Below are 139,347 nucleotides of genomic sequence, written 5' to 3' on the forward strand. Positions count from 1 at the left end.
AGAAACTAATCTCTATGAGACCTAAAAGCCATATCTCTAATAATATGACTTTTCCAGTTACATATTTAGTTGCCCTTAATCAGCAACTTGAGGCCTATTTTCAGATCTGGTGCCTCTGTGCAACTGCGCATTATGAAATAACCTTGCACTGCCTCTCATATCAGCATCTGGAATTTAACACTTTTGTTGGTCTCTTTACAACAGTGTACACAGTCTAGTGTGTTTCGGAAACAAATACATCAATGTTCATTGTTCTCCTCATCCTGTTTCTTCAAAGGCTGATGGCATGCATTCTGAAATGTTTGAGAATCTTTCAAAGGGTGTGGTCTTCTTTCTCATAACGTAACTCATAACATGCAGGGTCTTCGTAAGGGAGGGTGGGGGTTTCCTTTGGGACATGTTGCCGTTGTGCAGCTGTGTAACTATTTTAGTAGACCCCTCCCAAGCGTCAGGGTCCCCTCTTTTGTTTTGCAGTTAGTTTTTGCATATAAATAAGGCAAGTAGCTGCTTAAATCAACCATATTTTAGAAATATTCTTGGTTCAAGCTGTTGCAACAATCCTGATGTTGAAATTAGTTGGTGCAGGTCATTATGGTGCTACTGAAATAAACAAACAAAACAACTCCTGATTATTGAATTCATAGCAGCCCTGTGTCTATAATGACGCAGATATTATTCAGAGACCAGTTACTGTTGCCTTAGGTTGATGCCTTGTAATGCTGATAGAAAACAGTCCAAAGGCTGTGTGTTGTGCCATTGTCTGTTCTGGTTTCACATTGCATCCTGGTGTAACACAAACCTGCCTGAAGTGGTCTACTTTATTTACCAGGCTCTAAGGGACACCCTTATTTTGCATTCAGGTCTATTCTGTCACTTTGACATGTATCATTCAGATGGTCTCTTTCCTGTGGTCTGTGTTGTGCTATTGCTTGAGCCGATGTAATACTGCATGCTCTACCCTGGCTCAAAAAGGCCTGAATTTAACCAGACCTTGATTGTATTAAATGGTTTATGTCAGGGCTGCACGATAATGGTTAACCATATAATCATAATTATTTTCCTCAAAAATGATTGTGATTTTTAATCATGACTGTTCTTATTTGAGATTTTAGTTGTTTTTACATTTGATAAGAATTATTGCACATAATTCCAGAAAATGTTAACATATACACAGTACCTTTACCATTTTTTCCTGAATTATTATATTTATCATATGTACATTAACACACTGAATAAATTATGAACTGGTAAAACCTTTTTTAAAAAGGTTAAAAGGGTGAAATTCCTAATATTAACTTTAATAAAACCAAATGATATTATGGCATTTATATTACAACATCAAAGTATTTGTATTTTAGCAAAGGGATTGCATAGCTGCATTTATTCTGCAACCACATTCACAAACAATGTAGTCAAGAGATTCATATTTGGATTTAATACAGTTCAAAATTTGTAGGTTTGCATCAAATGGCACTTCGGCCTCTTTAAGGAACACAGACTGGCTGTATGCCACTTCTGTTTGAGAAGAATTTCTAGAAGGTACATTTTTTTTAGGAAAAATAAATCCAGCTGTCCAATATTGCAGATGTTCATGATTGATTAATTGAGAGGAGCAGAAATCATGATTAAAATACTATTAATCATGCAGCCCTAGTTTTAACCAATAATGTTGTTTTACATTACGCCTTGGAGCCACCCCTGCGACACCTGTTACCATGTCCAAGTTTCTTAAACCCAAACTGAAGGTAAAATATGTGAGTTTGTGTGTGTATCTGCCCTGGTTTGCTGTGTAGTAGCAATGAGAAGATAAACTGAAATTTGTCAATGTAGGAAGGGGGAAAAACAGTTTGAAGTGTTTTTCTCCTTATTCTCTGGAAAAGAGAGACGCATGGGCTGGGCTCTACCTTGGCTATCGCCCCACACAGGCCTGTCACTGCAGCGCTGATGCTTTTGTCTGCACTGCAGCGAGAGGCAGAGGAGATTGTTAGACAAATGCAGTCAAAGAGAGGTTTTGTTTTCTGCATACTCATGCACTCATCATCATCTTAAGAAGCATCATCGCACTTACCTGAACTGAATGTAAGTGGTTGGATATGTGACAGGAGGATATTTTTGAGGTCTGTGGATGCTCTTTTATATATAATGCATGGAAATGCTGGTTTATATTTCAGATTTTGTGTGTTTGTTGCATGGTTTGTGTGGGTGTGTTCTGCATGATGAAGCATAGTTGATATGCTGCCATGGATTAAGTCATATAAAATCTGACTGAGTGTGATGTTTTGATCCATGGCAGCTGTGATGGGAGAACCTTTTTTCCCTGCAGCAGACTATAATCATAAATATTGCATTTTTTAAGATGGACCCAATTTCAGTGCATTGTCATTCTCAAGGTTAATTTAGCTTTCAACTCTTATTCAATAAAGTCGTTTTTAACAGGATATGCTTTAAAGGTTTAGTCAACTCAAAAATGAAAAGTAACTTACCTTTCAGTCGTTCAAGATATAGATGAGTTTGTTTCTTCATCAGAACAGATTTGAAGAAATTCAGCATCACATCACCTGCTCACCATGTGAATGGGTACCATCATAATGACAGTCATAATGAACTGAAAAAAAATATTGTAGTAGTTATAATAGTTCGTAATAAATTTCCCAAGATGTTCTTTTTATTTGTTTTGTTTTTTACTTCAAACCACTACATCTGGGTAAAATACGAGTCCTCCATCCATAATATTGGTTTCTCCAGTGTGAAGGTAATCTTGTCTGAATCAGGAGATAAATATGTACAGATCAAGCACCGTTTATATGTGAAAACAGTCCAAAACAGTTCTAAACAAATATGTTGGTGGATTTTGATCCCTGGAGGAAGTGTTGTTATGGATTATGGATTGGTAAATTCCTGAGAAGCAATGGTTAACAGTAAAAATATAAGAAATGTACTTCTTACAAACAAACACATTTTAATTTCACAAGATGTTAATTGATGGACTGCAGTCATGTGGATTACTTGTAGATTGTTGTGATGTTATTATCGGATTTTTGTGAGTTTAAATTCTCATTCTGACGGCATCCATTTACTGCAGATAATGCATTGTTGAGCAAGTGATGTAATGCTAAATTCTTTAAGTGTAAGGGTTCAAATAATATATAGGCGCTTTTATCTGTATCTGTATCGCTGTTATTTCAGCTTTTTGGTCTCTTCAAACAGCTACTATTAGCCAAGCTAAATCCTTGTAGACAACCCACCCATTTCCTCTAAATTCCTTAGGCCTCCATCCGCCCATTCAGACGTCAGCTTCTCTCGGATACAGCTGTGTTACCATGGAAACTTCCAGGCTTTCAGTTCTCAGTATTCCCAGCTTGATAGTGGGAGTGCATTTAATAAGTGCTTCACTTGAGCTGAACACTGATGTTTGGAGTATGGTATCCATGTTATGAAAAATGAACACTTGAGGAAATAGGTGTCTTATTGCATCACTTCATTTTTCATGTCACCTGTGATCTGATAAGAATCTGATCTCTTTAGCAATGCAGCTTCATGATTGACTCACTTTCATGTTCTAGTTTTCCTGGTTGGTTCTTTTTCACACAGATGTCTTCTGAATACTGCTTTGAAAATCTGTGTCACCTTCAGGCTTGTGGTTAATTTCCTAGATCTTCTCCAAGAGAATCTTACGAATGTCTGTCAGGACAACCATATTTTCAGGGTAAAGCGCGAATAGGAGCCTTGATGCTATTAGAGAGTCCTGACTGACCTGATTGACCATTGACCACAAAGCAGTATTGTATCCAGTGTCAACAAATACTGATATATTATTTTAAATCACTATTATATATAACAAATGCAATTCCAATATATTGTAAATTTCCAAAAGTTGGTTCATTTATGTTTTTATTTGTTTATTCCGTTGACTTCTCTTCCTTTTTTGGTTTGTGGTCTGTGGTTTTGACCATAATGGTTTTTAGTGTGACTATAACATGATGGTTGGTTTTACTGAGTGTTTTTTTTATTACACAAACCTCAAGAGCATAAAATGGTTTTCAGCATGTCATATCTTAAAGCTCTTGTAATGGTTACCTGTTCATAAATCATAAATGGCCACTGTATTGCAGCAGGGCGAGAGGTTGGACTTTGCCTGTGTCATCATGTGTTGGGAATGTGAGAGACAGTTACTGAAGCACTCTGCTCAATGAACAAGCGTGTGGGGAAAAGAAGGGAACATTCCAGAGTGCCACTGGACTGCTGTATTCATTTGGATTTAGAAGCAGCAGACAAATGATAGAGAGGAACAGGGAGGGAGAAGAACGTGTGAGTTTGTGTTATCACTAGTACGCAGTCGCATTTAGAGGTGCTATCTGTTGCTACAGCTGGACTGCAGTGAAACCCTTGTGAACACGTAGCTTTATATTCTGGTGAGTTTTATTACTTTTTTGGGGATTTTCATTTGCGACTCTTTTATTTCATTCTTTAGCATTTTGAAAAACATCACAACCAAGATATTGATAGTTCATGTTTATTAAAGACTCATTATGGGTTGACATCTGCTGACTTTTGATCTGTGTATGGGTGTGGCTTATTGGAATTTTCCCGACGCACATTTGCCAGCTTAATTTAACAGTACAGATGCGTGGTCATGACATCTATCCATGCAGAGCTGTCTGAGTAAAACCAAGCTGAGCTGGTCGAAATCCCCTGTCTGATCTAAGCGGACATTGAGAAGGGATCATTTTGGGAGAGGCAGGGTAGGGGGAAGGGAGGAATGCGTCCAGCTGATCTGGACAAAAACAGGACATATTCACAGTAGAGCACAAGCTGTGCATTAGATCATCAGTCATTCATCACATTTCTCATCTGGATGTTTTATGCTTTTTTAAGAGGTTATGATTGAGTCAAGGACCTCACTAATGGATCAGCCATTAGCTAATCACTTCCTCATCTGCTTTCTCTTTTCCATCCTTCTGTCATTATATCAAGTGGATGTTTTGTACAGGGCTCCTCTCCTGCAGTTAATATCAAACTTCATGAGACTTGTCTCTTTTATATTAAGCATGATATTCTCTTTGCTCTTGTTCCACCATCTTTATTTTATTAATTCTACGTACGTGCATAGAGGGTTATAGTGAAAAGTTGGTAGTTTTGGCCTGCAGAACAAAAGACTGTATTGATCCAGGCTGACAGTGCATTACATGGCTGACTCCATAGTCTGGTCCCTCTTCAAATTGTTAAAGTGCTGTTTTGTTAGTTTTCCTGAGCTTGGATTAGCCTGAACCCTTTTCTAAATGCATCCTATGATGGATTTGCTTCAGCAAATGGAGCACACCATGTGATTGTCAGACCACATTCATATGAAGTCACACAATAATGCTATTGTTGAATAAAATCATAGATATATGTGGTAATTGAATTGGCTTAAAGATTTTATTTAAAAATAAAAGCTTTTTAATGAATGTTTTTAACAAGGGAAAGGTTTTACAGTTTCTGTTAAATATTAAACCATAATGTAGTTTTGGATATAGTTAAGGCTGGAATACACTACATGATTTTGGCACCAATTTAAAGTCTGGACTAAGCAACACTGTAGCTGCTGGAGGTCATTGCTAATCTGAAGGTTTTGGGTAGTTAGAGTTTAAAGATTTCACAGAAAATCACGTAGTGTATGATGGGCACAGACTCATTTTTTAGGTTTAGACTTCAATTCCACACAGTTGAAGGATATCAAACATGTCTGATATTTTGAGCTTTGTCTTGTGTCTCCTATAAACAAGGTGCATGTTTTTGGTAGTGTCTTTTGTTTGGAACAACAGGAAGAGAAGAGTATAATGCCTAGTGTTTTAAATTCTTACAGTTTTTTTTTTATATTATTATTGTAATTTAAATTACAATATTCTGGTCAAGAAAATAACCTTTATCATTAGACGAATAAATAAATAACAAAATAATCCTCACAAGGGTTAAAAAGTTGCCATGTTAGTTCTAAAACAGATGAAGAATGTTCAGATGTTCACACGTCCGTGTGGAATAGCTCCAGATGTTCACACGCATGTGTGAAGTGAATTATTCTACTCTTTGTTAGCTTTTTATCACCACTTTTGAAGATCATTTTGATTTGAGCCAGATGTGTCTGACTGCATTAACAGGATATTTATTATCCTATCCTTAGACTCTTCTGAAATGGACCAAAAACTTGACCCTGCATTCCTAGAAATCCATTTATTCTGGCGCTCAAAATCAGCAAGCATTTTTGAGAATGCGCTTACTATTCTCCTGACTCAACAGCTTTTGTCTTTATATTACCTGATTACAGTAAACACGACACATAATGGTCTTTATTTACAAGATTAAAGATTTTTTTGAATAATTTGAGTCATTTTTCAGTGTTTCTTCTTATAATGAGAGCAGTTTAGTTTTGTTTCACATCAGAACAATGTTGTTGAGATTAGTCCATCCCCCAACCTCTGACGTTAGCAGTTTTGTGGTGACAACTGTTCTAGAACGGATCAGTTCTGGATCATTAAATGGTACACTATTCGTAGAAAAAGAGCATAACCTCGTCCCCACCACCCTCGAATACAGCTGAAGTCACACAACCCCCTCCCCACTGACAGTATGGGACAGATGCCGTTGGATTGGGGTGAATGTAGCTTTGGATTGATGGGAGTTGTGTTTAGTGTCAGTGGGAGGCTGATGGCAGCACTCTCTTTGTGACGGTTTGCTCAGAAGCGTTAGGAATTTCCGCCGGGCCCCCCATGTGCTCAGCTGTTGGCCATTGCTTATGCTTACTAAGCCTTCATGTGGAAGGACTTGGAAATTTGGAGATTTATTCATTATCTTTTCACCTCTTTTAGAAAATGGATATCAGTGGAGTTAAAGTTCTGGAGTCAGCCGATGACATCCAGGAGCGACGTCAGCAGGTTCTTGACCGGTACCGTCGCTTCAAGGAGCTGTCTGTTGTGCGCAGACAGAAACTCGAGGACTCTTACCGGTTCCAGTTCTTCCGTCGAGATGCAGATGAGCTTGAGAAATGGATCCAAGAGAAGCTACAGATCGCCTCTGATGAGAACTACAAGGACCCCAGTAACTTACAGGTGAGAGTAAAAATTAGCTTCATAAGTGCCTTTTCTGAAATCACATTTAGTTAAAAATGAGCTGTCACCTATGTTCTTGAAGTGACTCCTCCCTTAAGCTGTAAATTCCTCGGCTAGGTCAGTCTGCTGTAATCAGCAGTGAATTACTTTATAGAGTCATCAGATTGTTATAATAGCTGAATTCAGTGAATGAACACATGCATGCAGTGACTTTGGTCACAAGGTTTGTGTTGTGACTTATGACATTTGTTTTGTGACTTGTGTTGTGGTCTTAGAGTTGGAAACTTCTCATGAGTAATGAATTTTCACAATATACAGTGTTTATTAATAAAAATCTGCTCTCATATAGCATTTTCACCCCATCTCTTAGGGAAAGCTCCAGAAACATCAAGCCTTTGAGGCAGAGGTGCAGGCTAACGCTGGGGCCATCATTAAACTGGACGAGACTGGCAATCTCATGATATCTGAGAGCCACTTTGCATCTGAAACCATTCGAGTAAGGTTTTTTATGTTTAATACCACATGCTAGAGTTCCATAATGGAGAAAAGTTACACTTATAGTGTTTTAACTTTATCCTATATGGATCAGTCTTTCACGCCTTACCGGACCGCTCAGCGACCAATAGTAAAAAGTGTCAATTATGGTGCTTTTATTCCAGTAGGTACTTGAGTGCTGTGAAATTTTCATTTGTTGTAGTTTGTTTTACAGTGCATGTACCTTAAAAGAACTGAGTGCTGTGTTCCTTTTCATTCTACCTCAAGTTCCTTATTCGGTGTTTCTATTACAGTCCAAGCTGACTTTGAATAATGTTTTTGTAATGTTTTGATCCTAATTGTCTGTCTTCGTCCCCTCTTAAAATTCAGACCCGTCTAGAGGAACTTCACCGTCTGTGGGACCTGCTGCTGCAGAAGACTAAAGAGAAGGGCGTGCGTCTCCTGCAGGCCCAGAAACTGGTGCAGTACCTTCGTGAGTGTGAGGATGCCCTGGACTGGATCAGTGACAAGGTGAGAAATCATATATTACGCTATATATACGTTGGGCCGATACTCCAGTATAATTCCATCAAGTAGATTTGAAGATACAATAACAACATTTTATTGCAGGAAGCTATTGCCACTTCAGAGGAGCTTGGCCAGGACCTGGAGCATGTGGAGGTTTTGCAGAAGAAGTTTGAAGAATTCCAGACAGACCTGGCGGCCCACGAGGAGCGTGTGAATGAGGTGAACCAGGCAGCCGGTAAGCTAACCCAAGAGAACCATCCCGAGGCTGAGCTCATCCTGAAGAAGCAGGAGGAGGTGAACGCTGCCTGGCAGAGGCTGAAGGGTTTGGCTCAGCAAAGGCAGGGCAAGCTATTTGGAGCTGCTGAGGTGCAGCGTTTCAACCGGTGAGTTATTCAAGACATTTGTAATCACTACTATACAAATTGGTTGGTTTGCATGTGTTTAGTCACTGAAATGTTCTGTTCTGACCTTCAGGGATGTGGATGAGACAATCAGCTGGATTAAGGAGAAGGAGCAACTGATGGCATCTGATGATTTTGGTCGTGACCTTGCCAGCGTTCAAGCCCTGCTCCGGAAACACGAGGGCCTGGAAAGAGATTTGGCAGCCTTGGAGGACAAGGTCAGACACAGCATATCCAACTCTCTTTTTCTGTCCCTCAATACAGACCTGCCCATCACACTTATACACGTATTCTTTTATTGTTTTATTTACGTACATTTAATTTGTTGCAGAGATGTACAACAGAATGTGCAAGCATTGTACAGTCATTCAGTTTGTTTGATATAGAGATTCTGTTCTGTCTTTAGGTAAACACTCTTGGCGGTGAGGCAGACCGTCTGCAGCAGACACACCCCCAGAATGCCTCTCAGATCCACCTGAAAAGAGACGAACTCATTACCAACTGGGAGCAGATCCGTACTCTGGCAGCTGAACGACATGCTCGGCTCAATGACTCCTACAGGTAGGCTAAGACACACCTTTTTGCTTTTGGTCACTACTTCAAATTGATTGGTTGAGATTTTAAATTCAGTTTACACAGTGCTAACTTGTGATCTCATGGTTGTCTTGCTTCCAGACTGCAGCGCTTCACTGCAGATTTCCGCGACCTGACCAGCTGGGTGACAGAGATGAAGGCTCTGATCAATGCAGATGAGCTGGCCAACGATGTGGCCGGTGCGGAGGCCCTGCTTGACCGCCACCAGGAGCATAAGGTATTGAACTTTGAAAATCTAAATAAGTAGAGCAACATGGGAAAATTATGTTTGGCTAGTAAATATAGGAGCTTAAACCTTTCTTTCTTTTTTAAAACTGATTTGCCGATTCAGTATTGAATTTATAGTATTGCCCTTCCAAGGATGCTTGACATTGAAAGACCATAATGTTTTACCAGGGTGAGATTGATGCTCATGAGGACAGTTTCAAATCTACCGATGAGGCTGGGCAGGCTCTGCTGAACACCGGACATTATGCTTCTGAGGAAGTCAAGGAAAAGGTGTGTCTGACCTGTGACCTGTGTTTTTGTAGGCTATTTTCAAATCATCATTCATGCAGTTTTAATTCTAAAGTGAGAATCTGAATGACCCTCATTTTGTGTTTGATGGTGTAGCTGGGCATCCTTTCTGAAGAGAAGGTGTCTCTTTTGGAGCTGTGGGAGCTACGCAGGCAGCAGTATGAGCAGTGCATGGACCTGCAGCTCTTTTACAGAGACACTGAGCAGGTTGACAACTGGATGAGCAAGCAAGAGGTAATAACTCATCTAGGCTTATCATATTATGAGGATCAGACAAAATACTTTCTCTGAATCGTGTAACACTTTAAATTTGTTTACAACTGAGAGCAAATATTTAAACATTTCAAACGGATTTTCTCAAAGGCCTTCCTGCTGAATGAAGATCTGGGTGACTCTCTGGACAGCGTTGAAGCTCTTCTGAAGAAACATGAAGACTTTGAGAAATCCCTCAGTGCCCAGGAAGAGAAGATCACCGTAAGAAATCACAGTTTGACATAAAATGCAAGGCCTGTTATAATCAGGTTTACAAATCTTACTTCGTTCTCTTTTTAATTCTATACTGAAATACACAGGCCCTGGATGAATTTGCCACCAAACTGATCCAGAACAATCACTACGCCAAGGAGGATGTGGCCACTCGCAGAGATGCAGTAAGTGGAGATTAGCACCCTGAAACGTCCTTCATTCCAACCCCGCAAGCACTTTCCTCTCTTCAGTTATTGCTGACAGAATTGCTGAATCACTGGTAATACTATGACTTAAACACCTTTTTTTCTACTTCAGCTGCTGAGCAGACGCAACGCTCTTCACGAGCGCGCTCAGTTTCGCCGTGCCACCCTGGAGGACTCTTTCCATCTGCAGCAGTTTTTCCGGGACTCTGATGAACTCAAGAGCTGGATCAATGAGAAAATGAAGACTGCCACTGACGAGGCCTACAAGGTATGTTGTCCTAGAGTTTTACACATTTGGAATCAACTGTTTTTATCTGCTTCTTACTCTCACCCTCTATTCCTTCTGTATCAGGACCCATCTAACCTGCAGGGAAAGGTACAGAAGCACCAGGCCTTCGAAGCTGAGCTATCTGCCAATCAGAGCCGCATTGATGCACTGCAGAAGTCAGGCCAGGAGCTGATTGATGGAAAACACTATGCCTCCAGCGAGATGTCCACCCGGATGGATGAGGTCAGCTCTCAGTGGAAGAAACTTCTAGAGGCAACTGAACTCAAAGGTAAGAAAATGGCACAGCACTGCCTATTTCACAGGAAGAGACAGTTGTCTGTAGTTAAAAACTATGTTTATCTGATTTATTATTGGTAATTATGAAACAAAAGGCAGATTTTTCAGCGATATCACGTTATTTACTCATTCAGGGATTAAGTTGCGTGAAGCGAACCAGCAGCAGCAGTTCAACCGTAATGTAGAGGACATCGAGCTGTGGCTGTATGAGGTGGAGGGACACCTAGCCTCTGATGACTTTGGCAAAGACCTGACCAGCGTCCAGAACCTTCAGAAGAAACATGCTCTGCTGGAGGCTGATGTTGCTGCTCACCAGGTAACAACGTCTGAATGATTTTCAAAGTAACTGATATTAGACATTTACACTGTTTCTTGTATGATTCTGTGCAGGTAGCAGTGTTTGTTTTTTAACATCTGAACTCATTCATCTGAACTCTCCTCTTTACAGGACCGCATTGATGGCATTACTATTCAGGCCAGGCAGTTCCAGGAGGCTGGCCATTTTGATGCTGATAACATCCGCAAAAAACAAGAGGCTCTGGTGGCACGCTACGAGGCTCTTAAGGAGCCCATGGCCGCCCGCAAACAGAAGCTGTCAGACTCTCTGCGCCTTCAACAGCTTTTCAGGGATGTGGAAGATGAGGAGACCTGGATCCGAGAGAAGGAACCCATTGCTTCCTCCACCAACAGGGGTTAGTGTGATTAAATTGCATGAATGAAATCTGAAATGACTATAAACTGTTGATATTCTTAAAAAAATTATTTTCTCGTACTCTCTCAGGAAAAGACCTTATTGGAGTCCAGAACCTTCTGAAGAAACACCAGGCTCTGCAGGCGGAAATCTCTGGGCATGAACCCCGAATCAAGGCTGTTTCTCAGAAGGGGGAGGCCATGATTGAAGAAGGTAATATTTAACTCTTGCACTCTTATAAGACTGACTTTCTATTAGGCATCAGTTCAGAATACCTTTAGTCATTATTAAGAAGAAACAATACATTTGAAATATTCATGGAAATAAAAGCTTTTTTTTCTAAATTTCAGGTCACTTTGCAGGGGAGGAGGTGAAAGCTAAGCTGGAAGAGCTGCACAATCGTTGGGATGGACTTAAGGGGAAAGCGGCCCAGCGTAGACAGGATCTGGAGGACTCCCTTCAAGCTCAGCAGTACTTTGCTGATGCCAATGAGGCTGAGTCTTGGATGAGAGAGAAGGAGCCCATTGTTGGAAGCACCGACTACGGCAAGGATGAAGACTCTGCAGAGGTAAACAAGAAAGAGGGCTGGATCTAGAATGAAATTAGTTAAAATGTTATATTGCATTTCTACTAATATTTGAGCAAAAAATGCAATGTAAGGCAAATATAATAATTTCATGTAGCATCCCTCATACATAATAAGATGTTTAACCTGCTTAATTGGCACAACTAAACTCATCGCAGTCATCGCAGTTTTGTATAAAAAAAGTGGATGGCTCTAAAATGTCAGTGTTATCATTTACAGGCTCTGCTGAAGAAGCATGAGGCACTGATGTCTGATCTGAGTGCGTATGGCAGCAGCATCCAGGCCTTAAAAGAACAAGCTGAGGCCTGCAGAGTAAGATCACATAACAACTCTTTTGCATTGACCAAAAGGAAATAACACGTAAAACCTTTACAATTTATGGAAATTAAAATTTCATTGATTTAATCAACAGCAACAAGTGGCCCCCACTGATGATGAGACCGGCAAGGAGCTGGTTCTTGCTCTATATGACTACCAGGAGAAGAGTCCACGTGAGGTCACCATGAAGAAGGGCGACATCCTCACTCTGCTCAACAGCACCAATAAGGTAATTGATAGGGCACACTATATGTGTTACTTAGCATGCCAGTTTGAATCTAGATGAGTGCTTGGACTTATGTAAGTAATATATATCTGTATCTTGTTCTCAGGATTGGTGGAAAGTGGAAGTGAATGACAGGCAGGGCTTTGTTCCCGCAGCGTACGTGAAGAAGTTGGACCCGACTCAATCTTCCTCTCGTGAGAATCTGCTAAATGAACAGGGCAGCATTGCTCTGCGACAGGAGCAGATTGACAATCAGTAAGAGTCATTCTACTTTTTAGTTTTCATTGAGATGATTGAAGGCAGACTTCTTACTTTGTCTTAAATGCATTCGGGCTGTCAATGTTTGAGGTCAGAAATAATCTTTTTTTGAAAGAAAAAAGTAATATTTTAATTCGGCAAGTATTCATTAAATTGATCAAAAGTGAAAGTAAATACATTTATAATGTTAAAAAAGATTTGTTTCACAAAGACAAAAAATTTGTTTCCCCAGAAATTTTAAGAAATATTAATTCATAATTTTAATTGATTGATGGCCCTTATGTGAACATTTTTGTAATTATTTTCAACCTTACTATTTACATTGCATCAAAATCATTTCTTTTTAACACAAAGCCTCTTAAGATCTTTGCATCTTTACTTGCAGTTTGCAGCTCAAATAAGGCATCTGTTAAAAACTAACTCTTAATAATGTTTCTGACCCCTCGTTACTCCTCTTTTTCCTTTCTTTCTTGTTTTCTTTCTTTCTTAACTGAAATGCTTGCATGTGTCTGCTTGCCCTGCCCCGTGGCAGGTCTGTGGTCACCAAGGAGGTGTGCAGCGTATCTGTACGCATGAAGCAGGTGGAGGAACTGTGAGTAGGCCCGACCAATGTCATTTATTTGATCAAAGAAGCCTCCATCATTGCAAAATGTTCATCCACATTCCCCCTCATCCATCTCGCTGTTTTTCTCATGCTTTAGGTCTTTTGTAATTCTATCATTCTCTGTCCATCATATCATTGTCTCATTCTTCCTCCTCTTCTATTCCATCAAGGGATAGACATTCACATCTCTTCTGAGGATGTTGTCATTCTGAGCTTTTCCTTTCATAGAGTTGGTGTCTAGATGTTTCACTCTGCATTTTCGATTACTGACTATGCAGATTTCTCGCTGTTAGATGAACCCCTGTCCGTGTTTCCAGCTTGTGTTTCCTCTCCTTGAAAGAGATGTTTCAGTCCCAGTGTTGAGGTGGGAGTTGCATTAAAGTCTCCGATCTCTCCTCTTAGGTATGGTACACTGCAAGAGTTGGGAGAAAAGAGGAAAGACATGCTGGAGAAGAGCTGCAAGAAGTTCATGCTTTTCCGTGAGGCGAACGAGCTGCAGCAGTGGATCAATGAGAAAGAATCAGCGCTTACTAATGAGGAGGTCGGCTCTGATCTGGAGCAAGTGGAAGTGCTGCAGAAGAAGTTTGATGACTTCCAGAAGGTATGTTTCTCATACATTTATGACTCCTTTATCACTGGATGCTAGCATTGGCTAATAAGTGTTCACTGATTCTAAACTCGCTGATTTTTTTAATGTTTGCTAGGATCTGAAAGCAAATGAATCTCGGCTGAGGGATATAAACAAGGTGGCATCTGAGCTGGAGTCTGAAGGACTGATGGCTGAAGAGGCTCCTGTCATGCAGGCCCAGGTATGAAGAAAAACACTGAACACACACAGTGAATATAATTAAACATACATTGCCATTGAAAGTATGGGGTCAATTTTTTTTCTTTGCCAACATGCATTGAATGTCTAAAAAGCTATTGTGAAGACATAATTAATCATAAATATTAGGCAGTACATAATATATGCAAAAAAATGTTTCTTCAGCATATTATATTGATTTCTAATAGTTTCTAATAGTATTTTTCAATATCAATATTTTACATTATTAATGTTTTTACTGTATTTTTTGTGTTCATATAAATGTATCTTTGGTAAGCATAAGATATTTCTTTCTAGAACTTAAAAATCTTATCTAACTTTTTGACAGTAGTATACATCATGATGTTTTCTAGATTTTTTTGTCAATCCACTAATCAATTTTATGCTTACATTTAACTTTGGAGAGTATACATCAGAGTAGTATTCTTATTTATATGCCTGAATGTATGAGATTTATAGATTTGGTGATTTTACCTATTTTTTCCGTTTCTCCTTCCGACCCTACACTCCCTCATCACACCTCCTCTTCATCCCTCCATCAGCAAGTAGATATGCTGGGCTCAGCTCCTGGCAAGGTCATTGTTGTTTAATACCATTTAACTTGTCTCAACAACAGTTGGGATATCTGCATGAAACATGCACATGAATATTTTTTTTTTACTAAATTAAACTGATTCTTTTTATTTACTGTATATATTTCACAGGATGAAGCAGATTCCAAAGGTGCATCTCCATGGAAGGTAATATAGCATGCTGAATTTGAAATGCTTTTAATCTAATCTATTACACTGTTTAAACTTGGGGCATTGATATTGATGCATGTGTAGTTTTTATGCAGGGTCTTGTTTGACCAGTATGTCATCCACAGAGGTGTTTGGTGACTGTGATTACAAAGCAACAAGAGCAGTCTGGTTCTTGTAACTCCTTTTGTGACATTCTCTTGACTGGTGTGTTTTTCTGTTCTTTTCCTGTCCTCTCTCTGTTTTTTACTCAATATAGTCTGTTCGCTTGGCTGTTCAAACAACGGCCAACTTTAATACTATTAAGGTAAGATTCTAGGTTCTTAGTTTCAATCTTTAAATCTTCCCTCAACCAATCCCACTAAATCGTGCATTGTGCCCCGTGTACCTGAAGGACTAACTCATGGTGGTGGTCTTTTGCTCTTACCATGGTCTCTTGTTCCCTGTCCTATTACTGACCATCAACCTTTGTTTCCATTCATGAGTCTGTGTCAACCATTTGAAATAACTCCTTTATGTTTTCACTCCATATGTTTTGGTGGAGGTAAAATAGCCATTCTAGAATGCATTAATCCTTTTTTTCAGTTTGTGGCTGATGCACCCACCCAAGTTTTCTATATTTGTTAACTGTCATCACTTATCCTATTTGCTTTAATGTTGTAGCCCTTCTGTTCATGCCACTCACCCATACTTTTACTTTTGCTACTGATATGAAGAGCAAAGTATGACGCAAAGGATATGGAACCATTTATGTGACTCTTTGGATTGTGGTTTGGGTGTTAAAGTTCATGTTTCTGAATGTAGATTGCCAAAAAAAGGTTTGTTTCTCATCAGTCATTTTATATCATTTAAGACATGACCTCAGGGAGTCAAAACTGCTGTCAGGGATCATATCATTGTCTAAACTGGATCTATAACCCGCCGTCTGATTAGCTGCTAATGGTTGTATGTTTGTGTATAGGAGCTGAACAACCGCTGGAGGTCCTTGCAGCAGCTGGCTGAAGACCGAAGCAACATGCTGGGCAGTGCTCATGAGGTGCAGAGGTTCCACAGGTACATATATGCCACTGATTAACCTCAGAATTATACTGTTATGTTCATGTTATACTTGTGTGATGTGAACCACATGAAGTGCAGAGGAATTCAGCTCAATGTGTGAATTACAGGGATGCAGATGAGACCAAGGAATGGATCGAAGAGAAGAACCAAGCTCTGAACACTGATAACTACGGCCATGACCTCGCCAGCGTGCAGGCTCTGCAGCGTAAGCATGAGGGCTTCGAGAGAGACCTGGCTGCACTAGGAGACAAGGTAAAATGTTAATTGTTGGTTTCGTTTTTGGTTAATTCCTAACAGAACATCTCCTAAATATCAAGTTACAAACGGGCTGATAGGTTTCTTTACATGCAATCTGCTAAAAATCCCATTATTTACTACACAGCACACGCTCATTGTCCTCTGCTGATTCTTTAGCCAGTGAGCATGCTTGCTCAACATTTAAATACCGTAAATTAGTTCTGCTGCATACTATCAGACTTCCTCTGAAATCCTCCACCTCCCCCAGCACCACCTGTCTAGATCTGTAAGGATTTATATATGCCTATTCATGCAGCAGCAGCATGTCTTACATGCTTGCTCTGGTGAAGCAGGTGTATCAGATCTAGCCCGCCAAGACCAAAAACATTCATATTGTCATATCCGTTAACATGCTAAAACTTTGTCATGATTGATATATCATTTTCTTCCTGGGGCAGGTGAACTCTCTTGGAGAGACCGCAGAGCGTCTGATTCAGTCTCATCCCGAGGCTGTGGATGACATCCAGGAGAAGTGCACTGAGCTTAACACTGCCTGGAGCAGCCTGGTGGGTCGTGCTGACCAACGCAAAGAAAAACTGGGCAACTCTCACGACCTGCAGCGCTTCCTCAGTGACTTCAGGTGAGGAGGAGGAAAAAAGAGGGATGGAAAGAGTATAAAACATGCAAAACGAACAACTCAGAGAAGCTATCTGAGCAATAATATAGAAGAGACTAAACAAATTAGTGCTTCTCTCTCCCAGAGATCTCATGTCCTGGATCAATGGAATCAGAGGGCTGGTGTCTTCAGATGAGCTGGCCAAGGACGTCACTGGAGCTGAAGCCCTGTTGGAGAGACATCAGGTACTTAAAAACCGCTATGATATGTACTTTTCGCTAGTGAAAAATCAGTAAAATAAAATGTAATTGAAACACATTTATTTCAAGCTAACTATACTATGGATACATTTACATATTTATTTATTTATTAATAAAAAAAACTTAAAGTCTGCTAAATTGGAACAACTCATTTTGCACTTAATGCACTTTAAAATATATACTTGATTAAACTAAAGATATACTTGATATTTGATTGTGCTTTGAAAGTATACTTTAGGCTAAATAATATGAAATATGCTTTGTGCTCAAGTACTACTCCAAATAAAGTGGAATTATAATTTTTCAGAAAATCTCTAGTGATGTGTCAAATAGATAGAAATAGATAAATATGTTAATAGATTTGAACCATACTTAGTATGAAATAAATGTATTTTAAATATATTACTAGGATTGTTACAGTTACTGTTTAGACGAGTTTCCTTTGATAATATTTGGCAAAATCCTGTTCAGCCCATGAACAAATGTTAAACACTCACATATTCATATTCTGTAGGAACACCGCACTGAAATCGACGCCCGTGCAGGCACCTTCCAGGCTTTTGAACAATTTGGACAGCAGCTGCTTGCCCGTGGTCACTATGCCAGCCCTGAGATCCAACAGAAGCTGGAGGCTCTTGAACAGGAACGTGCTGACCTAGAGAAGGCCTGGGTCCAGCGCCGGATGATGCTGGATCAGTGTCTGGAGCTGCAGGTCAGCAAGGACCATATTTACAATTTAATACACAAAACTTTAAGAGGGCAAATGATATCATATGTTTATTTTTGTCTCCTGTAGCTATTTAACCGTGACTGCGAGCAGGCTGAGAACTGGATGGCAGCTCGCGAAGCCTTCTTGGCCAGCGATGACAAGGGAGACTCCCTGGACAGCGTGGAGGCTCTCATCAAGAAACATGAAGACTTTGATAAGGCTATCAATGTGCAGGTCAGCAAGCGCCATTGTGATATAAAGCCATCAAGCTTGAGATTATTCGTTTTTGAATCTAGAGGGTTTTTTGTAATTAATCATTTAAATTTGTCTTTCCTCACAGGAAGAGAAAATTGCAGCACTGCAGTCTTTCGCTGACCAGCTCATTAGCGCTGACCACTACGCCAAACCTGAGATCTTTAATCGTCGTAATGAGGTCTTAGACAGGTCTGGGTTCTTCTTTTTGATGCTGCTCTCACTGAGTGTATCTGTTCCATTTGTGTCATTTAAGTTAAAGCAGTATGTCCTTTTGACCTCCAGGTGGCGCCGTCTCAAGGCTCAGATGATTGAGAAACGCTCCAAGCTGGGTGAGTCCCAGACTCTGCAGCAGTTCAGCAGAGATGTAGATGAGATCGAAGCATGGATCAGTGAGAAACTCCAAACTGCCACCGACGAGTCTTACAAGGACCCCACCAACATCCAGGTAATGTCACATTCAGGCATCACTCTCAGGAAAGATATGTCAATATTTTTGCAGATATGCTACGTTTTATGTTTTAAAGGTGAATATCCCACTTAAGTATAACCTTGTAAATATATTAATAATATAATACGTTCAAGTGCAAATTAAAATGTGTTTTTCTCACTATTCCCACCGCAACCAACCCCGAGTGTTTTATTATGTAGGAAATTAAACTGAAACTCTGTCTGTGTTCCCATTGTCTGTTTCTAGCTGTCCAAGCTGCTGGTAAGTGCAGTAGTGTGCCAGAGCTAACTAACACCAATAGGGTCTCTCTCCGTTGTCTCATTGTTTTTGTCTGTAAATGTGTATTTGAGTTCTGTATGTCTATTATGTGTCTTGCTTTGTACAGCATCATCAGTTGTTTGTTCCCTTCCCGCGCCCCATCGTTGCAACATTTAATTTTTAATTGCTGGGTGTGGTCTCCATTTTCTTGTTGTGTCACTGAAGTTGGGATGTCTTGGTTTAAATTTGTTCCACACAGAAAAGCTGAGCATCTCACAGAGTTGTGGATCTGAGAGCAAACTTTGACAAAAAGTAGTATGCGAAGACAAATTTTTGGCCGTGTTCAGAATAGCATAGTAGAATTATATGTTTTATGCTGTACTACTGTGTGAATCAGAATGCATTGCACATAAAATATAATGGCATGTACTGTATGTTATATACACATATAGTACTGTAGCATTTTGTTACAATTTCATTTATTTCGATGGCTTAATGTTTCAAAGCAAAGATATTAAGAGAGTCATAAAAATGTATTTTGTAACTGTGTAAAAACATTTTTCTAAAAAACAAATTAATTCTACAGTGAAATATAACATTTATTACTTTATTATATATTATAAATATATTTACCACTTTTTTTAACCAAATTGTGCAACTACAAAGAAACACTGCAAACCTGGAGGTTTTTAAATTGCATTTTTTCATAAGTATGTATATGTAAGTATTCTTTTCCAAAATCATGCAATTCTATTATCACGTGAACTCTTTGTTTCAGTTTTTAAATTATTATTTTTTTTTAATTTAGTGTAAATTTTCTTAACTCTCTGTATCCTAGTGTGCCCCTAAAATGTAGGAAGTCATCCAGATATTACATGCATACAGATATTTCCTAGTACATCTAATATGCATGCTGTAGTATTGTGCTATTCCGAACAAATCCCCAATTCTGTCAACCCAGAGAAGGTGGAGAGGTGCTTTCAAACAAGTAATTCTGCTTTGCTTTTTTGTGAAATACCGGGTTAAAACAAAAGAAACGGTTACATGTGTGCTATGGCTAGAAACCATATACAGGTGCTCAAAAATCTCAAAAAATTATAATATCGTGAAAAAGTTCTGGAATTTGTGCTAATAGAGCCCTGAGGAAGTATTGAGTGCGTAAATGAACATACTTTAAAGACCTGGAACTTTTCTGTTTTGCAAATCCTTTTTTTGATTGATCTTAGGAAATATTCTAATATTTTGAGATACTGGATTTTTTGACCATCATGAGCTGTAAGCTTTAATCATCAAAACTAAAACAAAAAACCTTTTGAAAGGTTTTACTTTACATGTAATGAATCTAGAATATATGGACATGTCACTTTCTGAATAAGTTTAAAATAAAACATTTCTCAAATTCAAATTTTTTGAGATGCACCTGTACAGTTAGAGTGCCAGCAGCCCGGCTTCCTTTGAGTGTATCAGCAAATGCTTTAGATAAGCCATTTGGAAGTGCTTTTTCCTTCTTCCATTCTCTCTGGGTGATCTAAAATATTAAATGATCTCAGACAAAACACCCCAACTCCTCTTAGGTTCCTCACAGAATTCATTGTGTGCTGGATCTTGTCCAGTTCATTTTATTGAATGCTCCATCAGGCTTTGAATGCGTCCTGTTCATAGTATGAGTTCCATGTTACATGTTCAGTCCTTGTTTGGTGGTTTCTAAATTCACAGTTGCCTCACTTATTTTTCTCACAATGTACACATTGATGTGTTGAAAAGGTTTGCTCTTTTGTGGCTACAAATAATGACAAACTTTTACAAACAGTCTAGACAAAGGCATATACATAAAATGCACACACATTACAATAGCATTGAATATGCACTGCTTTCTGCTGAAATTGAGTTTTTACACAGAGACATGTGTTAGATACAAAACCAGCTATTGCTTTATCACAGCTGCACCCATGCATGACTTCACTGTGTGGCTCAGTTTAGCTGTATTTCGCTTTCTTGCCACTTTCAGAGCAAGCACCAGAAGCACCAGGCTTTTGAGGCTGAGTTACACGCTAATGCTGATCGTATCCGCGGGGTGATTGACACGGGCAATGCTCTCATCCAGAGAGGTGCCTGTGCAGGAAGTGAGGATGCCGTCAAGGTAACAATTTCAGAAGGATTTCAGAATAGGCAGATGGTGAGTTACAGTCTGTGCTCATTTTGCTGTGGTTGTGCTCACATTTGCTCTCAGGCTCGTCTTAATGCTCTGGATGAGCAGTGGCAGTTCCTCGTCAACAAATCTGCTGAGAAGAGTCAAAAACTGAAAGAGGCAAACAAGCAGCAGAACTTCAACACTGGCATCAAGGACTTTGACTTCTGGTTGTCTGAGGTACTGAGATATGACTAAGTAGCTACTTAGGATAGTTATTGACTTAAATGTAAATGTTGAATTAATATTAATAATAATAATATCCATTACATATTCCTTTGCTCTTAGGTTGAGGCTCTTCTTGCTTCTGAGGATTATGGCAAAGATCTGGCCTCAGTCAACAATCTCCTTAAGAAGCACCAGCTTTTGGAGGCTGACATCTCTGCTCATGAGGTAGCTCTTCAGACATTCTGATCAGGGATCACTCATTTAGAGCATTTCCAAAATACAATATGTCCCGATCAATGCTTGTTTTTGTGTTCTTATAGGATCGTCTGAAGGATCTCAATGGCCAGGCTGACAGTCTGATGGCCAGCAATGCCTTCGACACCTCTCAGGTTAAGGACAAGCGTGATGCCGTCAATGGACGCTTTGGCAAAATCAAGAGCATGGCTGCTGGGCGCCGTGCCAAGCTGAACGAGTCGCATCGTCTGCACCAGTTCTTCAGGGATCTGGACGATGAGGAATCTTGGATCAAGTATGGTTTACATTCTTCTGAGTGATCTATAATTTTTCACACCAACTGCATTATTTGAGGCTGTACACTCGATTGAATTCATTCTCTTCCATTAGGGAAAAAAAGTTGTTGGTGAGCTCGGAGGACTATGGACGTGATTTGACAGGAGTACAGAATCTGAGGAAGAAACACAAGAGGCTGGAGGCTGAGCTTGGAGCACACGAGCCGGCCATTCAGGTGAGGAGAAATTAAAAAGTCTTAAGTAAATCGTCATTCTCAATGCTGACAGTATTTTTGTGGCCTTGCAGTCTGTATTGGAAACTGGGAAGAAGCTGTCTGATGACAACACCATTGGACAGGAGGAGATCCAGCAGAGGCTGGCCCAGTTTGTGGAGCACTGGAAGGAACTGAAAGATCTGGCTGCTGCTCGGTGAGTACTGTATTTTACTATTTAACTTTTTTCTAGTCTATTTTTCTGATTACCTTCAAAGGTATGAATCAATACGATGTTTTTTTTTTTAAAAACATTAACAATGTTTTCTGGTTTTTAGTGGACAGAGGCTTGAGGAGTCGCTGGAGTACCAGCAGTTTGTGGCAAATGTGGAGGAAGAGGAAGCTTGGATTAATGAGAAACTGAACCTGGTCGGAAGTGAGGATTACGGTGATACTCTGGCAGCTGTGCAGGTGTGAAAAAATAAACCACATGTAGCTGATTATGGCTTGATCTTGGACACACCTTCATTTTTTTTTTGTGTGCGTCTTAATTTTCTTCATTTGGCTCTTCTTTTTCAGGGCTTGCTGAAGAAACACGAAGCATTTGAAACTGATTTTACAGTGCACAGGGACAGAGTGAATGATGTTTGTTCCAATGGAGATGAACTTATCAAAAAGGTATAGAGTACAACTATAACAAAGTCCATATACTACAAATTTACCCCTTTGACCCTTGAATGCTTTATTATAGACGTTCCTTTGAAGTAGGATCTGACCTGATAGCAATATCATATCATATTGGGGCTTTTTGTGCAGGAAAACCACAACGTGGAGAACATCATGGCTAAAATGAAGGCCCTGCGTGAGAAAGTGTCAGAGCTGGAGAGAGCTGCAGCTCAGAGGAAATCTAAACTGGATGAGAACTCTGCCTTCCTTCAATTCAACTGGAAGGCTGACGTGGTGGAGTCCTGGATTGGTGAGTAAATGTTTCCTTCCATATGCATCAAACCTCATTTAAAAGATGTGCATTTAAAACCTCATTTTATTTTCTCTGCTTCTTTGTAATCTGTAACTCAAATGTGTCTTAGGCGAGAAGGAAAACAGCCTGAAGACCGATGACTATGGTCGAGATCTTTCCTCGGTGCAGACTCTGCTCACTAAACAGGTTTGACTTAGCATATGGAATAATATAGCCATAGCACAGCATATCCATTTACTGTTGTAACTGACTGTATTGATTCAACTCTGTCATAGGAAACCTTTGATGCTGGGCTTCAGGCCTTCCAGCAGGAGGGCATCACCAATATCACAGCCCTGAAAGACCAGCTGTTGGCTGCCAAACATGTACAATCCAAGGCCATTGAGGCTCGTCATGCCACCCTGATGAAACGCTGGAACCAGCTGCTGTCCAACTCAGCCGCCCGCAAGAAGAAGCTTCTGGAGGCCCAGGACCACTTCAGAAAGGTGTGAAGAATTACATTTCACCTCAAGTCAGGAAAATAAGTTTTGGTTTTGTGTCTTTAACTGTTGTTCACTGCTCCATCCAGGTCGAGGATCTCTTCCTCACCTTTGCCAAGAAAGCCTCAGCTTTCAACAGCTGGTTTGAGAACGCTGAAGAAGATCTGACAGACCCTGTGAGGTGCAACTCTCTGGAGGAGATCAGGGCCCTGCGGGATGCCCATGATGCTTTTCGCTCCTCACTCAGCTCTGCAGAAGCCGACTTCAACCAACTGGCAGAACTTGATCGCCAGATCAAGAGTTACCATGTGGCCTCCAATCCATACACTTGGTTCACCATGGAGGCTCTAGAGGAGACCTGGAGGAACCTTCAAAAGATCATCAAGGTAATTATAGAATCCTGCAACATGATTGAGTGTGTAAAAAGTAGAGTTAAAAAACTCTTAATAATTATATAAATATGATTTATAGGAGCGAGAGCTGGAGCTACAGAAGGAACAGAGGAGACAGGAAGAGAACGATAAACTCAGACAAGAATTTGCCCAACATGCCAATGCCTTCCACCAATGGCTGCAGGAGACCAGGTACAGAGGACCAGCATGCACGTCACACAGTGCTGTGTTCTCTAGAGTAGAGTTTGATTAGAGTATAGTTATGCTCGAGGGTTAAACACTACACGCAACACATTTGTTTCCATTGCATGAAATCACACACACATCCATTCGGATTTGATCAAGCTTTCCTGATCTCCATGTAACTTTCTTAGATGCCCATTTTCATTCGTGTCATCAGCTGTTTTTGTGACTGCAGTCTTTAAGTCATTGTCTGCTTTGCCATGTTGTCCATTTATGAAGATTTTCACATTGATCACACAACTTAAACCCACCTGGGCTTGATATGTTGCAGCAGGGCTTTGTGCTGGTCACATTTTCTTTTTATGTGATTGTTGAGTAGTGGCATTGATGTCACCACTCAATGTTTTAACTGTTTCTTTCTCTCTCCCTCCCCTATTTGTCTCTCTTTCCCCATTCCTTTGGCCTTCTCGCTGCTACCCTGATGCTTGGAATCATTTTTCTAATCAGGACATACCTTCTGGATGGGTTAATATCACATTTTTTACTCTTTTACTATAGTATGTTTGTGTGTGAGTGTGTATGTATTGTTTAATAGCATGTAATGGAAACTATGACAGAAACACATTTAGTATAAAAATAAAACAAGAATTTGGGAGTTTCAGGTTAGAATAGAACTATAATTTGGATAGAAATAATACAGGGTGTCTCAAGAGGGACTCACTTTGCATATATTTTGCGTATTTTATCGTATGTTTTGACTATATATTTCCAGATGTATTCCTTTGTTTTTCACACTCTTTTTCCATTCCCTCTTCATCTCCCACCTCCCTCGTCTCTGAATAGCATAGCCTATCGGAGGGTAATCCGTGTCTATCAGTATGAAGTCGATGATGATCTTTCTGGAAGGTCTTCTCCCTTTTTTCTTCCTCTGATTGGCCTCTTGCCCCCTCACCCCACACCTTTTGGGTTTTCTTCTCCTCATGCACTTGAGTCTGACCCCCACTGTAAAGGCTCTGTGTTTGTACAATTCCCTTTTACTAACATTCACTGCGATGTGAGGCTTTTTTTTTCTTTTTTTTTAAGATGAACCCTTCCAGCTTCTTAATCCAACAAGCCTGGCTACATTTGGCACTGATGTTGAGGAGTGTGAACACTTCATCTCATTCTTTCAACTTTTTTTTTTCCATGTAACAGTTATTTATTTTTTTCTTCATTTTGAGGAAAATGTTCATGCACCAGATCCAGGGTGGAAACTGCAATGTGATTTCCATGATTGAAAAAGTACTTGTAGACATTTTCCATATCCTGATCTGAATTCAAATAACTGTGCATTAACATTTTTTGGACATTTATAATACGGCTAGTCGAGTCCAACTCTGAAAATCTTTGATTTTGCACATTTTGCTTTTAAAAGTGTGCAAGTCAAAACTAAAACTAAGCAGTGGTACAAATATAGCAGTTTCTAACCCTGTTGACAGCAGCCCTAATCAAGCATGGTCTGGATTACCATGAATATAATTTGGCTACGTTAGCATGACTTTGGTTATTATAGTTGCCTTCTGGGTTGGCTTATAGTTTGAATTCCATATCTACTACAAAATTGGTAAGTCCTATTATTATGTACAAGACATTTAGGAAGATGCAGGTTACAGAACTAAAGGTAATGGTTATGCAAACCATTTAAACAATATATTATAAACTCATAGTCATATCAAAATAAAAAATACCCTTTTAAGGTCTACTCTGCCCAAGGTTTTGTTCTTTGACCCAATAAGTGAGCTAGTCTAGTGAGAGCCGCTCTTGTAAGGTGTAGACTGGCATGTGGAGTGAGTGAGATGAGTTTGGGTGGATGTGCCGTGTGCTCTCGGGCTCCTGCTGCTGGTTTCATCACTGTGTGTGTGGGCAGGTCCTGCATGGTGGAAGAATCCGGAACTCTAGAGTCACAGCTAGAGGCCACTAAGGTGAGTTTCAGAGTAGTGAATGGATTATTGAGAAGTGTTTGGTGAAGCTGATCGAATATGAACAACAAAATGAAGCATTAGTGTATTAAATTATATAATCAATAAAACATTGTGAAATATTATTACAACTCAAAATAACCTTTATTTTAGATGGCAAAAAAAACTTTATTTTCAGCTTTTTCTGATTATTATCTACGGTGGCCCAGTAGTGCACAATACAACAAAATCTCCACAACACAACGGAAACAAGCTGCTACACAACAAAATTAGCACAACACAATGGAAACAAGCTACATCACAAAGGAAACAAGCCACAACACAACAGAATTATCACAACACAACGAAATTAGCACAACAATGGAATCAAGTCACAACACAATGAAATTAGCACAACACACCAGAAACTAGTCGAGACACAATGAAATTAGTTGTGGCGATTTCATTGTTATGGAGATTTCAATGTGTTGTGCACTACTGGGTCACCATAATTATCAATGTTGAAATTAATATAATATTTAAACTGCTAAATATTTTTGTGATACAAGATACATTTCTTTCAGGATTCTTTTAAATAATAGAATGTAGTGTGTATTATTAAAAAAAAAAAAAATGCATTGTTTCTGCAAAAAAAAAACATTGCTTAAGAAAAATACCCAAAATTGCATTTTATGTGCAAAATGGTAAAATCCAGGTCTAGTGATAGAAATTGATAAAATCCTATATATATATATATATATATATTTTTTTTTTTTTTTTTTTACAAATCCTAGTAATGGTGAGCTCTAGATTATGTAATCTTCAAGACATTTCACTACAATATACAGGTGCTGGTCATATAATTAGAATATCATCAAAAAATTGATTTATTTCACTAATTCCATTCAAAAAGTTAAAACTTGTATATTATATTCATTCATTACACACAGACTGATATATTTCAAATGTTTACTTCTTTTAATTTTGATGATTATAACTGACAACTAAGGAAAATCCCAAATTCAGTATCTCAAAAATTAGAATATTACTTAAGACCAATACAAAGAAAGGATTTTTAGAAATCTTGGCCAACTGAAAAGTATGAACATGAAAAGTATGAGCATGTAAAGCACTCAATACTTAGTTGGGGCTCCTTTTGCCTGAATTACTGCAATGCGGCGTGGCATGGAGTCGATCAGTCTGTGGCACTGCTCAGGTGTTATGAGAGCCCAGGTTGCTCTGATAGTGGCCTTTAGATCTTCTGCATTGTTGGGTCTGGCATATCGCATCTTCCTCTTCACACTACCATACAATTTCAATGGGGTTGAGGTCAGGCGAGTTTGCTGTCCAATTTAGAACAGGGATACCATGGTCCTTAAACCAGGTACTGGTAGCTTTGGCACTGTGTCCAGGTGCCAAGTCCTGTTGGAAAATGAAATCTGCATCTCCATAACGTTGGTCAGCAGCAGGAAGCATGAAGTGCTCTAAAACTTCCTGGTATACGGCTGCGTTGACCTTGGACCTCAGAAAACACAGTGGACCAACACCAGCAGATGACATGGCACCCCAAACCATCACTGACTGTGGAAACTTTTCACTGGACCTCAAGCAACATAGACTGTGTGCCTCTGCTCTATTCTTCCAGACTCTGGGACCCTGATTTCCAAAGGAAATGCTAAATTTACTTTCATCAGATAACATGACTTTGGACCACTCAGCAACAGTCCAGTCTTTTTTGTTTTTTAGACACTTCTGACGCTGTCTGTTGTTCAAGAGTGCAACCGCTGAAACCAATGTCTTTCATACGTCTGTGCGTAGTGGTTCTTGAAGCACTGACTCCAGCTGCAGTCCACTCTTTGTGAATCTCCCCCACATTTTTGAATGGGTTTTGTTACACAATCCTCTCCAGAGTGCAGTTATCCCTATTGCTTGTACACTTTTTTTCTACCACGTTTTCCTTCCCTTCGCCTCTCTATTAATTTGCTTGGACACAGAGCTCTGTGAACAGCCAGCCTATTTTGCAATGACCTTTTGTGTCTTGCCTTCCTTGTGCAAGGTGTCAATGGTCGTCTTTGGGACAACTGTCAAGTCAGCAGCCTTCCCCATGATTGTGTAGCCTACAGAACTAGACTGAGAGACCATTTAAAGGCCTTTGCAGGTTAGATTAGCTGATTAGAGTGTGGCACCAGGTGTCTTCAATCCTTCAAACCTTTTCACAATATTCAAATTTTCTGAGATACTGAATTTGGGATTTTCCTTAGTTGTCAGTTATAATCATCAAAATTAAAAGATATAAACATTAGAAATATACGAGTCTGTGTGTAATGAATGAATATAACATAGAAGTTTCACTTTTTGAATGGAATTAGCAAAATAAATTGCTATGTTTGTGTCCTATTTATATAAAGTGGTTTCCAAATATCCATTCATTATAAACTACTAGAAATCATTTTAAAAATCATTGGAATTCATGGGCCAGAAAGTGTATTAACATTTCACTTGAGAAGTCTGTTGACAAGAACTCATTAAGCTTTAAACCCTAGAGAGTAATACACACTCTGAACTGTAAGACGCTCTGTTCTCATGTCTTATCCCTCTGGATTTCCCTGCAGCGGAAGCACCAGGAGATTCGTGCCATGCGCAGTCAGCTGAAGAAGATCGAGGATCTGGGAGCAGCTATGGAGGAGGCTCTGATCCTGGACAACAAATACACAGAGCACAGCACCGTGGGTCTGGCCCAACAGTGGGACCAACTCGACCAGCTGGGCATGAGAATGCAACACAACCTGGAACAACAGATCCAAGCCAGGTGACACTTCTCAAACCAGTCCTTAATATTTTTACATTATATGACATTTTTTTTATAAAAATATAAATGTTTATTATAATACAGTTTTGTTGTTTTTTTATATATTGATGTTTTTATTGGTATTATTTAATAGTTCATTTCGTAATTTAATTTTACTTATTCTATATCTTGTACTCCTCATTTAGAAACACTACAGGAGTAACAGAAGAGGCCCTGAAGGAGTTCAGCATGATGTTCAAGTGAGTAATCCACTGTAATGAAAATCAAATCATTGCAATGCGAAAATCAAGCATTCTTGAAAATGTAACAAATGTTTGTTTCAGGCATTTCGACAAAGAAAAATCTGGCCGTCTCAATCACCAAGAGTTCAAGTCCTGCCTGCGGTCTCTGGGCTATGACCTGCCCATGGTTGAAGAAGGAGAACCAGACCCAGAGTTTGAGTCCATCCTGGACATAGTGGATCCGAACAGGTGAGAAACATCATCTGTGGATGTGCTAAATATTCTGTGTTCTTTCTGTCACGGAGCTAACATCGGTTTGTTTTGTTCAGGGATGGAAACGTGTCCTTGCAGGAGTACATGGCCTTCATGATCAGCCGAGAAACAGAGAATGTGAAGTCAAGCGAGGAGATCGAGAGCGCTTTCCGTGCTCTCAGCGCCGAGAACAAACCTTACGTCACCAAGGAAGAACTCTACCAGGTACCATTTACAATTCATACTGGATAAATATCAAACATTTGGCCTCTCTTTCATATTTGGTGTAAGAAAGATGATCTTAATGAACTTATGTGTGTTTGCAGAACCTGACGAAGGAACAGGCAGACTACTGCATTTCCCATATGAAGCCCTACTTGGACAGCAAGGGCCGAGAAATGCCATCAGCTTTCGACTTTGTGGAATTCACCCGCTCGCTCTTCGTCAACTGATTCCCCACCCCCTGCCTGCCAGTGACCAATCGGGATGCGTTTTCCCCCCTTCACAAGAACACACAGCCGAACTGCATGGATCTGAATTGAAATTCTCTAGCACCCAGTATAGCAATATCTGTATCTTGCTATGACTCTTAACCCTGCGTATTTATCTGACACGTCCTCGTGCTTCACTGACAATAGTGTAGTGGATCTGTCTGCATTTATTGTGGTTGTTTTAGCTGTTAAGTGCTTTGCTTTATTTAACAAACCTATAGAGAGGATATGCTGTAACATCACCTATGAGACTGCAGTGTGCTTAAGTAAACGCTACTGGTTACAACTGGAAGGAGTTGTCTGTGTTTTTATTTTACGGTGTAAATGTACAATTGAAGATATATAATGCATATATAACGTATTTTTTGGACTATAAGTCGCACCTAAGTATAAGTTGTATCAGTCCAAAAATACGTCATGACAAGGAAAAAAAATATATAAATCGCACTAAGTCGCATTTATTTAGAACCAAGAACTAAGAGAAAACATTACCGTCAACAGCCGCGAGAGTGCGCTCTGTGTTTTCAGGTGTAGGCTACAGGAGGCAGGAGCATAGAGCAGCATAGAGCGCCCTCTCGCGGCTGTAGACGGTAATTGACCTTAAAGACCTTCAACCCAAATCACACAATTGAACCAGTCCTAAAAATGATGGAGGAAAAAAAAAGTAAAATTTAAAATTAAGAAAAAATAAAAATATAAAAATTACAGTTTGGAGAATTACAAACATCTCACCCTGGTACTGTGGCTGCAGCAAAGACTACAGGGCGTGTAGGTGACGACCGCACCCCAAAAGTATATGAAACAGACACCTGTAGAGACAGCAGGGGACGGGGCTAGAGTACACTGTGAAGATGAGCCAAACTATCTGTCCCAACACTTACAAACAGATTACTAAAAATCAGAAACACCAGATGGTACAATTACCAATTATCCTTAAAATAGATATTATGTTAAGTAAATAAAGCACAAAAAAATACAACAAAGCTCACCCATGGAATGGTGAGAAGTGGACTGAGTGTACTGAGAAAGAGAATTGCACTGGGTCCCGCAGGATCACGCTCTCACCATCAGGGGCACTGCTGCCACTGTCTCACTCTGAAAGAGCATTTGAGCACAAGGCCTCCCTCTGAGCCCAGAATGTGTCCAGGTCCCACGGGGAAAGTACAACAGAGGTTACTCCTATATTGGTGCTACCTTGAGTATTAGCTCATTCTTTTTCTTATTCTGATTTATGTGGGATCATTACAATAATGATTAGATATCATATCTAAACTGAATGACATTAATTTGTGTAAAAAGCATGTGGTTCATTGGGGTAATATGTTCATTACATCATCTTTACAAAGAAAAACTCACAGATTGCAATTTTTACAAAACAATTATTTGCCAAGACCATACTCTGACACCCTCGTTGCTTGCTTATCCACTCAGAGGCACTAGCTGTTGGACAAGAGCATATCCAGAACTCAAGATGAGTTTGGCTACGGCTTCATCAACAGTCTTCCTCCTGACCCGGCGCAAGGTAAGTAGAACTCATCTCTGAGAGCCCCTGGGACCCAGCTGACCTCTGCACACAGAAATACTCTGCATTTACAACTCACTGAATGCTTATTCATCATATTTCAGTCACAGATGTTTTATTTGACAGGTTAAATACCTGATAAACTGGCTTAAAGTGAGTATCTGCAAACATTCCTGTCTGCCCCCTTAATGACACCAGAAAGAGGAGCACTGGAAATGAGCCATCAAGATTGATTTGTCCCTAATAATTTAAGGTTTTGATTCCACTTAGGAATATAATTGGCAAATACTGCAATATGGAAATACATGGAGAATATTACTTGCACAAATTAATTTTTTTTTTTTATATATATATATATTTTTTTGGCCCATTCAAAGGTTCAAAAGAACAGCATTTATATGAAATATATATCTTTTGTACATTACAAATTAATTTACTAACGCTTTTGATCAGTTTAATTCATACTTGCTAAATACTTTTCTTTCAAAAAGGAAATCTATCTATCTATCTAGCTTTAATAGTGGTAGTTGATTTAATGCCTCCAATATTGCTAATTTAAAAAGTATTTAAAATTAGCTAATTTAAAAACACTGCATCCATCAAGATGATTTTTTTATTTCTATACTGTTTAACGGACACAACATGATGGAAAATAAATTCACAACGCCAAAATTTTCACATTTTATATATTTTTTTATTTTTCATTTTGAGGTAAAATATCACTCTGTTTGTGTTTCACTCTTTAAGATATATATATATATATATATATATATATATATATATATATATATATATATATATATATATATATATATATATATATATATATATATATATATATATATATATATATTTTTTTTTTTTTTTTTTTTTTTTATGTAAAGCATTTGATTTTGTAAAAGTGAGTCCATACCAGCCAGCACAGACGGTTTCAGAGGATGGAAGCACAGACTGGAGTGACTACATCTATGATCACGTCCGGCCAGTTTGGGTTCAGGTTCCACATGCACACATAAGCCTTCTCATCGCTCCAATCACCATCAACCACACTTACCCCAAAAAACAGCATTAACATTACGACAGCAGGTGGTTTAAAGTCTCTGTATTGGGAAAGGGCTGTTACCGGCCGAATCCACAACCTATGACCGAACCGGTGCAGTTCCAGGACACACCGGTGACTTGCAGAACCCTTTACAGAGCATCAACACGCTGAAGACGGTACATGCAGGACACCTGTGCAAAAAAAAATCACCAGTTGTAAGATCATTAAAAAAAATTATTAATACAATTATTAGTATATACGGTGCCCGTAAGGTGACTTTTTTTGCATTCAAGGCTCTCACCGACTGTGATCCTCACAGTTAACCTCAAACCCATCAAAAAGCATGACTCTTGGAGCTTTTCACCAGTTCTTTGGTAACTACGTCTTCAGCTCTATACAAGAAGTGCAGACACCAGGAAAGTGAGAGATGTTTTGATCTTGGGGGAGTGTTTGACTGATCTGGTCTTCTGTCTGGGTGCTGCTCAGTGTTGCCAGACGTACGATAATTATCGTATTTGTACGATAATCTTTACCTCTGTACGATCAATAATGAAAAAAATCCCGTAATGTACGATAATTTCAGAATTTTATGACAAGTTAAATGATGACAGTTGCTTCTTTACTCATACACTTAATCGGCTCATTACAGACACTCTAAATGCGTTCGTGTGCACCTCAGGGAGGGTGGGTGCCCTGCTTTAAGGCCAACGAGCACTATGTTGCGGTCCATGACAGCAATAAATCCTTCAACATCTGGCAACACGCAGTCTTCCAATAAAAGCGGCTCAGATGTGTAGTTATGAGTTAACTGCGCCACACTGCAACAGCTAAATTCCGCCTACGCTGGACGCGACAAAGCAAATGTTAAAATAATTTTAATATGTTTTAACATGCGCCGTGACGCAGAAAGTCACTGAAAATAATGGGATAGTATTTTGTTGTACTGCTTCCAACCATACGGCTTATCGCTTATTGGTAATTTGCAGGCCGTGTTAAAATGTAATTGGTTTAGAATAGATAACTCTTTTGACTCGTGTACGGTAATTTTGAACTGGTACGATACTTGGACATTTACAATCTGGCAACACTGGTGCTGCTGTCTAACACATCTTTGGCTTGTGTGAACTGGAAGAGTTTGACAGCTTCTCTGGGCGGGAATAAAACACATTATACATCATCACACAAAAGGACTGATATTTTTTTCAAGTGCATGAATATTCTGGTTAGAGAAGGTAAGCTAACTTTTTCTACTTAAGTTACCGATTCTTGCGTTTGCTGGTGTGACTTTCTCCATGTCGATTCAGCGCCAATTAAAGCAAGAGTTTCATCCGTGAACATGTTTAAAATGTCTCACGCTTTATCTCAGAAGTACAAGATTAAAAGATTTCAACACTAAGGTATATCTCTACAACATGTTTTGTCTCCAGGCGTTACAGTTAGCATTGAGCTAGCGATTATTTTTCATAAAGCACGATTTTCTGGTTATTCAACATATTTACAAACTGTTTTATGTTGGGCGAATCAATATCTGCTTCTGTGATGGAAAAACACTTCTTATCGCTAATTGTCCAAGTTATTGTTATTGTATTTGGCCACTGCACATCGTTGTTTCTTTTACTGTCTATGGTTGTTCGTTCCTCAATTTCCGTGACGGCGCTGCCATGGATACCGTGAGCCAATCAATGATTAGCTGTCCGCTGTACGTCACTGGTGTTAGCTTCTGATTGGTCAACCTACTTTTTGCAGTTTCAGTGTTGTATTATATAAATTTTTCCTGTGCCATTCTTATAATTCGGTAAATATTAATAATAAAAACAAATAAATAAATAAAAACCTAACACAGTTTAAGCAAGTGAACGTTTTTAGAAGTAATACATACAAAAACATCGTATACAACTAACTAGCACAGGGAAAAATATATGAATACATGACTGTCATGAAAAAAATATCCATAATAGCCTCAGGCGTCTAATATAAGCTTTAACGTTATATAAACTTTTTTTGTATTCATCATTAAATAATACAACGTTCTCTTTTTATATTATATACACTGATCCCTTAACATTTTGTTTTCTCACATATCCTCTTAAAACTCTTGATTTAAGTTTACTTAAATATAAAATATAGAAATAATAATAGGTATTGAGGTGACATGGTGACTCACAGATTAAATTTGCATGTGTACATGGTGTGTAAATAAGCCATTTTAACGTTAAAATTATACTTTTAGAAGTATATTTTATTATTAATAAATTTAAGTGATAAATGTAGTTTCCCTTGGATATCCTGTAACTTGGTGTGCATGATATGCTAGTATATGTAGTAATAACCCAGCTTTCTGCAATACCTCAAAGTGTGCTATTTTAGTTGTTAATGACATACAATTCAACAAGTTAAACAAACTATAAAATTATACTTATGTTTTTATATACAAAAACATTTAAATAAGTGTAAAAACCTTGTACATGTTCATTTGTATGTCTCCAATAAAGAAACGGGTGGAGAAAAGACCACTTGTAGAGTTCTTTAAGATTCTACAGGCTTTATTATCTCATTTAAATAATCCTTGAATTAGCCAAGCTCAAAATTACAAGAGGAAGTTTTTTTTTGTGTTTTGTTTTTATTAAAAATGTTTCAAACCTCATGGGTGTCTGTAAAACATTACAATGAAAATTCAAATCAACATAAACCCAAATGTTGATGTGTCAAATGCCCACTTGCCCCACCCGACCCCATTTTAACTGTCGACAATAATAACTGCCATACCTTGATATTGACCCCAAACATTTACAAGAGGTGACAGAAGCTAGCTGGTGCTTTCCTTTTGTCCAATATGTCACATAGGAAAAACAGTGTCAACTCTTTGGGGCCCACCTCTGCATTTAAGAAAATATACAAAGGAAAAAGAAAAGAGTGGCTAGGTATGTATGCTATGATTAGATCACTGCACCATGGCTTATTACTTCAACTCACAACCATTCACAGAAAAAAAATCCATTTCAAATACTTAATATATAAACTGCTATTTACTTCAGTTTAGTCTACAGAGGATGACGTGCAGATTGGTATTATTTTATATTTGTCTTTGGAGATGGTGGTAATTAAAGATGACGCAAGAGGCTTCAGCAACGAGATGCCACTAGTTTTCCAATGCAGGAACTGTGTGTCCAAGGAATTAACTGGGTTTAGACATGGTCAGGACAAGAAGGGTTCAGTAGAACAGAAGATGGAGCACAAAAAACAAACAAAAAAAATTAATAAAAACAAAGCTTTTTGCTCCCGTGGTCGGAGGATGATTTCAAAAAAGAAAGAACAGGTTCGAGTGTTGGAATATGTCCTTATCAGCCTTTAGTCATCTTCACCATCATCCTGAAAATGACGAAAAGAAAAATTTTATTTAGGGGGGCAAAAAGGTTTCTGAAGATCTTACTAATACATTTTAAATCAAGATAACTGACATTCATTTCAATACAAAGTAACTGTAATCAGCCTTCAAATTAAAGCCAAAGCTTTAAATAATTCTCACCTCACCATCTTCTCCATCATCCTCCTCTTCATCTTCCTCTCCCTCATCCTCGTCTCCTTCTTCATCTATGTCCTCCAAACCCTCCTCTTCCTCATCATCTTCCTCCTCACCTTCACCCTCTTCATCATCCATATCCGGAACCTGACGAGAGAGGAAAAGATAAGTACAAATTCTGACTTGTTAATACTAATATACACCTGCAGTAATGCAATATTTCTTACCAGGTAGTACTGCAGAGGGTTGGGCCAGATGTCATCTTTAATGACCTCCCCGAGTTCATCAGCCCCTGCGTCGGAGTGATCGGCGAACCAGGTGAAGAAGCTCTCAGGCTCTTCATGTTGCCTTTTCTTCCCTGCCTTGTTCGGTGTCTGTCCAGCACGCTTCGTCAGGTCCTGCATCATACAGAATCGGTTAAAGGACACTCAATAGGAAATGGCATCAAGTCAAAAAAAAAAAAAAAAACACACACCCCAAAAACATTAAATGTTAACCCACCTTTCCAGCCTTCCATTTGATTTCAGTGGATTTTGAAGACGGGTCACCGCTCTCATTCAAGTGGAACTCTTTTGAAAGGACTTTGTTTTCAAAGTATGGATTTTCATCAAAGTACTGCAAGACAAAAGATACAATTACAGGTCTCTGTCTCACAGCTGTGCATTACTTTCAGACTCGACCAGACAAAAAAAAAGTGTACTTACAAAATCTATTCTGTAACCTGATTTGATGTCCTCAAATTCTGTGACCTCCACTCTGGTCAGGTAATGAAGTGATTCTTCATCCTCCTCACCAAGCAAGGCTGAGACTATTAGTCAAAAAAAAAATTACAATACATTAATCTATTTCAAGAGTAAACCATATTTTACATCAACTAATCGCAGTATAACACATCTTCTCACCTTGTGGATGGTTGACGAATGTTGTGACCCAGAAGTTTGGGATTTTTGCTATGAGTTCTGATCTCTTCTGGAAGAACGGCTGACGTAGCTTATTGTACTTCTGCTCAACTTTTAAAATTTCCTCACTTGCCTGCTCATTCAGTCTGAGGAAAAAATAAAATGTATAAATAAAAAGCGCATTAAATGTAAACTTATCAATGAGGCTAAAGAAACTTGGCAAACTTACCTGTCGATTTCATTCTGTACTTCATCAATGTGTTCAATTGCCTCCTGTTGCTCTTTTTCTGAAATGCAACAAATCTTAAAATAAACAAATGCTAATTCGATATGCCATTAATACCCTGCGAAAAAATGCAGGACAAAATTACACATGCATGAGAACCTTATATACGGAAGAACAACCGCATGACTTCATATATTACACACGTGCAACGGTTAACGTTACATACTAAAACACAATCAATGCATTCGTACAATGTAAACACGATCTATTTCCTAAATCTACAGAACGAAACAAAGCAAAATTATTTTATCCAGCCTCATCCTATATAAAGCAACAAATTTAAGTTAAAAGTGAAAGCGTGGTGTTTACGCCAGTCGACCAGCTCAATCCGGTGCAGTTTCAGCAGCAGCTGCGCAAGGCCGCGAGGTTTAAACGGAGGAGGAGGCCACGCGCTGGGCCAGATTTACCTTCCTACTAACGAATTACACATTACTGCCGTGCATGAGAAGTTAGATTAGATCAGAATGCAATTTCGACCCGCTTGAGCGTCATTAAACACCTCTAGGGTGATTTGTGATGCAGCGGCGGTGTGGTTGGTGACACATGCGGGAACGGCTCGTGATGGCGGGGAAGACACAATAACCAGTTAGCCTATTAGCACACAACATGAGCGCAAAACAGCGCACAGATTGCACTCGAGCCACATTGGTTTTAAAAATACAAAGCTGAGCACATAAGCGGAAACGACCGGGAAACGTGAGGTTTTCGAAAACTAAACGGCATGCGAGAGCAATGTTCGTCGCGCGTGGTAACTTACAATGAAGCCGCCGCGCGAGGAAACATGGCCTCCGGTGCGCGCAACATCACTTTACTGAAATCACACCGACTTCTGCTGGATTAAACGGGCACAAACTCGGGCTTCACTTAAAGGTTCAAATAAACGCCAAGCGGCTAGTTAAAACTGATATTCGTGCTTTAAACGCAATAAGTGTAAGTTACTGAAAATGGCGGTGCTCAGGAGGCCGCCATTACTTTACCCGAGGTCTCGTCCGCTCCGTCGTGATTCGAGTTCTGCTCCTTTCGGCTCACTTTTGCCGCCGACGCCGACATTATTCCCCCACAGCCGGTGATTTGCCTTCTTACTCCTAAAACAAAGACTCCGGTACGACCTCCTCCGCTCGCGGAAAGCGAAAGAAGGGGAAATAAAGTTGGTTCAAGCTCAGTTTAGAAGTGCGAATATCACAACGTGTGTTGCGCTTCCCCTCCACACATACAACACACGCGCACTCACACAGCAGAGACGCGTATCACAGCACGCTCCTCCTCCTCTCTGACACCCGCCCAATAGAGATTTAAGAGCCACGCCTCCTCCTGGGCAAGCGTAATATAATATAATATAATATTTGGATAGGTTATATTTAAAATAAAAATAAGACAAATTGGAGCAGAAAAATATTTTGCACACTTAGTAAAAAATGTTATTATAAGAAATATCGAACATTGATTATTATACACACTGATACGATTTTTTTAATGTTTTGGATATAAATCTCTTTCCAAGCTTCATTCGTTAGATGAAAAAAATAGTAAAAAACTGTACTATTGTGAAATATTATTGCAATTTAAAATGACAGTTTTCTATCTGAATATATTTTAAAATGTAATTTATTCATGTGATTGCAAAGCTGAATTTTCAGAAGTCATTTCATCAGTCTTCATTGGTCACATTATCCTTCAGAAATCATTCTGATATGCTGATTTGGAGCTCAATAAAAAAAAAAACATTCTTATTATTAATGCTGAGAACAGTTGTGCTGGTCCTTTGTAATATGTGACCCTGGATCAAAACTAGTCATAAGGGTAATTTATTTTAACACATCATCTAAAAGCTGAGTAAATAAGTTTTCCACTGATGTATGGTTTGTTAGGATAGAATAATATTTGATAATATTCATGAAGATATTACAAAATATCTTCATGACACATGATACTTAATATCCTAATGATTTTAAGCATAAAAGAAAAATGTATAATTTGTCCTGTACAATGTATTTTTGGTTATTGCTATAAATATACCCGTGTTACTGGTTTTGTGCTCCAGGGTCACATATTGTCTTTACTGTCACTTTTGTCAATTTAATATTTCCTTGGTGAATAAGAATTTGCTAAATAAAATTATTAATTTGTTATTTTTGTTGTCTTTGTCATCATTAAATTGAACACCATATTTCATATTTTACCTAATATGAGTTCAACAAAGTCACACAGGCTTGGTGTAGGTAACACATAATATGGAGCTGAAAAAACTGCAATCGTAATTCATTCATCTCCATTAATTTATTTGAATGCTTATATATATATGAAAGTGAAGTGACATTCAGCCAAGTATGGTGACCCATACTCAGAATTTGTGCTCTGCATTTAACCCATCCGAAATGCACACACACAGAGCAGTGAACACACACACACACACACTGTGAGCACACACCCAGAGCAGTGGGCAGCCATTTATGCTGCGGCGCCCGGGGAGCAGTGTATATATATAGCTATAGTTTTGCTACAGTGTGTAGCAATATATATAGCTACACACTGTTTTTGCCTCTGATTGCAGAATACGTTTTGATGAACATTTTGAGGAAAATTGTGCATGTATCGGTGTTTATAAATATTAAGCTTAGCAAATCCTCGGACATAATATCTATGTATGTTTTACATGGCTAATTTCACAAACCGCGCGGCCATGCGCGCCTCCGAAAAGAAGACACACACGTCAAGCAAATAGCTAGTTTTTGTGAAGCCAGACATCATAAAGAAAAGACATGCGTGTTTTAAAAAAAATAAAGGCTTTGTGCAAATTCATATATCAGTTTAATCGATTATTCAGTATTCGTTCAGTTATATACAAAATACAGTGATTCCTGACTTTAGCAGTATTAACTGAGGAAAGATAGAGCTTAATTATGATTTATGCTTGTGGTTTGTGGTTTTAAATTACGTCCATACATCAGGGAAGTGTCTTTATGAAAGAGAGTGTCTTTATTTGTCTTTAATTAACTTTAAATAAGCTTTTCATCTAAAGTATCAGAGTAAACAAATTTCTTGAAGACTGCAACACTAGTCCTTTGATCTGGTTCATCCAAATTTGGGAATGTCCTGCTGCAACCTTTGTTTTAGTGTCCCCTGAGATGTTTTTTTTTTTTTTTTTTTTTTACTGTTAAGCCACTACTACATACTACTACTACTACAAAAAAAGCAATTATTTTTGTAGTTTAAAATGTTCTTCCTCTTCTTCCACCACACTTCAGTCTACTCTATACAACAAACACAACAAACAAATTCTTCGGGAAAAAGCAAATTTTGTCAAAGACTTTTATTTTGAAAATACTAAACATTACTCAAAAAAGACGTGAGCTAATATTGTTTCGTGCTTCACACCGCGTTGGACTCTGCTGGGAGGACTGGGAAACACAAGCAAGCATCAGTCTGCTGCCGGGGAATCGAAAAGACGTGCTGCTTTTACTCTACAAAGACGTTTATTTTCACTTCTGTAATGAAGACGCCAGCCTCCGTCCATTCGGATACATTCTAGGAAGGTCTCCGAGGAACACAAGGTAAAAATGTCATTTAAGTCATTGTCCTCTGCTCGATCGATGTGGTTTATTCCTCTGGATTGTGTCCCAGCTCGGTTGTCGTCTGTTCTATCGGTAAAGAGCCACTTAGGCCCATCGGGAGCGTTTAAAACTTTTTTCTAAATCATAGATCAATGAATCGTCATTTGATGTCAATGCAAACTGCAACTATATAACTGATGAGAAGTTTGTGTCTTGATGGAAATAATGTTGCGTTTGTCATAACATGAGTCATAATAACTTTTATGTATGTTATATTATGTAATTTATGATAGCAGCTGTGCCAGTTTCAAGTTAAGATGCATGTCACATTTCAAAAATACTGTTCACTTTAGTGTTCCATAACTATTTTTTAAGATTAAAAGACATAAATCCCTTTTGTAGTGAGATCTATTAAGATCTGTTTGACAAACCGGTATTTTAAGCATGAAAAGTAACTCATTTTAAGAAGATTGTCCTCCCTTTAAAGTGGTGGTTTTGAGCCTGTCCCACATCAGAGGACTTCTGGTAAATGTCGTCATGTTGTTGATGTGTTTTATGAATAGATAATTATTGTGTAGCATTTCACCCCACATGACGTTAACTTCTCAAAATAATTTTATGTAGACTATCTACATACAGTAAATAAGAAGGTCGTATCATAATGGTAATTATTTAACAAAAATACATCTAGAATGTGTCATTAATGGCAAGAGAATATCCTTTACAGTTGTTCAGAATAGGCTCTTCTGAATCTATGGCATCCATAGCTTTTTCTCATGAAGGCATTTGATGAGCTGTTTGAATTGATTCTAGCAGGCAGCAGCACATTCCTGACATCCAAAGCATTTTGAGGAGTGCTTCAGGCTAGAGTATATGGATAATGGCAAACCCTTATAGCTGGTAATGAAAGATTGATTGCATTTAATACTTTGCTGATTGGGCTGTGTGAAATACTTTTATGAATTTTTTATTTAGAGGACCATCACCTGAGGAATATTTTTCTTGGTCCGGAACAGGTCACTTTTATTGCTTTCAGATTCAGAACTCGACGCTTTCCACAGCTGAGCAGGGATTGGTTTAGTCATGCATTTTAGGTGCTGAGATTTAGCGTTTAACTTTCAAAATGTGTGGCCTTTTGCTAATCCTCCTCAAAACCGATCTATTTGCTTTCATCATAAATGTTCCTGGACTTATTGTGAATGATTCATTAGTGTGTGTTATACTAGAGAAAAAAAAATACATTTGTCTTTATGAGTGATGCATCAAAATTATTATTTTTATCTAAACCTAGAAATCAAAATCAAACCACTGACACACTTTATTGGAAACTGTTTCAGTCAATAATCTATTTCAGCTGAAACTAAATAAAAAAAAACGAAAAAAAAAATGTCCTACTGTTTTGGCCGAATGGTTTTGTTTGCTAATATTTTTGTTTGCTGAAAATAACTAGTCTTTATACTCTTTCAAAATGTAAACATCCCTCCAACCACCTGGCTCCATTCTAGTATATAAAGCCACTTTTCACAATCCAGTCAGTTCCCATTGGATAAAATCAGGTACCACTCTACTTTTTTTTTCCTTCTCATTGAATATCCTGTATTGGAAATGTGGGTTGTGAAACCTGTTTTATGTTGACTTGATTTCAACATGTCATTTATGACATCAAAGAAACCTTTATAATGGCTCATAAAAAAAAATTCTGTAATGTTTTGCTTCCTGCATGCTGATTTTTCTGATATGTTTTTGTCCTTTGAGCACTTCATTAGAAATTTGTATTGGTTTCAACAGACTTGTGTGCCCAGTGGGACGTCCTGTGGACGCTGACCCAGTTGTATCTCTCTTGATCAGACGGCACTCTGCTTGAGCACATTAGCAGCTCTCAGAGGAATGATTTCATTGAATGGAAGCTCTTATTAGTAGCGTCATGGTTCTTATGTCTCAGACCTTTGGCAGAGATTGGGACTGAATCTCACTCAATGGAAACCACTTTTAAAAGTAGTGTTTTTTTCTCACTATGAGTAGTTTTGAGATTTTTATATATATATATATATAAGCTTATTTACAAGTTTAGGCCTCCTGCTGTAATAATTGCAGACTGTTCAGTGTGTGTAATCAACTATCCAAACAAACACATTCCTCCTAACAAGCGGCTGCTGTGTCAGGTCTGTGAGGAATTTCCATTAGATGTGTGGCTGAAATATCCAGCTGAATAATCCAAACACCGGATTCATAGGTTTGTGTTGAGATGCGGTGAAGAAATCGAATCCCTTGAACTCCACAGGGCTGTTTCACCTGTTTTGCATATCAAACGGTTTGTTCAGGCTGAGCGTCAGAAGGTCAGGACTGCGGTCACCGTTTAGAGATTCCTGGATTGTTCAGTGGTTCTTGGATTCCCTCTCGAGAGAATTTCTTCTTGTTTTTGTTTTTCAAAAGGTCTGTATTATTCCCCATGAGGTCTATTTTCTTTTAACGTTGGGGCAAAAAGTCTGAACTTCACTGTGGCTTTCCTTTCGGACCGGGAGGTAACAGATCAACGTCTTTACCACATGGATCTCCCTCGACAAAACAGCATCTGTTTTTCTGGAGTGCACCAGTCAGGGTTTTTAAGGATTGTTAATTTCTATGCTTCTTTTTGCACATTTCTGTCATGTTTCACAAAGAGAAGTGTCCATTTATTTTTCTTACCAACAGCATTGGATACATTTTCTCGTCCTGCATACACAAGGGCCAAACTACTTTCCACCATCTTGCACACATTTAAAGCATCATCACACACTGTCGCTTCCACAGGCAAATCGACCACACAGGAAGAAATGTAAACATGGCCAATACGTCTAAAGGCCCATTCGTACCAAGAATGATAACTAAATCGATAACTACATTAAAGTCCACAGCAATGGGTGATAAAACAGGGGTGGCTTTCGGTATGTCTTTTAAACTGTCGTAAACATGAACACATCACTCCAATTCTTAGATCCCTTCACTGGTTGCCGATTTCTCAGAGAATAGATTTTAAAATTCTCCTCTTCATTTATAAATCCCTTCATAACATAGCTCCTGTCTATTTATCTGAACTTCTCCATCCCTATACTCCATCTAGAAGCCTACGATCCTGTGACCAGGCTCTGTTGGTGGTCCCTCGCGTTAGGCTAAAGCGTAGAGGGGAGCGTGCATTTGCGGTGGCTGGGCCACGACTCTGGAATACCCTGCATTTAGAAATCAGACTGGCCCCTTCCTTGTCTATTTTTAAGTCCTTGCTAAAAACTTTTTTATTTTCCTTAGTGTACTGACTACTGTGATACGCTAAATTTTGTAAATGGGTGGTTTTAAATTTTTGTCTGGTCTATTTTTCATGTATGTGTTATATTCTTGCTCTTCTGTAAAGCACTTTGGTCAGCCGGGAGGCTGTTGTAAATGCGCTATAGAAATAAAATTGAAATTGAATTGAAATTGGCTTTCGGTATGGCATTTGGTTGTGTGAAACATAGTTTCAGATATGTCCTAAAAAAAAATCTAGTCTAATGGATTCTGATTGGTTGCCAAGTTTCCAATGGTATTGTTCTAGTTGTGGTAGAAGATTAGAGTGATAATGAAAGCGTTTTAGTTATAGTTATCATTATAGTTAAAGGGTTACTCCACCCCAAAATGAAAATTTTGTCATTAATCACTTTACCCACATGTCGTTCCAACCCTGTAAAAGCTCTGTTTGTCTTCAGAACACAATTTAAGATATTTTGGATGAAAACCTGGAGGCTTGAGACTGTCCCATAGACTGCCAAGTAAATAACACTGTCTAGGTTCCTCTGCAACACAAGGATGTGCTGTTTCTACATGTATTTAGCTTTGATTTAAAATAAAACATCACATCCTTGTGGCGCAGAGGACACAAAAGAGCATATGCAGTATACGGTGATATGGAGAGACACAGAGGAGACTGTTGACAAAGGAATTATTAAATAAAGTCATTATTTCTGTTTTTTCGCTTACAAAAACTGTTCTTGTCACTTCATATAACCCAGTTTGCACGTCTGATGGCAGATGGAGTATTTTGACGACGACTTTTCATACCTTTTATGGACCTTGACAGTGTATTTTACTTGGCAGTCTATGGGACTCCTCCAGGATTTTGTCCAAAATATTTTAAATTGTGTTCCAAAGATGAATAGAGCTTTTACGGGCTTGGAACGACATGGAGGTAAGTGATTAATGACAAAATTTTCATTTTAGGGTGGAGTACCCCTTTAATGTTCTTGTTGTGAATGGGCCTTAAAAAAAGTGTTGTTTTGGAATGTTTCAGAATTTTGATATATTTAAAAAAATTGCTTTGATGTGTTCTATCTGACTGTGTCTGGTTTTGTTTGGACATCTGTGTTGAAGACCACCATCTGAACAGGTGCTCGACAGGCTCCTTTATGTACCTGGAATGACCCTAGACCTCAAGAGACATTGAAAGACATGCACGTTCTGGTCGTTCATAGTCCGAGTTGACTTGAAAGACATAACCACCCTGTTCTTAAAAGCTTTGAATGCCTCTTTTTTTCTATAACTTCTTTGGAGTCCTAGAGTACGGCATGTGTTACATGCTCTCAGTTCAGAATCCTGTTTCCTGATATGATTCTTGTGTGCTCCCTCATGGTTGAGGCTCTGTGTTTTTTAATCCTTTTTAGAAGTGTGTTGAAGTGTTGTGGTGCTGTACCGCACTTAAATGTCCGGTAGCTGTTTGCATATCGAGCACTAAAATCAAATTTGGATGGAATGTTTTGAGTTTGACAGAAAGTTGTCTGCAATGACCTCTAAGGTGGGAAGTAAAATCTACTCAGCAGAATAATTTTACTGCATAGCGTATTTTTCTTTCCTCCAGGTTTGTCCAATAACTTTTAAGATTTTATAGTTTCCGACGTGTGCTTGACAAAAATGACTGTAATGCTTAGCTTCATTGCTAATGCTTGTTGAAGTGATAGTGCACCCAAAAATTTTAATTCTGTCATCATTTACTCACCCTCATGTCATTCCAAATCCTTTCTTTTCTTTTCTAAATCTACTTTTGGTGGAACACAAAAGAAGATATTTTGAGGAATGCTGGTAACCAAACCATTTCGCTATCATTTGATTTCCACTGTATGGCCAAAAAACATCACAGTTTTCAAAATGTCAAATCGATTAATCATAATTAGTTGCATCCAAAATCCACAATAAATGTGTGTGTGTGCAGTCAGTGTATATTTATAAATATGTTGTATAAATACACACACACGTATATATTTAAGAAATATGCCATTTATAGGTGTTAGATACACGCTACCATTCAAAAGTTGTTGAGCCGTAGAATGTGCAATGTTTTTTTTTTAAAGAAGCCTCGTCTGCTCATCAAGCCTGCATTAATTTGATTCAAAGAACAGAAAAAACTGTAAAATTGTGAAATATTTTTGGATATATATGGATATACACAGTTCACACACACACACACACACATATATTATGTAAACAAACTTTTATTTTGGATGCAGTTAATCATGATTAATGGATTTGACAGCACAGAAAAAAAACATACAGATTTGGAACATTGTGAGGTTGAGTAAATGTTGACAGAATGTTTATTTTTAAGGGAACGATCCCTTTAAAGGAGCATTGCGTAGGTTCTGAAATTTCTAACCGTTAATGACACCTGTGGCCGTTAGAGGGACTGCAGCCAGTCCCATGCTCGTTCTCAGTGCGCACTATCTTTTTTTTTTTTTACTTACTTACGAGGAGTGTCCGTGGGTGTCTGAATTGTGCTGGAGGCTGGTCGCTTCTTTCCATCCGCAGAGTCCATTTGAAAACACTATTGCCGGTGCTTACTATAATGGCTGGCGTGCCGTACGGTTGTAAGCCCAAGTAGACGAGAATGCGCATGACGTCACATTTTGTGAATTTTCGCGCCAATTCGGGCCCGACTCCTCCACACACAATTGAGCCTACAGGCTGATAGAGGCAACCGTGGTGGACAGTCGAGGTGTCATTCTTTTTTTTTACATCATGGTTGGCTCATATATGTACAAATGAAAACTCTATCTTAAAGATTTTTTTAAGTAAAAACCTCCACATAGCTCCTTTAAGAAACGCTCATAATGGAATTTTTCTTTTTATTTTATTATTATTATTATTATCATACTTGCCAACCTTGAGACCTCAGAATTAGGGAGATATTAAAAAGGACCGGGGGGGGGTTGTGTGTCGTCATATATATCACATACACAAACGATGTGTCGTCATATATAATATCACATACACAAACGCAAAGAAAAATGTAATTCATTTATTTGACAAATTCAATTCCTTAAGGCCTCTCCTCAGGAGGTTAGACCCTAATTTGTTAGCTACTGTAAATGAAGAGATATGAAATAGCTAGATCTTATCAATAAACATTTATTAATTCATTGCCTAATGCAACAATTACATAAGTAAACTCTCAAAACATTAATTATGACATTTCATTTTTAAATTTTCATGTAACAGTCTAAAGCTAAATAAATAGCTGTTCTTGCCTTTCATTTCAGACGTCTGCTTCTAGGGGCCGTTCACATATCGCATCTTTTTCGCGCTCAAGGTCGTTATTTCAACCGTAGGTGCGCGGCCGCGGTGAGCACGCTCATAATGGAAGCAACGTGGTGCGCTACTTTTTACAGGCGGGTTTTTCCTTCTCATCTCCAGAAATATATCTAGTAGTAAAGCTAATGCGAGCCGAGGTGAGGCTAGAAATCAATTAATCCTTTGCTGATACTTCTTCGTCGTCATCATGGAGAGCGCAGTTTGGTTGCATAGCAACGACAGACGCCATGGGAGCGCAAGCGTTTGGTCTAAAACGGCGCCCAGTGACGGATGGTGTAGCAATATTGTTGTCCGGGTGGAAATCGGGAGAAAGGTCGGTCCGGGAGATTTTCGGGAGGGGCTTTGAAATTCGGGATTCTCCCGGAAAATTAGGGAGGGTTGGCATGTATGATTATTATTATTGTCTGTTCAGAACAACACTGTAGCACTTTGCCCAAGACACATTTCCCTTCGGGGACAAATAAAGTTTATCCTATCCTATCCTAATTTCTGAAATTTATTTTCATAGTTTTTCTTCCTTCACACACTATAATTGAATCCATAATAGAATAATTTAAGACTTATTTTAATTCTTATTCTAATTTATTTGTGTTTATTTTCAACACATAAGTCATTTAATATAAAGATGGCTACATTTTACAGTACTATCAGGTTTGGCTTCATATTCATTAAATATCAGGACTATGAGTTATGGTCTGCAGTTGGGTGTGGTGCTTTTTGTTTTGACTCCTGTTCAAGCATATCAACTTAAAAGGCTTGCGGGAGAAATAGGGGTGTTTAGGCTTGTGTCTATCTGGGCATGCCTCATCTGTTTGCCATCAAAGTATCCAAATCGCCATAGTTTTAATTTGCAAAGTAAGGCCACATAAGGGCAAGAAAAAGTTCATAGTTCACTAGCTGCATGAACATTGCGGTGAAGTCTCTTTTTTTAGATTTCTAGAAGTTACATCAATATGCTAGTACACTTATACTTGCACAGATCTCTCTTCTAGACTTCTTTTCTTCTTAAAATATGAATTTCATAGCTACATAACTCTTACAGATGGGCTATAGAGTTTTTACATATTAAGACTAATATATAGACATAAGATAAAAATGAATTATGTAATGTATAATATACATATTATACATATAATTTTTTTAACCCCCCCTGACCTTACAGTTGGAGCGAAGCATGTTCATACCCACAAAAACAATTTAATTTTTCAAACAGCTTTTTTTTTTTCCTCTGTACTACGGATAGCTGTTGTGTTTTTTCTAGCCTCAGGCCTAGCGCTGCTGCTCTGGACTTTCAAAGCCTTTTAAGGCTAGGCGCAGTTGGTCAGCTCTTCCAATGGCTTGGCCTCCACCCATGATGATGTGATAAGAAAGGCAGTTCCATCCTCTTCTGACCCTCCTCCAATCACACAGTCTTGTGTGCATTCAAACACTGGCCAATGACTGTTTTCCCCTAAAGTGTCTGAGTTTACAGTGTGTGTAAAGCTGCATAAATAGAGTCCTCGGGGACTGTAATGTTACATTCCAACTGCCTCCTTGCAAAAACATAGACTTGTACACAATGTGTTCCCCGAGGAAAATAACCATTGCTGGAGTAAGGTAATGAGATATTTCGATTAAAGCTCTGCATGATTGAATGCAACAGGACAAAACTATTGTTTTGAAGAAAAAAAAATGTTGTAGCGATGTCTTTGTGATGCAGTTTTTCTACGGCTGGGTTTACTTAGAACTGCATGCTATTCTGTTCAGAAACTGTTCTGTATTTTCTGTATAATACTGAATTATCATTCAGTATTAACTGCATTTTTTTGTTGGTCCATTTAAAAGTGTGTAATGTGCCAAAATGACTCCACTGCCATTTCATTCATTTAGATTACGCTGTAAATGTATCAAGAACCTGGAGCCAAGCATGAAAAAGGCGACCAAGCCCACGGCCGCCACCTCCAGAACCTCAGCGGGCACTAAAGCCCCAGGCAGACCTGAGGGAAACCGTAATATGGGCACTGGTGGCAAGATGACGAACAAAACCCAGAGTTCAGCTCCACTGTCTAAGGTAATTGTTTAATATGGAGGAAGCTGAAACATTTGTATTTAATCATTCTGAATATGTTGAACCAAGTGCAAGCTAAGAATTTAGCTTTGTGTTGCATTGTGATTGGTCTGTAGCAGATTATTAACTTAATTTTTTGCATGATAACCAGGCAAAGAGCAATGATGACCTCCCAGCGGTGAGTGCAGGAAGTGGACCAGTATCTGTTAGCAACAGTAACACTACTGCTAGAAACAAGAGAGGAAGCTCCTCTCAGAACACCAGCAGCACTGAGACCAGGTCCAAGACCATTTCAGGTAACACTAAGCATTGCCTTGGTTTTGAAGATGTTTAAGGGGAAGTGTTTTGTTTGCTGCAAAAATACTTTGAAGCCCACAGCTACTGAAATATCCATAACAGTTATTTGGTTATGGAAATATTTCTGCTTATACCCATTTCTTTCTTCTGTTGGTCTTTCAGGAAGGTGTGCCTTGTCATCCACAGCCAAGGATCCAGGTACGACCCGAGAGAACGTGCGAGAACGTTCCAGAACTAGTGTTGCCAAAAAGCTTGCCGGACCCAACGATGCCATGCCTCAGAAACGATCACGATGCCGTAACGTAGCTGAGACTGATTCTCGGATTAGCAAATCTCGCCTAGACAGCCAGATGAGCCAGAAAGCAGTGCTGGAGTGCCAAGTGAAGGACCTGCTGGACTTAGCCAAAAGCAAAGACCTGGAGATCCTCCATCTCCGCTCTGAACTTAGAGGTATGAGAGCCCAACTTGGTCTGGAAGAACTTGAGGCCCCTGATGCAGGACAAGCATCTCAAGAAACCAAGCAGCCTCGGGAGAAAGAGATTTCTTCTGTGATCAGTGCCACAGATGTGGAGTCCACTCTGCTCCTCCTTCAAGACCAGAACCAGGGCATCCTTGATGAGCTAAATATGCTGAAGAGTGAAAACCGGATGCTGAAGGATCGTCTCAATGCTCTTGGCTTCTCTCTGGAGCATCGTCTAGACAGCCCTGATAAAGTTCTGCGCTGCCCATCCTTTAGTCCTGAGCCTGTATCTGGTGGAGGCAGTGGAGGTCACAGCGAAAACTGTGGGGGTGGTATGCCTGCATCTTTTGCAGAAGGCTCTGCCCAAGGCTCTACCGAGGACCTGCTTTCAGAAACGAGACGTGTAGGCTCTTCAGATGCACTGGACAGTGAGTGCAGTGAGGCCTACCAGCCGATCACCTCCAGTGATGATGCTCTGGATGCGCCCTCAGGTTGTGGATCCTCTTCTGAATCAGAAGGAGGGCCACCGAGCCGGGAACATTCCCGCAGGGGCAGCAGCGGGAACACCAGTGAGATTTCCGTGGCCTGCCTGACTGAGCGCATCCATCAAATGGAGGAGAACCAGCACAGCACAGCAGAAGAACTCCAGGCCACTCTGCAGGAGCTTGCTGACCTGCAGCAGATCACGCAAGAGCTGACCACAGAGAATGAACGCCTTGGCGAGGAGCGTGGCATTCTGGTTGACTCCATCTGTCAGCAAGGGGAGCGATTAGAACTGTACGGAAGACAACTGGATTACTTCCGAGGCCTTCTTGACGAGCATCGGGTGGCCTACGCCAAGGATGATGAAGATGCCAAAAGCGGCCGATATGTGGAGCTGGAAAGGCGCTACGCCGAGCTGAACGAGGGCTCACATTTTGAGCGGGAGCAGTTGTTGGGCGTTCAACAACAGCTAAGCAGTGCACTTAAGATGGCAGAAGAGGAGAACGCAGAAGCCCATGGACTAATGGCGGCATTGAAGGAGCGTGTCCATATGGCTGAGAGAGCTGTGGAAATGGAGCGGAGGGAACGGGCTGTCGCTAAAGCAGAATTGGAAGCACTGAGGGTGGTGTCCGAAGGGGAGCAGGTGGAGTTGAATCACTGCAGAATCCAACTTGAGCAAGAGAGGCAGAGAGTGGCCCAGCTCCTCTCCATTCACAATGCAGGGGATAAGACAGACATACGCCAACTGCTGGACAGCGAGAGATTAGACAAAGAGCGAGCAGAGGCCAAAGCAGCTCAGTTACAAGAGGACCTGGGGCACACACGCAGTGAAGCTGCCCAGCTCCAGGAGGCAATTAGCAAGGTGAAACTTACAAACACACTCCGATAACTTATAACTTTGATTATCTTGAGTTGTTTTAAAAGGATAGTTCACCCAAAAATGGTAATTCTGTCTTTAATTACTCACTCTCATGTGGTTCCAAACCCGTAAGACCTTCGTTCATCATCAGAGCACAAATTAAGATTTTTTTTTTGGATGAAATTCGAGAGCTTTCTGACCCTCCCATAATGCATCGGATGCGTTCAAGGTCCAGAAAGGTAATAAGGACATCGTTAAAATAGTCCATGTGACATCAGTGGTTCAACCTTCATTTCGTGAAACTACGAGGATATTTATGTGCGCAAATAAAATAACTTTATTTAACAGTTTCTTCTCTTTCGTGTCAGTCTTCATCATGCCTTAGCATAGTATTAGCATATTAGATATGTACCGTATTTTTTGGACTATAAGTCGCACCTGAGTATAAGTCGCATCAGTCCAAAAATACGCCATGATGAGGGAAAAAACATATAAGTCGCACTGGACTATAAGTCGCATTTATTTAGAACCAAGAGAAAACATTACCGTCTACAGCTGTCTCGCGGCTGGAGATGGTAATGTTTTCTCTTGGTTCAGTTCTCTTAGTTCATTTCTCTTGGTTCATGTCAAATTAATTTTGATAAATAAGTCGCACCTGACTATAAGTCGCAGGACCAGCCAAACTATGAAAAAAAAAAAGTGCGACTTATAGTCCGGAAAATACGGTAGCTGGATGAAATTTCAACTTCTTGCAAGTTAAAGTGTTCCCCAACATTTGTTTTGAGTATTGATATTGAACATCTAGTTCCCTAGTAACATGATTGGACTACATAACAACCTTAGCAACCACCCAGATCATCATAGCATTGTGATATCCAGTTTTGAACAGCCATTAGCATAGGTAATATGTAGTTTTCAACTTCATGAAAGTCAAACAAGAGTTCCAAATGTATGCTTTCTAAACAGATTTTGAACAACCAGTTCCTAGTAGCAACATGCTAACAACCACTCAGAATTCCTAGCAGGAATATAATAATTGCCTGGCATTGCATTGTGGAGTTTTGAACAGCATAAGCATAAACTTAAAGCACAGATATTGAACCTCCAGGTTAAGTAGTAGCAGTGTGCTAATGTATTGTGTGTATCTTTATGTTCCCAAAGCTGGAGGGGGAGTTCCGAGCATTTCGTGACGATGTCCAGGCACAGTTAGCAGAGCAGAAGCATCTCCTGGAGCAGCAGTGCTCTGAGCTGGAGGAGAAGGACACAGAGATCGCCGACATGAAGGAGACCATCTTTGAGCTGGAGGATGAAGTCGAGCAGCATCGTGCTGTCAAGCTTCATGACAACCTCATCATTTCTGACCTGGAGAGTAAGTGATAGTTACTAAGCTCTATATTTAATGTATATATGTGTGTATGTATAGGCAGATTGTCATAAATATATATATGTATGTAAAAACGAATTTGGTGTTGATGACCAAATGTTCTGTTTTCATTATCTTGTGGTTATTCATGCTTCTGTCCACATAGAGGCGTCATTGAGCTACCAGAGTAGACAATAGACAGACATTATTTTGACATTATTTTAAAAGATATTTCAACTTTCTTTATAAACCTATATTAAACCTATATAAACCTTTTTTCACTTTAGATTCCATCAAAAAGCTTCATGATCAGAAGTATGACATGGAGAAGGAGATTAAGGTTCTTCACCGAAAATTGCGGGTACATTTTCCCTTTTTATTTGTTTCTGTTTTATGTATCATTATGCCATTTATTGGTTGATTCATTCTTCCACACCTGTCACTCACAGGAGGAATCAGCCGAGTGGCGTCAGTTCCAAGCTGATCTGCAGACAGCTGTCATCATCGCCAACGACATCAAGACAGAAGCTCAGGAGGAGATCGGAGACCTGCGGCGCCGCCTGCAAGAAGCTCAAGAGCAAAATGAGAAGATGAACAAAGAGCTGGATGAACTAAATAGCAAGACGTAAGAGATTTAATGCAAATTTACAATGCAATGCGTTGTGACAACAGGGATGTTGACACAGGTTGTGTGATTGTTTTTATATGTACAAATATTTGCATATGCTGGAGATTTATGTGACAGAGTTTGCTTGCATTACAGACAGGAAGAGGAGCGTGGCCGTGTGTATAATTATATGAACGCAGTAGAAAGAGACTTGGCTGCGCTGAGGCAGGGGATGGGCCTGAGCCGACGTTCCTCCACTTCCTCTGAACCTTCACCCACTGTCAAAACACTCATCAAGAGCTTCGACAACGCCTCACAAGGTTCATAAATTCGTGCAGATTTATGAATATACATGCTCACATTTAGGGTGTTGTGTCACGGTGTTTATAAATCTTTACTGGTTGCTAGAAGGTTGTAGGTTGTTTGAACATCACAAGGACTATTGAGCCATTTTGCTGTAAGTGTGTCCAAGGGGTTTACCCTGAAGTGTACTACAAGATAAAACCCTTATTTAAATGACAGATTAGCAATCTGATATGCTGGAATGCAAATATATAAATCATTTTTTTCTGTTTCTCCATCTGTTTCTCTATACAAAGGTCCTGTTTCAGCCAGTCCTGCCGCTGCTGTTGCTGTTGCTGCTGCTATTTCCAGAACTCCCCTCAGTCCCAGTCCCATCAAAACCCCTCCAGCCGCTGCTGTCTCTCCCATGCAGGTATAAATAATTAGAATTAATGGTTACACTTTAAAATAAGTTTTCATTTGTTAACTTTAGTTAATGTATGAAAATGAGTAAACAACGAACAATACATTTATTACAGTATTTCTACTTCTTTTTTAATGCTAGTTAATAAAAATACAGTTGTTAGTTCATGTTAGTTCATAGTGCATTATGTAATGTTAACAAACACAACTTTAGATTTGAATAATGCATTAGTAAATGTTCAAATTAATATGAACTAAGATTAATACATTCTGTTTTGTATTGTTAATTCTTAGTTCATATAAACTAAAGTAGTTAACTAATGTTAACTAATGAATCTTATTGTTACGTTAAGTGTTACTGATATAATGAATAGGTGAATGTATATAAACAACCTTATATATGCCAGGTCATAAGTAGGTCATGAGTAATAATGGTTGCACTTTATTTTACAGTATGTGTACTTACATGTACTTATACTGTACTTACAGTGTTTTTATCTAAGAAAGTTCTGGTAATACAAGGTAACTACATGGGGTAGGGTTAGGTTTAGGGGTAGGTTCAGAGTTAGTACCTAGTTATTACATAGTTATTGTTATTACTATAATAAGTACATAGTATGTACATGAGGAACAGGACTGTAAAATAAAGAGCACTATCGTAATATATTATTACGGTAGCAATGTAAATCGCAATATAGTTGTGGCCTATTCTAACCCCAAATGTTTCATATATGTTAATTATATAGTCATAATTAATAAGTTTGACATCATTGCAAAAACAAAGTACTTAAAATCATGACCATACCATTCAAATGTGTAGGTCAGTAAGGTTTTATCCTGTTTTTGAAAATTTCTCATACTCACCAAAGCTGCATGTAATAAAAACAGTAATATTGTGAAATTTTATGACCATTCAAAATAACCTGTTTCTATTTTAATATATCTTAAAATGTAGTTAATTTATTATTCATTATTTTCAAGCAGCCATAACTCCAGTCTTCAGTGTCACATGATCATTCAGAAATCATTCGGATTTGCTGCCAAATTAGCATTTCGTCTTATTAGCAATGTTGAAAACAGTTGTGCTCTTTAATATTTTTGTGAGAACCGCAATACTTTTTTCTAGATTTTTATTTTAATAGAAAGTAAGAATTTTTTTTATTTTTTATTATTATTATTTCAATTGTCTTTAAAGATGCATTGGATCAGTCTTATACATCCTTGCTGAATAAAAGTATTAATTTCTTTAGAAAAAAATCATACTAATTATACTGACAAAACTTTTGTAATAACTTTTGGTAGTTTATTTGTCATAAGTATAACTGAATATACATTTAAAGCCGTTGTAAAAACGCAGCATAAAAGTAAAAACTGAATTTGCTAAATGGGTCTCTGATCACTCTAGCAGATGTCTGCATTCTTTCTGACCTAACACCCCTGTCTGTCAGATGAGATCTCCAGACTTGCTGTGCGTGGCTTTCCTTCTTGTTCGCTCCCTCTGTCCTCCACGGATGTCCTTTGCCGTGTTGCTGTTTTTGAATAGGTCATGCAAGTGTTCTCAAAACGTGCCAAAACAGGATGTTTTTGTACGGAAAGAAAATAAAATTTGACGTACTTTGAGTATGATACTTATGCAAGGCACAGAGATCTTTTAGTATGTTTGTGGTGTATTTGAGTTTATTGTTGCTGGATGTTCAGAACATGATGTGCTGTGGTCATAAAATCATGCTGCATGTTCAGGAGGTGGTTCACATTTGAGCATCCAATTTTAACATTGACTGGCACTGAATGTATTGCTGTAACTTCTTGCAGACAGCTAATATGTTCTTGCTTAAGCATAATTTTATTTGTGTTATTGGGCATGAGAGAGCCTTGAATTTTTTTTAGAAATGGTAATTACCAACAGTTTTTCAAAGCCAGGACAGTAGTGCCTATCCGTTTAGGCTATGAAAAACAAAAGAGTGCTTTAAACACATCAACAGTGCACAGCACACTGTCATAAGACTAGTCTCGCAATCTTTACTTGCCTCGTGAAATCTGAGTCTGTTTTAAAATTGGAAAAAGTAACAAAAACTGTTTTTGCATCAAGTTTGATTCTTTTCTTTGAACCAGTTCAAACTGTCTATTTTAGAGAGTTGCTTTCAAATGGAAAATTTTTAAAATTGCTTGCATCGTCATTTACAAATGTTTTTCTGGAAAAAAAAGTCCCTGTCTAGTATTTTAACTTACAAAATACAACAAACACCAAAACTAAAATAAAAATAAAAACTGAAAATATAAAAGCTATTAATAATATAGTAGTATATAAATAAAGCTAAAACAATATTGGTGCATAATAATGAAAATTATTCAATATAATTCATTCTTCATTTATTGACAGTATTTCTTTTTTTTTTTTCTTTTTTTTTTTTTTTACATCCCAAGATTGTTTTATGATTATTTTTTATCTGCTTGCCAAAAATGGTTTGGTTGAAATGAAGGTCACCTCTTAATTAATTCAATAAAAAAAAAAAATTACAATGTAAAAAAAGGCTAAATATATAGAAAAAGTGTTATTAATTTTAGCTGTATTGCCCAGCCCTGTTTTGACCACCTGTATGTTTTTTTCTGTATATTACAGAGGCACACCATCAGCTCAGCAAAACCCTTGTCATCAATGCTGGACAAGAGACCGAGCTACACAGACCTGAGCATACCAGGTGGGCTGACATTAGTCACACTTGAAATCTAACTCCTTGGTCTTTTGGTCTTCCCTCACACCGGTTTGATCTAGTTATCCAGAGGTGAAGTCAGAGTTAAAGGTCATGTGTAATCATGCTGTACCGTTTCCCTCAGGCTTAACATTTGCAGTTAATGACCACTGAGATTTTGTGCTGGGCCTTGAGAAGGAAACAGGATATTTATTTTAGAAGAGCACAAGCTTAGTCATGCCACATAAAGCCTGTTATTTTTTGTCATGATTGTATGTGTGTTTTTATGTAATTCAATAGCGGACCACCACCTCCGGACCTCACCTGTAACGCGCCCCAGCTGCAGCCTCCAGAGGGGGACAAACATAGACTCGACTAAGTCTTTATCAGGTATGTTTAGACCTGTTTAGAGTACTTGTTCTGCACCAGCTATAGTCAAAATCTCATCTATAGAGTTATTCAAAATAACCTTTGTGTGTTGTGACATCAAAGGAATGGTTTAGACAAAAATGAACATTTTACCCTCAGGCCAGGTAAGATGCAGATGAGTTTGTTTCTTCATCAGAACAGATTTGGAGAAATTTAGCATTACATCACTCGATCTCCAGTGGATAGACTGCAGTGAATGGGTGCCGTGAGAATGAAAGTTCAAACAGCTGAGAAAAACATCACAATAATCCACAAGTAAACCACACCACTCCACCACTTTCATGTCTTGTGAAACGGAAAGCTGCAAGTTTGTAAGAAACAAATCCATCAAGGTGCTTAAACGCTAAACCGTCCACCTGTCCATAATTCATAATAATGCTTTCTGTAGTTAAAAAGTCCATCTCCTGTTGTCCTCCCACCTCACAATCCACCGACACTTTTGTTCAGAATTGTTTTGGACTTTTTGCAAACTGTGCTTGATCTGTGTATATTTCTCTCTTGATTCAGACCAGATTACTTTTAAACTGGAGGAAGCATTATCATGTATAGAAGACTCATATTTTGGCGAGAAGTGATGGTTTAAAGTTAAATTACCTGGATGAGTTTCTTACAAACATGCAGCTTTTTATTTCACAGGATGTTGAGTCAAAGCTTATGGGTTATTGTGTTTTTTTTATCAGCTTTTCTGACTCTCATTCTGACGGCACCCATTCACTGCAGAGAATCCAGTGGTGAGAAAGTGATGTAATGCTAAATTTATCCAAATCTCTTCTAATGAAAAAACAAACTGGATGGCCTAAGGGTAAATACATTTTCAGCAGATGTTCATTTTTGGGGGAACTATTCCTTTGACAGCACACAGATTTTGTAACGTCCATGCATCCTCTGCTTGTCAGTTTCTCGCAGAAGCAGTGAAGAGTTAAAGAGAGACTTGTCGGTAACAGACACATCAACGCCATCGTCAATCATTGCGCTAGGCTCGTCTTCTCCTCAGCTTTCTTTGTCATCCAACTCCTCCTCCCCGACCGCCTCGGTCACGCCCACCACACGAGGACGTTTACGGTAAGGGGCGGCCCTTCCTTGTTTATCTATTTGCCTCCGTCTCTTATATGTTCATCTCTGCTCTGGCTCTTCTTTTGTTGACTTTCCGGAAGAATCTTTCTCTCTGTCAGGTTTGCCTGATGTCTCTATGTTTCACACTCTATCTCTGTCTCCGTCTGTTTGCTGCGGTGTCGACAGTTCAGTGTTTTGATAATGAATGTCACTCATTTGCCTGTCCTGAAAACTGACCGTGGGTCCAGTGTGGCTTTTGAACAGGCCATTGGAGGAAGACGAATCATTCTGCACTTTCCTTGATTATCAGTACATTTCCTTCTGGTCGTAGCATTGACTTCCTTGCTGGAAAAATCCAGCTAGAACCAACTTCTGATAGTAGCTGGTATTACTCACATGCTGGGTTATTGAAACTGGATTTAATATATAAATAATTTTTTAAAATAATTTTTCTTATTATAATGTCTTTTTTTAACGAGCATTACTAATTATACTCTACAGTGGAGTGAGTTGACTTTTCAACCGAAGAGGATTAGGGCCAAGTAATAATAAAAAATAAAACCATCTCAAGATTAAAAGTCATTAAATTCTAAATAAAAAAATTTAAATTATGAGAAAAAGTAATTATATTTCAAGATAAAACTGGTTCTATTTCGAGAAAAAAAGTCAAATTAAAATGCAGTGAATACCTGTGTCAGGTTCATTTCATCTGGTTGGAGAGTGTCATACAGCATCTGCAGATCTCAACATGTATTTAGACATTTTTTTCTCAAAATTTAATGGGTTTATTCTCAACATTTTATTGAAACTTTTTTTCTTGAATTTTTTTCCTCAAAATGTAACAACTTTAATCTCAAGATGGTATAATTTTTTTCTTTATTGCTTGTCCCTAATCTTCTTCCATACTTTTCTGTGTAGGATGATCTATTTTTACAATACAGAATCAATGATCAATTTATAAACTGTTACAGTGGCAGTGTCAGAAAGATCTTAAAGCTGGTGCATCTATCATGTCAATGAATCTTGGTAGAATTTCCACTCAAAAAATGAAGAATGGTTTTTGCTATTAAAGTTGAATCCAATATAAAGGAATTGTGTTGTTCGGTGATTGATGTCTCTCCAGAGAGGAACGGAAGGACCCTCTGTCTGCATTAGCCAGGGAATATGGAGGATCCAAGAGGAATGCTCTGCTCAGGTGGTGCCAGAAGAAGACTGAGGGTTATCAGGTACAAATCCTTTATATATATATATATATATATATATATATCTTTATTTCAGTCACTTGTGATCAATAGTCATGTGCAATAAATATTGATTACCATGCTGGTATCAGCCAATTGTAGCTTTTTTAAGTGGTCATATTATAAAAAAATCTGCATTTATAATATTTTCCATAATATTCATTATTGTTAAAAATATTAAGTTATATATGCACCCCTATTAATAATCTATTGGCCTGTGAAGTAGTAAAACAGATTACTTCAAACTTCACATTTTTTAATCTTTAAATAAAAATCATAAAATGTAAATAAAAACTCACATGCATACACAAGTAACTACTTTTATGTTCTTCAACTAATCCTGAAAAGATGTATCACAATTTCAACAATAATATTAAGCAGCACATCTGTTTGCAACATTGATGATAATAAGTAATTTTTCATGATCTCCATATCTGATTAGTAGAATGATTTCTGAAAGATCATGTGACACTGAATACTGGAGTAAGAACTTCTAAAAATTCAGCTTTACCGTCACAGGCTAAATAATTTTTTAAAATATATTACAACAGAATAGTAGTAATTAAATTGTAACATTTCAAAATATTACTGTTTGTGGGGAAGTCGTGGCCTAATGGTTAGAGAGTCGGACTCCCAATCGAAAGGTTGTGAGTTCGAGTCCCGGGCCGGCAGGAATTGTGGGTGGGGGGAGTGCATGTACAGTTCTCTCTCCACCTTCAATACCACGACTTAGGTGCCCTTGAGCAAGGCATCGAACCCCCAACTGCTCCCCGGGCGCCGCAGCATAAATGGCTGCCCACTGCTCCGGGTGTGTGCTCACAGTGTGTGTGTGTTCACTGCTCTGTGTGTGTGCATTTCGGATGGGTTGAATGCAGAGCACAAATTCTGAGTATGGGTCACCATACTTGGCTGAATGTCACTACACTTCACTAATGCAGCCTTATTGAGATTAGATGTATTTAAAAAAAAATAATAATATAAAAAATAATAATAATATATACCATATATATATATATACCATATATATATATATATATATATATATATATATATATATATATATATATATATATATATATATATATATATATATATATATATATATATATATATATATATATATATATATATATAATTAATTCATTTTATTGTATTGTATACAGTGTAAGAAAATGTAAAAATCCTTTTTTATTATTATTCATTCTGACCTTCTGTCCTATTTTACAATTTTCAAAACCTGTTTATTTCCAGGTTTAAATTAGATTTTGAATTTTATGTGTTCTCCACCTAATTTGTCAAACAATAGAAACATTATTTCATTTATTTCTGTGTAGCTTAAAATTTGTACATTCAGAATTTCATGGTTCTCAGCGTTTAGGTATTCTTGTTTGAGTGCGTTTGCTTTTTAAATGGAACGTGACCGTGCATAATGTACAGAATCGTCTTCTATCGCAATTACTCTTATGCCGTCAAGCATATAAAATGTTTACCATTCAGAGAGGGTTTTGGACCATGATGTTACCATGGTTTCCCTCAAGCCAGGAAGTGTGCTACATTTCTCCTGCCCCATGTCACAAACATAAAACATCTGAGCCAATCAGAGCATAGAACCCTTGTGTGCACAGATTTGGGATGTTTGTGATTTTTATAGTTGTGTTTTCCTTTTTCATTTCATAGATTCTGAAATTCCTTTAACTCAAAAGTTAAGAATGTTATTGATGATAGTGTTCCCGTGAAAGTCAGCAAGAAGACTGGCAGACAAAAATCACCTTGAAGAAAATCAACAGCAGTACAGAGAATGAAAAGACAATGGAGAAAAGCTGAGCAGATGTGGTGGAAGATGACATTTTAAATTCAGTATAACATCTATGAAGACAGCCTTCATGCTTTCAATGTGGAACTAGCCACAGTTAGACCTCACTTAAACAACACTTGCAAGCTTTTTGCTACTGTTGAGAGACTAACAAACCCCCAATGTCAGATTCCCAGTGAAATGCTCTCCGACAGCAAATGCAATGAGTTTGCTTCCTTCTTTTCTGAGATCATCAGTAATATCAGAAAAGCTATTAGCACATCCTCAAGTTATACAAAGATCAGACAGATTTGACGGCAAACTCAAAAAGAAGTTACGTCTGTTTTTGAAGCAAGTGAGCTTTCAAAAGTGTGCTGAACTGTTTACAACCCGAATTCCGGAAAAGTTGGGACGTTTTTTAAATTTTAATAAAATGAAAACTAAAAGACTTTCAAATCACATGAGCCAATATTTTATTCACAATAGAACATAGATAACATAGCAAATGTTTAAACTGAGAAAGTTTACAATTTTATGCACAAAATGAGCTCATTTCAATTTTGATTTCTGCTACAGGTCTCAAAATAGTTGGGACGGGGCATGTTTACCATGGTGTAGCATCTCCTTTTCTTTTCAAAACAGTTTGAAGACGTCTGGGCATTGAGGCTATGAGTTGCTCGAGTTTTGCTGTTGGAATTTGGTCCCATTCTTGCCTTATATAGATTTCCAGCTGCTGAAGAGTTCGTGGTCGTCTTTGACGTATTTTTCGTTTAATGATGCGCCAAATGTTCTCTATAGGTGAAAGATCTGGACTGCAGGCAGGCCAGGTTAGCACCCGGACTCTTCTATGACGAAGCCATGCTGTTGTTATAGCTGCAGTATGTGGTTTTGCATTGTCCGGCTGAAATAAACAAGGCCTTCCCTGAAATAGACGTTGTTTGGAGGGAAGCATATGTTGCTCTAAAACCTTTATATACCTTTCAGCATTCACAGAGCCTTCCAAAACATGCAAGCCGCCCATACCGTATGCACTTATGCACCCCCATACCATCAGAGATGCTGGCTTTTGAACTGAACGCTGATAACATGCCGGAAGGTCTCCCTCCTCTTTAGCCCGGAGGACACGGCGTCCGTGATTTCCAACAAGAATGTCAAATTTGGACTCGTCTGACCATAAAACACTATTCCACTTTGAAATAGTCCATTTTAAATGAGCCTTGGCCCACAGGACACGACGGCGCTTCTGGACCATGTTCACATATGGCTTCCTTTTTGCATGATAGAGCTTTAGTTGACATCTGCTGATGGCACGGCGGATTGTGTTTACCGACAGTGGTTTCTGAAAGTATTCCTGGGCCCATTTAGTAATGTCATTGACACAATCATGCCGATGAGTGATGCAGTGTCGTCTGAGAGCCCGAAGACCACGGGCATCCAATAAAGGTCTCCGGCCTTGTCCCTTACGCACAGAGATTTCTCCAGTTTCTCTGAATCCTTTGATGATGTTATGCACTGTAGATGATGAGATTTGCAAAGCCTTTGCAATTTGACGTTGAGGAACATTGTTTTTAAAGTTTTCCACAATTTTTTTACGCAGTCTTTCACAGATTGGAGAGCCTCTGCCCATCTTTACTTCTGAGAGACTCTGCTTCTCTAAGACAAAGCTTTTATAGCTAATCATGTTACAGACCTGATATCAATTAACTTAATTAATCACTAGATGTTCTCTCAGCTGAATCTTTTCAAAACTGCTTACTTTTTTAGCCATTTGTTGCCCCCGTGCCAACTTTTTTGAGACCTGTAGCAGGCATTAAATTTTAAATGAGCTAATTAAGTGGATAAAAGTGTAAAATTTCTCAGTTTAAACATTTGCTATGTTATCTATGTTCTATTGTGAATAAAATATTGGCTCATGTGATTTGAAATTCCTTTAGTTTTCATTTTATTAAAATTTAAAAAACGTCCCAACTTTTCCGGAATTCGGGTTGTAGAAGCAGATCTCTTAGAAGTGGTGAATGCCTCACTTCTTTCTGGGACTTTTCCAAACTCCCTGAAAACTGCAGTTGTTAAGCTCCTTCTGAAAAAGAGTAATCTTGATAACACCATATTGGAGAACTATAGACCAACATCAAATCTTCCTTTTACAGACAATATTATTGAAAAGGTAGTTTTTAATCAGCTGAACAACTACTTTTACTTAGATGTATATCTGGACAATTTTCCATCTGGTTTCTGACCGCATCACAGCACAGAGACAGTGCTCATTAAGTTAATAAATGATATTCCCTCTGATTCTGGCAAAATATCAGTGCTGGTACTACTAGATCTTAGTGCTGTGTTTGACACTGTCGATCATAACATACTTCGAGAGAGACTAGAAATCTGGGTCAGGTTTTCTGGGATAGTACTCAAATGGTTCAGGTCTTACTAGGTTATTATGTGCGTATAGGAGAACATAAGTCTAAGTAGGCGTCCATGACATGGAGTCCCACAAGGCTCAATTCTTGCACCGCTCTTATTTAGCCTGTATATGCTCTCACTAAGTCAAATAATGAAAAAGAACCAAATTGCCAATCACAGTTATGCAGATAACACCCAGATTTAACTAACCCTATCTCCAAATGACTACAGCCCCATTGACTCCCTCTGCCAATTCATAACAGTTGGATGTGCCAGAACTTTCTTCAGTTAAACAAGGAGAAAATTTAAGTCATGGCAACAAAGATTTGGAAACAAAGATGAAGTTCTCAAGGTGAATGCATACCTTGACTCTTGGGGTCTAACAACTAAAAATCAAGTCAAGAATCTTTGTTTGATTCTGGAGACAGACCTTAGTTTCTTCAGTAGTCATATCAAAGTAGTAACTAAATCAGCATACTATCACCTCAAAAACATTGCAAGAATTAGATGTTTTGTTTCCAGTCAAGACTTGGAAGAAACTTGTTCATGCCTTTATCACCAGCAGGGTGGACTATTGTAATGGTCTCCTCACAGGCCTTCACAAGAAGACCATTAGACAGCTGCAGCTCATCCAGAACAGAACTGACAGAATTCTGAACAGAACCAGAAAATCTGAGCATATCACACCAGTCCTCAGGTCCTTACACTGGCTTCAAGTTACATTTAGGATTGATTTTAAAGTACTTTTACTCATTTATAAATCAGTCCTAGGACCTAAATACATTGCAGATATGCTCACTGAACACAAACCTAACAGAGCACTCAGATCATTAGGATCGAGTCAGTTAGAAATGCCAAGGGTTCACACAAAACAAGGGGAGTCCACTTTTGGCTATTATGCTGCCTACAGTTGGAACCAGCTTCCAGAAGAGATCAGATTTAAATCCAGACTCAAAACTCATCTCTTTTAGCTGTGCATTTATTAAATGAGCACTGAGCTACGTCCAAACTGATTGCACTGTATTTTATGTATAATCATTTTCTATTTTAAACTGTTTTAAATTCATTTAAAAAATTGTAAATAATTTTAAAAGTTTATAAATTCCTTGTTTTATTGTTGAGATTTTTTAAGTTATTATTTTAATTCATTTTTATAAAATCACGTTGAATTAAACTTGTCACCAGTGGATAAAACCCAATAAACACTAGTGGATAAAAGCTATTTTTCAATGTATCTCTAATGTGTTCATTACAAGTGGCCTGGCTTTACTTGGAGTGCACTTTTTGCAGCGAGCAGGCGTCTGTTTCTCAGTTTTCAATGTGATTAGCTTAATGCTCTCTCCCCTGGGCCTTCCTGTTTTTTTTGCACACAAGACCTCTTTTCATTACCCTCTCGCTTTGAACACAGGCGCACAAACGAGAGAGGACACTGGGAGCACGTCTCGATGTCTTCGTAACCCTGTCTTCACACGTTTCTGTTGTGCTGATGCTTGTTTGGCTGCAGTCAACATGGCTGTAGTTTTTGCTCTGAATTGTATGGGAGGGTTGTGGACTAAACTGGCTGGTGAAGAATGAAATGACAGTGAATGCTATTTAAAGAATTTACAGTTGAAGTAAAAACTAAATTGACCTTTTAAATTTTATAATTTATCTTAACATTTTATTTTCACTGTCATTTTGTCCTTAATTTGAATTAAATTGTTATATAATAATAAAATTGAATTTATGAATTTGTTTGGTATCAGTAAGTTTCTCATGCTCACCAAGGCTGCGTTTATTTCATAAAAATACAATAAAATAGCAATATTGTGAAATATTTATTATAATAAAAAATATTATTTTTCAAAAGCCACTACTCCAGTCTTCAGTGTCACATAATCCTTTAGAAATCATTCTTATATGCTTATTCAGTTCTCAATAAATATTTCTTCTTATATTATTATGTTGAAAAAGGTTTGCTGCTGCTTATTTTAGTGGACACTGTGATTTTATATACATATTTATATATTTTTTCAAAATACTTAATGAATAGAAAGCACAAAAGTCCAGTATTTATTTTTTTATTTTTACATGAGATTCAGCAAAGACACTTTAAAAGTAAAGATAGATAAACCAAAATATATTATCAACAGTCGCTTTTAAACAAATATTAATCTGATTAATAATTGTTTTTTTTTCTTTTTCAAAACATTTGCCACTTGGGTTGAGATTTTGTGACATAATTACAATAACATTCATACATGTTAAAGTGGGGCTAAATAACACGGATGCTTTTTGGGGACATTTACTACGAAAAGCACTACCACAGTGCATAGTCAGTGGTCAGTGTTCTAGCACAGATCTTTTGATGAAAATCAGGGCATCATTATCAGTGTGAGACCACTTTGGTGCTCCACAGACCTGGGTCTGTTGCTGTCTCTCCATCCCCTGCTTCTGTGGCCCACTCTGATGAGCTCATCACTTTCTTTCACTTCACTCTCTGTGGGTTGCCACAAAGCTCTGCCAATTTACACTGTCACTTTGCATGTTTACGTTATCGTTATCGTTAAAGTAGCCCATGTGAAATCAGTGGTTCATGTTAATTGCATGAAACTACAAGAATACTTATTTGTCAGCTGAATTGTTTTGTTTGTGGAATCCATGATATTTTTTTTTCCAGGATTCTTTTGAAGAACAGCATTTAATTGAAATATCTTTTTGTAACAATATAAAGTATTTACTATTGATTTTAATTCATCCTTGATAAATAAAAGTATTAATTCGTTTTTAAAAAAATCATACTGACTAAACACTTTTGAATGGTAGTGTATATGTGCAAATGAGACGTGAGAGCTGTAGATCTGAGGTGGAGGGCATTCGTCGGCATTAATGAACGCAAAACCTCTTTCCTGGTCACAACAAAACCATAAATGGCCCACATTGAGTCAGATGGCTACTTCTGTGTATGGGTTAAAGCAAATGTGTGAAGTATGCTGATACTACAGATAAGCAAGACTGCTGAACAAACACTTCAGCATGAGGTGAGGATGTCTGAATACATCTCATCCATCAAATTCTAGGCAATGGAGAGCTTATAGTAAACATATGTTATTTTTGCCCTTTTACTTACAAACTGTTTCATGGCCAAATTTTATTGTATGCAAGTCTACGCAGAATCTGACATTTTCCACACTTTCAGTACTGATTATGAGCAGAATTTTGCTAAATATTGTATCATGTCTGTAAAATGATCTGTGGCTGAAAGCACTAAATAGGCAAAATATTTACTAAGCAAACAACGTAATGCTTGCGTGTAATGTAAAATATGTAGCAAGATGAGGTTTTTGGTCAACATTCACTTTAAGTATCTCCAAATAAGATGCGTAAATGAAAAGCAATGTTTCCAACGTTTGTGTAAACACTGAAAAAAAGACATTAGTTCTGTCAAGATTTACAGCTGTGGCTCTTAACTACAACCATAATGTCACAGGGGCACGGAAAGATTCACTGTTTCATCAGCCCCGCTGAATCACCCACCCAATTCCCTCTGTTCATCTACTGAAATTGTAATTATTGATCTTTTTTTCTCCTCCTCCACACAAACACACACACAGAACATTGACATCACCAACTTCAGCAGCAGCTGGAACGATGGGCTGGCTTTCTGTGCCATACTTCACACCTATCTGCCGGCACATATCCCCTACCACGAACTCAACAACCAGGACAAGGTCTGTACCCTCAACACACAAAAGGCACAAACAGGGTGATTTCAGGTAAATTGGACAATTTAAATTTGGCCCAGTTTATCTGAATTCACTGATCAGTTAGTATATATCAGTTGGCACAATAAAACATTTTAGAGAAGACTTGCATATACTTCCCAATAATTCCATTTATTTATTGACATCATTTCTTCTTGCTTGTGTTTTGCAGAGGCGAAATTTCACTTTGGCCTTCCAGGCAGCAGAAAGTGTGGGAATTAAATCCACACTGGTGAGTTTAATATGAATATCGCAGCTTAGTAATATATACGTCGTATTTCAGAACTCAATTTAAAATGAACACTTTCATTCAGGCAAGGATGCATTAAATAAATCAAAGGTGACGGTGGAGACATTTATAATGTCACAAAAAATAATAAATACAGTTCGGTTGAGGTTTTTTTTCATCGAAGAATTCTGGAAAAAAATGCATAACGGTTTCAATTAAAATATGAAGCAACTATTGATAAAAATAAATGTTTCTTGAGTTGAAAATCAGCATATTAGAATAATTTCTGAAGGATCAAATCATGTGACACAAATTCTGCTTTGCCATAGCACCGATACATTTTATAAAGAAAAATATATTCAAATAGAAAACATATTGTTTAAATTATAATATTTCACAAAATTACTGTTTTTACTGTATTTTAATCAAATAAATGCAGACTTGCTGAACTTTTTTTTTTAAAATCTGTTTTAATAACTTTCCTGTCAGAGGATGCATGTTGTATCCATGCCTTTTTTTCTTTCCTAATGAAATTCTGTTAAACATATATGATATCTCAGTATGTTGTACAATCTCTTTATTGATATCGGTTGAATAAATCTTCTAAACATTAGTAGATAATTTCCTAATTTTGCAGCTGTAAAACATTAACGCAACTAGCTGTGACTTCACATTCCTGAAAAAACATCTCAAATTGAGAAACATTCAACTATGAATCATCAGTGCTCCTCCTAATTTGTGATCTTTCAAGGGTTATCTTGTCATATCCTGTTTTATACAGCTAATTAAACATTTTAGGTGTGTTGTTAAACTGCATGTTTTTATTCTTATGCTTTTTTTTTTTTAGAAACTTCTTCCATTCGGTCATGCTGCGTTCTATTACTATTCATCTAAGATAAGCCTTTGTTGTTTCATCATGTTGCAATGTTAAAAAATCATGTCATGTGGTAAAAAGGGCAACACATACTGTACAAAGAATGAACCAAATACTTAAATAGATAGCATAGTAATATCACATTATTTAGCAGTTTTGGTGGATAAAATATGTTCCCTATTTTGAAAAGAGGCAGCAGTATTTAATGTAATGCCTTCGTAAAGCTGATTGCAGTAAAACCATGACTTCTAGTTTTGCTATAACAGTTTTTTTTGTTTGCTCAAAAGCTGTGGCAAGATAGTTGTGTAACATAGCACACAACGTCACGTAGGTTGACACAAACATCCTTTTTTCTGACCAATTCCTCTTGCCTTCCCACATCTGACTCATTGTCTCTGTCTGACAGGACATTGGTGAAATGGTGCACACAGAAAGACCTGACTGGCAGTGTGTCATGACCTACGTGACGGCCATCTATAAGTATTTCGAGACCTGAGGATCTTCTTGAACGTCTGCAGTCGGTTCACTTTCCTTGCTGCGGTCAAGATGCTACAAATTTCCCAGATGCCTTAGCTGCGAATCCTTACGGTTTCCTCCAGTCTGTTCCCAGAATCCTGTATAGCTGCTGAAACAGGCCAGATCCTACTAAGCTTCTCCGAACTGCAGTGCTTTTGAAGAGAAGTGGGAAGTCGGTGGGATCGTGAGCCAGCAACTTCCTTTAAGAACATTGCAACACTAATTAAAGTGTATTGTGCCCACCGAGCAACACAAATGTGAAATTCTGAATACGATTGCCTTTGAATGTTGCCTTGTTTTATAGTTTTGTCATAAGGATGCCCTATGCATGCCAGTATTGGTCTTAGATTATCAGTATTTATTCCAAAGAGTGATGCCACAACAGGCTTCGCCCACAAAAATGCCCAAATAAGTTTAAATCTGACAAAAAAAACTTTTTTCTAACAAAAAAGACAGGGCTCCTTAAAGGAATATTTCTCCCTAAAATACAAGTTTGCTGGCAATTTACTCATCCTCAGGCCATCCAAGATGTAGATGAGTTTGTTTCTTCATCAGAAAAGATTTAGAGAAATTTTGCATTAAATCACTCACCAGTAGATCTTCTGCAGTAAATGGGTGCCGTCAGAATGGGTTTGTTTCTTACAAACATGCACTGTTTTCTCTTCACAAGATGTTAATTAAAGGATTACTTGTGGATTGTTGTGATATTTTTATCAGCTGTTTGGACTCTGATTCTGACGGCACCCATTCACTGCATTGAATCTATTGGTGGGCAAGTGATGCGATGCTAAATTTCTCCAAATCTGTTCTTATGAATTTGAAATGAAATGAAATTTAGGTTTTTGAGTGAACTACTCTTTTAACATTCAGCTTGGTTTTGTTGATATGTGTTTTTTTTCTTATACACTAAACGAAAGCTAATTATGAATCTAATATGTAATTTGTAATGAAGCTGTTTGACAATTTTTTTTTTATACTCTATGCTCATTCCAGCTTATCTTCCATCACTGAAAATGCTGCAGGACCTTTTTTCTGCTTGAAATGTCAGCACAAATGAAATGCATGGCTGCTTGTTTTCTGTTTTACAGGATATTTTTCAGCATTTCAGTCCTTTTTGTCTGCACTACTAATCCTTATTTGACACCTAAAGCCAGCTGGGTTCTGGAAGCTTGCTGATTCAGATTGAGTTTGTCTTATGGGTGTAAAAGCACAAATAAAAAAAGGCTGAATGTGGATTCACTGATATGAATTATGAAATAAGACCACTACAATCCAGCCGCACTGTCAGCACATGGTTAAATCCCGCATTGTACCTCTCCCATTATATACTGTACGTCTGTCAAAGATAAGCCTCCGCACACAAAACCGAAGCCTTACATGGAAAAGGAAAGGCCAATAGCACAATTGATGTTTTAGATAAACTTGCTCTGCTGTCTTCAATGCACTGCTGTTTTAATATATTTGTTTTGTAAATTCTTCGAAGGGATCAAGTGGGTTGCAGCAAAATTATTCTGCCAATCACAGCAGTTCAAAGTGAATTTTATGTCAAGGGCACGTCTTGTATTTGCTAAACTATAATTTATTCAATTTAAGCTACGGAGAGCCCTGTCGTGTTTTAAATGATAGATTTTGTTTGACAGTCCTCAGTGGTGTATTGGTTTGTTTATATGTGGAAATGTCATTGACACTGACATTGAATTACCTAGAAAAGGTCAGTAGTGACAAGGAGTATTTTTGTTGGGATCTTCTTGTGAGATGTAGGTTGTGACCTAATCGTGTAAGGTTTAACATGAAGGATTTCGATTTGAACCAAATCATGTCATATCATACTGTGCTTTTCTTTAAAACATGCCATAATTCATACCTGTATAAATCCCGGAATGCCTTTTTGACACTATGCTTTTTCGTTTCACAAAGAAAGATTCTTAGAGCACTGTATGACATATCAAGGGGGAAAAAAGTACAGTAAGGTTTTGTGAGAACAATATTTGTGTGCACAAATACAGTCTGATATTTTAAAATGCGTTCAGTGTGTTGATTTTATGTGTGAATGGGTTTTGTTGTAACCAGTGTTGTTGTTATAACCTAAAACTAATAATGTTACATTAACTCCGCTTGTAACACCCCTCTCAATTGATTTTCTACCTTAATATAACTCATGTTTATTTAAATACTGATATATTGATATATTGATCTCTTCTTGGTCTTTGGGGTCATTCCTGGCACCTGTAAACAATTTCTTTTACAGTAATCTACATAAATTCAGCACATTTCTGCTAAGCTTGAGCAGGCTTGTCCTTCTAGATCGAAAATGGATCCAAAATCCAAGAGACTTTTGTGTACAGACATGATGTAGAGCTCAACAGCACACACCAATCTTTTAAATGAACCTGGTAGCAGGTTAATCCAAGGACACATGAGCATGAAACCGTAGAATGGATGGTAATCTAAATTGAGTGTTTCTCTCCTACTTTTTTCTTTTCTTCTTTTTAATCCAACCTTTCCTGGAAGTCCTGCATAGCACTTATGGGAAGAATCAGAAATGGAATCTAAACTACCCCTTCTCTTGTGGGAAGAAAGAAGTGAGCCAGCAGAAAAGGTCTATTTAAACAGCTGTACTCAACAGCTTCCTCCTACTACTAAAATATCCTTTCATTTTCACACCGATTGTGTCTGGCACTCTGAGGTAAGTGTCTGAAGTAAGTGTCTATATTTTTGCCGAGGGCTTTCTGCATAAACAAGGCTGTAGTAAAAGGTGAGCATGGAGGCTGTGATTTGATTTACTGAAGGGCCACAAAAAAGTCTTGGGCTTATGTATTAGATCCAAATCATTAAGAAATGTCACTGCAGTGTGTGCTGCGTGCTTTAATGAAGTCCTTGGTCGGTGGACCTCAGCCTCTGGTTTGCTGATTACATACATTTATCTTCATGTGGCCCTGAGGTGAAGCAGGATGTTTCGGTGGTACGTGAGAAACCACACAATCTCACGGTACTCGTCAGGTCCCTCGCTTCCTTATCCTCACGCACGTTTACATCCGCCATTGGACTATTTGCGTATATTTCGAACTGGGTTTACTCCGATGAAGATAGATTCTAATAACTAAATTCCCCGGATGAAACATCGTTCGTTATTCAGACTTTTTTTGCTGTAAACGTCAGACGGCCTACTAAATCCCTTCTTGTACTGTCATTAAAACAAGATTATAGATTATCTGCACGATCATCTCAAATGACTTAACTAGGTTAAGTTAATTTAATAAATTTCAAAAAATCTCTTTTCACACATCATATTCACCTAAAAAATTAACCTATTTACGTCAGTTGCTTTAGGCTAATTAGCCTATTTTATACTTTATTTAATTTTATTAGTATATATTGTATTATTATTATTGGATATTACCAGTAGTAAGTAGATTTTATTTCATTTATTCATTCATTGTGATATTGATCTAGTTTTTTTATTGTTATTTTATTTTTCCTTTATTCCTTTTTTATTTATTTTGTTCATATAGACTGGAGAGAGAGAGAGATAGATAGAGAGAGAGAGAGAGAGAGAGAGAGAGAGAGAGAGAGAGAGAGAGAGAGAGAGAGATTATTAAGGCAGAAAACAGTGTGGCCTATAGTTATAGTTATTTTTGTATTATATTTATTTAAACCGTTATACTGCTTTTATTTATTTATGTAGGCTGTTTTCTTTGCTGTTATATATTTATATTTTATTTATTTACATTCTTTCTGTTTTATTTATTTAGCCTAGTTATGATCATGCTGGCTCATCCATCTTAACTTTTATTTTAACTGCAAGGACTATAAAGAATTACAGTATGAAAGCATGATTAAGTTACCACCCACAAGGATCCTGTAGGGAGGGAAACATCGTGTTTAATGCACTTTTTATAGTTCGAATAGATTAGACTACGAAAACCAATGAGGCGTGGGTCTCTCTCTCAGAGCGCGTGAGTGTCACTGCTGTGTAAGCGCGCACATTGTCTGTGACCAGCAGCCACCACAACTCCACAGAGCGGAGAGAAGCGGCTACTCAACTCGCCTTTTCCTTGACCAAACACGTTCAGAGTAGTGCGTTTGTATTTATATTACTTATCAGGGTGATAAAACCTGTGGAACGATTTGGTCTGTATTTTTTTTTAATTATTATTCAGTTTTGCGGTTGGAAATTCAGAAATGACAGAATGCCTGGGGAGAAACCTACAACTCAGGTGCACGGCGGAAACACGCTTGTAAACAGCTAAAGTGAGTAACGGTAGTGTTTTACATTATAACAGTTCGTAAATATATTTGTTTACTAGTAAGGTTTGCGATTTAACTGAACTTTGTCAACCTTTTAGATTTTTTAATGTTTTGCTCATTCTAATCTTTAAATTCATAATCTTTATTAATTAATGTCACAACTTTGCTCACGTTTTTTAATTTTATTGTATATTTTTACAGTCGGCATAAATAGTTCACATGACAAGCAGTCACAGATGTCTCCAACAATGTGACATATGATTTTTTTTTTTTTTTTTTTTAAAGAAAACGCTCTTAAAATTGTTTTAGATGTAATAGCCTACTTCCATCTAAAACAATTTTAAGAGCGTTTTCTTTAAAAAAAAAAAAAAAAAATCATGAATTTTTTTATGCTATTTATCCACTTTTATGACCTCATTTTAACTGTGAAAATACTGTAATCTATTTGTTTAATTATTTATTTGTAAAAATATTTAATCATTTGCCACACCTCATTGCCTTAAGTGGATTAAAAAGGGTAAAAAAAGCCAGTTAGGGCATTTTTAATGAACCCCTTATCTTATAGATAAATACAGTTCTTAAAGATTTGGATGAATATTTTAAATGCTATTTGCCAGCTATATAACTCACATAAAACCTATTAGGCTATAGGTATGTAACCTATAAACCTATGTAACCTATTTATAGGTATGTAAATGTTTCAGCATTCCTCTAAATGTCGAATTTTTCTTAAGAAAAAGTTTTGCAATCAGAAATGTGTTTCTCTACTCTATGACGTTATTAAAATGACTTGAGATGTAGTTACTACATCTTAACTACACTAGAATTATGTTACAATGGCCAAGATAACTGTTAGGCATGCTTTTTGAATGACAGATAGGCGTGTAGTATACACTTATCATAGACCCCCAAACCCTAAGCTTCATTTCCTCTCACACTGAACATGCTCGCTGAGCAGCTGTCATACGGTATTTCCACACTCCCACGTTTTTTTTTTTTGTAAATACAGACATGCATGATGTGACTTTTCATTTTTTTTATTTTTATGCTGGACCTCATATCATTAATATTACGATACCTCATAACGGTTTAACCAGTTTTGGAAAGTACCTTGTCTTAATGCACAGGAAGCATTTTGTAAACCGATGCATGCTAATGCAAAAGTTGTTAAAATGCAATTTGTCACCTGAGGGAGTCAACAGCCATACCAAAGTCACGCTGAAATATAAAAAGCAAAATGGCAAAACTAAAACACAGAGGGAGAGTTATTTTTTGTGCCTGATCAAACAGACTGGAGCTAAAAGATAAGAAATCTCAAAAAAAAAAAAAGAAAAAAAGATAATGTGGCCTATCCCATGAAAGGCATGTTGCAGTTAGTCGATTCATTCTAGATAGGCCTACACAAAACCACAATAAATGACCCAAAAGAGTCAGAGGATTGCCGGACTGATTTAATTACACATACAAACAGACATTTTTAGATACTCTGTTTCTATTGTTGCTGTTTAAGCCTAATCTGAACAATTCAGGCTGAGCATTATCAAATACTAAAGTAGAGCTGAAACTTACACTGGTGTTCAAAGGATTGGGATCTAACTAAAAGTAAACACATTTAACATTTCACAAAATAATTATATTTCAAACAAACACTGTTTTTTTTAACTAGAAAAAAATGTCATGTTGTCCACAAAAATATAATAAATAATAATAATCTGCATATTAGAAAGATTTCTTAAGGATCATGTGACACTGAAAACGAAAGACTGAAAATTCAGCTTTGTCATCACAGGAATAAATTACACTTTTAAAATGTATGGTAGTAAAAAATATGTTAGTTTAAATTGTAAGAATAATTCACAATATTACTATTTTTACTGTATTTTAAATCAAATAAATGCAGCCTTGGTGAGCAAAATAGACTAACACACCCAAAACTTTGGAACGATAGTGTTTGTTGGGATATAAAAGAAATAACTGATAATAATGAGCATTTATTCATCCAATAAAGAAGAAATGCATTTATTTCATGTAGAAAGTCAATGAAACATGAAAGCAGAATCACATAAATGGGTACAAAAGAATACTTGTTCACAATTCACAATTAGCCAAGAATAGCAAAGGCATTGCAAAGTTCAACTGTACACATCCTAGAAACCAGTGAGGAAGTGCTGGCCTGGGTCTTGTGATAAATAGCAGACATGCACAAATATTTTATTCATATTTGTGGAGTCTTTCTTAAAATTAAAGCTTATTGTTGGATTTAGTCTGTCATCTTTTGATGGAGACATGGTTAATCTTTTATTGTGCGATATGATTGTTCTTTCTACAGGGTAAGAAGTCCCAGTGAAGGTCTACCCGAGCCGCTTTATGCAGTCTAGTAGCTGTTTCCTTAAATACTTTCAATGAAAGGCTGAGCTGGACCTAAGGGACATGCTGGTGAACAGGTAAATTGAGATTTACAGAGGGGTGTCACCACTGACCCTGCAGTCACATCAGTGTACTCCAGAGTGGTTTAGCAGCTGATGCCAGGTTATTTCTATCCCCTCTTTCCATTAAAACAAGATATCATTCATTCAAGAGGAATGGATGGACTGGCCAATCATCACACCTATTGCTGGAGCCATTGAGTGGCTGAGGGAAGTCCCACTGAGCAATTATCGGGAGCACAACTATGTGTGTCTCTGAGGATGTCCTTTCACACCGGTTGATGGCACCATGTCTTCTCCCCTCTACATTGTTCTTGAGCTCCTGATTGGGGTTTTGGCTGTGGCAGGGAACGTTCTGGTGTGCTGGGCCGTTTGCCTTAACAGTAACCTCCAGAGCATCACAAACTTCTTTGTGGTGTCACTGGCTTTGGCGGACATCGCAGTGGGACTACTGGCCATTCCGTTTGCCGTCATCATCAGCACGGGCTTCTGCAGCCAATTTCACGGGTGCCTCTTCATTGCCTGCTTCGTGCTGGTCCTCACACAGAGCTCCATCTTCAGTTTGTTGGCCATTGCCGTGGATCGTTATATCGCCATCAAGATCCCATTGAGGTGAGTGAATGATTCTGTTGTGAATTTAATGGTAATAGTTGAAGGCAGACTTTTGGTAAGAAGATGATTATTTAATTATTATTTAATCAAATGTTATATGTTTGGAGAAATATTTTTATCTAATCTGTATTTATTTGTAGTTAGCTTGTTTTGATAAGAGGTTAAAGGCTCCTAGATTGTGTGGCTCTCTCTGCCTTTCTCTTGATAATGACTTGATAATTGGCACAACATGGACTGCAATTCCTTCAGATACATGTAATTTCCCCTTTAATCACTCTTTCTCTTCTAGCAGTGAGGTGATTTTTTCAATAAATAGGCATGCAGCTTCACACTGTTGACACATGTTTCAAGAATAGTTCATTTCAGTAGAGCCAAATCAATAATCAATACTTAATCTGTCACCATGTTGTAATATAGTGACATACAAAGAAACAACAAACACATCTATCTATCTATCTATCTATCTATCTATCTATCTATCTATCTATCTATCTATCTATCTATCTATCTATCTATCTATCTATCTATCTATCTATCTATCTATCTATCTATCTTTCTATCTATCTATCTATCTATCTATCTATCTATCTATCTATCTATCTATCTATCTATCTATCTATCTATCTATCTATCTATCTATCTATCTGTCTTGTTACAAAACTTTCCAATCTATCTAAATATGACTTGGATCCATCTTGTAGTGTAAGCCTTGTGGATTTTCAGCCGTTATATTGTCCGTCAGTTGTAAATCATAGGTCTGATCCTTTAAAAAAAATAATAGCACACCTCTGCACAATAAGCCGCATGATTTGTGGCATCATTCATTGTCTGTAGCACAATCAGTGTGGGAGTTTAATACTTAGGTTTAGGGTTTTTTCCAAATATGTAGTGCAGTAAATGCACTATTTACGTAGTGATTAAAATACATAGCACAAAAGCAATACTTGCCTTAGTATTTCTATTTCTATCTCAGGCCAGTGATATTTATCAAAAAAGGGCTTATTTAAACATAATTTACTTAGAATTTACAGGCTGTAGAGTCTTTAATGTGGGGCATTTTGCACTCCAGTTGAACATTGTAATGGTTATTCTTAAATGCTCTGGCCCAGCATCTCTTAGCCGCACTTTTCAGTAGCTGAACGGTGTGGGACTTTACCACCCGCCTGCGTAGAGGGTGTGATGCACATTTCTGCTCATGGTGTAGATTGAGCCGCCTGAAGCATTGTAAGAGAACAGCAGTGACAGCAAAAGCCCCGGCAGGTGTTGATTACATAAGGTCTGCCGGCTTCCAGTCTCTGTGGGCGTGTGAATGAGGTACCAGTATTACTGGAGCCCTGTAAGTCCTCTGGGTTTAATGAAGCAGCCCCTGTTGTTCTCGATGGGCCTGATATAAGCCCAAGGATTTTTGGAACAATTGACATTTGACCATCGTTTCCAACTGTTGCCCTTGGCAAAGGAAACATGTAGCAGGGCTGTCTGCATTATGGGATGTTTGAAATGCATAACGGCGGTGGATTTTGCACAACTGTATTTGTAAACTGATGCTTATACAGTTGCTAATATGCCATAATTTATTATAGCACTTAACATTTAGTTCTAGGTTTTTCAACCAGGGGCCTCAATATAGTAATGTTCTTAATTAAACTTATAAAGTTTTACCATACAATATTTTTTATATATATTTATGGTCTGTGAGTATGCAAAAATATTCACTCCTTCTTGCTAAGCAGACCAAACACATTACCAATTAAGTAAAGACATATTTTCCTGCAATACCTGTTCAACATCCTTGCAAAAAGTGAAAAATTCAGCACAACCACTGTAGTCTGTCTTCTGAATATATGACTATTATGAGCCTGTTATTTTTAGTGAACCAAAAAAAAAAATAACAACAACACACAACACAACCAGTATAATCTGACTTTCTTTTTAAGAAGTCAAAAACATGTAGTGTGGCCAGTGTGGTCCAAATCTTGAATGACTCAATTTTGTCTTTAATAGTTAAGGCCGAATAATTGGATTGCTTTTTTTGCCTCCTCTAAAAATACTGTGAAAAGTTTTAAATCATTTCCAGCTGAAAAACACTGATTTAATTGAACAATTTAATTCTTCCTATGGTTTTCTATATTTCTAATTATAGTGAAGAATAGACACTGTATAGATTAAGGTTAAATCGTACAAAAACAAGGCCTGCAAGTATTATTTTAAGAATAGGCACAATACAGGTGAAATATATGGTTCTTATTAGCACATATCCTGGTATTTTTTACTTTGGCAACAATTACCAAAGCTTACCACCTAAACAATGGACATTTCCCAGGAGCAAAGTCAGTACATGCATGTGTTGATTCGGGGAAAAAATGGTGCAGCCTTTTCCAACCCTGACAGTATTCACGCACTGTGTGCGCAAAAAAGTAAACGTCCCACTCCAGGATGGACTTCAGGAAGATACAGTTGTAAAATATAATACAAATTTTGCATGCTTATCACCATATAGTGCTCCATAGCATACTTCCTACCAAAAATGCTGTCTCATGTTTGTTTTTTTGTTTTGTTTCGCTAAGGTACAACAGCCTTGTCACAGGCCGAAGAGCCAAAGGCATCATTGCGGTGTGCTGGATACTTTCAGTGGTCATCGGTTTGACCCCCATGCTAGGCTGGAACAGGCATGTCGCCGAGGGCACCAACAGCTCCTGTCCTAAAGGTATGACGGAGTGCCTGTTCGAGAAGGTGGTCACCATGGGTTACATGGTTTACTTCAACTTTTTCGGCTGTGTCTTGCCCCCGCTACTTGTCATGCTGGCCATCTATGCACGGATCTTCATGGCTGCCCGTCACCAGCTCAGACAGATGGAGCAGAAACTAGTACACTTGCAAGGACATGCCCACAAGGAGGGATCCTCATCCCGGTCCACACTGCAAAGGGAAGTCCACGCGGCCAAATCTTTGGCTATCATCGTGGGCCTCTTCGCTGTATGTTGGCTCCCATTGCATATTATTAACTGCTTCACACTGTTCTGTCCACTGTGTGATCGACCTCAGGACTGGGTCATGTACCTGGCCATAATGCTTTCACATGCTAATTCAGTAGTGAACCCCTTTATATATGCCTACCGAATACGTGATTTCAGACACACCTTCCGAAGGATCATTCGACGGCACTTCCTGTGGCATGGAAACAGACTGGCCACTGGTAACAGCAAGGGACGCATGGCTGCTTCTTCTGCTGCAGTCAGTGTGATTGAGAATTCTTGTACAGTGTCCAGTAGCTATGTATTGGATGGCAATCCCATTCCTGGCATGGTTTCCTGTGATAAATTTACAAAGCAAATGCCACCAAGAACCAGTCCTCAAACAGAATTCCAAGACTTAGGATACAGTTTAAATGGAACTTTGGAACATTCCTTTCCCACCAATTCGACAAAGATTTTCTCATTACATACTGGGGAGGAAGTTCCCTCCATCAGGGACCATGTAGAAATCATGACTGTAAAAGACTGCAGTGCTATTACTAATGGACATGTCAGATGTCTGGTGCCCATAAGGACAAGCAACTCATCTGATCTTGCAGAAGTGTCATGACGTACACTTCCACGAGAGTTATTCCAAAGGAAGCCTGTTTCATTCTTTATCACTGGTCTGAATTGTTGTGCTAGTGATGGTGACTTCACTTACATACTATCAAGGGTCAGGAAAGATAAAATTATGTGAGGATCATATAGCTCCTGTGGGAACCCTCACTACACAAATTCCAGGAATTTTCAGACCTCATGAAGAACTTGTTTGCTGACATTGGAAACATATAAGCTTTTGAGCGTTTCCAAAGCTTATATGTTTCCAAGGAGCTTTATTAAAAGAGCATTGTTTGCTGGTCAAAGTGGGAGAGGCCTGAAGGATTTAATCAATATTCTGGGGAATTCAGCTAAATCTGTTATGACCATGCCATGAAAGACTTTGATGTGTGGCATGTTTTAAAGAAGTTTAATCTTTCTGTTCTTTTTTTTATAGTAGGTGTTTGTCCAAACTGAGAACATGTACAGTCAATGCAACTGCCAGAGCCTCTGTAATGTAGAGCTGCAAGATTTGGGGAAAAAAATCATATTGCAATTTTTCTGATAAAATGCGTTTAAAAAAAACCTCCAGGTTTGTTAAAATAATAATAATAATAATAATTATTATTATTATGATTATTACTACATAAATACTACATAAATAAGAAATATTACTTAAAATATTTTACTGTAAAAAAATAAATAAATAAACATATATATATATATATATATATATATATATATATATATGTTATAAGTGACCTAAACTGGAGTTAGCTGCATTTACTATGAGCCATGCTGCTGAAAACACTGGATCGTGAGCTACTTGTGTGTAAAAGTGCTACAATTCACTCTGAAACTATACATGCCATGTATATGTATTTATATTAATATATGTATTTAATAAAATCACAGCCTTTGCAATTTGATAATCGCCATTGGTAAGCCATTTTGTTTCATTTCAATGAATCATGCAGCCCTATTAAAACATGACCAAACTGAATACTGTACTGATTGTAAGCATGTTATAATATTTCAAGAAATCTACTAAATAAAAAAAAGCTATACCGAATTTTGCCCAAATAGAATTTATAAATAGTAATGAATAAGATCCAATGTGCTTGATTAGAATCACATGCAGATATCAATAATCCATTAAATCAATATCAATTCTGTGCAACGTCAAGTTCAGTTCAATTCAATTCAGGTTTATTTGTATAGCACTTTTTATGATACAAATCATTGCAAAGCAACTTTACAGAAAATTACGTTTCTACAATATTAAGTAGTCAAGTGGACTTCTTGTTGCTCAATAAAGTGGACTTTAATTCTCATTATAATGATCAAATTTTACAAGTATAAACAATAATGGGTCACAAATAGTACATCAAAAGACCAAGCATGTGCAATTGATTTATTTAGTCTACAGCACAACATAATGATTAGGGATCATAAAATTGAGAATGTATGACAGTGCTGTTTAATCTCCTCTTCTGACACGCATGCATACGAGCACAATAGTGGACTCTTACACAGACCAGCTATGATTGTATTTACAGAGAGACTGCTGACGCCAGCAGCTGGCCTAATGCAAAGGAAATCAAATGAAGAGGCATTTGATGATCCCTTAAACTGGACCATTACACTTTCTTTTTCCTCATTAAAAAGCTCTAGAGTGGGAAAAACCTGCACTCTGCACACAGTGCATGTATTTGACACATGGGAGTTTACATTTCTGTATGTGTAACTGTCCAATTATAGAAGCAGCGAGTCTAGAGTGACCATTCATAAAAATGGAACAAGTGAGCTTGACTTCTCAGAAAATGTTTTTTATATCCTTGATCATTGATATTGCCTCTGTATTTGGCCTATGTTGAAAAGAATCGAAAAATTAACACATCCATTACCATGATTTAAAACAGCATAAATAATTAGACATTATCATATTTTATTTATTATGTATATCTATATTATGTACATTTTCATATATACTAAATATAGATATACTACATCTAATATATTGACAGAAAACTGTTATTTTTAACTGTAATGATAATCCACAATATTAAAAATACAGCAAAAATCATTAATAAAATATATAGTAATATTTCACAATATTGCTTATAAATTAAATATAAAAATAGAATAAAATGACACTAATTATAATCATTATAACAATAAAAAGGAAAGAAACGGAAGTTCTTTCCATTGCTTAAAAGATGGTGCAATGTGTCCACCACTTGGTGATAGTATATCAGTTCATATCTAGTGGTTTGTTGGTTCTAGCTGAGAAATGTCAGTCAGCTCAGCAGTGGCATGGTTTGATTTTGTGTTGAGAGCACCATTTTTTTGATGAGACAGATGTTCTTTACAAAAACGAATCTCTGAACTTACGCAGTAATTTATCTTCTTCCATCATGTATGCTTAGTGTAAATCAGTTAGGAGTGAAGCTAATAGACTGTCAGCTTGTCACATAGATCAGTAGCAGCTGGCAGGTTCATTCTGCTGCTAAAATGAGCTTTGAAGACATTGCTGAGAGTTACTGTGTAATCAACAGACACGTCCCCACTCATTCCACTATGTCACTGTTTGTAATTGGTTGAACTGACTTTTTCCTCTTTTGTGGATTTGATGCAGCTGAAATTCTTCAGAACGTAAAGTTCAATCTCATGATTGGGCAATTTAAAGTCACAGAAAGACTCTTTTGATACTATTTGATCAACAAATGACAATTTCCTGTTAAATGCGGACTTGTTTTTAAGGAAAATTATAAAAAAATTTCATCTTACCAATGATAAAATTCCTTAGATGACATATTGTAACATATCTGATACAAAATAAATAAAGTAGGTGAAACATATATTTTGCATGGAGAGGTGGGTTAATAGGAATTTACTGTTACAACATTATGTGCTAGGCCCATATTTAAAAAAAAAAAAAAGCTATCGTTGACCCCCATTTCACCATTTCAGTACATTATTAGTTTATTACCACATCCCTTAATTTCAGGAAAACAGGAACATTCAATTGCTTAACAGAATTGGCAGACGTAATGCTTCCTGTCTTGGCTCGTCAGTTCAGCCCATTTTGAACAGGTCTCTTGTTCTGCTGTGATTTACAGACAAAGAGGAAAAGACTACTGCTAAGAATAGACACAGAATCAGTCTATCAAGCAGCAGGATGACAGAACAAATTTAGACCGTATATTGCTGCCTTGCACAGTGTCTCAGACTAGAGCAATAAATCTTGATGATGCCAAAACCAAACAAATGGCTTCTCAAAGTTTTTTCCCCATTGTTTAAAAATGTATTGTTTAATATGTGGCACATAGCTTACTGTATCATATAAAAAAATAATTGTTTCAGAAAAGTTCATGAAATCTGTCAAAAAATTTATTGCGTGCACAAAAATATTAACGATTTTAACTTACATGTTTTAAATTCAATTATAGCAAGCAGAAATAAGTGTTGAACACTCACTGTAACATACTGACAATTTTTTTTTACTTTATTATAACTGCTAATTGTGACGTTTAATTAAAATGTTAAATTGAATGACTTTTTTGGGACAGCATCCACAGTTCAATACTGCCCTCTTGTGTAATTCTGAGGTGTCTGATTCTTGTTTACTTTGAGCTGACATTTACTTAGTAATAGGACTCCAACTCCCAAAATGCAACAGGGTTTCAGGAAAGGGCGGGACTTCTGCTTTCAGCTGCATTGTGGGAGCTGGGAAACGCCGTAAATGCTCACGTTATTCAATCGAGTGCTTTTCTTCGAACCCGCTGATACAAGGTACTGCAATGTTTTATGATACAAACCTATTATTTGTAGTCTATCGTTTTGTCTTTCACGAAAGTATATATATATATATATATATATATATATATATATATATATATATATATATATATATATATATATATACAGTCCTGTTGGAACTGTTCGATGCTGTAGCGGAGCAGCGTCTAACGTATTTCAGACAGTCATTGTTTGCTTGGTTTATGTATTCGACTCGTTGGAGACCAATCTAGATATTCATTAGTAATATGTTAGTTATTTAAGTCTGTGTAAGCTAACTTTATAAAATACCAAAAACTGAATGGGTTTCATGACGTTCCTTTTTTGTGCGTGGATATGCAATATGCACAGAAAATGATTCTTCCTGAACGAGTGATTCTTATGAGTCGGTTCGTTTCACTGAATCAAAAGTATAAAGCGGGACCAGTGTAGTCCGATTCCCGAACGAATTGTTCTAATGAATTGGATCTTTTTAAGTGACTCGGAACATTTAAGAATTAGTATTTTCCGTATTTTCTCTGAACTCTTTTACCTCTTATTTTTTTCATCATGTATGATTAGAAACTTTTCTAAACTTGGTGTTAATTTATTTATATATATATATATATATATATATATATATATATATATATATATATATATATATATATATATATATATATATATAATGTGTATATGTGTATATATAATGTGTATATGTGTGTATATATAATTTTTTTTTTTTTTGTCTACAGATTAAAACATGTCTATTGGTGTTCCCATCAAAGTCCTACATGAAGCAGAGGGTCACATTGTGACCTGCGAGACAAACACAGGTGAAGTGTACAGAGGCAAACTGATCGAAGCAGAGGATAACATGAACTGCCAGGTACTGCTGAATCACAATTCATTCTTGATGCAATGTATCTGTTATCCAAACACTTACGTTAAACTTAAATGTACAATTGCAGGGAGCCTTGAATAATGAAACTAACTGGGCTTGTTTTGTTTGAATCAGATGTCCAACATTACAGTGACCTATCGAGATGGCAGAGTGTCCCAGCTGGAGCAGGTATACATTCGCGGCAGCAAAATACGCTTCCTCATTCTGCCAGACATGTTGAAAAACGCCCCCATGTTGAAGAGCATGAAAAACAAAAACCAAGGTGCAGGAGCTGGAAGAGGCAAAGCAGCTATTCTCAAAGCTCAAGGTTGGACCTTTTTATGGCATCTTTGACTTCATTACAGTAACTGCAGTTACACTGTGTGTTTTTCATTGGTTGCAATGTCAAATGCTTTTTAGCCGCATTATTTTGCTTAGTCCTGTATTATTTGTATTTTATTGTTGGAGGATCTACATTTTAGTGCCATTAGCAATTAAAGCAGTTGACTTTAAATATCAATTCTATATAAATATTAAATATAAATAATACAATTAATTTAAATGTCCTTAAAAAGCACTGAACACTGTTTGTCATTTGTTTAATCGGGAGGCTGAACAAGTTAATGTTTCTCATGGGAAACCCATAAGATTAAACCACTAACTGTTTGTCTTTCCTTTGCAGTCGCAGCAAGGGGCCGAGGTCGAGGAGGGCCAGGAGGAAGGGGAAATATTTTCCAGAAAAGACGATAATGTGAATCCTGTTTCGGTCACTGTCATTTTGTACAGGTTTTTTTTTTTTTAATGAGATTTTTTTTTTTTTTTTTTGTGGTTTGGTAAGTTTGGTGATCTTGTAATTTTGTTGAACAGTTGATTGAAATCAATAGTTTGCAACAGTTATTTTCCCTTTTCTCATGTAATAAAGCGGTTTAATTATATAAAAAGTCTGTTTCATCAATGCTGCTAAACCATTCCTTAATTGTATCGCATTACATTTATTAACGGATAAAAATCTAAACAAGCTCAACACTTAAAGTTTGCTTTATTTTGGTCAGAAATTAAGACATTTTACAAGTAGAATGTTGTCTTATGATAAACATCTTCCAGTTGATTCAGATATCACAAGATATGTTGGAGGAGGGAATCAGCTTCTCTTTACTTGTACGAAGATCATCTTGGTGCTCCAGCTGTCCAGGTTTTATGATCGAACACACTAGGACACACAAAATATTAAATTGAAAACTGTTGGATAATTTTTCAATCTTCAACAATGGCTAGAAATTTAATTTTATTTCTTTAGAGTAATAAATGCCGTTGTTGTCTCCAAACAGGTTCCCACTGAAATCAATGTCATAAGTTACGAAAGTTGTCTTGGCTTAGTAAAAATGGTACTTTGGGGATTTACACGAAATTGAAACAATGGAAGATTTAATTTTTGACTTGAGTTAGTGTCAAAATGCAGTTGAGTAATATAGTACAGGCATAAGAGTGAAGCACAGCGATGAGGTTCAAATGAATCAAGTTAATGACCCCCTCCCTGCTCGTCCGTTCAACATTAGACGCAGTTCCCGTTGTGACCGCTAGATGTCGTCACTCCTCTCACATTCACTCACAGCAGAAGCACCTCCGTCCCCCGCTGTTTGCACATCATACCATATCATAAACCGCTACCATTACTGCCAGCGAGCTAACAACATACCCGTCAAAAACAGGACCTTACAGACGGCCGAGGTAAGGACACACCACTGAACCAACGACTCCTGTTATACCTCTACATGGCGACATGCGTGGTCACAATGATTTTATTAATCCTCGGCTGGATTTCCCAAACATCTGTTTCGTAAGAGATGCGTTAGCCAGCTTTAGCAAAATAACAACCAGCCTTAAAATTGCTCTCCAAACGGAATCTGCTCTTCGAGTCAGTGTTTACATGAAGCGTTTACAGATAACATGCATGAAATTGCGTTACATGGCAATTGTGAAGCAGGAGTCTATACACCTCTAATATTCACATAAGATCAGTTTGGTTATTGGGAAGTTGGGTTGTTCTAAGAAATAGGAGCATTTTTAGCTTTAATAAGGTGATTTAAAGTCAAATATCTAAGCTTTCAGTAAGACAATGTGACTGAATTGTGAAAATCAATTGTGATTTATGCTGGGAGAGGATTGATGTTAAAAACAGGGTTGACAGTTTTTAGTTAAGTTGATATTATACGGTCGTGAAACTATAAAGTGCTTATTATGAGGAGAACTTAATGCTGATATTTCAACAAATATCCATTGTCTAAACAGACTTTAACCTTTTAAGATTTAAGTACTAACAAAAGTAACAAATGGACCGTGAGTTGTCTTAATTTTTAGATAATAAATTATGCAAGGTATAGCAGATAATTTTGTATTAGAATATATATAAGCCTTTTAAGTTTTTTATATTTAAAAAATATTTTTGCTCGTATTATAAATATGTATTTTTCTAATTATAGCGAGATGTTGGGCAGACAGGAGTGGTAAAAATGACTCATCTTTATGATGGAAGAAAAAAGCATTACAAAGTTACTGGTTTTGTTGGCATCATCTATTGAATATTAAAGTCATTTTTCCCAGTATGTATTTGAGAGACAAAAATGGTACCTATTTTATAGAATGGCCCAGTTACCAAAGAATTCAGCATCCTTAATTCATTTTCACCCTCTTTGTTTGACAGTTGAAAAGTGAAACCCGTAAAATCTCTGGCTGCGTATCAACATCTAGTAAGCTGCCTGCCTAGACAGTATTTTCAGACTTCAAAGGAACATGCAAATGGTTCTCATGTCCAAAAACGCTGTCTTGTTTTTGACAGCTATTGTGTGATATTTTAATCCATATGGTTATAATGAAAGGAAATATATGCATACAAGTACATTAGATGTCAGTTGTGATGGATTATTAACAAATGGTATTTTGTATCCACTGACTTGTGTTTTTTTGTTGCTTGGGTGTTTGGGTTTTAAATAGTTTGCCTTGTTTGGAGAGAGTGGCATAAGACGGTCTCTGGAGGGCTTTTCCTTGTGGAATGAGCTATTAGGGTATGATCTGATATCTAGCTGTGGGTGAGCTGGATAAAGTTGTTTATTTATTTTTCAGGCCTCATGTACAGAATTGTGATTGAGGTTGGTGTAAGTATTTTTCATTTCTTAGTTTATGGATTGGAACATGATCAGATGCAACAAACAGCCAATGCATGGGAAATATCCTGACTTGTATGAAGTGTGGCGGACCTTTTTGTTTTTAAACTTCTTTTAAATTCAGTATAACCTATTACGACAGAAAAGGATTTAAACTAGCCCCACAGTTTGTAAAAAAAAAAAAAAAAAAAAAAAAAAAAAATATATATATATATATATATATATATATATATATATATAAATATATATATATATATGACACTTGCAATAGAAGTCTATGGTAAATGGGATTTCATTGGGATAAATTTAAAAAGTAGGACACAACATTTGTGCTCAGAAGGGTTAATTTAGGGACAGAAATGTGAGCCGCTTTTAAAACCTGCTCAATATCTTGCCCCCTTACTTCCATTGACATGCCTTCTTGGCAAAGTACTTTTTTTTATAAAAACATAAAAAATTTCAATTAGAATTACAACTTCAGTTTCTACTATAAAGCAGCTTTTTACTCATGTCTGACCTCGACGGATTGAACGGAAGAAATAAACTGAGCCCAGAAGGCACCGACGAACCAATTTGAGTTCCCCTTCAGTGAACAGTTCTTAAACTAACTGTTTTTTCTTAGTGTAAAGAACATTTTAATAATCTAAAGGACTTTTTGTGAAATAAAAATGTTTCATGGATGATAAACAGTCTTCAAAGGGGTTATCGGATTCCCATTTTCCACAAGTTGATATGATTCTTTAGGGTCTTAATTAAAAGTCTATAACATACTTTGGTTAAATTGATCAATGGTAGAGTAAAACAACACCGTTTTTACCCTGTCAAAAACAGCTCTGTTCACAGCAAGCCGTTTTGGTGCATGTCCCTTTAAATGCTAATGAGCTCTGCTCACCCCGCCCCTTTCTTCCTAGCAGTTCACTGAGACTGTAAACTTTAGCTGCATTCATCGTAGAACTTGCTAACTAGCACATTATTAGCAAAGCCAATTTGCAAAGATTCATAAAAAAATAGTACACTCACTTCTTCTGTAGGTAAAGCTGTATCACAAACGATCTACGCGAATATGTCCCAAAACATTTGTCTGTGGAGATAGACAGCCCCCCGCAGGTGGTGTTGAGAGCGCTTAACTCGTTTTGAACCCAAAACTTGTCTTTAAAGTGTTAGGTACAACATGCTAGGTTAGCATTATATCAGTGTGTAGATTAATCCTGCTTCCTCTTGTCCACAGATTAGTACTTTGGTTTTCCCTGTTAAAGCTAATGTTTCGAAGAATGCTGAACACTCCAGATGGTCCCATAAGGTCAATCCTCTGTGGACCCCTTTCCCTGTAGATGCCCGTGCATCTCAACATAATAAAGACAACTAGAGCGTGGAAAGGCATCTGTTGTAAGGCTGCATCTGTTTGTTTCTAGGGTAAGATTGGTTTCTTGCTGGAGTTCATCTCGACTGAAAACAGTGTTTCTTTTTATACATTTGACGTTGACCTTTGTGGAAACCCTTTAACGTCGACCCAGTTTGTTATACGTGTTGTCCGGACTGTGGGGGTCCAAGGATTGTTTGCTTGTGAGTCTGAGTCTCCATAACAAATGGGGATTGGTAAGTTGGGCACGTGAAGGAGAAACACTCAGTTTGCAATCCATCAGAGATCGAAGTAGGTCACAGAAGAGTGTGGAAACCGCTCTCAGATTAAAATAGCGCAGCCTACCATTGCAGTCAGGCCACATCTTGTCTGCATCTACCGTGAATTTTCCTGTTCTTGAAAAGAGGATGTGATACTCTGTTTTTTTTTTTGTAGATGCTTGCAAGGTACCTGTAATACTGCCGCATGAGTTTCAGATAGTTGCCTGATGCTCGGACTGGATAATGACACATCAATCCCTCTGAATTTCTACACACTTTCATCATCCCCCCATCAGCACCTGAGCTGACAAATGGATTGGACATGCCTGGCCGCTCTGTGCTCAGCTCGGCTGTCTCTTTGTCATCGAGGTAGACAGGAAGTCACTAACGACGTCCACACCAGAGACAGACCAGTGATTAAAATCTGATCTTACATTTAAACCGTCTCATTTCATCGTAAAATGTGCCTCTTCTACTCCGATATCTTAAAATAGGTGATTTATTTGGTTGTGTGCTGCTTTATTAGTCAATGTGTACTAATAATAGTGGACCATTAGTGCTGTGGTGGCATCAGATGTCAATACCACGATACTTTGCTACACTGAATGATTAATCACTTCAACCAATAGCCTGTTTCTTCCCATTTTACCCTTTTAAATGCAACCAGCTCCTACATACACTAGCTACCATTCAAAAATTTGGGGTTGGTAAGTTTTTTTTAAAACTTGGCCCTTAAATTGATGTTAAATTGTTTAAATTTCATGATTTTAATTAATTAGAAATGCTTAAATTATTATAAAAATTATATTTAATCTTTAAAAAGGAGTCCGAAGCCATAAACCTTGGGCAAACACTGAATAAAATAGAAAAAACAGTGTTTACTTGAAACTAAACTAAACTCATTTAAGCTTTGTCAGTTTAAACATTTAAGAGCCAGAGGACGCGAGCACGCACGCGCAGTGAGAAGATTTGTGCATGGGCTCATCCGAAGCGCGCAAACCCGCGCTTCAGAACGCGTGCAAATATAAGCTCTCTCTGAAGTATTGTGTTTAAATGGGCAAATTCAGACAAACATTATGTCAAAATGCCCGTCTTGGTAAGTATCCTACAGCAGACATAGCCGGCTGAACGCAGGCCACTGTATCAGTGCATTCTCTTAAAGTGACTTAAAGTGTCTTTATATTAATAGAAACAGCAACAACAAAGAAATCACTCACTGCTCTTGATTAAAAAGCTTTTATAACTTTAATAAAGAATTATCTTTAATTTATATAGTCCAATATGCAATGCTGTTTTACATTTGATTACTTTATTTAATTTCTGTACCTAAAAACTTATTAGACCTGCCAAAAAAAAAAAAAAAAATGAATTCACTGTTTATTGTTTGTATCTTTACTCTATTGTATTTATGTGTGCTGTTGCTTGTAGTTGGATAGAATATTCTTCTTCTTTTTTTTTTATTAGAAAGTATAGTTTTTCCATAAACATAGCACATACCGAACTGTACCGAAAACCGTGACTCTAAAACCGTGAAACAAACCGAACCCTGAAAAAGTTGAACCATGCCACCCCTAATGGCTAGGTGTTTGTATTATGTTCTGGGTGATTATAAAGGGGTTTAATTTAAGAGCCTACCAAGTTTCTGTTATATTCTGAGTTTGTCCTCTAATGTAATTTTTGATCCAAATGGAGATTTTTGAAAATGGAGGTTTTTTCCAGTATGCATGTGAATTTTTTTATTTTTTATTTGTGAGAAAGTGTCAGTTTTAGCTAGATAAGCTCGAATCCTCATCAGTGCGTTCTGATTTAGGGTGAAAAAGAGTGTCAGGGATGTTATATCTTGGGAAATAAATGCGGGATGGGTCAAAGATGAGGAATGCTGGGAAAAAACTGCCCCCCCCCCCCCCACAGTGTTCTCGAAAGAGGGAGAGAGAACACAGTCTTCCAGCTGTGTGGGTGTTTTGACAGGAGAACACATGGAGGCCAGGGCCCGAGATGATATTACAGCAAAAACATAAGTAGAGATTCGATCGCAGATGAAGAAATGTCAGGGAATGAAAGCGAGATAGAGAAGAAAAACCAAGCTGCAGTGGATCTCGGTGAATGCGGGCGATAGAAATGAGGACGCATGGAGGGGGTGGGCCAGCCCACACAAGTTCTCCTTTCTGAACCCCTCAGAGTAATGAATGTCTTTTTTTATTGTACCTGCTTATATTTCTCTCATTCTGCGAGACCCACACCTCTCCCACACACACACCAAGTCTCCAATGTTCAGAAAATCGGCTTGCCAAAGAAACTACAGCTCTTTGCATGTAAATCAAGGCCATGAGAAACGCCGGCTCAGAGCAGAATGGAGATATGTAATCTTTCCGAACAAGCATCTTATATTCATAAGCTTATTAGCTGTATTCACTCATTTAAATCTGTACAGGTAAACCACTTTTCAGTGTAATATCAGTTCATAAAAATGACCTGACTTAAGGACAAAAATGGTTGAGTATATATAGAGCAAAGGTTTTTTGAGTCAAGGGTTTGTTCTCAATTAGACTTTGTCCTAGAATCAGTGTCAGGGAAAAGCCAAGGAATTTTAAAATTGAGATTTTGTAGATTTTTAAAGGTATGTAAATAAGAAAGAGGTGTGTGTACAGTGTGTGTGAGTATATGTATATATATATATATATATATATATATATATACAAACCTCAGTTTAACCCACAAAATTCAGTTTTTTAATTTCCATACCTTTTAAAATTCGACAAAAACACCTGAATTTGCACTGACATTCTGTAAGGTATGGTCACTCAACTTTATTTCCAGACTCAAGGTCCATTTGCCAAAAAACAAAACAAGTAAATACTTGTATATATCACAATAATACATGTCAGGGCTTTTTAAGAAAGCACAGACTTGTGCAAATCATGGGGGAAAAAAATAGAAATGTAGTTACGATCAACTCAAAAATGTAAGAAATATTTTAAATTTGTATATTTATGTAATACTTTATATCTAAAACATAAATTCATAATTTGACACTAAAAACTAATTGATTGGGATTGTATATATAGAATATTGAGTAGACAATATCAGGAAAGAACATGGAAAAAATTATAATAAAAATGTGAAGTGTTCATAACGGCCGTTCCCAAATGATGCTCAAAGTCAAGGAAATTAATTGGTCAAAAGCACTGATATTCTGTAAGACATTTAACATTTCCCAACTCTGTTTTTCCTGCCAGGGGTTGATGGAGGGGCTACTGAGAGGTGTTTTGGAAGGACGCTATGTTTCCCTGTGTCTCCTCCTGGCCCTCTTCTGATCCCCCTGGTGCTCTGGGCCATGCTCCACCCATTCCCCCGGTACAGCCGCCCAATCAGCCACTGCCTGACCTGCTGCGGAGCTGTGTTGTGCTCCCTTCCCCATCCGCGCGCCTGAGCTCTTGTACCAGTGAGATGGAGTCCATGATTGTGGTGACGGAGTACGAGCCCAGTGATGGCTCAGGGCAGGAGGAGGAGGAGGAGGTGGAGGACATGGACAGCTCGGAAACGCCGGAGCCGGCGTCGTCAGGTCCAGTCCCGCCCTTCCGCATGGCCTCCTGTGATCTTTTATCCCACACGTTGGGCCGCCCGGAAGCGCTCTTCCCAGAACCACAGGAGCACAGAGGTAGACTGAGCCTCTCCGACAGGAAGCTGTCGCTACAGGAACGCTCGCAGACGCTTTCGTCGCCCTGTGGTTCGCCGGGGCTGAACGGACGCTATATTTACCCATCACTGCCCTACTCGCCAATCACCTCCCCTCACTCGTCTCCACGCCTCCCTCGAAGACCAACCGTAGAGTCTCATCGTGTCTCCATCACAGACCTGCAGGTAGGTGGCTGGAGTTAATAACAGGTGCGTCTGGAAGAGTAAGTCCATTACATAAATATATTAATTAATTATATTTCAGTGCAATTTTCTTTCAATTATTTATATAACATGTATTACCTAGATTATTAATTAAAATTCATTCATAATTACACATTAAATCTAAATATTAAATATAAAAAAAATACATGATATGGCTTTGAGGCTAGAAACTGCTCTTTGTCATCACTACATTTTAAATGATATTGGCAGGAAATAACATATAGAATTAATATAAATATATATTTTAATATTTAATTATAAATGTATTATGTATTAATATAAATATATTTTTATTACTAATGTAATGCTTAATATCTAAATTATTAATAGCAATTAATTAATTAATTATTTACATATTCATATAAAGACAGTAGATAGTTTATAATAAATATTTTGTGTAATATAAAATTTACATTACAAAATGCTTGTATATATCAGTATAAAATATTTGAACTCTAAATTGTGACATTTGTAAAAGTATATTTTGTATTATTTATATAATATTCTATATCAGAATTTTTTATATCAATTAGTTATTATTTACATTAAATATACACGGTAAATATTGTATAATAAATAAATTGTGTAATATAAAATTCACATTATACTATATTTTAAATGATGTAGGCTTGTAGTGGCCTGAAGCCTTGTAAATGTCTTGGAAATAAAATATAGAAAAGTTTGTAATTATGCTAAAAAATATAATAATATATTTATTTAACATTTAAATTATTAATATAAATCTAGTTTTCTCTATATTTGAAATTATGTAGGCCTGTAAATGAAATGGCGAAAAAAATTTTTTTTTCTAATTATGCTCATCAAATGTTGCAGTTTTTCTTTCAAATATGTTTTTATTATTTATATAGTATTTAACATTTAAATAATTAGTAATATCAATTAATGTATATTTAGATATTAAATATGACATATTATATACTAATATGTATAAGATAATTTATAAAATAGAGAATTTGATCTTTGTGATCTCTATATTAGAGGTGGACAATTTCTGGAAGGAGTAAAACACAACGTCATTTATTTTAAAACAACTCGACTGTCTGAACAATACAATGATTACCACACAATTATCTAAGCTTATATAATTACACCCAAAAAAAGTAGACTATGTGATGCTGTGGCCTAAGATAATTTGAGCTGCTTGTGTGAGAACTGATATTGTCTTTGAGAAGAACGTTTCCTTTTCTTCATTTTCTGCACTGGCTTCAAGTCTGCAAGCTTGAGAGGGTATGTAAGGTAAGGTTACAGACAGGAGCAATTGCCTTCCTCTAAATGGCGCTTGTCAAGAGAAAGTTCCTCTGTAGATGCTTCTGCTTTTCATCAGGACATGAAATCAGCGAGAAATGTGTGTAGCTTTAGCTTGTGTACCTTTCTGGGCTCAAGTTTCATTGATATACTATTCTAGTATTTGTTAATATTTGGAATTTGATTATTTTGTACATATCTTCAGTTTTCACTGTTTTGTAGTGTTTTTTTTGGGGTCTTTTTTTGTGTGTGTCTAAATATTTTTTATTAATTTTTGTTAAAATTTGTTTCAGTTTATTTAGATTGGGTTATTTTAGTGTTTCAAATTAAGCTAAACGAAAATTAGAAATGAAGCCTTGGCAGCTAGCTGAAATGTATGTATTTTTGTCATATTTTATTTGAATTAACATTTATTTCGTTTTAGTGAACTATAAGAACCCTGGCTTGTAGTTGTCCTTCCGCTAATGCCTTTGATTCTTTGAACCTGGAATGTTACAAGCATCATTCTTGATGAGAGAATCAAGTTAGCATGTGCTGTGATCTTTGGCCACACAGGCTTAGGTAGTGACTACAGTTCCTTAAAGAAGACCTTAGTGTCATTGATCGATATCATGTGTTTCTTTATTTCAAAAGGACTGCGTGCAGCTCAACCAGTACAAGCTGAAAGATGAGATCGGCAAGGTATGTCTATTTTTCATTTATTATTTATATAGAGATCATTTCCTGCTGAGCCTGGGATGAATGAAAGATTAATTGAGCTGTTTTCCTTATTTCAGAACAAACAAACGTCTCACATATTTGGTATGGTGAAAATATGAAAAGTAACAATACACGTATTGAGGCATATTATTGGTCTTTATTATAAAATTAGCCACATGAAATGATCACACTTTTCTTTATCTTGGAAAATAAATAAATAAATACACATGAAAAATAGATTCAAATTGAAACATTTGGGGTCAGTAAAATTTTAAAATGTTTTTGAAAGAAGTTTCTTCTGCTCACCAAGGCTGCATTACTGTTTTAAAAAAATGCAGTAAAAACTGCAAAATTATGAAATATTATTGCAATTTAAAATAGTGGTTTTCTATTTGAATGTATTTTGAAGTGACACCGAATGAGCATTTGAAAATTATTTATTTGCACACTGAAGACTGGAGTAATGATTAAAAAAAAAATGTGTATGCTCATTTGGTGCCCAGGAAACATTTCTTCTTTTTATTATCAATGTTTAAGCAATGTTTAGTGTGCTGTATTAAATCTGTTAGTGGAAACAGTGAAAAAAATATTTGCCTTTACTGTCACTTTTGATCAATTCAAGCATCCTTGCAGAATAAAAGTATCTATAAAATAATCATATAATCATATAGTTGAAAAAAATGAAACTTTTAAACTTTTAAAAAATATTTATACTAGAGATAACGATTTAGGAAATATAAATAGAAAAGAAAAATGTAGGGAAAGTCAATATTTGACCACAGAATGTTGCTGTTGACTATTCAGAATCAGTTTTGCCGAGACAATACATTAGTTTTATATATATTATATATATATTTTTTTCCTTTTCTGGAACAGGGTACTATGGTAATAGAGTTTGAGATAACTTGGAATATTATTTAATTTCATAGTATATTAATATTGTAATTTTGTGACACCATAGGATAGACACTTACAAAAGTACCATGTTTTATCATGTTTTTTTTGGACGTGGCATCATCTTAATGTTATGTTACACAGTATTTTGAAGAGTTCTTTGTGAACCATGTGTACCATAGTATTACCAAAGTACTTTTCTCTAAGAAGAGTACATAAAAGCGCATGTAATGAAAGTTACATTTATAAACAATTATAAACAGCTTCATCTCTATTCGAGGGCATGGAAAACTGTCAGCTTGGATGGGGAGATTCCTGCTCTGCTCTCATCTCTGTGTCTGAGGGTCGGATTCCCTGATGGAACGGCAATCTGCCCTCCTAGCTGGGACCTGTGTGTGTGTGTGTGTGTGTGGGTTTGAGAGAGATAGAGACAGAACAGAAGTGGAATTATGCCTTTCTATGGCGATCATCATGATGCCGGCTGTTGCATACTGGCTTGATTTGGTTTACATGTTCTTCAGTTAATCAAACGCACAACAAAAGGCCTCTTTAGCCTCCTGTTTCCCACCGTTTTTGCATGTTACTGAGTGTGTTTGTATTGCAGTTTGATCCATTTACAAGTTGTCATGACTGACGCACCTTGTTTTCCTGATATAGGGGTCCTATGGAGTTGTCAAGCTGGCATACAATGAAGACGACAACAGGTACTATGTGAGTGACTTACGCAACACACTCTCATGACCTTGCACAAGTATATACACACTTCATGTTTGAAGAGTAAAGAGCTAACATCCTAGTGTTATCAGTAATAATTAAATTATGAATGACTATGATGTCAAAATGATGGGAAATGTAGAATTGCTGCACAAGCCATGGACTCATAATCCAGCTAAATTAGTATTTATTTCATCAGCAGAATCAGAATATTATTTGTTGCTTATTTTTTTTTTTTTTTTGTGCAGTACTCTTCACACAGAACTGGTTTCTTTAATATACAGTACACTATGGCATCAAAATATAGATGATAGATAGACTGATAGACAGATAGACAGATAGATAGATAGATAGATAGATAGATAGATAGATAGATAGATAGATAGATAGATTTTAGCAAAAAAAATTTTGGGGGCAGTTGTAGTCCTCACTCAGTACTGGTTGTAGAATGGGGCATATGTCACCCAGCACCAGTAATGACACTGGAAATCTGCTCTCACGCTCTCATTCTCACTGCTCTCCACAGGCCATGAAAGTGCTGTCCAAGAAACGACTGATGAGGCAGGCTGGGTTCCCGCGTAAGTGTCTACTTTAAAGCAGATGGAGCGCTCAGCGGGGTTTATGATTGTGTGTGTGTGTGTGTATGAGGTTGGGGGCACAGTTTCATCAGTTAGCAGAATGCCCAATACTTCGGCCTTTTACATGATTTCCTCTTGTGCTGGTTTAAACAGGCAGACCTCCTCCTCGTGGGGCAAAATTGGCCCCTGAGGGCCCCCCTCAGCCCAAAGGGCCTCTGGAGCGTGTTTACCAGGAGATAGCCATCCTCAAGAAGCTTGATCACCCTAACGTGGTTAAGCTTGTGGAGGTGGGTGCTTGTATTATCAATATGCAAACAGAAGTGTAATTTGTTCACCACTAGTGCCACCAAGTGGAATAATAAAAATTACTATTTTCAAACAGGTTTCCTATTGTATGGAAAAGAAAGTCCACATTTAAATCTATTAACCTGGGATAGGGAAAATTACACACCACATGATAAATGTAACATTGATTAAAACTTGTGAAGATTATAAATAGAGTTTCTTAAATATTGTATACTTCAAAAAATAAATAAATAAAATAATAAATATGTAATTTGTGCACTGCCAAGTAGAATAAAAAATGATGACACTTTTCACCATTTAAAGAGAAAGTCTGTCTATAAATTTATTGAACTGGGAGGGGGAAATGTATTTTAACCTTGAAAAAATTACAAGCATCATTTTAAATTTGACATGAATAAAAATAAGGCAGTGAGGAATAGAAATACAGTTTCTTAAATATTGTACACTGCAAAAATAAGTTAAAGCGTTATCTGTATTTTTACTTTATTTATAAAGATAAATTAATTTTTTAGCAAAATTGCATTAAATATTCAAATAAAAAATAGTAATTAATTAAATAATATTTTTAAGCATAAATCTAGGAATATTTATTGTGGTTAATGCTGAAAACAAAACCAAAAAAAAGGATGTCTAGAAATATTTTTACTGGAAAATAAGACGTAAATACTGATTACGAAAATAATTATTTGCAGTGTACTGATATTTACTGGGCAGTTAGTATTTAGCCAATAAAAACACTGAAAAAATGTTTTTTTTCCTAAAAAAAGTCAACAAAACTAGGTTGTAATAAATAGATGTTAATGCATGTAAATTTTAATGCAGTCTGTCATATTGAATGGACTGAATATCTATCTGTCAAACCCTTATTTTCATTTACATCAAATCAGATATGGCATAATATAAGGTCTATGCCGACTGGTTTCATTCCCTTTCTAAATCGCTTTGGTTTTTTTGTGCAGGTGCTGGATGATCCAAGTGAAGACCATCTGTACATGGGTAAGTCTGGCCAGATACTCATCCTGTTGGCAGATGCTACAGACTTGCACATGCACAATTTATTCTACTTTTCTGTGCTAAATGTATGTGAAATTGGAGAAGATAATGCACAACAGCTTAACTCTGTTTCCTGTGTGCTTTCACAGTTTTCGAGCTTGTCAAACGAGGGTGAGTAAGCATGTTATTTCTGTTTGTAGCGCCGGCCCATGCTATGCTAGTGTCACTCTGCTAGAGAAACTGTGTCTCATTCCCCATGTGTTTGCAGAGCAGTGATGGAGGTTCCTACTGATAAGCCCCTGGATGAGGACCAGGCACGCTTCTACTTCCAGGACTTGCTGAGAGGAATTGAGTATTGTGAGTGCGGGAATTTAGCGAATCAATATTCATGATTGTTGCTAATACATCCAGATAAAAGGACAAGGTACATTTTCATGGCCTAACGCCATTGGCTGGGCACTGGATAGTCTAATGGATCCAAACTTTTAGACTAAATGCTTGTCAGCAAATCTGATTCTGGCCATCTACCTACTTAGCAGTGCTATTTTATTATCATTTATATTCTGTTATAGGATTTAGCTTTTATTTTTATATTTTCAATATAATGTCTAGTCCACATTGCTAATTCTGTCCAAGAACTGGCCAATTAGCAGTGTTATTTTAGTATTATTTATACATTATTATTTATTTATATACTTTATATTAATATTTGTATGTTATTATTATATTTTTATACTATTAGTATGTTCAGTTTAAATTTCATTAGTTTTATTTCATTAGTCATTTTGTCATTTTTGTTAGATTTTTTTGTTTTTGTTTTTAATATAGTTTATTTCGATTTTAAATTTGCTATTAATTTTGGCACTTAAACTTCTTTTATTTCAGTTGTTTGGCAATACATTTTTAATTTTCATTTAGGTTTTTCATGTAATATTTATATATTATTTTATTTCAGCTTTATATCTATCAATTAACTATTTTTTAAATAGTTTTAGTTAATACATAGTTAATAGATAACAGTAGAGGACAGGAAGAAGCCATCTGAATGACATTTAAAGTACATGTGTGTACCTATTCTCTTGGAAACAGCATAAAATAGCCTTTAGTTTTCAGAAAGTTCTTAACATTTTTATCTTTAATATACCTCAGAATATCAGACTAGATGCAGTTCTTCTTGATAGTCATCAAAATGCAATGAGTGATGATTAAAAGAGAAGGCAACTATTCATCCTCAACAGTACATTACCAGAAAATCATTCATCGGGACATCAAGCCTTCCAACCTGCTTGTGGGGGAAGATGGCCATGTTAAAATCGCAGACTTTGGGGTCAGTAACCAGTTTGAGGGAGCAGACGCCCTCCTAACCAGCACAGTTGGGACGCCAGCGTTTCTCGCCCCAGAGACCCTCTCAGAGACCTGCAAGAACTTCTCTGGAAAGGTAGAAAACTCTGTGCTAATGTCCTGTCAGTCTTTCTGTCAAACTTGATTTAATCAAGTTACCATCGTGTTTTTATAGGCTCTGGATGTGTGGGCGATGGGAGTCACCTTATACTGTTTCATCTTTGGAGTGGTACGCCTTGTTTTGACCTTCATATATATCATGAAATACGCACTGTAAACAGTAAAAATTCAGCAAAACTGTTTAAAAAAAGTGTATAAAATGAATTCTTTTTTGTTGTGGTATTTGACTTTATTTCCTCTCTCTACAGTGTCCGTTTATGGATGAGCGTATTTTGAGCCTCCATCAGAAGATCAAGACCCAGCCGGTGGAGCTTCCTGAGAAGTGAGTGAGATTTCTCTTGAGCCGGAAAGACCTTCCCCTTCCTGATGTTCTGACACTGAATTTTGTCCCACTTAACAGCGCGGACATATCAGATGACTTAAAAGACCTTCTGTTTAAAATGTTGGACAAGAATCCTGAAACCAGAATCACCGTCCCTCAAATCAAGGTCAGTGTGACACTTTTTATTTCCCTGATGAGGCCACATTCAAGTTCAACAAAGTGCTTGTACTAAAGTACAACAATACACTAGCCCTCTTTTATGATTGGTCAGAAAAATAAACAGTTTTGGCTATTGGTTGATGTTTGGTTGTTTTATATGTACATTTTTTGGAACCATATATACTACCATTCAAAATGTTGGGGTCAGTAAGATTTAGATGATGGTTTTGAAAAAAACTCTTGTTTGCTCATCGAAGCTACATTTATACAGTAAAAACAATAATATTGCGAAATACTATAACAATTTAAAATAACTCGTATTATTTTAATGTATTTTAATGTTTTATTTTAATGTACTTTAAAATGTATGGCAAAGCTAAAATTTTAGCAGCTATTACTCCAGTCTTCAGTGTCACATGATCCTTCAGAAATCATTCTAATATTCTTATAATGAAAACAGATGCTTAATATATACATTTTTAAAACTGTGATGAATGGGAAGTTCAAAAGAACTCCATTTATTTGACACAAAAAATCTTTTGTAAAAAAATATATATTTACTTCCACTTTTGATCAACTTAATGCATTTGTGCTAAATAGAAGTAATAATTTATTTCAAGAGAAAATTCTTACTGACCCCAAATTGTTTGTACATGGTCGTGTATTTTTTCTTATGTTAAAATTAGCCTCCTTACTTCAAATGGACCAAAAATAAAACCACTCCTTATTCTTAAAAGATGATTTCAAAGCACTTCCTGTGTGAAAATAGGACAATCCAGCTGCCTAGACACAGTCTTGAGTTAATTAATGATATCAAAGCAGGACTTCGTTTCCCTTGTTGTTGTTGTAGGTGCACCCATGGGTGACGCGGCATGGCGCTGAGCCCCTCCCACCTGAGGACGACAACTGCTGCAGCCTGATAGAAGTGACAGAGGAGGAGGTGGAAAACTCTGTCAAGCACATCCCCAGCCTGGCCACCGTGGTGAGATTGCAAGCCCCTGGTGGCCTATTTAGACAACCCTAATTCTGTTTTTATGAATACACATAATATATTCAATGCTAATAACCTCATCAAATGAATAAACAGATTAATGACCCACACAGATTACAGCCCAACGCCTGTTTTTGGAGTTCTTATTCTTGCTGCATGCTCTCTGCCACAGATCTTGGTTAGGACTATGCTGCGCAAGCGTTCTTTTGGGAACCCATTTGATTGGGGCCGCAGGGAAGACAGGAGTCCCGCCGCACAAGGACACACGCTATCGTAAGTCTTCTTCATTAGGGATGGGCTATATCTGAAACAAACTTCCTGAACTTCTAGAACATAGAGCATCTGGTTTCAGTAGTCACTGACAATTAGAAATGGTTTGCCTAGCTTGCTTGACAGTAATTTAATTAATTTAAGTACACTAGGTTATACTGTAAGGATAGAGCTTAAGTGTATTTTCAGGGCAAATAGAGCTTAATGTCTATGCAACATTTCCACAGAAAATAATTTTGACTAGTTTCTGTCCTTTTGTTAATACTTTTAAAAAGATTTTGGTTCCAAATAAATGTATCACACTTTCACAGCTCAACTGTTTTCAGTATTGATAATAAGAAGACATTTTTCTTGTGCAGCAAATCAGCATATTAGAATGATTTCTTAAGGATCATGTGACACTACAAACATTTTTAAAATATATTAAAATAGAAAACGGCTCTTTTAAATTGCAATATCTCACATATGTTACAGTTCTTGATTAAATAAATGAAGCCTTGGAGCACAAGTGAATGTAAAAAAATAAATCTTACTGACATACTTATTTTTGAATGTTTTTAAGACTCTAAACCTTCAGTAAAATGTGTTATTTAAAGCGATACTCCATCCCAGAATGAAAAACTTGTCATTAATCACGTAGTCCCATGTCGTTCCAAACCTGTAAAAGCTTTGTTCGTCTTCGCAACACAATGTAAGATATTTTGGATGAAAACCGGGAGGCTTTTTACTGACCCATAGACTGCCAAGTTAGGTACACTGTGTTCCGAACACGAACTAAGCTTTTACGAGTTTGGAACAACATGGGATCAAGTGATTAATTACAAAATGTTCATTTTGGGGTGGAGTATCCCTTTAACCTCTTAAGTTGTCTAAATGATCTTTTTGAGATGAGACTACATTTCTTGGTGAATTAACTTTGTGTGCTTCAAAAACAGTTTCTGTGGGTGAAGTTTACTCCAATGATTTGCTAAATAACTAAAATTCTACTATAATGCATTATAAAGCCAAAGTTAACTGATTAGCCTGCTAAGCTAAAATGCTTTACTCAGGATGTTAAAGGTCTTGTTCCAAAAGGCATACTTAATGTGGACTTGTATTCTTCACGTGTGTGTCCATTAAGTCCACAAGACCATACTCTCCGATAAAGGACTACATTTGAATATGAACTTTGGAATTTTTGAACGCCAACTTCTGAATTGCTCTTTTGTTGGTTTTGATCCTCATTTGTAAGTCGCTTTGGATAAAAGTGTCTGCTAAATGACTTAATGTAAATGACTTAATGAACTTACTTAAAAAGTAATGTTCTATATAACAAGAGTGTGTGTAATATGAATGAAATCCAGACGTACTACATCTGCCAGGTTGTCATTTCTGTCGTTGCTTCACTGCCATTCACAAATCCTCTGCAGGTATTATTAAAGTGATATTGTTATCACTTTAATTATTATTATTAATAATTATTTAATATTAAAATAATATTATTATTATTACTGTTATTATTAAAGTGCAGGTAGATATTAAAGTGATCAGAAACACCGGAAGTAGTTGGTCATTTGGGTACTTTTCACATAATGTCTAATGAATGCTGTGAATTCAGACATCGCATACTGTTTCTCGTCTACTACATAGTGGGAAAGTATGCATATTTGAACAAAGCTATAGTCGTTTTTATCATTTCATGACTCATGAGTGCCCCCTTTGTTGAAGCTTACATTGCAGTGCTTTGCTAGGTTGATGATAACTACCTAGCAAAGTAACAATATCTTACAATAATAGCTTTGCTAAGATTGTTAAAGGGATAGTTTATCCAAAAATGAAAAGTCTTACCTTACTTAGCCATTGACTTCCATAGTATTCTCAATGGCTTCTGTCCAACATTCTTCAAGACATCTTCTTTGGTACTCAACAGAAGAAAGCAATTCATACAAGTCTGGAATGACATGAGGATGAGTAGAAGTTTCATTTTTGAGTGAACTATCCCTTTAACCTACTTTTTTGTTGATTTTCAGAAACCAAGGGACAAGCATAAATTATTTTCTGTGGTTATCGTTAGCATATTTGAGTTCTATTTAGCATGAAATATTCCTTTAAGGCTCTTGTTTAGTCATGTTTTCAGGAATATTTGATAGAAACCTGCTCCTATTTAAGAATTCTCACGTATCCGCATCTCTCCTGCCGTCTAGAAAAGGGAGAGCAGGGAGTTTGAAATACTGCCGCAATCTCAGTACCCCCAGGTAAAGCTCCGCTAGCCTGTTAGCGCTCCACCTATGTCCTGTTCACTCTCCTCCACCTATATTATATGTAGGAGATAATGGTCATGCCCATTTTGAATGATCTCCACTTAAAAGGAATGGTGTGGTGTTTTTTAGCATGCTCAGAACTATCATTCAGATGGCTTAAAGAATATCAAGCTTCTCCGTTTGTGTTTTCCTACCTAATAAACAGCATATTTTGCATGAAATATTTAACAGATAAGGCAAGTTCATGTATGTCCTGTAAGTTCATGGGCAGTTCAGGATGATGTTTTCCAGGTCCTTCTGTATCTGCATGGCCCTCATGCATAATGTCAGCAACAAAAAAGGAGAGGAGCATCCTGATTTGCTGCACTGCCATGGTCATTTTTTACCAGGACTCTGATTGGTTTGTTGGACTTGGTGCATTTTGCATGTGGTGGCCTTCCCAGTACAACCCCTCCAAAAACATGGTAGTCAGTCACTCTCATGTGCCTCCTTCCAACCCGAGCATATGACTGATGCGATGCCATGTACCAACACCCCCCCCACCCGCGCTGACTTACATTCCCCACTACCTAACAATTCTAGCCGCATTTAACAACAGTCTGCATTACCATAGACAGGTTGACACGCCTGGAATGTGCGGTTATTTTAAACCTCCACGTTTGTCTGTTTCCTAGGAAACAAGAGAGCGAGGAAGGAGTGCGGAGCATGGACCTGCCCTTCGTGGGCGAGGATGAAGTTCTTTCCTGATAGTTGTGGGCGTTTTGCTCGGGCGAAAGGCACAAGGATGGGGCTGTTGTTGCTGCCGGAAGGCCAGGATATGGACCTGGGGCTAGGGTGTGGATAGGATGATGGAAGGAAAGAAGCTCGTGTGGGATTGTTAATGTGGAGGATGCCCACCCACTCATGCATGCATTTGTACAGTCCACTGCAGCATGCACTGTATCTGTCTGCCCAGGTCTCTGCTGTCTCTCAGGACCTGTTTTCTGTGTGCGCGTGTGTTTGTACTCTCCTCTCCAGCACGGAGACTCTGCTTTACTCCTCTACTTCAGCTAGGGGGCGCCACCGCGAGGCTAATCCTGTTTTATACAGTCTATGGGCTAAACAGAATTTATTAGGGAAAGATTTACAATTTCTTAGGTTTGTCCATCACTCATTACTTAGAGATATGCTGCTTTGTGGCCGTTTTACAGATCTTATAGATTATTAGAACTGAATTTAAACACAATAAAATCAATTTATCTCAGACTTTCATCAGAAATTAATTTATTCTCAAAAATAAATACAAAAATCTTAAAAATCAGGTTTGTTTGGTTTAAATAAAATAAATAAATATATATGAATAAAAATCAAGGCAAATAAAATAATAAATAGCCTTTGCACATTTACGGACAATGACCTTTAAATAGTTTTGAATTCTTGTATGATGTATATTTCTTTCTTGTCTATCACTCATTAATTTGAGAAACATGATATGATTTGAAAATTATAAAATAAAAAATAAAAAAATGTTTAACTTAAAAATCTTGGAAATCAGGTTTGTTTAAACAAATTATACAGAAGTTAACACATGAAATAAATAGCTTTAAATATTTAAAATTCTTCAAAATTGCTGACGGTTACATCTAAAATGTACTTATGAGAAGAAATTGATCATTTCTTCATGTTTTTCCATCACTGATTTATTAGAGAGACTTCATTGCAGTTTTACAGATCTCATTAGATTATTAAAACTGAATTTAAAAATGAATGAAAAATAAATACTTTAAAGACTTAAAAAGACTTTCATCAGGTATTTCAACTTCAATTGTAATTGTAAAAAAAAAACTAAAAAACATTTCAATTCAAATTTGAAATTAAAATTTGCAGTCAGAATATGTGTATAATTGTAGTAAGTAAAATACTTCAGGATGTCATTTAGGGAAAATGCACATAAGTTTGTATGTGTGTGTTTGTTTATATATAAAAATCACACAACTGTCTCTCTTTTTTTTTTTTTTTTTTTTTTTTTTAAATAACAAAGCCCAAAACCAAGAGATGAGAGAGTTACATAGCATGTTTTTGAATAGTAGGTTGATTATTTAGGGAACGAATAACCTTAAGGGAATGCCACAATAGGCTTTGTGACTGTTCTTCTTCTTGTATGTAACATGACCCTTTTAATCATGAAGCTAACAGTTACTTACTGTAATTTCACTTCCTTTTCCTGTGTAGAATTACCAAAATGCCATGTAGTAGTGCATTTCCGTCTTCGTTATGATCAGAGTGAGTTTGTTATCGGCATTTCTATATAGGACCCATACTCTATGAAGTTCTTAAGGAAATATAATAACTTTGTGCAATCTATGCATGACTTTTCACTTAAGGAATCAGTGTTTGTCAGTCTGTTTTGACACAAATGTATGCCTTACATTTTCATACTCATAACTGTAGCATAGAGCATCATTACATGTGTAGAGTTTTTTGGTACGATAGAATTGTAGATAAAGTAGAATTGGGAATTTTAGACGAGCTGTTCTACACAGTGTAGAATTATAGTAACTCGCTTAAGCTTTAAGTTTTAAAGTTAGCAAAAATAGTCCAAAGCCCTGTTGAGATTTTCTCAATGTGCACTATACGGTCATGTATCTCCCGTGTTGAATTTTTTTCTATGATTGTTTGTTTGTTTGCTCTATTTAGCTGTGGTTTCAAAATGTTGAAGTGATGGTGCTTTTCCACCACTGAAATTAATAACATAGTTCATGCTTCCATGTATCAGGGGAGTCTTTTCTGCACAAGTAGGTTGAATGTATGTTGTTGGTTTACCTTTTAACTCTACAAGTCAACTTTCTACCTTTTTCCCCCCCATTTTTTGTTTTCCTGCATGTTAAACTCTGCTGTATTTTATAGTACTTGTTTCCTGTGATTTTCTTTCTCTATCTTTAAGATTTCTCATTTGAATCTTTTGTGTAGGTACTATTACTATGCAAAAGAAATCTCACATTGTGGTGCAGTTCTGGACTGTGTAATCAGTCGGTTGGTCTCTTGTGTATGTTGGATGTTGATTATTGAAGGAATCTTGTAATATTGACTTAAATATGCATGTGCACCGACGGAAGCTGGTTATACAACATCACTACTGTGTATGTAAGTGGACATTTTAACAGATTTTGATGACCTTTAAATAATATATTCAGGACCAGAGAAACACCGTTCCCCTTTTTTTAAATTATTATTACTTATAGGGAAAATCAATATATATATATTCTGAATAGAATTTAGATGATAGATATTTAGCGCAGGCCTCCATAACCATGTTTTCGTCTTCTGAACACTCAAAACTATGAGTATTCACTATAGATGAAATCAAAGACAGCTTCCTATGACATTGCAAACGGTAGGTTGAATAGAGGTGTATTGTATATTAAAGGGAATGCTGTACTGTATAGTTATAACCTCTTAATATCATTCCTCACTGTTTCTGCCCAGTATTTCTTGAAGGGCTAGAGTAAACGTTTGCATTCATCTCACACTAGCGACTGCATTTGAGCACTGTTGAGAGGGCTGTTTACAGGGATGTTACATAAATGCATGCCGTCACAATCCCGCAATTTCATTCAGCATGTTTTTAAAGCATGTTTGAGATCTTTACAGCATCCTCTGATCTCATTGCTGATCATTCTATATATTGTATCCAGTTGATTATTTGAATAAATTAAAGCTGCCTTTACTTTTGTTTTATTTGTATTTATGTATTATTAATAGTAGTAGCATGTAAAGTTGTAATAGTATTGTTTTGACATGGTTAAATACTTTCAAGTCTGCAATATTGTAACATTTGCTCTTAACATTTATCTTGTAAGGTAGTCATTAAAATTAGAAATAGTATAGGGATAGTTCACCTAAAAATTACAATTCTGTCATCATTTACTAACCCTCAAATTGTTCCAAACCTGTATGAGTTTCTTTTTTTCTGTTGAACACTAATAGATACAACTTTAAAGAAAGTTGCTAACCAAACAGTTGCTGGTAGCCATTGACTTCCATAGTATTTTTCTCCCTACTATTGAAGTTAGTGGCTACCGGCAAGTGTTCGGTTAACAACTTTCTTCAAAATATCTTCTTGTGTGTTCATGCAAAAAAAACACTTGAAGGTGAGTAAATGATGACAGAATTTTATTTTTTTGAGTGAACTTGCCCTTTAAGAATAGTTCACCCCAAAAATGAATATTCTGTCATCTCATTTTGTTCTACACTGAAGACAGAAACCCATAGCCTACAGGTTTTGATGGCATGAACATAAGTAAATGATGATTCAAGTTATAATTTAAATATTTAAAGTAAAGAACTCTTCATGTGATTCATCACTAGAGGGCGTCAGAGGACTGTGCTCGTGCATTCTGCAAACAAAATATTAGACTAGTATAAGGATTAAACAGAGAGAAAAATATTATTTATAAAGTCAAAAAATAAATTACTTTGAGAATGATGCTTTCGTTTGGCTAATTTAATATTTCGTTTTACGTGACACATAAATATACTGCATATACGAGACCTGTCCTTTTCACACAGTCAACATTAAAATATGTAGAACATTCTGCGAGATATTTTTTTCCTGTAAATTAAGAATATCTGTAGCATTTGGGAGGCGCCACAAGTTTGCTGTGTCTGCGCAGATATCTGGAGCATGTGATCAGCATGAAGGCTTCAGCTCGCATGTTCCTATGGTAACTGATCAAAGCCTCTGCGCGCGTTCTGTGCTCGTGTACGGCAGGACGCAGTTGCGCGCGGAGTCTGTCTGCCACGGAAGCGTTCACAGCACTGGATTCATACTTAGGATACAACTGCAACATCTGAGGCACACTTTCGAAGAGAGCTGCCAGAAAGAATTTTGAGGCAAGCAAGTGGATTTGTAAGTACATATTTTATTTTATTTTATTTAAATTAGATATTCCATTGTGGAATCTGTACAGTTTTGGATCATGTTTGACGATGTCTGACGATGTTTACTGAACAATAGTAATTATTTATTATAATATAATTATTATTTAGATGGTTGTATTCATTATTTATATATAGATTTAATTTGAATATTTATAATATTTATATTTAATTTTTTTTTATTAGACTGCACTGTTCTTTCGTTTGCAGACAGTTAAAATATAAGTACTAATATAAATAAATATATAGTAAACCCGAGAATTTTTTTTTATTTTTTTATTTTAATTTCAGGATTTTCACTTTTATTTCGGTGTAAAGCTCTCGAAAGATGGTCGGGAATAAATCATGTCATAAATGTTATAAACAAGGAATTTACAAGCAAATAATCTGTTTTCTAGCAATTTTAGTTCGAAGCAGTATCTAACACTGTTGCTTTATTTAGATGTACAGATAAGATCTAGCTTTACCAAAAAAATTTTTTTTTTAAAATGGTGGCGATAAGAAATAAAATGCTGCCTAGTCAGTCAACAACTCATTTTACTTAGTATGTTTTGATATATTGTAGTACATATTTCCAGTATTTCATGGTACCCTTGTGTGGTCTCTACTAGAGGCATTCAGAGGAAGCTGACCATCACCTCCTCATGATGCACATGAACAGCTTGTTGAACAGATGGAGTAAGTATTTATCATTTCACTTGTAAAATACATTCCTTATCAGCTTTTTTGATGAACATGGCAACACCGAACATATTTTGGCTGCCTTTACGTACAAGCTATATGTCATTGTGTATTTTGTTTGGTCTGAGAGGGATATGAACCCTCTAATAGCCAGGGTTAAAATTAGTTGCGAGTTAGGTCAGAAGTGTGGCTTGTACTGCCGGACTGCTCAGCTGTTACTGAATGGAATATGTTGGAAATTTATTGCGGTTAGCATATATATTTAATTAAATACATGACAAATGCTAATGCATACAAGGATATTGTTGATATTGTCGTGTCACTGGTTATTAAAATCATGTTTGGTTGACTCCAATTTATTGCTTGTGTCTTTTAAGAGGATTTATAGTATGTTTTGTTGCGATTTGACACTTTGTTTAGCAAATTATGTAGGTGTGAAGAGCTGTTGAGAGTTTAGAAGGTATGAATGGAAATGGAGGCGATAAATCAGATATTTATATCTACTGAGGTAATAGACCTCAGAGTGTCTATCAGTACTGTCAGTTTAGCACAAACAGAAACATTGCAGATGGATGAGGCCAGGTGGAAACTGACAATTCAAGAAACTTGTCATTTCTTGTATAAGCATTGCTTTGCTGTCAGTTAGTGTACAGGAAGAAAACACGGAATAATTTCCTCATGTCCGTGCATTCTTTATTTTTTACAAGCTGAGTCAAAGGTCTTTTATGATCACCAAGGCTGTATTTATATGATAAAATTGCAGTAAAAATTGTAATATTTTGAAATATTATTCAAATTTTAAATAATCGTTTTCTGTTTTAATACAAATTCAAAATGTCATTTATTCTTGTGATTGCAAAGCTGAATTTTCTGCGACCATTACTGCAGGCTTCAGGGTCACAAGATGTCTGTTTATACAGACAGTCAGTTTGTTTAAATCTCATATTGTTGCTAATGGGTTGGGCCAAACTTGCTACATCTCAGACCTGAGGTCAATGACCTTTCTGACAGTTATGTGAGGGGAATGTTTGTTACCTTAACTGCAGAATCTCATAGTCATAAATGATTTGGACACAATGTACAGGACATCTAACTTGGCAACAGGCCCTTTTTATTGCTCCATGTCTGTCAGTTAGTTGAAAAAGAAAGTTGTTGGAATCACTGTTGACCATCCAGTTTGCAGTGGAAGGTCTCAATAGATGGTTAAAGGTCATCTATGTGGGCTAAACAAAGAGAACAAGGGCTTTGATTCAGTTAGCCAGCTGTATTCTGGCAAATCAGTGGCATGCAACCCGCTGATGAACTCAGGCTGTAGCTAATCTCTCGTTTTCTTGATGTAATCAGGATACATTTCCTTTGGACTTTTTCCTTATGTTTTACATATTACCGGCTGGTAAGGCTTTAAAGATTTGGTTCAAGCTGCATGTATTAACTTGGTAGATCCGTTTATACACGTGCAAATGGAGATCAAGTGTCTTAAAACCCTTGAATAACGGAAAAGAGTCTCGTTTTCTCAGTAAGCCTAAGAGTTTCCAATAGTATCAGTTCTTCAGGCCACGGTTGTCGAAATTGCATTTCTGGGATTTCTTGACCATTCTGAATTTGGTTCATGTACTCTAGTTTTTATCCATAGTCTTTTTTTCAAAGCGTTATTTAGTGTGTTTTTCATCGTGATGTTGATTTCTGTTCTGGTAAGAACAGCAGATAGGTGCTTTTTCTCATGTCTGATGCTTCAAAATCTTCACAAAGTGTGGAATTTCACAGAATGGTGTCTCGGTATTAACCGCACCCTATCTGTGTGTGTATGTGTGTGTGTGTGTGTGTGTGTGTGTGTGTTTACACTGTCGTTCAAAGTTTGGTGTAATATTGTTTCATTTTTTTGAACAAGGTTACATTTATTTGACCCAAAATATAGTAAAAACAGCAATATGTGAACTATTATTGCCAAATAAATTTTATGTATTTTAAAATGTAACTAATCCCTGTGGTAGTGTTACAGCAAAGTAACTATGACTACAGTTTGTATATAAACTAACATAACTAACATTAATAAGATTGTCTGCCAAATCTTTCGCTCTTCCTAGCTGTGAGACTGCACGTGCAGCTCTGGATGATGTTAGGAAAGAACGTTTATTTTCAACAATGTTTCTGATCATGTCCAACCTTAACAGTTTGTGCGTCACATTTCAGAGCAGGTTGTTGTGCGAACCTGTCAGAATGTAATGCAGGGACTTGCATGAGGCAGTGCTAACTATTAATTCACTATAAATAATCATTCCACATGCAAAGTGCTCGCTTGCATATAGACATCCACAAAAGCACAGTAGCGAAAAGATAGCATGTTTAATTTGTATCATTGGACAGGTAATAAAAATGGAGAGGCTGGAAAATGGAAAAAACTAAAAAACTTATTTTATGAACATTTGTTGGAAATATACCCATCTTCAGGCCATCCAAGATGCAGATTAGTTTAATGAGAACAGTTTTGGAGAAATTTAGGATTCACTTGCTCACCAGTGGATCCTCTACAGTGAATGGGTGCTGTCATCCATTGGTGAGCAAGTGATGTAATGTTAAATTTCTCCAAATCTGTTCTGATGCAGAAACGCATGTCTATTTGTACTGATATTTGACCTGCATTTATACAATAAGTTTCGTCTCGGTCCTGAATGCATTGAAATACTCATCACACCCGTCCTTAATATCTAAAATATTCATGTGCCGTCTGCATTGCCTATGTTGACTGAGACCTGCTTAACCCACGCATGACTTCAGGGTTATTTTCGGCCAAATCAAAGCACTAGAGATGGTTACCGATCTGAAATGACAGATTTTCACAGCTTGGGGTTTCAGTAACAATCTGTGAGATGATATTGCGCTGTATTTTCTACTATAATATAAAGCTTTGGGATGAATGTAGCCAAACTGTAATCCACTTTCTGCCTCTTTTAGTTTTTTTATTCACTCTTTCTCTCCATTCACAGGCTTCAGAGCTCACGTCATAGAAAGTAGAGGAGATGTGACCCAGGGAGCTTTGGTTGCAACACAGACAGAAGGAAACTCAATAGATATCTAAAGGAGAGCATTCAAAGAGACACACACGACAGTTCTCGTCTTACACTAAATTATTAACTAAAAATGCCCCGTTTTAACCCTTCAGCTGTGCCCATTTTTTCCTGTGTGAACTTGAAAGGGGATTTTATGTGAAAAAAAACTACACAAATGGAATGAAGCTCATTTCGAGGTAGAATAAACCAGTCTAAAACTCTTTCTCATTCCAAACAAACTTTGTTTCAGACTCTCTTCTTACATTTTCCAATTGAATCAAGAGGTGAAATTCACCATTTCAGTAGGAGCGCTGTGTAGCTGAAGACTTATTTCTTTCTATCCTTCACCCCAAGGTAGATCAAACAAATGCTTTGCGTCACACTACATCTGCATCCATTCTACACTCGCTCCCCAAACCGTCTTTGTTCTCTTTCCATGTCTCATTTACATTAACATACCCGGAGACACAGAAAGAGACACCCTCCCTCTCAAAGCCCACGTTAGTCGATCCTACGTTCACCTTTGTCGTTTGCATGTGAGAGAGGCAAGGTACATCATCTGGTGAAGCAGGTTTCAGGTGTCATGCATAACGACAATGACATCTGAGGATGGCGTTAAGACTCGGTGCGTGCGTGTGTTTTTGCGTGATTGTACATGATATCTTATATCATCCAGTTATGCATTGGCAGTAATCACTCTCTCTCTCTCTCGTTCTCTCTCTTATCATACAGGATTAGTGAGTATCTCATCTTATCTGGTGTTGTATGAACTTTGATGGTTGGATGAGCTGTCTATCTTTGAGTGCTGTTTACTTTAGGAGGTTGTGCTAATGCTTCCTTTAGATAGTTTTGGTTTGTTCACACATGCAACCACACATGCATGCCATGTGCAGTGCCAGCATTTAATATCATCCAAGCGTGACAAAGAAAATATGTCAATCAACACTTTTTGTTAGCATAGGTGCACTGCACATATGCCATAGTTTCCCCACAAATTATCTTTACAAAAAGTACTGTTGTGGTGCTGTGTGTGGTATAGCAATGTATCAGATGGAAATACCATGGTATATTAATACAAGTTTTGTCTAATTTTTATTTCTACTATTCTGCAATTTTTTTAATAAATGCCATCAAAGCTATTAAATAATAAAAAAATAATACATATTTTTTTGTATAGAAAGCATCTCTGTACAATGTCAATCCTGTGGCAGAAACAGAGAAACAAATAGAGACATAATTAGCATATTGCTGCTGTTCCAACCAAGCAAAAATGATTTGTTCAACCCAAGCTAAGGAATGATGATGTGCATTTGATCAGATATAACTGCAGTACAAGATTAGATGCATCATTTGAATGCTTAGCCAAAGAGATGTGTTTTTAATCTAGATTTAAACAGAGAGAGTGTGTCTGAACCCCAAACGTTATCAGGAAGGCTATCCCAGAGTTTGGGAGCCAAATGTGAGAAAGCTCTACCTCCTTTAGTGGACTTTGCTATCCTAGGAACTACCAAAAGACCAGCGTTTTGAGACCTTAGGGTGCGTGATGGATTGTAGCATGGTAGAAGGCTAGTTGGGTACGCAGGAGCTAAACCATTTAGGGCCTTATAGATAAGTAATATTATTTTGTAACTGATACGGAACTTAATAGGTATCCAGTGCAGAGACTCTAATATTGTGGTAATATGATCATATTTTCTTGACCTGGTAAGGACTCTAGCTGCTGCATTTCCATGATGGTATATGTCTGAAAAACAAGGTAATAGCATAATACTTTGCAGTTAGTGCATTATCATGGTAAACATTACATCAATAGCCAATTACAAGAACCAAAACAATGTCAACACATTTTAATAGGTAGTTACAGTTAAAAATAAATTGACTTAAACATTTTAAAGGACTGAATTATGTATTTTGTAGACAAACATCTGAGCGGTGATCTAACCCAGTTATTTTATCCCTCACACAGCAAATCTCTTAGACTAATGATTACAGCCTTTTCTCTGTATGTGTGGCCAGCTAGTTATCTAACCAGAGTTTATGCTGAGCAAACACTGATATTATGGACTCTGCTTTCCAGAGCTTTCCAATACAGCAGGAATGCACCATCACCTTCGGGATTATTGCAACCAATACAGAGCTTTGAATATCCGAGGGTGATGTTAACACATACAGAATCTAATAAAGAGTGGAGAAGTGAGTGTGTGTCAGTAGCCTGGGGTCAGATGTTGGATGAAGGTTGTGGCAGGGCCATCACTGAGAAACCCTGTGTTGCGTGCCAAAGCTATAAACACGTTCATGGGCAGTTAGGACACCCAGTGCTTTGGGGACCAAACATGACCCGCAGTGATGTAATCTCCAGCTGACACACTAATACACAATTCAATGAAATGTCCAGCTTTATACACACAACTACACATACAGTAGGTTTTTTGCAAACTGTGTTCTTTATAGAGCTGGAAGATTGTGCTATTGTAGTACATAAAAGCTTGTGCAGTACACAGCATTATCTGTGTTTGGCATCCATGGTCTAAATATGAAGCTCATGTTGCCTCATGTTATGAGATCATCCTGTGAGGACATTTGCAAGTTCTTAGGTTATGGTTATGTCATGTCTGCTTGGCCTAAATAAAGACAAACCATCCTTAAAGGCACGCTTACAGGATAGCTTGTATAGCTAGACTTTTAAATATTAAAACAAACTCACTGTGGTCAATTTGCAGTTTATTTAGTCCAAAAACTGCTAATGTAGATAGGAAAACATCTGGCCAAAATCCAGAGTGACCTACTGTACCACAGGTTACTTTTCAAGGAGGGTAAATCTGAAACCAGATATAACTGACAACAAAGGTGTGCTCAAGGGTGTCTCGTTTACTTGTTTCAAAGATCTGATGTCATCCCAAACTCATTGAACTCTATCAGCCTGGTACCTTGATGCTGCAAATTATAACTGTAGCAGGGGTGGATGATATAAGCAAGATAAAAAGCAAGAATCATGATAACTATGATATATATATATATATATATATATATATATATATATATATATATATATATATATATATATATATATATAAAAATGATTATTATTATTATTTATTTATTTTTGTTAATAATGATAGGTTATGTATCACGGTTTTTTTTTAATATATACTGAACAAGATAATAGTTTTTATAATAAAGTAATGATAGTCTTTTTTTATTGTATTTAGATTTTTCATTTATATAATCATAAGCACAGCAATGAAATGGCTAAATTAATAAATAACTCGATGCAAATGTATGTTTAATCTAGACGTAAGTATTTTATATAAATGCATATTGTTATTTGAGTTATTGTGTGTTCTGACATTTTAGTTTTCATCAAAACGCATGCATTTTTTATTTAGCTGTGGATTATCCTCTGTATAGATGTAATCCTGGACATATGATTAATCCTAATGCAGGCTTTTCTGCTAAACTGGTTTTATGTCAGATGATTAAGGCTGTTTATAATATGATGAATTATTGTCTCTTTTTTTTCATCTCCAACAAATAAGTCTTGGTTGCTTTGATTACTGCTGTGTAAAACGAAGCTGCTCTTTCTGTTGTAGATGAGATCTCCAAGATGTGTGAGGTGGAAGACACTCCAGAACCAGTCAGTCCCACGCTGCTCAATGAGTCCACAGACACCTACTGCCAGACCGACTGCTGGCACCGACTCCGCACCACAGTCCGAAAGCTAGAGTTCTGGGAAGACTTCAGTGCAGAGCTTATCGGAACCGGCTTCTTCTCCAAGGTCTACAAGGTAAGGGTTTCCTGGCAGTAATGGAGGAGTGAAACAAATGTTTAGAGATTAAAAGTTTGCAAAAAATGTGGTAAAATTGCTAGGATGTCCTAAAAGCGGCATGTAATAATGGACGCGGCTGTTATTAAACAGCAAAGCATCTGACTGATTATTCTGCCCTGTAGCAAAAGTGCACTGATTTAATGAAAGCTGTGACAATGAGGCACACTGAGATCTAATGCATTGAGGCCATCAGGATGAATGTTTTCGTTCCACCACCTGCTGCCTTTCAAGAGCAAAGTATTAATAATTGTTAGGGATTTTGTACCCACCCGAATTCCGATGCCAAATTTTCTAATAGTCTTCTAAACATTTTTCTGGAAGTCACGAGCTGTTAGTCCTTACAACAGAACCTTACAGACATGACTTGTCTGTCGTCTCCTAAAAACAAGCTACGTCCTGCAGACAGTCTTTAACCCAACTAAGAAATACATGTTTAACGTCACGTACCGTCACCACCCTGTCAAGCTTAGATGATCTTGAAAACCTTCACAAACAAGAAAATAACTAGATGGTTTAAAAAAATGCCTGAGGAAGCTAAAGTAACCACATTATTTATATGCTAACTTTTCTTGTTTTGCAAAATCTCTTCAGTGGTCCTTTAACCTCACAGTTTCACTTGTAAGAAACCAAACGGCATTTTGTTAGAAGTAATGCCAACACTCACAAAAATGCCATTATTATAGTGAGAAACGCTTGATAGTATCTTGAAGAAAAGACTTTAGAGAGGGCTACGATCACAGGAGAGCTTTACAATAGCAAAGTGATGGAACCTAGATAACATGTTTAATATCAATACACAGAACGTGAAAAACTGTGCCACATGTCTCCACTGTGACCATTCTCACACCACAGACCGAGTAATGACACCATTTGTAAAGAACATTGTGTCCTAAAGGAGACATGTACTGCACAGAATTAGCCCAGGGGAAAATAAGAGGGATGCTTCTTTTTGTTGTGAATGTGTTTACAGGATGTCAGTGAAGGAAAGACGTTTCAGGAAATCCCTCGTATTGAAACTTCCACTGTATGTACAGTATGTGACGCCCCCGCTGCTGAGTCAATAATGATGTAATTCTCCCTCGCTCAGGTGATGCACGGCACCACGAAGAAGGTGATGGTGGTGAAGATCTATAAGAATGACGTGGATCAGAACAGCATCGTGAGGGAGATCAGTCTACTTCAGAAACTCTCCCACCCCAACATAGTGAGGTGAGCCGCCTCTGTGCACGCGATTAATCACTTCCATCAATCCCACGCCGGCCTGATGCTCATATTGCCCACTCAGAACATGGGAAGAAAACAACTCTGACTCTGTCGGCCTAATACTGAGTAATAATACCAGACTGGGCTAAGATTTCCTGACCTTGAACAACGGTAACCGGTGAAATGGTGACAATTTAGATGTTGTTTTTGTATCAAAAGCATCAGCCTGTGAGACTGTATTACCTACACACAGCCGTTGTTTTAGATACTTAGTTTTAGTAATGTTTGCCAATCATTATTAGAATAGCTTTAATATCTCTGTACCAGGTTAGTTTGCAGATAGATATTAGATTTTTATAAATTTAATTGTGCATCTTAATTTCTAATATTTTTATTGTCAGATGACCTTTCCTGTCAAGTAACGCTCACAAAAGTGAATCTTTAAGAACATTAATAATTTAATAACACCATTAAAGTCTTTAACAAATTTTCATATGAATATCCATTTCCATACTGCACTACTGTAGCATTCAAAAATAGGGATCAGCCAGAAATTGAATATCTCTGTTTGCTCATATTTAGGGTAAGAACTAACATTTAACCCTTTGTATTCAGGCCATATCTAGAGACCATAATATCATAAAATGTGGCTTCCTTTGGCTACCCAGAACAGAGCTTTGAGTTTGAGTATGTCACTGCATAGCAACACCCTTTTAACTGCCCTATCATGATATAGCAGTGAGTTTTAGGCATTACTTATATTTGGTTGAAAATGTATTTGCACTATTAATTTGTTTCATTTATGAGTCAGTTCTCAGATGGATAAAGTGAATTACTGTGATTTTCATTCTGTAGGTACCTGGGGATCTGTGTCAAGGAGAATAAGCTGTACCCAATTCTTGAGGTGGGTGGCAACTTTTAGGATTAAGTATTCACAATTCAGCATATCCAGTCTTTTGCCTTATCGATGTGCTGCCCAGAAAGTCTCATGACACAAGCAGTGACTCACCATTATGTTTTTCTAATGTGTCAAGAGTATATAATTTTCCACAAAGAAAAAGTTTCCCTGATTTAACATGCTTTAAAAGTGAGCTGCATTTTCACTGTATAAATCATAATTCGAAGTGTTTTATAATCTCATGTCGTCTCCTCCTCCTCCACCTAGTATGTGAGCGGAGGCTGTCTGGAGGAGCTGCTGGCCAGGCATGACGTCAACCTCTGCTGGAGAGAGAAGATCGAACTGGGCTGTGATATCAGCCGAGGAATGACTTATCTCCACTACAAGAACATCTATCACAGAGATCTCAACTCTAAGGTGAGGACCAGTGAGTTGGCAGACTTTAGGGATCAAAGTTGAGCAATTATGGCAGAGATATATTATGAAATATCACCTTTCAGTGTTCAACCTAGATTTGATAATGTGTGCCAAGAACACGCCTTGCATTTATAGCTAATCACAGACATTTGTAATGTCACTCCATTTAATTTTCTGCTAATGTTTTTTTACGTCTAATGTTCTATAAGCTTGTCTGACTTGACTGACTTGTGCTCATGTTTTGAGCAAAATGTGTTCAGTACATGATTCAGCGAGTACTATGTATGCAGATAGATAATAGCACAGATTTTAGTGTTTAACTGGTAGTTAGCACACTTCGCTTGTCCATTTCCACCTTTCTCATATAACCTCATTTTTTTTTTTAACCTCATTTGTTTAGTTTCTGATATTAGTTGTGAGATAATATAAAATGATCTCCCATAATCTTACAAAGTAAAGACTGGAATACTTACAAAAGTGGCCTCAAAGGTATCTGGAAGCTTAAGCTTAAAAAAAACCCTTTCATTGCATTAGAGAAATATAAAAGTGATATCCGCAAACTATTGCTATACATTTTCTAACTTAACTCATTTAAGCCATTACCTTTTAACCAACTGAAGTGATGTTAGTTCTGGAAAAGGTTATTTGCTCATGTAAATTCTGCAATGAATTTAAATTTACGGCATTTTGTGACAAGTTGCACTCAGTTTGACTTTTTCAATGTGTGAAACAGAGAGTTTGATATTATCTTGAGTTCTTTGGTTCCTGAAGATTTATTTCCGTTATGGTTTCCATTCATTGCATATGAACACAGTAGCAGAGTGATGGAACGTAGATAACAATTTAAATACCGAAACACACAGAACATGAAAAACTGTGCCACATGCCTCCACTGTGACTGTTCTCACACCGCGGGCCAAGTTTTTTCAGCATTTTTGGGTAAAGAACATTGTGTCCTGAAGGAAACGTGTTTTGTAAAGGGTCAGGATCAGCCCCGGGGAAAATTAGAATGACACTTCATGTTTTTCTTCAGAATGTGTTTATAGAAATCCAGTGAAGGAAAAAACATATCAGGAAATCCTTCCTATTGAAATTCCCACTGTAAATACACTGGCGTTTTAAAGTTTATATAACAGTTCTTTCTGGTCGTCGATTCTAATTGGCTGAGAGCGTTTTCCAGCGGTGCAATATTCTACTGAACAGTTTCACTGTTTGTATCACTCTGCATACAGTATTTCTCAAAGAGAGCCTCATGGCAGATGCTCAAATCCATTGTGATTTTATAAATAATACTTTTTTTGTGTCACGGAATGTCCGTAGTTTTTAGTCGAGAATGTACTTGTTTAGACTTCAAATATGCGGTTTGTTAATAAAGATAACGTCTATTTGAGATTTTGCGCCGACTTTTTCAGGGATGTGAGCTCAAGTATTACTGTTATTGTGGAAACCGTGATATATTTTTTTCAGGATGATGAATAGAAAGTTTTAAATAAAGCAGATTTGTTTAAAATTGAAATCTTTGGCAACACTATAACGTCAGTTTAGTGCATCCATGGTAAATAAAAGTATTAAAAGTATGAGACACCCTCACTCATATTGTTGAAATGAGTAAAAGACAAGAATCTTGTTGCATTTGGGAAAAAGGAACCTGTAGCCCTATAAAGTTGTCAGTGGTGAAAAACAGTGATGGTCCTGACAGGTTTAACTGTGGGAGTTGCCAGGCTGCAGGCTGCAGTGAGCACAGGCCTGTGTGTTTGGTTTGAACAGAGATGGGGAGGTCAGACCTTTATTATGCTAATGCTGAAGCCAGCATTCACCATGCCATAAACTCCAGACACCTGCTGCTTTCACTCGCTAACCTTTTTTCTCATTTCCTTTCTTCTCGCTCTCATAAGAAATGACCCGCTGACTCCAGTCAACTGTCAAGCTTTTATCCTCTCACCCTCCTCACAAGCACAGACATGACTTAGCCATGACTTGAAACATGTTTTATAACTAGATTTGGACATTTTCTGAAGCAATGTATGTCCATGCTAAAGTAAACTCATTGCCACAATGCTGTGTCGTTGCTAATGTGTTGCTAGCTGGTGCTGGTTTACTTACCCAATGTAAATCTGAGGGATTTTTTTTTTTAGCTTTTTCATCCTTCAGGAAAAGAAAGTACACTCACTGAATAAGCCACATGAAGTCCATAGCACTTATATTGCTACTATAGTTGACAAGCCATTACACATAGTGGAGGTAACTCATTCTGCTTGCATAACACAGCAGGTTCAAATTTCCACGCCAGAGGTTACATGTGGTTGTATAGCTGCCTTATGTCAATGGGTTTACTTAAAATACATGGGTACTGTTACTGCCACACATGAAACCTCCGAGCATGATGCCACACTCATTGCACATTGATATCTGATGCTCCGGTGAGCATCTACTGTGTGTCCTTTACTGTAAGTTGAGTTGAAGTCAGAGAGTTTGCTCTCACCTTTCCACATATCAATTTGAGCATTTTACTCACTAATGCGACTGATTCATTGACTGAACAAAATGCTTGTCAAGTAAAGCTGATTTGACACTTTGTTTCATTAAAACAACTCGGGTGAATTACACTAAATTAAGTTCACTTGATCCACTGAGGAACATGCGCAAGAGAAGATTTAGTAGAACTCAAGTAAAAGTTAACTTAGTGTACAAAAAAAATAAGTTTTTATTAATAAATAAATTAATTCAATTTTATAGTTGTTGTTTTTGTTGTTAACGATATAGAATATAAATAGGTTAATTAACAATCAACATTATTATTAAATATGGTTTATAGTAATAATTAAATCATTATTATTATATAGTATAATGAATAAATGTATCTATAAGAAAAAAAATTATTTAACTATTGAACCAGATTATTGAATTGTATATGTATTATTATTATACATTGTTTATAATAATATATAAATATTATTATTATTATTAGATAAGATGTAAATGAAATCAAATACATTAATATATCTATAGCACTGTGAAAAATATTTATAAAAATTTTGTTTCGCTTTTATTTATAATGTTTATTTATGAAGTTTTTCATGCTGAATGCGAAAATCACATTACTTTTTGTGTTTTAAACTTAAAAAAAGTATATGCCGTCCACTTACCCGTGCATAAAAATTACATAAACACTTACCAAAAGTGAGTTGTGTGTATGTATGATTTTATGAGTTTTATGAGTTTTGTCTTTTATGTTCCACAAAAGGACTAGAATATTCCAGAATGTCACAGAAATGCCTAGAATGTCTTCATCCTTGCAAAAGCAAAAAAAAAAGAAAAAAGAAAACATGCTAAATTATTATAAAAACTTAACTGTACTAAACCAGTGTTTCATAATTATTGATAGAAGTTCCATAATTGACCTGAACAAAATGCTAATCTGTGAAAATAAACAGTGCAATAATAACGAACACCAATACAGAAGAACCATAAAAATTCAAATTAAATAATTTGTTACATTGTGTAAAACATTTGCGTAATAATGGTTTATTATTATTATTATTATTATTATCATTTAAATATTGTTTAGTTATATTTATTGCATATATATTATATCATATCATATATATTATTAGTCCATATGTTAGAGCCTTGACTTTCTGTTTATAATGGAGGAAAACAGGAACTTTAAAGTTTAAGAACTTAAACTCCACAGCTTTGGAGTCATGTGCTGATGACAAACTGTCCATGACTCACCAGAGCTGAATAATTAAATGATCAGGTAGTGTCTGGGTTTTTCTCTAGGCTCTAGGGGATTTTATAATGGACAATTCCTTAGTGCTGCTCAATCTTCCTGTGGAGCAATACTGCCTTCCTGTGGCACATTACTGTAATTATCCTGCTCTGTAGTTCTGTTTGGAAAAATTGTGGGTCATAGGATGACTCTGTCATTTTAGTAATGTGAGATGGAGGAAAATCTTATACTTTTTTCATTTGCTTGTTTTCACTTGATTTCTTTCCTCATACCACATTGAAAGATGTGAGATAAAATCTTCTATCTTTCATGTGGAATCTTGTTTTTGTCAATCCAGAACTGCCTGATCCGTGTGACCTCGCGCGGCAGAGAGGCTGTGGTCACAGACTTCGGCCTGGCTAGAGAAGTGGGGGATCTGCCTGCAAATGACCCTGACAGGAAGTTGTCTCTGGTGGGATCGGCCTTCTGGATGGCGCCTGAAATGCTTAGAGGAGAGCCGTACGACCGCAAGGTACTGAGAACAGAATGCTGTACCAATAAAATAAGAGGAACGACTTTATGGTTGGATAGTCTTTTTCACGAAAATTAAATTAGTATTGATTTACTGACAGATTCACAATAATCCACATAACATTTTGCAGTTGAGTCTTAATTAAAAATTAACCTTCTGATTTGTAGCCAACCTTTAATAGGTCAGGGCTGAGGTACAGATTTGGAAAGTCATTTATAATGAGTAACCGATATAATAAACTGTGAGCTGTTTTTACTTAATTGAGAGAGAGAGCCAGTGCTGGGGCTGATGTTATTAGAGCTTGAACTGAACCTCTGCTGTTTTTCTCTGTTTAATCACAGGTGGATGTCTTCTCTTTTGGGATCATGTTGTGTGAGATCTTAGCAAGAATCCCTGCCGACCCAGAAGTGCTGCCCAGGACAAAGGTAAACACACAAAGAAAACCGTTTCTATACTTTTTTTTCAGCATGTGCAAATGCATACTACTACTTCATGTTCAGTAAATCGTTACACAGAATGCAAAATTTTGCTCTTGCACGAGCTCTGGGATGGTTACATACAACCCTTAAGAGAGGCTTGTTTTGTTGCGTGAATTAATATGGTTCTCTTTCCTGCATTGGGGATGAAAGTAAGGTCAGACAGAGTGATTGCTCTCTGGTGTACAGCAGTGTGGTCATTTACGCTTCATTAGTGCTGATGGACAGCCGATGATGTCTGGAGGGGAGAGAACAGATAGATCTGATCCAGGTCAAGGGGACCATCGCACAGACATTTAGATACTTTAGTATGCTTTTATTCATCGTGGTCTTCTGTCACATCAAGGATAATGATTTTCTGGTCCATCTACGTTTTCACTCTAGTTGTTAATATATTTAGGAGAATAAAGACACGTGGTTGTCATGTATACGCTACCTGTCAAAAGATTTAACGTTTTTGAAAGAAGTGTCTTATGCTTATCAATGTTGCATTTATTTGATTAAAAAAAGTAAAGTTTGCTTTGACCCTCATAACTGCGATATAGTTAGTTTGTAAGGTTTGTCTGTACTTTTTTAGTGATATATAGTTATGTTTAAAGTTATATGCGAAGTATATCCAACTTTTAATTTCCAGGAGAAATATTGTTTGTTTATTGTATCTTATTCTGGTGAGATTTATTTTATTTGTAAGGTTTGTGTTTTTTAATGAAGCATAGTTTATAAAGTTTGTGTTGCAATTTTATGGTGAAATAAAGTGTGTGTGTGTGTAAAGTGTTTTGTATTATTTTCTGGTGAAATCGTAAAGTTTGTCTTAAATTTTTGCGGTGAATTATAGATTTTTCAAAAAAATTTATGTTGAAATTTTGTGGTGAAATATATTTCATAAAGTGTTGTTTTAAAGTGTTTTTCTGGACAAATCGTAAAGTTTGTCTTTCCTGGTGAAGTATAGTTTGTTGTAATTTTCTGGTGAGATATAGTTTACTTTTTTGGTAAAATTGTAAAGTTTGACCTACAGTTTTCTGGTGATATACAGTTTTTTTTTTTTTTTGTAAAGTTTGTTTTGCAAATTTCTTGTGAGATATAGTTTGAAAAGTATTGTTTTGCAGTGTTGTTGTGAAATATACGTAGTTTGTAAATTGCATTGCATTGCTTTTTTTTTTTTTTTTTTTGCAGTTTATCATAGACGCTATCATACTTTTGCATTTTGTTGTTTACGTTTGTCCTACACTTTCCTAGTAAAATACAGTTTTTTGTATTTGATGCCCCTAAAGAAATGCAGTGTGTTTTCAAATTGCAGTCAACTTTTTTTTTTATGAGATAAATACTGAATACTGACAATACCACATCTTTAAGTATGCAGTATTCTTTCAGTTGAAACATTAAAAGGAAAATTGACATCTGTGTGATCTGTTGGCAGGACTATGGGCTGGATGTGGAATCGTTCAGAGAGCTGGTGCAGGGCTGCCCAGAGCGGGTTCTGGAACTCTCTGCCAGCTGTTGTCAGGTATGAAGTAGCTGCTCGAGGGTCGTGTTTAATATGGCGTGACTGTGAATAGAACTAACACCTGTCGAGAGAGAGATTTCACCTTCAGCATTCATAATGTGGCTCCTCAATCACCTGGTTAACTGTTTTGAAGATCTATATGTAACAGATTCAGTGAAACACCAAAGCTTATCCTGTTTCTGTCTTTCTCTCAGATGGATGCATTCCGAAGACCTTCCTTCTCTGAGCTCCTGGATGAGCTGGAGGACATCGCCGAGACCCTAGAGCCACCAGACAACATCCTAACCACGGGTTGATCTCACAACTCCATCCTAACAAACCCCTGGACTGGAGGATTTAAGGGACAGTGCTACGTAAGAGTGCAGCAGTGGACCGTGACCGGCACTCTGTTCTCCCAAGAGTAGAATATACAGGGAATGTCTGGTAATTGAGGACAAAACCACTCAACTGAAGGTTCGCTCACGCGAAAGCGCGTGACCCCTGAATGATTGCGAGAGTCCATTTGAGAGGCTGAATTTTACCTTTTCTAATTTTTATTTTATATAGATGAAAGTAATATGATTGTTTAGGGACCAAGTTGTCACATTCTCTACAGACCATTCCAGTTTTATATGGGTTACAGAAAAATAAGAGTTCCCTTTTTCTTTTCTTTTTTAGGAAATGAGTTTAAAATTTTAAATACAGCAGAGGAACAAACCAGACTAGAAAAAGTAATTTGTCCTGTATTTGATTTCACCTCTTAAAACTAGCATATTCTGTCAAAATAATTGCACACTTTGCTTATTTGACACACATTGCTAATTTCACCTATTTATGCCTTGTTGTACTTGCCATGTCACCCATTATTCCCACTGTTATCATCCATGTCTGATTGATAGAGCTCTAAAATTATCCAGTTAAATTTCTCAAAAATATGGTTGTAGAATATGCACTTTTAAAACAGTGTTTTTGAACAAATGTGACCCTGGACCACATCAGGGTACATTTTTCGAAATTGATATTTATACATCAACTGAATGCTGAATAAATAAGCTTTCCATTGATGTATGGTTTCTAAGGATAAGACAACACTTGCCCGAGATACAACTGTTTGAAAATCTGCAAAAAGAAATCTAAATATTGAAATTGCCTTTAAAGTTGTCCAAATGAAGTTCTTAGCAATGCATATTACTAATCAAAAATTAAGTTTTAATAGATTTACAGTAGGAAATTTACAAAATATCTTCATGGAGCATGATCTTTACATTTAATTTGACCCATACAATGTATTTTTGGCTTTTGCTACAAATATACCCATGCTACTTAAGACTGGTTTTGTGCTCCAGGGTCACAAATACATAATGTATTACTGAAAACTAATTTAGTCATAAAAGCTGAACTATCACAAAACAGTAAAAACAGTACAGAGCTGTTTGTTATTGTATTACAGTAAGGGCTGTGGAATCAGTGTTTTCTCAGGTTATAAAGGGGTTTTGAATATGTGAATATTCTCATATTAGTTGGGTCTTGTGCTTTGTCCTTGTACATATGTTTATATAGTCCTTTCACAGATGTCCACAAATAGTCTTTCTAGACCAGAATCTATTTTGTTTACAGAGTTTAACTGAACTGTTTGTATTATTTCTGACTATATTTGTGTATACGGTTCTTGGTTACATTCAAATATGTATATAGCTAGTTTATTAGTTACACCAATAAAAGCATACTGGTTAGTTTTCAGTTTTTTGACATTTATTGAAACAGTTAAAAACCTGCAGAAATAAAGAATGAATAAATGAATGACTGACTGAATGAATGAATGTCATAACAGGAAAATAAATTGAGAAATAAATGGCTTGGTAAAAACAAATATAGTTAATTTGTAATAAAATTTTATCCTGAATTAATTTGTTTTCATTTTTATCTCTTTCCTTTATTTTTATTACCCCATTCTTGTATTATTTTCTTTATTTTTTAACATTTATTTTTATAATGTACATACATTTTTAACTTTATATACTTATTCTTTCATTTATTTTTATATTTATTTTATTTATTACATACAATATCCATAAAAAGGTATATTGATTAGCTTTCAGGTTTTTTGACATTTCCGAAAAATACAATTAAGCAAAATCCATGTCCTTGTTAAACTCCTTTAGGCTTCATTAAAAAGCTCTACTTAAATCAAATCATGACAGTTCAATTTAATAAGTACTTGGGCATGACAAAAACAAGTGTGTGTGAATGGAGGATTGCTTATTCTTGTCATTAGTATTCGGGTACAGTTCAGGGTTCCTGCTTGGTTTCTCTGAAATGGGTGTCTGTATTACTGCCCGTACTCTGTAATTGAGATGACTTGAAGGCCATGGATTTAGCGTTCTGACAATGCTGTGTGCTCTAAAGTTCGATCTCTGCTGGGCCAGTCCTGTAAGAGACATGGCCCGGGTAATGTTAATTTATGATCATGAAAAATAAAGCGTGTAAAGCGTTTACAGCCAGAGGAATACGCGACAGGGCTTACTACAAGGAAATGCATGTGGGTGATCCTGGTATAAAAAATATATTGATGCAGGCCTCATTATATGTGACCCTGGACCACAAAAGCAGTCTTAAGTCGCCGGGGTATATTTTTAGCAATAACCAAAAAAAAATATTGTATGGGTCAAAATTATCAATTTTTCTTTTATGCCAAAAATCATTAGCGTAGTAAGTAAAAATCATGTTCCATGAAGATATTTTGTAAATTTCCTACTGTGAATATATCAAAACTTCATTTTTGTTTCGTAATATGCATTGCTAAGAATTCATTTGGACAACTTCAAAGGCGATTTTCTATGATTATTAAGCGTTCCTTAGATCAATAGAGTATTTGGGAAGACATTTTTTGTAGGCCCGAACCCTGACACACAATTAGTGAACAACTAACTGTTTTACTGTCCAGTAGAATTAATATAAGTGGGCTTTAACACTTACTAAATAAACCTTAGATGTGACATGTCAGCAGTTTTCTAGGGTAAACTGAGGGCAGATAAATTGAGGTTCATAGAGTCACAAGCAATAGAGTGAAAGGGGCATCTGTGAACTGAACTTAATTGTTCTAAACAATTAAAATTGTTCTCTGTCTGTAAAAGACCTGCATCAACAAAAAGTTAAAGCAATCATTAAGCAAGAATGGACCTTTTTTCCACAGTATGGAAAATAAATACTATTGAAGTCGATGCTAGAGAATCAGAGCATTTACTTGCAGGTCGGCCTTCACAAGCAATGCACAAATCAAAGTACAAGTGCTCGGGGTAAAGAAAGTGTGGTTTAAGAGTCAGCAAAATCATTTAATTCACTCCGGTCAGCATGTTTCAGGCAGAAAGAGTAATGGCCTTCTGTTAGCATTATCTATAGAAAGGTGACACATCTAAAATTGTACAGCTGAAGCAGCAGCTAAAATTATTCACTGTGGAGTTCATGGTGTACACGTCATCACTGATTCTGTCAATATTTTGTTGACGCAGCTGTGTTTGTTATAATGCAGGTAATGTCTTCTATATAAAACAATGCTATACTAAGAGCTTTTAGTAAATGCTACGGTTATGGGAATAGGCACCATGTCAATTTCAGCTCGCTCACTAAGAAAGTAACATTGAAGGATCTTGTTCGTGGGCTCATGTTAGGATTGTTGTCATTGTTTATTCAGAAAACAGGTGCAACAACAAACATCTCCAAGCTCCTTATGAGGATTATCATCAGTACTCTATAACTGTGTGTGTGTGTGTGTGTGTGTGTATAACCCCTTTAAGTCATGTTTCCTTTTATCTAATACTGGTCTGTTAACAGCTTCATAGCATGCATACTTTTTAGGATAGCTCTTGAATGATTTATTTACAGCTTGATTGTGCGTTCTTGTCCTGATAGCCTAAAGGGCAAATACTTAATCTGTTAGCTCACTTCTGGCATGCTAGCACCAGCAGGTAATACAAGGACAAGGACAATAATGTGTTTTCTTTTGTGCTCTGTGCTTTGTTGTTGTGATTTCAGTGTAATGTACAAGCCTGCACACAATTCCACAAAACCTCTTGCCTACTCATTGCATTCACTTTAAGGTGAAAGAGAAAAACAAAAAGGTCAGTAGCTCTGGAGTGCAGATTTTTCAGCATCTCTGGCTTCAAAACTTCAGCACTGGCTGGTAGATCTGTATAAAGCTCCTGATTCAGAGCAGGTCATTACATATAGGAAACTATAACGCTTTTACTACACCACAAGGACACTGAAGAATGGCCCAAGTCATTAAAGTTGTTGGGATTAGAGTGTGTGTCTGTGTTTTATGAGGCCATTTTGGATCTTGTTAGAGCCTCTGTCTTCTTCCCATGAGATCAAGGTCTTTCCCTTAAAAGGGTCATATGATGCAATTTAATTTTTGTGTGGGTTACAAGCTCTTGGTGTATGAAGAAGTAAAGTTGTAAAGTTGCAAAGACTAAAGTCTCAAATCCAAAGAGATATTCTTTATCAAAGTTAAGACTCTTCCACGCCCCCCTAAAACATCTCATTCAAACACACCTCACATCTCTATGTGGAAATTTTTGCGTAATGCAAATAAAGTCATTCCGACTTTGCTAGGACAATCTGGTGCTTCTGAATCAGCTACTGTAAGTATGTTTTTTTTATTAGTTTAAGCATTTACTATTGAATGTTTAATAAAGTTTTCATGTCGCGCGCGTGTGTGTGTGTGTGTGTGTGTGTGTGTGTGTGTGTGTGTGTGTGTGTGTGTGTGTGTGTGTGTGTGAGAGAGAAACAGACAGGGCTGACAATTTTAATTTGTGGTGCTTCTAATTAAGTTATAAACAGTTGCAAATGTACAAAATAAATATACTTTTCTTTGCACCTATAAAATGTGCAACACTTTGTTTTACTATCAAATTATTAATAATATCTAAATATTAATATTTAACTTGCATTGGAAAGGTTCTCTCACAAGATCTCTGCAAAAGTCTCATGATTTATTCCAAAACATAATGCATGATGGGATACACTAAGCCATATACCAGGGTTCCACAATTAGTTTTCGCCATGAGCTGAATTCTGCCAACGATACTAAGCCAAGGGCCAGTGACCTCGGCCTAGGCTATATATACAGTATATATATATATATATATGTATATAAAAGATTATTATAATTATTATATTGTTGCTTTTGTTGAAATAATCAAAAGATGGTCACAAGATAAATATTCAGATTTTTCCCACCAGTAGTCTGTCGAATGCTGCATTCGAAAACTTAGGCAGGTGACTTGTTTCCCCGCTGTCGTATCAGACAATGACTTTGCAGGCAGCGTTTATGCACGAAGGCACCTAATAAAACTGATTTCGGACAGGTTTCTGAGACAGTGTAGCGGTTTAATGATCTACAGCAAAATATAGAGAGCATTGGTGATAACTAAGTGGATATTTCATTACTGCAATATTAATTTCTCGCTAGAAATGACATCAAAAGTGGAAAACTTTGATCAAAAACAAACATTTACACACAAACTGACCACCGACCGCAACTTTCAGATGCCATCTTTATTTTTTGGCTAAACTGTCACGGAATGGAACGCACAGGATTGTGGGATATCAAAGGCAGTGAAGGATACATCTAAGCTGCCTTCAAAAACCAGCCAGATGAAGGCTTCTCAGGAGACAGGAACTGAAGGTAACAATTGAATTCGGACGTGCCTTGATGCATTCCTACCTTGGAATGCATCCTTAGAAGGCAGCATTTTTCAGTTTTCGGATGCAGCCTTGTTCAAACAATTATGAAAATGTTTGCATTTGGATACAGAAGAACTTTGCCTGTTGAATATTAAAAACATATGAACAAACAAAAAAATCTGGATCTCTATGTCTGCCATACAAATCAACTGTTCCTGCTCATCTTCAGACTGGATCTCTTCTCTCCACTTTCCCTAATTGCAGATTCAATTATATGATCTGTCAGCATTAATATTTTTATACTTAGATTTTTGGGGGGATCAAACTGTAACACCATGTGTCCCAACCAGACATGACGGACACGATAAAAAGTATCTTTTCCATGAAGTTTTTGTCCTAACCACCAGTGACACGTGACAATAAGCTACATAGGTGTCTTGTCAATGGTGATGGGCGTGTGTTCCCTTCTCTGTCTCCTGAAATCCACCACCAGCTCCTTGGCCTTGTCGATGTTGAGTGAGAGGTGGTTCTCCTGACACCATTTATTCAGGGTTCTCACCGCCTCTCTGCAGGCTGTCTCATCAGTGATCAGGGTTATCACTGTTGTGTTATCACCAAATTTGACGATGACGTTGGGGCTGTGTACACGTCATGTGTGTACAGAGAGTACAGCAGTGGGCTGAGAACACAGCCCTGAGGAGCACCAGTGTTGAGGCTCAGTGGGAATGAAATATTGTTGCCCATTCTGACCACCTGACTTCTGTCTGTTAGGAAGTCCAGGATCCAGTTGCACAGAGATCTGTTTAGTCCCAGAGTCTGGAGCTTCGCAACAAGTGTGGCAGGCACTATGGTGTTAAATGCTGAGCTGTAGTCCACAAACAGCATTCTCACATAGGTGTTCTTATTTTCCAGGTGAAAGAGAGCAGTGTGTAGTGTGAAAACAATAGCATCGAGCAGCCTTTGTCTATGTATGACTATGACTTATGAAAATTGGCCCGAAGCCTAGCTTGAGGGGCATAAAAAAGTCAGGGCCCCTTGGGCCCAGGCTGAAATGCAGGGCTTTACCATTTGGACAATCTTGCTTACTGCTCTGCGCTTTGCGACCGATTTCAGTACTTTTCTCAGATTTTTTCTCAGATTTTTTACTTCTGCAGATCATCACAGTGCTCAAACAACAAATTTTTGGCTCAAACATGAAAACTAAAAACTCTTTGGTACTGGAATAATACCACAAAAAAGATGATGTTGGCTCCCACTGCCAGTAGGAATCCCCAAATGTGATTAAACATGGATCGTATCAGCCAGCAGCTAACATCGCTACTACTGTAACAGGCGCTTAAGGTCGAGCAGACAGCAGCATTCAGCTCAGAGCGCAGCCGAGCCCAGGAATCTGATAGTGGGCAACTCCATTATCAGAAACATCAGTAGCTGAAATACAACAATATACTGCCTTCCTCAAGCAACCGTTTCTGATGTGAACAAGGAAATACATAAAACTCTAATTAAGCACAAGACTGCAAATCAAACCATCATCCATGTGGGGAAAAATGATATTCGGAAAGAGCAGTCAGAATTCTTTGTAGCACTTCGAAGATTTACAGTACAGTCGTTCATCAGTGGACCACTCCCAGTAAAGGGGATCTAACATATTTTCGAGTTTGCTTGGGCTGAACACATTGCTACAAAGAATTTGCAGTTTAAAAGGAATACATTTCATTGACAACTTCAATCTTTTCTGGGGCCATAGACTGTTTAAACTGGATGGCCTCCACCCAAACAAACTTGGTGCATGAGTGCTAAAGGACAATCTCTACTTCTCCCTCCGTTAACCTGTGCCAAACTACTCAACCTGAATGGCACACACACACACACCTACCCACAAAACTCATCACAGACAGACTGTGACGTATCAGAACAGATCCAAGACTCAGCACACAAGGGCGACTTTCTGGAAAACAGCCAGTGAACCCATTTGCTGTAGGTGAACCAAAAACAACTGATAGCAGCTCTCAGTGATATGTGTTGAGTCCCAACCCAGTGTGCCTGTAGTTTTCTTTCTGTTTTATCACGTGATAGAAAGTCTAAGGCCTTCTCAAGCCATATGGCTGACTCGTATAATCTGCGGCTTGTTATGCATCAAACTAATATTGCTGTTGAGACAAAATGCAATGCCATCAAGTTAGCATTTTTAAACATTCGCTCACTAAAAAATTAATAATTTCTAATCAATTAGTTAATCACACACAACCTGGATTTTATGTTTCTATATACATATTTATCTATTAACTGTTACTCTATTGTTAATTTTTACAAAAATCTTTAATTCAACCTCTGTTTGTTCAAGGCTGTTAAACTGTAGCACATATAAGGGAAACTGTCTAAAATCCATTGTAGACACTATTATCCATATTATCCACTACTATCCATTGTGTGGATATGTTTTGTGACACCAAATTTTTATCTATAAATTTATGTCTTTGAAATTATTTTATGATTGTGTTCATATTTTTGTCACAACTAATATACAAATAAATATATATATATATTTATATATATGTGTGTGTATATTAAACGATTCATTAAAAAAAATTAGCACAAAAAATTTTTTTTGAAAACGAGGCTGGAAAGTTCAACAATAGCGCATGTACATCACAGAGACGTCTATATGACGTCTGCATTTACATCTGCAAGAAGTAGGCTATTTTTTTAGTGTTTGCTCATCTGCAATACTTCTATAGGACGTTTCCTATCAGATGTCAAATAGACATTTATTAGATGTCTTTAAGATATGATTTAGAATGTATGTAAAACTGACATCCTACAGACGTCTGTCAGATGTTTGTACACAGCAGATCCATATCAAACGATCTTTAACAGACATCTTGCAGAAGTTATGTGCTATCCTACTGTAGGCTAACAATATCGACTAAAGAAACGTCTTTTTTAGAAAATTTATTAACTTAAAACGTTTATTTATATAAATTAACTTTAAATTACTACATAAAATGTGTACCAAAAGTCTTCCCCTCACAGTCTCGTTTTCATCCGTGTTCAATCCAAAATGTCATCTAACCAAGGTGTAGAAGAACTTCACGATAAAAGGTTTATTTCTCTCTTTCTTATTTTCTTTCTTTCTTAATTGTGTTAAACACGGCCGGTAAGGTTCTGTGACGTGTTTTCCCCCTACAGCTCAAGAATGATTAAAGCGTCATACTCACCATGTCCTCTGGGTGGCGTTTCTGTCGAGCCTTCCGTCAGATGGGTTCGTGTCCAGAGCAGCTCTCAGACTATGGGGTTAGAATTGTTGCATTATTCCAAATAAATAGATTATGATCCACAAATAAATGTAACGAGATTCACAAAAATATATCAAATTCACAAATGAATATAAAGAGTTTCACAAAAAAATTTAAAACTCACAAATAAATAAAATGAGATTTGCAAATAAAAAAAAATATATTTACAAATGTGTTTAATGTCACAAACACAACTCTACCTGGTATTTATTTGTGAACCGCTGTCTGTGCATTTGTAAATCACTGCACGCATTTGTGGATCGGTTCCTGTGCATTTGTGGATTTGAAACACTTCTAGCGTCGACGTGCAGATAAATCCACAAATAAGTGGACTCCACCCACCGTTTACTCAAGCCAATCAAATAACGGCCACATTGAGCTGACCAATCGTAGCACGTTATCGCTTCAACCAATCACGTTTTGGCTTACAGCCAGGGGAACTGCGGGAATAGACACCGAACTTGAGACCAACAACAGACAGTCAGGGCATTTCTCAATACCAAGTTCGCAGAGTCTGGACTTCCGTCCTTCCGAGTTTGGACATGCCAAGTTGGACTCAGAAGAACGAACTCTCGAGGACGGGAGGACGCGAGTCCAGTCATTCTACAAATGGAACGGCAGCGTACTTGATAGCTTCACTCAGCATGCATGTTTTACTTGAATTAACTTCTTTTTTATTTTCAATATATTAAATATATTAGTATTAAAAAACTAATATTTACCTACTCTGATTATTTTCACTTTATATTTATAATGAAATTGAATATAATATTAAACGACTGTCTCTTTTTTATTTTAAAAACTATTAAACATTAATATGTGGTTCAGGTAACATTAATACTGTGATTATATTTACGTCGTTCAAAATAAATAAAATATGTGGAAACAACTGCCTCTTTTCATTAAGAACAATCTAGCAATAAACCCACTCAGCTACAATTTAAATAATACGGTTGAAAAGTGTAAATCAATTGTAAATAAGTGTAAATCAAAATGGAACAGCTTAGGATTGCCATTGCAATTGCTATTTATCAAGATGCTGAAGAGGAGGCTGCCGAACGGAGGAGACAAATCCTTCAAAGAAAAGCCAGGATGCAACGGAGGATGGCGAAGAGACGTGCCATATTAGCATGTCTCTCTAGCATTGTACGTTTTTCTAATTATTCTTTCTTCATAAACTGCCCATATACTTATGTGGACTTAGTTAGGTATATCCAAATGAAAAGTCATAATAAAAATTTATTATAATGTATCATATAGGCACCCTATCAACAGACTACAAAGTACTATCTCACAAAAAGTTATGTAAACTATTGCAGGGATGTAATGAGACAACATTAGATTTTTCAGTATACCAAATAAACTGACAAGTACAATAGGTTTGACAGTTGATAACATTTAAATTAACTAGCTTACACTTCACACACCTTTTATTTGTCTTTGTGGTGCTCAAATAAGTTTATAGTTTATCATCTTTATATAGCTAGGTGCACATCATATTACTGCATTAACACAAACAGGACAATTTAATATCTATAATAATCATATAGGCTACAACTTTTAGACTCTGGGATGAATGTTGTGCTAGAGCTTATCAATAAATGAATGAAACCGAAATAGAGTATAAAGAAATACTTCACGAAAAGAGCAAATGTTAGAGGGAGATTTAATTATGGCAGATTTTAGTAAATTTTAGACAAAATCCTTAAAACAACTGAGTATATAGCTTATATTAAATCCAAAAATATAATAAATACAATGCAACGACAGTACATATAGTAACAACTTTTTAAAAGCAATACATATAACAAATACATAATACAACAAAAGTAAAAACATTCTTAATATATTATCTATATATTTTAACAGGAACAAAGTCCCACTCGCAGGTATTCACAGATCAATGACCAGGTACCAATCCTGGTCAAGTTTTTTTCTGGAGAGGATTTAAAGGCAGCTTTCAGGCTCTCCAGGAACAGCATCAACATGCTGGTACAGATGCTGCCCCGTCAAAAAGCCCATGGATGGAGCCGTGAAATTGAAGTACTTGTTACGGTTTATTGGCTTGCCTGTTGAGCATCCTACAGGGTCACATCAGATGACTTCAGCATGCCACTTTCAACAGTTTGTAGGACTGTTCACAATGTTGTGGAGGAGATGATGACCATCCTCCACAAAATTATTCATTTTCCAAAAGCAGAGGAAATGGATGAGGTGGGGGGCCTTGCTGGCCATGAGGCATTCCGCTGTGCTGCTGGTGCCACATCAGGATTGTTCCTCCTGCAATGCCACAAAAAAGATGCTACATAAATAGAAAGATCTTCCCTTCCATCATTCTACAGGGCACCTGTGATGCTAAAGGCATATTTATAGATGTGTATATTGGCAATCCAGGCTCTGTACAGGATGCCCTTGTGCTGCGCAGATCACCAATGTACCAGCAGGCTTTGTATTCACCAGCTGGATACTATCTTTTGGGAGATGGGGGATACCCTTGCTTGCAGCATCCTATTGCAATCATGACCCCATACCGCCAGCCTGTCGCAAGTAAGAACACTTTTTTTATGTCAGACAGACAGACACACACACACGATAAACCAAATTTTTACTGTTATGAATTTGCAATACACTACACATTTTCTACACGATTTTTGATTAACAGGCCAAGTTGAAGCCCGATACAACAGGCATTATGCACAAGCACGGAACATCATCGAGCGCACTTTTGGGATGTTAAAAACTCACTGGCGTGCAATTTTCTTGCGGGCCCTAGAGATCAGGCCACTGTTCGCCCCAAAGGTGATTGGTGCCTGTTGTATCCTCCACAACATCTGTGTGATGGGAGGTGATCTCTTGGAGGAGGAGGAGGAAAGCCAAGGACAAGAAGACAGCGAAGATGGTGAGAATGCAGCAGTGGGTGAGAGGGACCTATCAGGGAACCATCTCCGAGGACGTCTGGCTGCTCAGCTTTCTTCTCCCGTGGAACTGCCTGGGTGTCTAACTGAACAGTACTACATCTAGACAGTAAACCTTTCCAGATGTTGTCATGTTCATTAAAAGAGCAACATAAACAGTTGAAATAGCTATGACATTAATTAGAAAGATAGGTATGAATAAATGTGCAAGTAGATGGGTATAGATACATTTATACGTTTTCTTAATGTTGGTATGTTCTTCTTGAGATTTAACTGCATGATTGTAAATAATTGTATACCACTATAGACATTGGATATTACATTATTTTATATTATTTGTGTTTTTGTTGTAAATATAAAGAATACACTGTTGCTATAACAATGATTTGCCAGGGTTGAAATTGAAACATTCATTTTTATTTTTTTTTATTCAAATAATCTATATAAAATCATTTATCATTAAATACAACATTAATTTAGAATTTATTAAGTTTTTCTAAAAGAGAAATATGTCTCTGCTCTGGCTGTTGCTGCCCTCTCTCTCTCCTCTTCTCTCGCCAATGCTTCTCTCTCCCTCTCCTCTTCCCTCTCTGCCTGTTCTTTTAGAAACTAAAGAAGAGCCTGGCTGTCCCGTCGCCTATTTCTTGACTGCTGGCTACTCCTGGCTTCCACAGAAGGGGCTGAACCTGGTGTGCTGACTGAGCCACCTGTAGTGGCAGTGGGTTTGATGCAACAACTCGAGTGCTGCCCCTGGAGTGCAGCATCCATTGCAGTGTACCACTGCCAGGTGGCAGCAGTCACACTACCGGCCTCTACCCCTTTTCCTGTGGGTGGGTCCCTAAGCTCCTGAAATAAAGCAAAATGCTGTCATGTTCTCACCTCACGTTGTTCCACACTTTTAGACATTTTTTATTTTTGTTCTACACAGAGGAAGATATTCTTAAGAATTTTTGTAACCTAACAGTTTGAGGCACCAAAAAATTACACATGTCAGTGGTGCCCCAGAACTCTTAGGTTACAAATATTCTTCCTTTGTGTAAAGCAAAAAAAAAAAAAAAAGAATAAATAAATAGTGTATACAGGTGTGAAACAACTTAAAATTGTAGGTGAATGGCAGAATGTTCATTTTGGGGTGAACTATTCTTTTTACAGTCTCAGAGTAAACAATGTAAACGGAGTAAACTACATTTTACAAAATAAAATGTAAGGGCCAATGCATCTATGTTAGGTTTCAAATATGACCGGAAAGTCTTTACACACATCTTGGTAAGCCTCTTTCAGTAACAGAAAGTAGAGAAACAGGCAGATTACCTTGTATTTATCTTTTAGGTTATTCAATTTTTTCTTTGCCTGTTTGGCAGTTATGGCCAAACCAGAAGTGGAACAAAATGCCTATAGGCAAAACAAAACCATAAAGATTTACATGATTCCACTTCAATAACGTATTCATTTTTATGGATGAAGACTGTCCAAATCTAGCTCCAAACCTTCAGACATGCAGGGAATTATACAAGCACTCAAAATGAATACTCACTCCCATCCACTTTTGGAGGAATTGCGCCTCCCGGTGAAAAGCCTTTCGTTGGCCGCCCGCCACTCTATCAAGGCCCGAGTTTCCTCAGCAGTCCCTTGATAAAAAATAATGCTTAATTTAAGTTGATGAAAAATAATACAATTATAAAAGAATTTGTAAAAAAAAAATGTAAATAAAGACAAGCAAACTATTTGGTTAAAATGACAAGAGCACTCTAAAATAAGGTTTGCATTTGATATAAGTATCGTTAGGCAAACGTTAGTTAGGAAACTTTTCCCTCAGGCAAAACAATTGCCCATTAGATATACCCAAAGCAAAATATATCAAATGTTTATCCACTACAGAATCAACACAGGCAGCCCCATATTTTACAAAATGTTACAGGGCCTAGCTACTTTTTAGGAGGACTTGCCGAGGGTTAGGCTACTTTTCAACTCGTAACGAAATCGTCTGAGCAAATTTTCAAATAGTTCCTTAAAATTCGACGGTAGCTTTGAAGTTTAAACAACATTCTGGCATCAAAGCTCTTAGAACTACGTTACATTTTGTGATAAAACAACAATAGTATTTCGAAATGTATAACTTACAGTTGTGAGTTTTCTCCTCCGCCATTGATGCTAACCTGGTTCGAGCTGAATTCTGGGTTATGGCCCGTATCAAGTCCGCACAAGTCACCTCTCCATGCATCCTCGGTAAAAGGAGCGGAGCAA

At 37.1% G+C, this 139,347-nt stretch overlaps 7 protein-coding genes and 1 long non-coding RNA gene across 14 annotated transcripts; 6 read left to right on the forward strand and 2 right to left on the reverse strand.

The window, feature by feature from the left end:
• Positions 1-1,696: 1,696 nt before the first annotated feature.
• On the forward strand, positions 1,697-30,037 carry sptan1 (spectrin alpha, non-erythrocytic 1). Of its 4 annotated transcripts, XM_059526074.1 has the most exons (56): positions 1,697-1,745; positions 6,846-7,085; positions 7,456-7,581; positions 7,950-8,090; positions 8,190-8,470; positions 8,562-8,706; positions 8,895-9,049; positions 9,164-9,299; positions 9,479-9,580; positions 9,695-9,832; positions 9,962-10,072; positions 10,171-10,248; positions 10,382-10,537; positions 10,622-10,826; positions 10,969-11,150; positions 11,283-11,526; positions 11,616-11,738; positions 11,876-12,093; positions 12,331-12,423; positions 12,524-12,658; positions 12,762-12,910; positions 13,446-13,505; positions 13,920-14,118; positions 14,222-14,326; positions 14,886-14,918; positions 15,048-15,083; positions 15,343-15,390; positions 16,045-16,136; positions 16,250-16,394; positions 16,838-17,019; positions 17,141-17,240; positions 17,770-17,967; positions 18,052-18,198; positions 18,305-18,408; positions 18,502-18,664; positions 20,934-21,065; positions 21,156-21,293; positions 21,402-21,506; positions 21,602-21,810; positions 21,906-22,026; positions 22,098-22,219; positions 22,341-22,473; positions 22,582-22,680; positions 22,819-22,978; positions 23,091-23,167; positions 23,257-23,466; positions 23,550-23,846; positions 23,932-24,044; positions 24,543-24,560; positions 24,879-24,941; positions 25,942-25,996; positions 28,585-28,781; positions 28,967-29,020; positions 29,105-29,251; positions 29,332-29,479; positions 29,581-30,037. In XM_059526074.1, the coding sequence occupies exons 1-56, from the start codon at positions 1,716-1,718 to the stop codon at positions 29,704-29,706; spliced, it is 7,524 nt and encodes a 2,507-aa protein (XP_059382057.1). In that variant the 5' UTR covers positions 1,697-1,715; the 3' UTR covers positions 29,707-30,037. The 4 variants fall into 4 exon arrangements, with proteins under 4 accessions (XP_059382057.1, XP_059382058.1, XP_059382059.1 ...); XM_059526075.1 differs by lacking the exon at positions 24,879-24,941; XM_059526076.1 differs by lacking the exons at positions 24,543-24,560; positions 24,879-24,941.
• Positions 30,038-32,589: 2,552 nt separating this feature from the next.
• On the reverse strand, positions 32,590-33,886 carry LOC132117047 (uncharacterized). Its single transcript, XR_009425731.1, has 3 exons — positions 33,570-33,886; positions 33,396-33,456; positions 32,590-32,780 (listed from the first exon to the last, which is right to left on the reverse strand). It is a non-coding gene; the product is annotated as an uncharacterized LOC132117047 (long non-coding RNA).
• A 937-nt stretch (positions 33,887-34,823) lies between these two features.
• LOC132117049 (protein SET-like) lies at positions 34,824-38,280 on the reverse strand. 2 transcript variants are annotated; one of them, XM_059526079.1, is made up of 8 exons: positions 37,992-38,280; positions 36,958-37,015; positions 36,732-36,874; positions 36,534-36,637; positions 36,331-36,444; positions 36,057-36,227; positions 35,841-35,976; positions 34,824-35,678 (listed from the first exon to the last, which is right to left on the reverse strand). In XM_059526079.1, exons 1-8 carry the CDS (start codon positions 38,062-38,064, stop codon positions 35,674-35,676), a joined length of 804 nt encoding a protein of 267 aa, XP_059382062.1. In that variant the 5' UTR covers positions 38,065-38,280; the 3' UTR covers positions 34,824-35,673. The 2 variants fall into 2 exon arrangements, with proteins under 2 accessions (XP_059382062.1, XP_059382061.1); XM_059526078.1 differs by having other exon boundaries at positions 35,836-35,976; positions 37,992-38,279.
• A 965-nt stretch (positions 38,281-39,245) lies between these two features.
• On the forward strand, positions 39,246-69,361 carry specc1lb (sperm antigen with calponin homology and coiled-coil domains 1-like b). Its single transcript, XM_059525430.1, has 17 exons — positions 39,246-39,268; positions 40,359-40,565; positions 49,023-49,203; positions 49,352-49,496; positions 49,660-51,302; positions 52,461-52,668; positions 52,950-53,023; positions 53,112-53,287; positions 53,426-53,589; positions 53,869-53,984; positions 56,595-56,673; positions 56,965-57,054; positions 57,990-58,155; positions 59,270-59,372; positions 67,173-67,289; positions 67,495-67,554; positions 68,832-69,361. Exons 1-17 carry the CDS (start codon positions 39,246-39,248, stop codon positions 68,919-68,921), a joined length of 3,642 nt encoding a protein of 1,213 aa, XP_059381413.1. The 3' UTR covers positions 68,922-69,361.
• A 3,500-nt stretch (positions 69,362-72,861) lies between these two features.
• On the forward strand, positions 72,862-80,382 carry adora2ab (adenosine A2a receptor b). Of its 2 annotated transcripts, none has more exons than XM_059526084.1 (3): positions 72,862-73,207; positions 75,525-76,227; positions 78,792-80,382. In XM_059526084.1, the coding sequence occupies exons 2-3, from the start codon at positions 75,905-75,907 to the stop codon at positions 79,807-79,809; spliced, it is 1,341 nt and encodes a 446-aa protein (XP_059382067.1). In that variant the 5' UTR covers positions 72,862-73,207; positions 75,525-75,904; the 3' UTR covers positions 79,810-80,382. The 2 variants fall into 2 exon arrangements, with proteins under 2 accessions (XP_059382067.1, XP_059382066.1); XM_059526083.1 differs by having other exon boundaries at positions 72,862-73,192; positions 75,519-76,227.
• A 3,072-nt stretch (positions 80,383-83,454) lies between these two features.
• Positions 83,455-85,382, forward strand: snrpd3l (small nuclear ribonucleoprotein D3 polypeptide, like). Its single transcript, XM_059526086.1, has 4 exons — positions 83,455-83,573; positions 84,314-84,447; positions 84,577-84,769; positions 85,124-85,382. Exons 2-4 carry the CDS (start codon positions 84,322-84,324, stop codon positions 85,189-85,191), a joined length of 387 nt encoding a protein of 128 aa, XP_059382069.1. The 5' UTR covers positions 83,455-83,573; positions 84,314-84,321; the 3' UTR covers positions 85,192-85,382.
• A 647-nt stretch (positions 85,383-86,029) lies between these two features.
• Positions 86,030-105,475, forward strand: LOC132117050 (calcium/calmodulin-dependent protein kinase kinase 2). 2 transcript variants are annotated; one of them, XM_059526080.1, is made up of 17 exons: positions 86,030-86,169; positions 92,459-93,083; positions 95,022-95,069; positions 96,639-96,692; positions 97,222-97,273; positions 97,427-97,560; positions 98,539-98,575; positions 98,722-98,743; positions 98,841-98,929; positions 99,811-100,010; positions 100,089-100,142; positions 100,282-100,355; positions 100,434-100,521; positions 101,365-101,496; positions 101,678-101,778; positions 103,959-104,009; positions 104,690-105,475. In XM_059526080.1, exons 2-17 carry the CDS (start codon positions 92,502-92,504, stop codon positions 104,760-104,762), a joined length of 1,791 nt encoding a protein of 596 aa, XP_059382063.1. In that variant the 5' UTR covers positions 86,030-86,169; positions 92,459-92,501; the 3' UTR covers positions 104,763-105,475. The 2 variants fall into 2 exon arrangements, with proteins under 2 accessions (XP_059382063.1, XP_059382064.1); XM_059526081.1 differs by lacking the exon at positions 103,959-104,009.
• A 3,194-nt stretch (positions 105,476-108,669) lies between these two features.
• LOC132117052 (dual specificity testis-specific protein kinase 2-like) lies at positions 108,670-125,683 on the forward strand. Its single transcript, XM_059526085.1, has 10 exons — positions 108,670-108,903; positions 109,544-109,610; positions 116,251-116,444; positions 117,574-117,695; positions 118,545-118,593; positions 118,855-119,004; positions 123,075-123,248; positions 123,590-123,673; positions 125,142-125,228; positions 125,423-125,683. Exons 2-10 carry the CDS (start codon positions 109,577-109,579, stop codon positions 125,522-125,524), a joined length of 996 nt encoding a protein of 331 aa, XP_059382068.1. The 5' UTR covers positions 108,670-108,903; positions 109,544-109,576; the 3' UTR covers positions 125,525-125,683.
• Positions 125,684-139,347: the final 13,664 nt, after the last annotated feature.

Source organism: Carassius carassius, chromosome 36, assembly GCF_963082965.1.
Source record: "Carassius carassius chromosome 36, fCarCar2.1, whole genome shotgun sequence".
Classification (NCBI taxonomy): domain Eukaryota; kingdom Metazoa; phylum Chordata; class Actinopteri; order Cypriniformes; family Cyprinidae; genus Carassius; species Carassius carassius.

Bases quoted from the DNA above. Each gene is read 5' to 3' on its own strand.
- sptan1 (XM_059526074.1), top strand. From the start codon at position 1,716: ATGTCCAAGTTTCTTAAACCCAAACTGAAG. The intron at 11,151-11,282 runs GTAACAACGTCT...TCCTCTTTACAG, and splicing joins CTGATGTTGCTGCTCACCAG to GACCGCATTGATGGCATTAC. The intron at 18,665-20,933 runs GTAATGTCACAT...TGCCACTTTCAG, and splicing joins AGGACCCCACCAACATCCAG to AGCAAGCACCAGAAGCACCA.
- LOC132117049 (XM_059526078.1), bottom strand. From the start codon at position 38,064: ATGTCGGCGTCGGCGGCAAAAGTGAGCCGAAAGGAGCAGAACTCGAAT. The intron at 36,638-36,731 runs GTGAGAAGATGT...TTTGACTAATAG, and splicing joins ATTCGTCAACCATCCACAAG to TCTCAGCCTTGCTTGGTGAG. The intron at 36,445-36,533 runs GTAAGTACACTT...TTTGTCTTGCAG, and splicing joins CAGGTTACAGAATAGATTTT to TACTTTGATGAAAATCCATA.
- specc1lb (XM_059525430.1), top strand. From the start codon at position 39,246: ATGGAGCTGAAAAAACTGCAATC. The intron at 52,669-52,949 runs GTAAGTGATAGT...TTTTCACTTTAG, and splicing joins CATCATTTCTGACCTGGAGA to ATTCCATCAAAAAGCTTCAT. The intron at 53,985-56,594 runs GTATAAATAATT...TGTATATTACAG, and splicing joins CTGCTGTCTCTCCCATGCAG to AGGCACACCATCAGCTCAGC.
- adora2ab (XM_059526084.1), top strand. From the start codon at position 75,905: ATGTCTTCTCCCCTCTACATTGTTCTTGAGCTCCTGATTGGGGTTTTG. The intron at 76,228-78,791 runs GTGAGTGAATGA...TGTTTCGCTAAG, and splicing joins GCCATCAAGATCCCATTGAG to GTACAACAGCCTTGTCACAG.
- snrpd3l (XM_059526086.1), top strand. From the start codon at position 84,322: ATGTCTATTGGTGTTCCCATCAAAGTCCTACATGAAGCAGAGGGTCAC. The intron at 84,448-84,576 runs GTACTGCTGAAT...TGTTTGAATCAG, and splicing joins AGGATAACATGAACTGCCAG to ATGTCCAACATTACAGTGAC. The intron at 84,770-85,123 runs GTTGGACCTTTT...TTTCCTTTGCAG, and splicing joins AGCTATTCTCAAAGCTCAAG to TCGCAGCAAGGGGCCGAGGT.
- LOC132117050 (XM_059526080.1), top strand. From the start codon at position 92,502: ATGTTTCCCTGTGTCTCCTCCTGGCCCTCTTCTGATCCCCCTGGTGCT. The intron at 98,930-99,810 runs GTGAGTGCGGGA...CATCCTCAACAG, and splicing joins GCTGAGAGGAATTGAGTATT to TACATTACCAGAAAATCATT. The intron at 101,497-101,677 runs GTGAGATTGCAA...TCTCTGCCACAG, and splicing joins TCCCCAGCCTGGCCACCGTG to ATCTTGGTTAGGACTATGCT.
- LOC132117052 (XM_059526085.1), top strand. From the start codon at position 109,577: ATGATGCACATGAACAGCTTGTTGAACAGATGGA. The intron at 119,005-123,074 runs GTGAGGACCAGT...TTGTCAATCCAG, and splicing joins ACAGAGATCTCAACTCTAAG to AACTGCCTGATCCGTGTGAC. The intron at 125,229-125,422 runs GTATGAAGTAGC...TCTTTCTCTCAG, and splicing joins TCTCTGCCAGCTGTTGTCAG to ATGGATGCATTCCGAAGACC.